This window comes from Ptychodera flava, chromosome 18 (genome assembly GCF_041260155.1).
Source record: "Ptychodera flava strain L36383 chromosome 18, AS_Pfla_20210202, whole genome shotgun sequence".
Taxonomy (NCBI): domain Eukaryota; kingdom Metazoa; phylum Hemichordata; class Enteropneusta; family Ptychoderidae; genus Ptychodera; species Ptychodera flava.
The window spans coordinates 27,336,537-27,480,715 of record NC_091945.1 but is presented as its reverse complement, the minus strand read 5'-3'; the positions used below and the strand labels follow the sequence as shown (position 1 = coordinate 27,480,715).

At 37.5% G+C, this 144,179-nt stretch overlaps 2 protein-coding genes and 2 long non-coding RNA genes across 17 annotated transcripts in view; 2 read left to right on the top strand and 2 right to left on the bottom strand.

Annotated features, from left to right (window-relative positions):
* The window catches only part of LOC139117284 (molybdenum cofactor sulfurase-like), a 35,883-nt gene extending 1,152 nt beyond the window's left edge, over window positions 1–34,731 (bottom strand). Inside the window, exons 1-13 of the mRNA XM_070680253.1 lie at window positions 34,614–34,731; window positions 32,217–32,373; window positions 28,843–29,493; window positions 25,562–25,638; window positions 20,788–20,987; window positions 18,322–18,438; window positions 17,140–17,631; window positions 15,389–15,551; window positions 14,578–14,671; window positions 13,595–13,713; window positions 10,134–10,399; window positions 5,310–5,413; window positions 1–3,914 (exon numbers count right to left, since the gene is read on the bottom strand). The exon at window positions 1–3,914 is cut by the window's left edge and continues 1,152 nt beyond it. Of these exons, the coding sequence (XP_070536354.1) occupies window positions 5,375–5,413; window positions 10,134–10,399; window positions 13,595–13,713; window positions 14,578–14,671; window positions 15,389–15,551; window positions 17,140–17,631; window positions 18,322–18,438; window positions 20,788–20,987; window positions 25,562–25,638; window positions 28,843–29,493; window positions 32,217–32,373; window positions 34,614–34,725 (2,487 nt within the window). The 5' untranslated portion in view covers window positions 34,726–34,731 and the 3' untranslated portion in view covers window positions 1–3,914; window positions 5,310–5,374. The remainder of the gene's footprint in view (window positions 3,915–5,309; window positions 5,414–10,133; window positions 10,400–13,594; window positions 13,714–14,577; window positions 14,672–15,388; window positions 15,552–17,139; window positions 17,632–18,321; window positions 18,439–20,787; window positions 20,988–25,561; window positions 25,639–28,842; window positions 29,494–32,216; window positions 32,374–34,613) is intronic.
* Window positions 21,416–25,062, top strand: LOC139117285 (uncharacterized). Its single transcript, XR_011548492.1, has 3 exons — window positions 21,416–21,608; window positions 21,765–21,846; window positions 23,874–25,062. It is a non-coding gene; the product is annotated as an uncharacterized lncRNA (long non-coding RNA).
* Window positions 34,732–37,262: 2,531 nt separating the features above from the next.
* LOC139117281 (poly(rC)-binding protein 3-like) lies at window positions 37,263–138,501 on the top strand. 14 transcript variants are annotated; one of them, XM_070680250.1, is made up of 16 exons: window positions 37,263–37,401; window positions 37,676–37,722; window positions 77,461–77,535; window positions 108,532–108,667; window positions 113,715–113,738; window positions 114,993–115,025; window positions 116,383–116,499; window positions 119,409–119,537; window positions 120,937–121,065; window positions 122,313–122,399; window positions 123,129–123,170; window positions 123,859–123,931; window positions 124,686–124,771; window positions 126,551–126,600; window positions 129,959–130,078; window positions 133,571–138,501. In XM_070680250.1, exons 4-16 carry the CDS (start codon window positions 108,587–108,589, stop codon window positions 133,605–133,607), a joined length of 1,008 nt encoding a protein of 335 aa, XP_070536351.1. In that variant the 5' UTR covers window positions 37,263–37,401; window positions 37,676–37,722; window positions 77,461–77,535; window positions 108,532–108,586; the 3' UTR covers window positions 133,608–138,501. The 14 variants fall into 14 exon arrangements, with proteins under 14 accessions (XP_070536351.1, XP_070536348.1, XP_070536344.1 ...); XM_070680247.1 differs by having other exon boundaries at window positions 37,265–37,401; window positions 122,313–122,411; XM_070680243.1 differs by having other exon boundaries at window positions 37,265–37,401; window positions 131,650–138,003.
* On the bottom strand, window positions 64,907–65,636 carry LOC139117283 (uncharacterized). Its single transcript, XR_011548491.1, has 3 exons — window positions 65,559–65,636; window positions 65,223–65,275; window positions 64,907–64,989 (listed from the first exon to the last, which is right to left on the bottom strand). It is a non-coding gene; the product is annotated as an uncharacterized lncRNA (long non-coding RNA).
* Window positions 138,502–144,179: the final 5,678 nt, after the last annotated feature.

Sequence of the window (144,179 nt, the reverse complement as noted above, 5' to 3'; positions counted from 1 at the left end):
AAGAACACTACAACTGAACACATGACATTGACATTGCCAAAGCAACTAACAATCTAAAACAAGGCAAGAGAGGACACCACAAAATTTACACCCACTTTAAACAAATCTGCACATCTGCAAAACCAGTTTGAAGATCGTTGCACACTTCTATTGCAATGAATTGAATGTCTTACTTTGCATATACACTCTCGATGAAAATTTCACAATGCATCATTGTTGTACATGTCGTAAACATTTCGAAATTTGTAGATCTCTCATTGGCTTTGTTCTATAAAATGTGGCGTTTTTCCTTTCAAGAATATTTTGAAAAATTCACTATCACCTGCATTATCAGTATTCAATATACACCATCCTTATCAAAACTCCTAACCCTAACCTGCTTTGTCTTTAAGACAGACACTGAACCTTCTCCTAATCAAAATGAGCTGAACCAACAATAGCGCTGACTATTGACAGTGTCTTTCAGCAGATTTGTTCTCTAGAACAAATACATTTTTGTTATAATTCTTCCTAAATTTTATCAAAATACAGTGTGTACTGTTCACAGATGAATTTTAGTCTGGTTGACAAGTCTTAAGTAGTCAATTATACCCTGACATGAAAAATTCATACATGTATGCATGCACACACACACATACATACAGGCAGTATTGACAAGCTTAACAAAAAGTTATTTCAAAATGATTGTCGGAGTATATGACCAGAAAATGTTTCACAAGCAAAACAAAATGAACAGAAAATACATCAAAAGATACAAAATGTATAGCTTTAAGCATGAAATAGATCTTGACTTACAGTCAATTATGTCATCACAATTTTGTTTTCCAAAACTAAAGAATATGTAATGTGAATCTTTGCCTCAGACAACAGTACCGGTGCTAACAGAGTATTAGAAAAATCTAATTTGTTTCTTTCTTCCAGTGGCATACGGTGTAACCTAACATGTTTATCTTTCTATAATGGTGTGTGACGTACATATTTCAGCCATTGTTATTATTATTGTTCAACTTTTACTCATATCGCATTTTATGCTTGATGTACCATTCCACACTCCCTGATAATATATAATGAGCAAATAACTATATCGGTACATGATGGTGGCTCATAACTTTGAGAACTCTATCACTGCAGTCTTAACACAGCAAAATCAGAAAAACATCTCAAAAGGACTTAATTTAATGTGTCCTTTGGCAGTAATTCCATCTAAACCCTACTGTAACAAATAGTTCAACCCTGATTGACATGTAAATATTGCACAGGTAAAATAATTTATTTTCTCAAACTTCCGTAACCAAGTCATTACCTTGCAAAACTCAAATTATTAGAATTTTCTAGTTAGCTATGAATCTAAAAATGCATGCACCAGTATGCTTTCCGTCTCTCCATATAAACTTTATATGGTGTCAAGTGTACCATTTCTGGCGACCTTGCCGCAGGCCAAGTCAGGGGGTGTCACACCCCGTTTGACAGAGCAACAAATATGTGTAATTCTTGTAGTGAAATTTCTGTAATTTGTCTAACTTACATTCTACCACTGTTGGCAGCTAAAACTCTCGATGCCAGGTTATATAAGTCACTAATAGTTATGAGGCAACCATTTCTAAAGCTCACAAAAATCGTTCCCTAAACTGGAAAATTTTTCAACACTTTTCCAGCAAGGGGTATCCTCTGACACAAACATTCAACACGTTTGATATATTGACATTGTACTCATCGCTTCACCCTGTTGTGCACTGCATCAAAAAAAAATAAACTCAAAATGAAAGCTCTTTTGAAAAGTTTTATCTCCCAATCTAGTTGCCATGGAAGCAGCGACACCTCAGTGACGCAATTTGTAGCTCTGTTGCAGGAAATGGCACCGGGGTGTCATTGTATTCCTCACCCTGCATTACATCAAACATGTTATTGATCTGTCCAAAAATAAGACCTTTCTTTCTCATTCAAAAATGTATACAATACAGCACTGATATTTTTGAGGAGTTTTACGCCAGGAAGACACTGCGCCTACTGAGTGTGATTTCATATCAAATGTAAAGGAAAAAAAAGACTAAAATATCCCTGTTTTGTAAGACGACATTTTAAAATGTCAATGATGACAATGTCATCGGAATGATTGATATAAATTTTCATTTTCAAGGAAAAGGCTTTCTGAATGCAGCTTATCATCTGTTGTTTTCAAAACTTGAAAAGCCTGTGATCATTCAAACCAAAATACCAGAACATACAATAAAAATCGCAAAATCTGGTGTTGTCATATTCCACTATCAAACACCACGACCACAATTATCAAGGTTAATACGTATACATCATATGTACATCGATAGAACTAGCATACTGAACATCTTCAATGTTTTGATCAGATCCTTCCAGGAATGGTCAAATAAAATAAGTGGCTTTTTTTCATTTCTGCTTTCAGATGAAAAACCAAACTGCTGGATTTTTGAAAGGGTGCTGAACAACAAAATGTGATAAAATGCGGTTACTGATAACATATGTTTCTGTCACTTTCTCTGATGATGTACAAATTCTACATAAATGAATTTCTGCACCAAAGCGACAATCTGTCTCTCCATGGCAACTATATGAATAGATTTTGCATAATTTTTCACACCATTATGGATGTACAAAACATATGAACACTTAAATCAAATACAGAAAACACATCCAGGCATTTTTTCTCTAATGATCATCACTTCCATAACAGGCATATCGCCGCCAAAAAATTCAATCAATATTTTTTGATGAATATGAAACCCACATTTTTGTCATGCAGATATACTGAATCTACCCGAATTTCCGTTTTCTAGAAAAACCTCTTTGAAGTGAAGAATATTTTAATATTTTTTTTTAAAAAATAGTTTGCAAAAAGTATTGGGCTATCAGTTCACACGAAAGATTAAGAAAATGTTGACAGTATCATCAGGGAAATGAATTTGTGATCTAACACAGGCTTGGCTTTTGGAATATTGGAGCATTCACAACAGGACGATTTCCATTCTGTACAACTCTTTTCATAATAATTTCTACTGACTCAAGTTGCCTGTGCCTGATTTGAGAGCCCATCGAAACAGTGTCGGTGTGCCTTGTCACACGGAAAAAAGTATTGGAGAAATTCATTCACCGTTACTTGAACCGATGCATTTTTTTTAAACCAGAAATTACAGAGTATTACCCTATCGATGGCTTTGAACACAACATAACAACAAAAAAATTTTGAAAATTGCTTTTCCTCTGAAATTTTGACCCTTTGATCAGCTTGGGAGAGATTCCATCAGATGCATGTGTAACTCAATTATTTTCCGTAGGTGACAAGAAAAGATAGACTTGACTCAAAAAAGAAAGATAAGCCCAGAGTTATTTCATCTCTTATCTTGCAAAATCATTAATTTTCAGACTGACATTTCAATATTTTGATTAAATCTGGTGACGGTAACTTTACAACTTAAGTTGGTAATAAAGAGATTTTGTCAAAGCAGGAGCAAAGCTGCTGCAAACAGGAGAAATCAATAGTGGATAGATTTTACATGTCTGGGTAGCCCATTGGTGGTTTACCAGGCATTTGGGCTTGATCAGCCAATCAGGATGCTTGTTTCTTGCCATGTAGGGCTGTGAGTCCCACTTTGCTCAGATCAATTTGCATTTTGCCAATTACTCAAATAATTATAACTGAGAATGATTTATCAAATATCTGTGTCTGAAATTTGACAATGTACGGGGATTATTAAAAAATACACTGTGCTGCAAAACCATTGTGCTTCACAATTCACGTCGTCTGACGCCCACGGATGTTATCTCCTTTCGTTGCCATTGGAAGGGTCGCTGGATTCAAGCGGAGTTACCGGATCACCAACTCTTACCCATGACATGCCGGAATCTTCCTCCTGATTGTGGAATAAATGAATTCCGAGCGGAACCTGCAATTGGATAAAAATTAAAATTAAAATCTAGTCACACCAGAAAAGAAATTTTACAACAGTTCTTAAAAGGAATATTGCTCATTATAATTGTTATGGCCATGGTTGAAGTATAATGACATACCAGGGGATTACGGTAGTTGCTATGGCAATGGACCGGTTGAAAAATGTCGCCGGCTTTGATTGTTCATGTTTTTGATCGCGTTGCATCTACTCCTCTAATTCCTCTTTTTCATTCTTTCATGCTTCCCTGACAAAATTTGCAAATATGAAATGCAAATCACCTAGTACAGAACAGTGATTTGCTAAAGACGTTGTACCGGGATGATGATTTCTCCCCTCTGTTCATACTGCTGCTCTGATGCTCTGTAACAATACTGGTAAAACAGCATATGCACCTCAATTACACTGACTGGTATATTACTTTATATTGAGAGAAAAAAAGAAAAAGACTTGTTTTTGGTCTTTGCCATCAGGCAAGTGATGTGGTCATATGAAATTTTTATTTCCTTTTTTTCCAAATATCACTTTGGTATGAATTCACCACTATAAAATTCTTCTGTTTTTGACTAGCTGCAAAGTGCGTTCTCATCCCTGTGTTTTGGCATTTTATGATCAGGAAGGGACGGCAGCTACACACAAAGTCTGTTAATCCTACTGATGAGAGATTCAGATATTACGAATCTTACAGGTTGTGACTTTGCTGTGTTCAGTGCATAGAAATTCAAAACTATGGTGCGGAATTTTAAACAAATGAGGGAAAATGAGAAGTGATGCACAGGTTTTCAAATGGTGAGAGCGATGACAGAAATATATCAAATATTTTTTGGTTGTAAATATTCACAACTTACATATATATCAATTAACATTATTGATACAAAAGCTGGACTGACATGTTGAACACAAATTTTGGAGATATAGACATGGGACAAGGAGAAAGAGATAAGAAAAACTGAAATTAAAACACTGAAAAAAATCTACAAAGTTACCACTTCTGTGCCTGTCAAAAATAATATGTATATGGAGGATGTCTATAGCCTTAACTTAGTATTCTGGTTGAGTATAAGTACACTCACTTATCCACGACGTTTGGTTGCCTAAAATTATGACAAAAGGCTGAGCTCTGAGAGATCTGGAATTGTCATTCATCAACATTTTCAATAACCAGCTAAACTCTCCCAACAATGATGATACATATGCAGGATGCGTAGCCTAGCAACTGCATCACTGGATCTCAATTTCCAGATAGTACTACATGTTTTCAGTCGGAGGGAATTATATGAATGTGAAAAAAATGTGAGCTCCAGATAATCTTCACTGATGCACCAAATACCTTTGCATGGAGAGCTTTCAAGAGATAAACACACACACACACATATGGATCCATAAACTCACTTTTCTATTCCGATACGTGGCCAGTGTCATAAGCGGTTCTTTGCTTCTCTCGCCAGAATCTTGGTCTATGCACACCATCTGGCATCGACTACAAGGACCACCGACTGCAAAGATGAACAACAATTTTGATGTGAAGCAAGTTATACCAACAAATTCCCTTAATTCAACAGTCAAGAAAGTGAGATCAGTCTATGCATCTTGTTTTATTTGCCTGATATGTCCTCAAATCTGTAGACAACAAATTTTTATCTTATGCCAAAAACGTGTTACACCTATTGTAAATATGTAAAAAATATTGGTTGTTTACGGCTTCATTGAGTGATCTGTTTTTTTGGTGAAGATTTATCATTTGTGAACTATCCAGGTTGCTTTGTCAATTATTACGTCCTATTTTATACTGTTGCTATGGTTTTGGCATTGCGTAGTTTTGTTGTAGGTTTTTAGCAGTATTTTTCTTTCGTTCATTTATTGACAAGGAAAATACATAAGGACAAGTTGGTAATGATGATGAAAATGATGATGATGATGATGATGATGACAATGATGATATTGAGGATGCTAAAGAGTTATTTTGTCATTGTTTAGTTGATAACACAACTGAATCAGAGCCAATATTCATCCATTTGCCGGGACAAATAACCATAACGTTTGCTAACATTTTCACTATTTTTGCTCCAGAAAACAAACATATATTTATATCCTCCTCCCAAAAGTATCTTGAAGTAAAACATGCATAAGCCTTGCCAACACAACACACTTCATACAATTTGCGATGTTATTGTTGATGAAATGAATTCTAGTCAAGATGTGAATTCCGTCATCAAGGATAAGATTCACCATCACTCAGATATAACATGACGTATTGAGACATTGAACAATGGGCAATTATCTTGACGCAATGTTGGGAGTATATATAGAACAAGCGACTGAATTCACCAAACAGAACAGAAATATCAGTATATCACAGCTAATTGAGCTCTAATACATGTAGTACGTCAATTGGGGATTGAGCACTACGCCGGTGAGGATGTATCAAGTCATTACTTTTACCCAAAAAAGATTTGATTTGAAAAACAAGATCCACATGGGAAGCGCACTGCGGCCACACACTGTTGGCTTCCTAATTTATGGCTATAGTTAGCTATATAACCCGTGTAATGCCTCAAATATCAGAGTTCAATAGACAAAAAATACAAATAATGACGATAATTTTCCCGGTGTGAGGGGTCATGAGACAACAGCTAAGGAAGCGATGAAAACCTGATCTTAAATTAACTGAATTGAACCCTTTCACCCCTGTGTTAAAGTATACTGTTCCAATCACATGCCTGAAAATAATGTGGGGTTGTCCCAAAAGTGAAGTTTTCAAGGATATTTGAAGTCAGCCATGAGATGCTGGGTTTAAAAAAATTTATTGAAAAAAGCATTAAAGTCGACAAAAGACAATGGAATACAACTTACGAAACTAGCTTGGGCAAAACTGATTAATACTGGGCCCAGTTGCCAAGTTGTGAAACAATACGACATTATCTTGAGGAGAATGTTTGTCTTTATGTATCATGAAAGGCGCCCTCATACAAGCTCTTCTACCTTGTGGGTTAAATGGTGCAACATACAGTTCTTTAGATGTATACCTCTACAAAACTTTGCTGCACAAAGCAAACAGCTACTGACACATTCAATGCTTGCTTATGGATCAGCTCTCACTATTTTCACATGCTTGGGTACAGGGGAAACATATTGGTTATTTTATATTTGTATTAAAACTCAAAGGAACTTTGGTGCCTGTACACTTTATACACCAGTTAGTCTGACAGTTGACGAACTTCAGAATCCATAGATACTGTTGATGTCAGCTAACCTCTAAGATAATGCCTGGCAATCAGAAAAAAATTTTCCTGCTGCTATACCATCCTGTGTCATAGAGAAATTACCATTTCAAAGGACCCCTGGCTAATAAATTTAAGATGAGTTTATAATATGCATTTCCTAATAAACTGCGACTTGACTAAGGAAAATGTTACGCTATTTTGATTGTCAGAAGTTTTAATTATTCATACTTCCAAAAGTTTACAGGACAAATCATATCTATTACAGAGATGTTTCCTGAACATTTGCCAGACATGCTACAAATAATTCTTTTTGGACTGATCTTCAAATTGGCGGCAGTGCTGAAGTAAAATTGATGAGATCACCATGGAAACCATGACATGTAGATCCATAATGAAAATTTGTAACTTCAAACTTCAATGTTGCTGTAATTAAACTTAGCGTGAAAAGTGAAAATAAATTGTCTAAAGTTGGCAGACTATACCCAAAATTTGTCTAGGTTTTGTGACCTTGGCACATCTCCTGCAAAGATTACACAACCAATGAGGAAGTAAGATAAAGAATAAGACATAAAACTATCAAGAAACCTGAAAACCTCTTAATACACATCATCAAGAGACAGAAACTGATTGGAGTGGTGTGGGCAAGTCTTGTGACCATCAGGGCTTGCCAAGACAACCCTCAAAGCTACAGTGTGAGGTGGAAGGAGAACGAAGCAGACAGAGAAAGAGACAGATGGGAGGACCATATCCAGGAATAGACCAGCTTGAAGCTGAATGACACATTGTGGAGATCACCAGAGCTGGTTGTGCTCATAGTCTTAAGTGGTGGCTCTCGTAGTTGACCAGTCTATGAGACAGACTAGACTAGAGTAGAATCATTGGCACGGCAATGGTTAAATCTTCATACTTCAAGTTCTGTAACCTTGAAGGACAGATTGAGAAGTTTGAAGATCGATTGCATTATCAAAACCTCTTTTCTGAAGAGTCCTTTGCAAATAAAGACCCAGAATATTATTCTTCTGTCATCTTGCATTTCTTCAACAAACAAGCGATTACTATATTTGCACACCACTGAAACACCTGTCCTGATAGAGGGATTACCGTAATCTAAACTTCCTTCCCCCAATTATTGTAATCCTTGTAGTGACAGCAAATTCGACATGTTGCAAAATCTCTTTCTTGTGTAGAACTTGATTTTGCTGATTATAGATAATGATAGGGATAGAGGGCCCAGCACACCTGTCCTGCCCGAACTACTTTCGGCAGGCTCATTAACATTTCAAATGAAGGTTGGAAGGATTCAAGAGACAAGCTATTATATGGAAAGTTGTGTCAGAATCAGACAAATCTGCCATTTTATGATGTCCTCATTGGTGTTTTTTGTGTAAGAAATTGTTGACGATACTCTGCAGACTATATACACTTGGTGATCAGTGTCCAGTTGTCACCATGACACTGTGGGTGTATTCTTTAAGGTAGTCCACAGCTCACAACTATCAGTTTAAAACTGTTGCTCAAATTTTCCTTAAGAAATCCAACCTTCATGATTAAGAATAAAAATCGGAGGTCACCATGCAAATTTTGTAATTTGAGAAACCAACTACCGGCAATTTATCAATACTCGAAATTCAAAATGGCCGCTAGATCCTGAGTTAACTCTTCAGGTAAAAAAAATTCAGTTTTCCTAAAAAGAAGACTTCATACTTCATTTATCCACAAGTTGCAAAATGAGTAGACACAAAAAAGCAGACTAAAAAGTATGTTAGAGTTCCAAAGACTCATTTAGAAGGACATAACACCTTTAATCAATTATGTCTACCATAAATACAGTCCCTTATAGAAACCCAAGCCCTTGGAGCTTGACTGTATGAAATTGAATAAATATATTTAAAATTAAAAACCAAAAAAGAGCTTGTCAGAAATATTCAAATAAGTTATTTCATTGCGAGGGAAACACAGTTGGGTAGCGTGATGTAGAATACACAATACTCTGCAATAAATGATCGAGATATAACCTTCCACAGAGACCTATAGAGCTCTTCCTTAAAGGTAGTATGCGCTTGAAAAGTGAAAGACTTAAACTTTTGCTCAATCTTTCCTTGAAGAATCTTTCAACCATTCTCTTTCAAAATCACGAATAAAAATCGGGGGTCACCGTGCAAATTTTGGTACAAGGGAAACAAATAACTCAAGATTTACCAACGTTTAAAATTCAAAATGGAAGCCATCCCTGTGTTAACTCTATGGAGAAAAATAAAATTTTCAAATTTCGAAAAACTAAGCCAGTGAAAAGTTTTCTTACACCAAGAGCTTTAAAATGAACCCCCACAAGTCATGTACCAGAAAAAGAATTGTAAAAGTTTTAGAATCTGAATGTGTGTCCCCGAGGCACATTCTAACCAACTGCAAATCGTAATTGCCAGACGTACAAATCATGCAACAATGCAGTTATACCTTCATCCACAGCAATTTCCATTAATGCTAACATGGTAGAAAAAACATTCACACCAAATCTAAGTCTTTTAGAATATGTTTTTTCACATCTGTAATCTGAACTCTCATTAAAATTCCTCATCAACTGAATTATTTGGTGGGCAGGGAGGAAAGAATGGATAAAATATTAGTTGAGTAGGATTCAACATCCATGACAAAGACAGACAAAAAATCATAGTTTCATCAATGAAACATAATATTGGTGTCTGTTTGTCCATTATAGTCTGCATCATTTTGTAACAGGAGCTGTACGCTGCACGACACATGTTAAGAAATGATTGATAAGACGTGCATGATTCTCTCAAATTCAGCTTTACTTGTTTAACCAACAGCAGTGTGTGTCATTAACCATTGAAAAGGCCACGGCAGATCAGTTGGTATTCATGAATGCAACTTGCCCTTGAAGAAAACCGGGGGAGTGCATTGCTGTAAAAAAGACAGTAAGGCCTTCTTCATAGCTTGTTTGGAAGAACTCTTCCTTCACTCTTGTTAATTATACCTTAAAAACTTTATCCCCTACGCTGACCGCAATCCAATTATCTTCTTCGTACGGCATGCCTCCATCGATGACAAGGTTGCCACGGAAACGCCCAATCAAATTTTCCACATCAAAATCGGTGTCCAGGTAAGGCTTGTTATCTTCCCTGGTATCCATAGCGACATATTTCTCCTTTATTCTATGCTTGAGATCCCGCACAGAGATGCGATTGATCAAGAGATACTGCGATTCGTTGGCGAGAGACAGTGAATGTTTCTTGTCAATCACTAAATAGAGGATGAGAAAAAAAGGAAATACAAAATTTCTTATGTAGGACTTAAATGTGATTTTGTTATCAGATGAGACTGATTAAATTTGGTCACCTTGTCATAGAAATCTCTAAAAATGCAAACATATTCCTTCGCCAACACATTAATCGATATATTCATGAGATGCGCTCGCATTAAATTGGTCTTAAAAGCTCTGCACACACTTCCGACAAAAGTTCGGCGTTAGCCCTACAAGGAAAATACTACACGCTTGGAGGAACAACATCCCAATGAAATTGTACCATTTAAGATGCTATGGTTGTAATTTCCCATCGAAAGAAACAAATTAATTCTCTGGGAATTATCTAAATTTGATTGAAGAAAATATATTTCCTCCAGTAATATTCTCCCAGATGAAAACGTTGGCAAATATGACTGGCCATGCTATGAAAAAGTTGGCTCCATCAAACCAAACCCCTCAACCACTATGTGTCACTCCAAATTTTCTTGCGCTTGAGTAAAGTAACCATTGAAAAGGATGGGGTTAAACCATTGTACAGGATGGGGGAGGAAGGGGTTGAGCAATACCACAACCATTAAACCAAAACCCCTCAACCACTCTGTGTTATTCCAAATTTTCTTGTGCTGATTATTGAAAAAGATGGGGTTAAACCATTGTATGGGAGGGGGAGGGGTGGGGATGAACAGCACCAGTTTATAGTACATGCACCTCCTCAACCTTTCATACGAGAATAATCAACTACCCACTATTTCATGGACTTTGTTCAATGTGATGTGATATGATATTCTGTAACATCCTAAATACTGCGAATAAATTTTACAATATCACTGACTCCAAAAGTCATTAATTTTCAGTATGTATTGAATTTCATTTATATCTGTATCAGGAGTGGCTTTTCAGCTGTGCTGCAATAACGAACAGATAAAGCTAGGTCATATTGCCTCCATATCTTGAAGGAACTCGTATCATTTAGCTTTAAACCCCCACATTTTAAGAAACTAAAATTACATATTTGTCATCAGCGGAGATAAGAACGGATAAAAACCTGTCATATCAGTTCTGTGTAAGATGTAAAAGCAATCACACGACACTGAATACAAATTCCCAGACAGACTAGATGATGGGATTTACTGAACGAATTTCAAATTCTTCTGTGCCAGGTAATGGCAAGCATAATAAAATAGGAGTTACACTTTTTTACAGGGCATTTTTTGTCTTTCAGGGACAAGAAATACTGGTTTATCTTCATTACCCGTGTGTGACCTGGTCTGTATAGCCGGTGAGCATTCATCATTTCTTACTTTGGTTCGAGAGGAAATGTAATTTTTGTTCTTAGATTATAGGCAGAGCATGTACACGCTGAATAGTAGGGCCGGCTATTGCAGAGTTTGAAATCTAACTGACACTGTCAGGTTCGTACCAACAAAAAAGACCAGGATGTAGGGTCACGCAAGGGTCGTGCAAAGAGACCTTGGAAAATTTGGACGTAGTACAATTAAGCCATCTTAATGACAACGCTATAAAGAGCTGGAAGAAGCCCGTATTGACGGGACTTACTTATGTTGCTAGGCAGCAACAATGGGAGGCTGCCGTTTCCGGGTAACACATTCACTACATGGGTGGTCAAACGACTTCCTCTCCATCGTTTCCGAAAGCCAACAGCTTCCTTTGTTTTGGGTCTTAAAGTTGGACTTTTTTTGGTGTATAATGGCCTTGGCATATCGTTAAGATATTTTCAGTGAATTTTAATGAAAACAACAATGACAAATAAAATCAAGAAAACAACACTGAGTATATATCATGATAATCACTCATTTTATAATTATTTCATAAATATTTTCATTTGATAAATATCTTGCTAACACTTTTTACCAAAGATTTTACATTTGATAAGTGAATCATCAATGTACCTCACCTATCATTCCATCTTATCTCCTCTAGAAAAATATAGTTTTACAGTACAAATACATCATTAAGATGTTGGAAGCCCACAGTCATTGTTTAAGATAATATTGCCACTGGCCTATTGTGTAATTATTGTATTGATTTTAATTGCTATTTGATTTACCGATTGAAGTTCAAAGATTGCACAGAAAATAGTTCAGTTTGGAAAAAATTTAATGATACAGATTTGTTTCAGTTAGCTGTTCTTTTACTGTTGTGGAAGGGAGTTATTGTATATCTGTGAGTCTGAGAGACTTGAACAAATTGTTCCGAAAGGTGCAATTTGCTTACAGTAGTGGTACAGAGCTGTTAGCTGTAACTTGCGACGAATATTTTGCAAAACTTTTTGTTTGTAAAATGTGGTTTCTTGTTCTGCTCCAAAAGTTATACCACAATATCTTCTGTTCAACTTGACAACACACCCTCTACATGTATACATAAGTCTGATAAATCTATTCAAATTTTAGTCAAGACTTCACTAGCATTCATTTTGTCAACAATATATATTGTACATGAAGTCTGATGTTGATGGGGGCTGATAATTTGTATATCAATAGACTTTTCAGAGAAGAAGAAGAAAAGAAACTGTTTTCTTGAACAAAAATAACGAAAATGTTTCTACAGGTTACAACTACTGTGCCTTATAAACTGTGGAGAGTAAGGCTACGGTACATGGTGCAATTTGCACAGTTGTCGGAAGATACCACTATGTTTTAAAACTCCCAGTTTCTATCTGAGTTTTTGAGTTCTAGGTTTTTTAACATTTTCACAATTTTCAACCTCATTTCTCTATTTTAGAGACTGCACTTTGATCTGAACAACCTGAGTTCTTATATCCATAATGCATCTCTGAACTAAATATCAATGCGTTCTACATAGCTGTTTTTAAGTAGATGCAATGGACGGACGACCGGACACACAGACACACATAAAATACAGATAGTGAAACTTGATTGTCCACCCTTCAGATGAGTTCCATTTGCCATACATATATGACAAATCTGAGCTAAAAATAAGGTTTCTTTCTTTTGAATTCTCTTCTGTCAGCCAGAAAACAACACGTAGTGCTCGCTTTTACCATTTTAAGATTTTAAATTTGTACAAGCAACAATCAGATTTTACCAAGGCTGCTTAATCCTGTAGTGTATCAGTGTTAATCTGGTTGGCAGCTCAATCTTATCATATAATCCTTCTTGACAGGGCAATCTTATCTATGGAGAGAGCCAAGCAGCTGTTTAACACTTTACCTGATTTGAGCTTTGATAGTCTGCTGTGATCTAGGTCCTGTTGAATAAGTCGGCAGGCACGTCTCAGATATGAGGAGATCCAGTCGGCAGCCTGGCTGCCACAGTCAATTCCGTGGATCCTGGAAGGAGGGGAATCGCTTTGATTAGATTTGGAAGCCAGTTAAATTTAAACTTATTTCTACAATCTTTTTTCAGAAGAGTTTACAAATTATCGCATCATATTGCTATGATAAATCATAAACATGGAAACATTTTTGCAATTGCTGAATGTTGGGAAATGCCATCAAGACTGAAAAATACTGGCCTCATACTTGGCTGTGGTGCTACTTAACATTATCTTAGGGGGAATTTTTTTATCTCCACCATTAAAAGTACCCTCAGGTGAGCACCGATTTTACAATCATGCAAATGTACATGCATGGCCCTGTGTCTTCCAAGAAGTCTGTGTCGGGTGTACAAGGGACAAAATCAAGATGTTGTGGCTGTAAAGTTTTGAGCACAAACTTATCACGATCTTTCTTATAAACATCTTCCCCACACAGTCAATATCTTATTATAAATGGACTTGAGATTTGGGTGCAATAGTATACATTAGCACCCTCATGATATTAACTTTATCAAGTTGATGAAAATGATCCTGTACCTACATTACTTAATTTGTTGAGGACATACATGCTCATTGATTAGATTGGCAAGTTCACATGCATATGAGTGACAATTCCCTAAAACTGTGTTATCAAGTTCAAATACACAACACATAGCTTATTAAGTTCAAAGCTGGTAAGATAAATATATTTTGCCCTTGAGAGATCATACAATAATGTGAAAACAACCTTTGGTGTCTACAGTAAGTATTGGAAACATTATATTTATCAAGGTCAAATTCTGTAAATTCAAGTGACATAAAGTCTGGATACTGAACGATCGGGTTCTGATGATCAGTGCCCGGTATACCCATAATGCACTGCGGTGTTAAAGCTCACCTATCTCCGCAAACTTTGCTCTGACACATGGACAGCTGTCTGTCTTGTCCCGATGGATTCTCCGTGTAAATGGGAACTCTCAGTGGTTCCATCCCTGTCAGGGATGATGAACAGAGACAAATGATGACAAGTCGTTAAACGATTATATGTGCGACTTGATGTAATTATACACACGTGTTACTTGTAACAAATGATGTGATCCGCATAGAGAGGTTAAACTCTGGGGTGACGAGATCTGCTGTCAGGAGGGATGGAAGCAAAGATGACAGATTCAAAAAGAACAGATGTGGAAACAGAGAATATAGCTATAACGTTTGATCATATTTACACTTTCATAATGTTTTTCAATAAAAGAGATTGAAGACGAACGGATGTAAAAAAGGAAGAATGTAGCTGTAATTTTTAATCATACCTTCATTATTTTGTTTAAAATAAAACAAGACTTGCATTTTCTTTGCATTACCTATGCCAACAGAACACACTGTGTACAGTAAGCAATATCATTATTAATAAATTAATTTTTTTCTCTCGGACTAAAATTTCTTTGTCAACAATAATGTGCATATTGCACACATACAGGCTATGTTGACGAATTGAACACTACATGAGAATTGAGACATGATTTGGAAAGTTTGAGCAAAACTTTGTTGAAGTTCTGTCTCGTACGTGGAAGCTATAACTTAGTAAATACGTATATAAATAGCATTGTTTCATTTTAGTAATGGGTGAAAGGTTATACTCATACGGCGATGTGACTATAATAACCAGCTCTGTAAAAATTTTCTAAATCTGAATGTTTGATAAATCCTACCTTCTGCTCGGAGTATCAGCTGCAACTTGACCAGATCAATGAATGGGTTGATGGTGCACATTTTCGTCTCTCGTTTCTGGCTCAGGCAGACCCCGCTTTCGTTGACGATCATCCACGTCCTGTCGTACAGCAATCCTCCCGGTCCCGTCTGCCATTCTGAAACCTAAGACAGCAAACCAAAAAAAAAAGAAACAGAGAGGAAATATGGAAAAAAGTATGAAAGTGAGGAATAAAATGGTGTCATTACTGCTTGTCTAACAGTAACACCAATTTGTCTACTTGTGATTTTCAGCAGTTTCTTTTTTTAAAACAGCAAGCGACAAAACCAGTTGACTTTTGCCATAATGAGTTATTTTGAATGACAGGCTTCTCAAATTATACCAATTTCTGATTGTTTTGATGTTAGATTTCCTTAACCCTTTGAGCGCCAAAGTCAATTTTTGTCACCTTTATAAAATATCCACTAAGTCAATTTTTTTTCAGAAGTTTTGCCAAATTTTGATAAAAACCTGTAGCAAATGAAATGTGATGTCCATTTGGTCTAAAATTATCAAAAAACTTACAGAAAAATTTATAAAATTGGTAAAATGTTGCACTAAAATTTTGGTGGGGCAAAATGACAGCATTCAAAGGGTTAATTCGTGTGAACTCTTACATTTTCTCCTGCCCAGCTCTCTCATCAACACTGAAATCTGATGAGGTACATTTCCAGTGTATAATCATGATGTCCCTGTTTTCCGGTATAATTATAATGACTGTGTTTTGCAAAATAATTATGATTGGCCCCCGCGGCTGAATCATTTTATGTAGTATCCTTCTATCTACCTGTCAATCCTGTTTCATGTTCATGATACAGTAAATTTATGACTGACTTGAAGAGAAGTGTAACTGCCGGAAAAAAATTGAAAACTACAAGATATCACTTTTCGGTGCTGACACAATCTCCTGCCATTTACTGAAAATGCTGAAGTTTTCTTTGTATGCACAAAATTCTCGGGTTGTTTCACAAAGTTGCGTGACCAGACACCACACGGATATCAAAAATTGGTAATCATACATGCACAATTCTCCCAATATACAGAATGTAAAAAATGTTGAAACAAATAATGGCACGAAAGTTTTGCTCATGAGGTGACTATCAGCTAAATGAAAACAGCAAAGGACAAGCATCAGTGGAAACGTTGCCATCTCTACATCTGATTTTTGATGAGATTGTGAGCAAAAAAAAAACATTTCTGGAGAGTGTAACTTAATCCTTCTGATACTTTAGAAGCTACATCAAGAAAACAGCTTGTCTTGTATTTTCCAGTATTTTTGTTTAAGTTTGTAAAATACATTTACTTCTTCTTATCCAAAATTGAGTCTGTTCAGCATATTGTGTAATGTCCAGGGGTACTGTGGATAGCTGAATGATAGTCTGGGGTAGAATTTGTTTGTAAACAATAAGATTGTTTATTGTACCATATGACTTGTATTTGCATTGCTAATACTTAGCATTCTAACACACTTTGAAAGGAAAAAGGAGTAAAAATATATAATAGTTTTCTAGACCCAACAAATAATGAAAATACTGTCAAAAGCTGTAAATATTGATCCTCTGATACACAAGAGATGTTTGTAAAAGGGTGACAATTCCTTGGAGCTAAGTCAAGTGAAATTAAAATACATATGATCACAAAAGAATACTGTTGAAACAAAACTCATTTCTTATTACATTTGACCTTTGACCCCCGAATGCAAATTCCACTCACCTCCATGGCTCCGCATGACTTTACTGGATACAGATAGATATTGGTCAACTTCATCTTTTTCTCCCCATCTTTCATCTTGTTATCCATCGCCATGGCAACCAATGTCTGCCTCTGCCTGTCAGGCATCTCTGTTTCCATGGCAACACTCCCAACATTATCCTGTTCACAGCTTCTTGCCTCCATCGCCGATGAGGACGTTTTATTGCACTCGTCATCCCTTGAGCTATCCTTTGCTATGTTGTTGACCTCACCATCTGTAACTTTGAAGTCATCTAGAGTTCTCCTGATGATGCCAAGCTCCGACTCTACACTCGTGCTGACAGATGGCTGATAGGGAACGTCTTGGCAGTTCCTGATGACAAAACACTGTTCAATAAAGCTGAGAAACTTGCAGGCGTCTCCGTAGTTTGACATATAACCAAACGAGATGCGTACGGAACCAGTCGGCTGACCATCAATGAGGTCAAAATCATCACCACAGACGTGACCGGCCTGAAAGAAAGTACAGATCTAACGAAATCAGAGATATTGTCTCATAATATGCTAACACTTACGTTCAAAAACAACAGAGTCCAATACATCTTGTTTGAAAGCAATGCTTTGACACATTCTGTTCACTTGAAAGTGAATATATGCATGACACCTTCAGAATTAAATATAAACTCAAAGTGCAGGAATTCTTTTAAAACTTCAAAGAGTTCTTCAAGTATTTATATGAATTCTGTAAATTTGTAGAGAGGTGGTCTGTCAAAAATCTGCAAAGACTGGAAATATCATCAGATTTTTGATGTTGAAATGGATTACATTTCTTAGTTTTATATGTTGACTAAAGTAAACATGAAGAGAAAGCTGTTACAATGGCAAACTGTTTTTGTTCTTCATTGCATTACATTTTCATGGCTGTGAATGCATTTATTTGTACCAAAATTGCAAAATTCACTTCAAAAAAACTTCATATACAAACAACATCTAGTTTACCATCTACTATTGACTGTTCAATGCATGTGTTCTGTATTGTGAACTTTTAGCTCCACTTCAAAATTTATGGGAATCATATTGTGGCTTTGAATTTGCTCCTCAGAATACAATAAAGGCAATAATTTCAATGTAAAGAGCTTTTAATCGTGTAGTTTTTTTATTTGTTGATGGATGTGTGTGTAAAAGAGAGAGAGCGTGTTTTACATCAAAATTTTGCTTGAGTTGTTCCAAGGTCATGTCCAGGTATCGTCTGCAGGCACCGGTGTTGCAAAAACAGCCCGTTCTCAGGTGGATGTCGTGTAAGCTGGCAAGTTTATCGACCTGTGAGAACAGAGTTTGGGGAATAGTTAGTTGTGGACATTTTTATAGAAAAAAAGAAACTAGCATTAGAGAAAAAAAGTCTTTGGAATGCTTTTATGCTAAATTCATAAAGTCTTGTTCCAAAATTGAGGATGCCGTGATCAGACTTTGAAACTACATTAAACCTAAAATGGATGACTTCTAGTGTACGACATCTTTCACAGATTTCCCGCCTACTGTCACTTGTGGTATCTTTATCTTCCACAATGCTTGCTTCCTGTACAATAGGCTAGTTCTCACTTAGTCTAAATTAGTTCTTCTTACATAGATACTGTCACAAAAATTTCCAAATTTGGCAATGAATTTTTTGGACAAATTTTTGATTGACACATCATCATGAAATATCAGGTATATATGCACAGCATGACCTGTGGTACATTTAATAGCTTGTTTTAAGAAAAAGAAATAATGGTTTGCTTTGAATAAGCTAAACTAAATACAGTATACATCTACGGACCTATAATGGAGCAACATTCAATCAAATATACATCTATGTGTATGTATATATACATGTGTGGGTGCTTGTTTAGGCATCAACACATACACTAGGTCCAAAAATATATTTTGTTATTCTTGAGCTGCCCTATAGTTTTCAAAGTTTTCTGTGGTATTAGTGAGTTGTAATTTGCAGTTCAAATTAAAAATATAATCTTGTCCAAGAGTTTACTTTGGGTATAAAATGTTACAAAACACCTGGTGTTTGTGTTGTGGTCTGAAGGATCAAACGTTTTGACACTGTGCAGTTCCTTTTTTCAATTGTACATTGACACGGTTCATTTCCTGTGTTCACAAAATCAGTTGTTTTACATTTGCAAAGGGATTAAAATGAAATGAATTGTCTGCTTCCTGAAAGAAAAACCTTTCCTCTCTTGTGTTAGTGTAACTTTCAAGATTCTGCCGGACGGATCTACTAGTTAACTATAAAGCAATTTATGAAGCAGTGTGTTCCCAGTGCGAATTTGCCATGCCTCTGAATCTAACGGTGTTACCATATATTAACTCTGGAAAGTTTTACTTATTGCATGTTTTGGTGCAGAACTCACTTAATAAAGGTTCTTAAATTTCTAAATTGCCTCAAGAAATCCAAAGTTAGATGACACACTGTAATGGAGTACTGCTACAGCTTAGCCAGTCAGAGAGCGCCCTCTACCGGCTAAATTTGGACATGATATTTGCAAGAACCAAGAAATCCCTTGGCTTTTGTCTCCAAAATGTGGAGCACATAGTGCTTTTCTAGTTACATAAGCTGGATGGGAATCTGATTAAATTTTGAAAAGGAAGGTATGATTTTAATTTTGGCGGGATTCAATGACAGGAAATTTGCATTCTGCTCGTTGGTGGGCTGTTCTTAGAATCACAGTCGGTAGCCGTGCATCTCACATGAGAATGAAAATTACAACAATTGAAAATCCAGGGCGAGTATGTGTCATCATAGGAAAATTAGAACGCTAGCCGACAGCAATCTCTGTCAGATGATAAACAGCACTCTCTGCTGTAACATATCTCAGACAATGTTCCTGTCACAAAGAGTGACTAAATTTGAACTGTGCGTACAGTCTGGTACAAATTCAGCAGACGTAATTATATGAAGTTAATGAGAAAGAAATCCCTCCAGTATGAAGTCAAAACCTAGAACATACAGAAATCCCAAAAAACCTTCTCAGTAAGATACTGATCTGGGAGGCAGGTACACCTAATTAAAGACAAACTTTTTTGATATAGACAGGGTCAGGTTATTTGAATTTTTTCACTTGGCCCTGTGTATGAGGTCCTGCGTATTAACTGGAAAAGAAGGCATTCTACTGGGTAGGTAGTTGTTAATGGGTTGGCAATTGACTGAGTATACCCTACAGATGATCAAAGAAAATCTCCACCATTTTGAAGAAACTCAACTCCCGTGCCCGTGGAGGCGAACCACCTCTTCTGCTTTTCTTTCACAGATTGTCTGTAATTTCTAACAGTCGCATAATCATCTCAAATCGAGCTCAGACTACAAAAGGGGAAACTGTTGAGATTATTTCTGAAATCGTTTCTGTGTGTGTGTGTCGGTGATGGTGGATAATGACGTTTCCAAATCCCCCACGGGGGTATCATCGAGCCAAATCGTTCTGGAAGCCATGATTACAAGGGTTGAGGGAGCATTACGATCAGCTTAGTACACGGGCTTTGATGGGAGTTGTGGAGTAGAGAGACGCGCAGTTTGATCACTTGCAATCATTATTTTTCTCTTGCTTTGTACGATTTATTTCTTAATACCAGGCCACAGTGAGCATATATTGGTCAAAGCTGTTGCTATGGTGATACCCTTACCTCCGCATATCCAACGTAGGTGCCATCAGGCTTCAGAATGTTGAAATTAACAATCGGCCCCTGAATTGAGACGTCAGCGAAATTCGTGTCTTGATAAAGAGTGGCGACGGGCGTGCCATTGCCATGACGATATGACGCCATCTTGCGAAAGACGTAGCTAGTTATTGAAAAAGTGTGCTTTGAAATGCCTTCCATCCCTCCTGTGGAAAAATAGAGCATTTTTAAATAGATTGAGTGAAGTTTAACCAGAAAGAACTGTAAAAAAATTAACATAGATCACTGTAGAATGAAGAGTTTTGCGAAAAAAAAAATTTTCAAGACAAAACACACCTACACTTTCACAAAAGTTGATGCAGATATTTTCATATGCTACAAGATGACCTTCAATGCTTATGTAAGAGAGTGAATTAGAAGAAATTTGAAACAAATTGGCAAAATGTTTGTCTCAAATTTTAGAACAAGGGAGTTAATGACAAAATTGAATTTTTTGAACAATGACAGTAATCAGTTGACATGCAGTTGGTAATGACACACACGCAAGGGCCACAATCACACTAATTAAAAAGCGGGATAACACTGTGTATGTACATCTAATTCGACCCGGAAACCCTGCCACAATTCCTACTTCACTCTTTAATATCATGTTATTCATTTTTATAGTGACAGAAAGTGTCCATCATTTGATCTCCTCGTTATCGTGTCATTCAAATTCCAGCGACAGAACTCCACTTCATTAACGCACCCTGGAAACTCATGACTGACAAGGGGCAACACGTTTGCACTTTTGGCACGGATGGAAAATCACGCTATTACTGCCGGAGGTACTACATGTTTACTCATGACAACTATCATTACTATGTACGTTAACCGGCTCTGTATATGTTTCTCTATTAACCTATTCCTCAGAAATCGTGACTGCACAGCCAGTAAATGACAGTTCTGACATGAGGCAACCTTGTTTTTTTCTATTTTTGCAGACACATCAGAACACTGAGCGCAATAACAATTTATCCTGAAAGTGATGTCGTGGTAAAATTGAATGGCACCTTTGAAATTGAGGTAATAGGCCCTCTATTGAGAAATCACTCAAACTTGCTAAAAGTCTACTGAGGAACCATTAAACTATTCTTTTTATGATAAAAAATAAATATTGAGAGAATTTGTAGAAAACAGAAACAAATTGACTGCACCACAAATCAATGAATATTTGACCTTCACAATTGCGGCCATTTTCTGTGCAAACTCTGAGGAAAAAATTTAAATCTTTAATTTTCCCGACAGAGAATGGCAACTACAATTCCTTTACAGTTCCATGCACACAAGCTGAAGGTAGCAGAGATTCACATTTTTTGGGGAGTCAAAACGGTGATCCTGGGGAACCCTTTCACCCCAAGACTGTGGAACAGTCCTATTGTGTGTAAAAGGGAAGGAAGGCTTATATACATGGAAATGGGTGTGAAAGTGTCAATACTGGCTTCCCAGCACTGTCAGGGGCTTCATTTTGTATATCAAGGCTACATGTTATATTACATTACAATATAATAAAGGTTTTTTTGTGACGAAAACTTACACTTGGATAAGATTACCTTGAAAACAACCACATTTTAAATTTATACAGCGCTGGATATTAAAGACTGAACGAGGAATATTTGTTGATGACGCATATTTAACATTGGAAAGCCGTCTATTCTGCTGTCAAATTGTTATGAATAAAATGATTGTGTTGTGGTTTTTGTCCATTAGCAGCTGACAAGGCATTCATCTCCGTGTCGGCAAACTAGCTGTCAGCGTGTAATTTAACAGAATGCGTAGCATATTGCTAACACATGTCATCAAACACTGCAAACAAAATATCCTTTCTTTCTGCATTCATTTCTTTCTCCTTCAATATTGACGATCGGACAAAAAGGACCAGAAAAACGGGAGAAAGTTAAACACAGGCACAAAAAACTGAAAAGAGTTTTAATATTGCATCTTGGAATACTGGTTGTGTTGGCATATGGTTGGCCGCAAATGCATAGTTTGTAGAACACGCTTTCGTAGGAAAAGGAGAAGACAGAGCAATGCACAAAGCGAAATGAAAAATGTGCATCTCTGGTTGTCTATAACTATCCCAACATCAGCGCAGACCATGCCATCTTGGAAAGTCAGAAATGGAAGAAAAAAAATTCCAGGGCACATATTAGGAAAGTAACTTTAACAACATGTTTTTTAATCCTATTCAAGGATGCCAATGAGTGTGGAACTTGGAAATTACACGTAACATGTGAAAAAAAAGGTGAAATTTGGATGGTGGAAAAAATTTGGATCCCAGAATCCTAATTACCATGTACAAGGTTGGTCTACCTTAATCCTGTTGACCTTAAACTTTACATTTTTTTTGCATTTGGAAATGTCATTGCCAAAGTAATTGATAATATGGGTTTTTGTGGACCAAACTAAGTAAAATCTAAAAATGTTCTCAACCAACTAACCAACCAACCAACCAACCAAAGTTTGTTCTTTCCAAGGACATATATGTCATAATAAAACAAATATTGGAATATTTGGAGGTGGGGGAGAGGCCAATGGCACGACTCACACAAATGTATTGATGTACGTTATCTTTTAAAAATCATATCGTCTGATTACTGCAATGGCTGCATCCATACAAATACTTCAAAAACCTTTCTAGGGATTTGATTTTCGAACTCACCCTATACTGACACTTTAGCCCCCCCCCCAACCTAACCCCCCCTCCCCCTGTGTAAAAGTCCACAACTTAACCATGGGCTTACCTTTTCATCGGTATATATAGATATATGTATTTGTATGTATGTGTATATATATATATATATATATATATATATATATATATATATATATATATATATATATATATATATATATATATATATATATATATATATATACACATATATACATATATATATATATATATATATATATATATATATATATATATATATATATATATATATATATATATATATATATATATATATATATATATATATATATATATATATATATGTATGTTTGTATGTACCATTTTCAGTGATCGACATGACAATTGTACATTGCAGGATAATTTTCAAGATGGACAGCAGAAGATGGAAAAACCTTGTACCAATGGTCTTACTCCGGAAAAAAAATTATAAGTGGTATTCTGCAGACTCTGCAGATTGGTCCAAGAGATCACATGGTGGCAGTACAAGGAAATCTAAGTGTACAAATGTGTACGGAAATTCATGCACTTCTGTGTGCACATTTGTGCAAGTGGTTTTGTTTGTACCTTGATCTGTTGGAACATCGACAGCAAATTTTATGATATTGTACAGACCGGGTTTGCAAGGAAACAGAGCCATTATTAGATATATGTCAGTTATCCATTCAATTGTTAATATCCGTCTTGCATTGAAATAATGAACTTCGTACATTGGAAACTAAGAGTATATTCCCATATTTTCTTTGAAAAAATTCATGGGCCTACAAAATTTGCCATTAAAATGTGTGTGGACTTTTTTCACTCTAATTCCATGTATGGCTTTGAGAAAAGAAAAGTGTGTGCAGTGTTAAATTATGATGTCATCATTATGCAAATCGGTCGGGTGATCACAATCCGGCCAATGAGGCAATGTTTGAAGTTTGCAGTGCTTGATAAAAGATGATTTTCGTGAACAGAGGGTTATTTCTTTGTTGAACTGAATGTCGGAATAAAAAAAGGCCTTGCAGCATTTTGAGAAAGCTCGCAAATACTTTATCGAACATCGATTTTGCTTTCACGTCTGGTTTTTGCTGCATCTGTGAGGAAAACGTAATGAATGACCTTTACAAAATGACAGAAAACACCTGAAGGTACAAATTTACACAATGATAGCAATTTTCCCCATCTTGGATTATCTGGAAACGTGAGTCTAACATATCCTACAGTATTTTTTAATTTGCCATTCATTAATTCAACTTGCTTGTCGTGATTTATTATCATGGATTTTTTGCTATTTGTGGCAACACAGACTCCTAATCTAGGTCTTGCCTCCAGTAAATGAACTGCACATACTGAAAACAAACTACAGCATTGTCATTACCATAATATTCGGATCACGGTTGCCATGAGGCAAATTATTCAAAAACAAAATAAACCACAACAAAACACTTTACTCACAAACATGTAAACAATATCAGGCTACACAAGAGGTTTTAACTGTATATGATAAAATATGAAACTTGTAAATATCATTTAATTATGAAACCATACCAGTATATTGACGGTGCAAATACAGTGAAGTGATTCTGTATTTATTTTCACTTGCTGCAGTTTTATCCCGTTTTTGAGGTCGTTTGTATTTTTATCAGTGATCTGATTGGTCAACACATAAAAAGAACTGTGGTATATTCGTGATATACCACGCATGGCATACCTGCAAGCTCTTTGCAAGAGCGAAAATGCTTTTTTAACATTCCATGCCAGAATTTAAATATACTTTTATGATATAATAGCAATAAATCACACCCAGCGATGGTATACCACTCGAGTTTGACCAGTTCACTTCATCTATGCACTCGCTATTGCTCGTGCATATGTGTCGTGAACTGGTCAAAATCTCGTGGTATACCATCGCTGGGTGTGCTTTATTGCTTAACCCTTTCACCACCATGGTTTGTCCCAAATCCATTGTTTTCTATGGTAAAGTTGGACCTGTACACAGGGAACTGGGGGTGAAAGGGTTAAATATCTCACTCTTGAAAGAGAGTGCAAAAAAGATTACATTACCTGGGATACTGTCCAGAACATCAAAGCCGTGCCTCAGGGCAATGATATCTAAAAATGCGATAGTGCCGTCTTCAAATCTACAAAAAACGAAAATCAGTATAAATTGCAATGTTCAACGGTAAGGCATTTAAGAACTGTATATCCTGAAAAAGCTAAAAAAATTTAAAATGTTTACATCATTATACAAAATCCTGCGACATCATGGTAAAGCATGAAGGCAAGATTACTGGGAAATGAAATCATGATATTGTGTTTATGACCATATTTTTCTTTGGAAGAAAATAATGAAGAGAAAAAGTTTTTCAAAACTATCCATTGATAACTACTGTTTTCCAAGGGAAATATTTCACACTGTATCATTCATGGAATTTTAGGCTGTAAGTATTCATCATGAGAATGGAAATTTTAAAAAGAAAAACTTTAAAAAGTTGAAAAAATGACTGGTATAACCATTTGAGATTGATTTCATCTGAAACCCTGAATGGAGTCTGCTAACGGATATTCTACAAAGATCCCTTCCTTTCCAATGTTTGCTTTAAGGTAGAATGTGTCTTGGAGACATTTTTGGATGCCTAACTTTATATAAAAACCAAAAATGGATTCTCCCACAGAGTTAAGATGGGGTTTACTGGCAGTTTTAGATTTCTGGTATCAGTAAAATTATTTCTGATATCAGTAAAATTTAGACAATTTGTGTCTTTAATCCAAAACTTTGAACTGTGGCTCCTTATTTTTATCCTTGATTGTGAACGAGAATAGTTTGAAGTTTCCTTCTATTGAGGAAAACACGTGCAAAACTTTCGATTTTTTCACTCACTGCCTTTAATTCTGTGGACACATATATTAATAACCCTTTGAGTGCTATAATTTTTTCCAACCAAAATTTGAGTGCAACATTTTACCAATTTTTGTGAATTTTTCTGTACTTTTTTGATAATTTTGGACTAAATGAACACAAAATTTCATTGGCTACAGTTTTTTATCAAAATTTTGGAAAAATCTGAAAAAAATTGACTTGAGTACAGTTTATAAAGGTGACATAAATTGACTTTGGTGCTCAAAGGGTTAAGTAAACACCAGTAAACAAACAGCAACTGCATGAAGTAAGCAAAAAATGATGTTATATCATGAAAAAATATGTGCTTTCATAATATTTAATCAGCACATTGTGAAGTCTTACATGGTAAATACAACAAAAATGCTGATACATAGACCATACTTTAATAGGAGCTACAGGGCCTTCAAAAATAAAATGCTATCTGATATTTTGTGCCGCCTTTCCCATGATCACCAACAGATTAGAGCTAACAAGGATAGCCGAAACAATTGCTCCTTTCAAAATCTCAGCTGTGCACCAAACGAATACAGGTTACGTTACACTGTCTTGTGCATATATTACATGATCATCTAGTTTCATTTTTCTGTAGTGTAACTGGTGGAACTTACATTCTAAAGTTTTAGCTCCAGACCAAACATTAACACTCATAAAAAATTTGACTTATATCCATCTATCATGTCTGCATACATATTATAATCTTTTGTTGTCAAGAATTCTTTCAAATTTATTGATTGAAAGTCTATATTTGCACAAAAAAAATTAAAACAGACGGGATCGACTTACGATTTACCTCATGCATTATTGCAAGCGTTACATACCAATTACTCAATTTTTCTCTTTTTTTGAAATACAGTCTATCACTGGCACAACTTAATTGAAAAGATGAGGGCTATATGCCAGAACTCATATCACATATTTGTCACATCGGGGAGTATCCATTTCCTGAATTTGTCTATATCAGCGTATCCATTACCTGAACTAAGAGAGGAATAAAGTGAAGTCTTTTCTGAGATTGACGGAGTATATGTGATAAGAGAAGTCCTCCCGACTTCACATTTTGTAAAACTTTCCTAAAAACCACCTCCTTCATGGAATTTCCACTCACAATGGCAGTATGTTAAATGTCAAGGCTTTCAGACAGACGGGACACGGAGACAGTGTGCTTATCAGGACGAGTAAGAAATTTATAAACAAACGATTTTATCTCGCAGTTACGCTGGCAACAGTCAGTCGTCCTACGCACAATATAAGCCTGCGACAGAAGGAAAAAAAGGGTATGTGCTGTGCAAGCAAATACTCAGAAGATCACGCTGAACGACAAAAAATAACAACAAAATGATGGAAAATGAGACATCTACTTCAGAAAGATAATGGATAATTGTAGAAGGGAAACAATCTGTCGGCTGAAACAGATACTTAGCTGTTGAAGCACTGGCTTTCATATCTTATAATCACCTGACTTTTCCAACTTTTGAGATTAAATGTCATTTTATTGAGATTAATTCAGTGAATGTCTGGAAAGGCAGATTGCTAAGATAAGTGGAAAAACTTTTCCGGAGATTTCATATCACTCGCCTTTAGACACGACAGGGTTTTCCTCAATCATGTCATTCAATACCTTGTAATAATGGAAGCGATGTTGGTTTTATATGTTAATACGTGGGTGATGTCTGTACAAAATAACTGAAAACTGATTATAGATATGGAGGCAGTAACTCTTCAAATGTTAACAGCGTTTGCAATTTATCCAGTCTTCAAATCATGTTCAAAATATCCTGAAAATGTGAAATTTTGTTTACTTTTCAAGTTTGTCACGAACAACACGGACAAAATGTGAAAAGTTTACATTACCCTAAAGCAAACTGAGAAGTCGGTGGAAATTGTTGATTTCAGATTCTGAGATGTGTAACCCTTCAGATGGAAATTTAACAGCAATAATTTATGTTCTTTAAATTATTTAAACACTTATACAAATAATGATTTTAAAGTTTTGGAAAAGCGTTTCAAAAGGTTGCCACAAAGTTTTAAAAATTTCTCAGCTGAAAATTGCAAAAATGTTGGTAGAAGTATTTCCATCCCCACATAGGATATTTAAGAATTTCTGCATTTTTAAAGCTTCAAAAACAAAACAAAACAAAACAAAACAAATACAACATTTTGCATCACATCTTCACTGTTTTTTATGTTCTTTCAAAAGATTCTTTCACGACAAAATTGGAGTAATAATTTCTCTGAATACATTTATAACTTTCACCATTAATGTGGATGCAGTCAATATCGATGCATATTTGGCTGTATTAAATTCAAATTGACTTGTATTGGTGAATGGCGTACCCTTTCAACATCATGGTTTGTGAAAATCCTATTGTTTTCTATGACAAGTTGGGACCGCTACACGGCGTAAAAGGGGTGAGGGGTTGTGACTGTTCGAGCTGAGTCTTACCTGTCATGAATGACTGGTCTTGGCACATGAAACATTTCCTTACCGATGTAGACCGACACAGTTCCACCACCAAAGTATGATTTCTTCAGCGTGTCAGCCACATCATTTCTGACAATCAACGCACCCAAGCCAGTTGGAAATCCAAACATCTTGTAGAAGGAAACCGTCACAAAATCTGCCCTGCAACTTTGGAGGTCGAGCCTGGAGGTCATAACGAAAGAAGCAGCATCCAAACAAACATACCAGTTGCCATTGTTACCTGCTGGTTGAAAGTGTCTATTTTTGATCTGGTCGATCCATTGCACAGGGTTTCTCCGACCTGAAAAGTTACACTGAGCAGCATAAGCAAATAAAGACTTGGGTTTTTTTGAGTCACTCCCCGGGGCAAGGTCATTGTCATTAATCCCCGAATGCAGGGTAGCAGCAAACTCGGGAAGGGTTTGACAAACTACCGAAGCCCCTTTCTGAGCTGCAATCTCTCTCATACCAATGATTGAAGTGTGGTTGTCCTCCAGATAACAAAAGCAACCGGTGTTGCCATCTTCGTCGGACCATTCAAAGCTGTCAGCGAGCAGTTTGAGTGCGCCGGTGCAGCCCGATGTAAAGATTACACTGTGCTGTTCTGGAGTTGTGTTGAAGTGTCGTAACACCCTGAAAGACATTAACATATGGATACGATGCAAACTATTTATTTTAACTTTGATATCTTTACTGATCAATTCTAATTTTGTTACAATTGTAGTCATTGGTTCTGCACGTGCCAGTGCATTTCAATGGCATACAACTTGACCAATCAGAGCTCGCTTTTCATTTATAAATGCAGAATGTGCATGTAAGAAACCTCTAAATTGGTCCGCAAACTAATAATTTTGAGGGAGAAAATTGATCACTGTATGCATTCATGAGCTAGCATACAAAAGACTGCATCATTTTCCCATTGCGTGATAGCTGTACATATTTACTGAATGTAAATACTTGGGTTTATTTCGAGCAAAATTTACGCATTACATCAATACAAGTGTATGATGTTTCTGTTAAACAGGGCACATGGAAACACAAAGGATCATCAAAATACGTTATGCAGGTCTACATAAATATATATTGCCACTGAAACACATTTTATAAACAGTTGGTGTAAGCATTGCACTGGTGGTCTTTAACTCCATGATTTCACGTGGATGATGTATCTGTTTAAGAGATGAATAATATACAATGACCGATATTGTAGGGATGTTAGTTTGAAATGATGAGCTGTTAAAAAATTTGCTGGTGATCCAAAAGAGAGTGTTATTGCAGACAGGGTTGAAATATTGTTGACAGAGTCAGCTTTCTCTTTCCCATGAAACTTTTTTTGAAAAACAGTCTGACAGATGTCTTTGTGGTTGACTGGCCAACTATAGTCGCTTTGGTTTGGCTGTGCTTGTATCCCGATAAATCATGAACTGAACCAGTATTTGTCATCCTGTCCTGAGTCTCCTGTGTTAGAACCATTTACTTTCCTTTGCCACGTAGGCAAAAAGGAAAGAACACATGATGGTGTCTGTTGGTAGGGTCTTTAAGATCCCATCCAACTGGTATCTTTTACTCCAATGCCAATGTGCTCTCTCTCTCTCTCTCTCTCTCTCTCTCTCTCTCTCTCTCTCTCTCTCTCTCTCTCTCTCTCTCTCTCTCTCTCTCTCTCTCTCTCTCTCTCTCTCTCTCTCACTGAAAAGTGTATTACTGCCACTGAAATGGGTTGAGCTGTGGAGTGACTCCAAAATCATCTTTCAATTCTGCCATTTTGCTTGCTCTTTGGTTTTAAAACGCAGGTAAAAACATTGTTCTGCTGGGGGGGGGGGGGGGAAGTACCCTACTAATGATGACGTATCACTATTATACACTCAGTGCAACATTTTGCTAATCTACTAAAATCCATATGAACACATAGTGCAAAGGGGATCAATGTTTCACTTATATATATATACTAATAGCTTCTATGGTTGAAATGACTTGTATTTTGGGTGCACCACCTAACCAATACTTCTTACGAAGATTTAAGAAGTTTTGTGATCCATTATGACTAATGGGTACATTCACCTATTGAACGGAAGCTTATGGCCATTTTGGCAGTTTTTTATAATTAATTATATCATTTTTTATTGAGTAATAACTCCGTTTTACAGGTTTGCCTTTATCTGTAACACAAAAGGGGTCCAAAAACAGCAGTTGATACATGGAACAAAAATACTGAAAAAAATTGCCCAAGTTACTGTAGCTTAATTTAATTTGAGTTCTGCTGCTTACTATGGTTTTTTCCTCTGGAATAAACAAATAGGTCAAATCGGCATCATGTTGTTGGATTTTACATGCCTTTATGAGCATAATGATTTTTTTACTGCAGATGGGACGTACAACATATGTTTTTCGCAATCCTTAATTGAACAATCTCAACAAAAGAAATGATTTATAGGGTTGTCATCCTAACATCAGCATCATCAACTCACGCACTGATAATGCGTCTAAATATATTCCAGAAATGTTTGATATTCATGTTTCAAGGATTATCTTTTTGTAGTGTCTATGATTTTCCGGATAGATTAACTGATGTTTCTCATCAACGCGAGTCAGAGATTGTGTCTTGGATCACTTTGAAGACATGCAACACGCATACCCTTCATTGTTAGAAGTTTTCATCAATCATCTTTTATTATTCATAAAATAAAATTTAAGACCGGAATGCATTGAAATTGTGTAATTACGATGTATTTAGAATATCTAGCTCCGATTTCACCAGTAGATGTTGTAAACTATATGTGCGTGATCAGAAGCAACTTCTCTGCGTAAACTATCTGTTGGAATCCAAGCTACTTGGAATTTGTCTGAACCTGTAGATATATGACAGGTTACAGACTTTGGGGCTTGCTCCAGTATTAAACAACGATAAAGTTTTAGTCTTGGGTTTTCAATATGATGAAATGCCATCTCAAGGTAAATCATTATCATGACCTCAGGCATATTATCAAGGTCAGATGAAACTTTCTGTATCATTTTCTAACAGTGTTTTCCCCACTTTTGAAAGAAAGGGGCATTCCATTTACATAACAATGCATAATTTACATATTCTTTTGCCTGAAAATGCATTTTTCTCTATGGTTATTAACATATGAATAGCTTGAAACAAGAAAGGGGCAGCCAACATCTCGAAATCCCCTTACCGAGAACCCTGTCTGACGTTGCAATTTTGAATACCGCCGTGAGCTCACAAAAATTATGTTGACTTTCCTTCCTCTCCCCCACCCCCAGCACCCCAAATATATCTAATACTTCCAGTTAACCATTTCTTTTACATATTTCTGTTAAGAATCAACCCCAGCAATCAACCATCTTCACTATACCTATATCTGATTTGTTCCACAGTGTCTGTTGTGAGGCGACTGCTGGCGTTGTGGCTATGTGGATTCCCATAGACGTTCTGGGATAGGTCTTTGTAAAAAGAGTCCAGTTGACTTTGTGCATAGAGTGTAGCCCCAGCATGGTCCAAGTATGTGGTTCCTGGTGGGAACAGTAAGAAGGAGAAAGCATAGACTATTAATACCAAAGTATCATCGAAAAAAAAAACCAATAAAATGTTTTCAATAAACATAGGTGACCTATGTATATGTGATTCTAATAAGATTCTTCCCTTTAATCATGTCCAACTGATCTTGTGTTCAACCTTTAGAAATTTCTTTCAAAGCACGTTCACTCTGGGGACCGTGTTCAAAGTATTGCTTTGAATGCTATAGTGAATGAATTAGGCAGAGTTTGTGCAATGATACATGTACTTCTCTATTGGGACACCCTTGAGAATGGCAAATTTGTCCTCAATACAGAGGTATCCCCATAATAAGCAGTTAAACTTTTATTCAACTTGTGAATTTCAGCCTGTAAACTCTTCTTAAACCAGATGGTATCACTTCCCATCTGCCAATTCAGTGAAAAGTGATATTGAGCCAATAACCTAGAATATTTTCACCCACTTGGCTTGGTCTGTAACTTATAGTAGCTTAAATTAAGTCCTTAAAAATCATGTTTGCAGTATCTCTGATTCCAGGGGCGTTCACATTTTCAATTTTTTAGTTAAAATGCACCATAGGGATCATGTTGTGCTTCTAACCAACTTGACCTGATGATGAAATATGAACTTGGCAGGATAAGGGTAAATTATTAGTTATGGAACAGTCTCAATGATTTGTTGACTACTGCATTTACAATATGTTTCAGCAAAACAGAACAAGATTTGGGGATAAGATGAGAAACTGAGTTTTACAAAAGAACAAATATGAATGAAAATACGCTGGCAGATACAGCTAACAGAGCTTTCTAATACACAGTCAGCTTTTACATTCCGGTTTCCTTCAATGGCGACTCACTCTCTCACCGAGACACTGCAAATGATATAAATGAGGGTCTTTACATAACAAGAAACCCGTCTGCTATTTTAAGGTTGAACACTGTATAAGAACAAGGAACACTGAAGGTCTTCTGGGGTAAAGTGACCTTGCATATTAGCATATGCGCCAAAAAGTCTGGTAGGGGCATCAAGGACAACTGCCATTATAACTGAAAACGTCAAAGTGTTTGTGATTATGAATTTATGTGACAGTCTATTTCCTTGGTGACAAATAAACATATACAGTGCCTGCCAAGGTTTCTAAGTAACTTTAGTTTACTAGAAGCTTGGACCCTCTTACTTCACAGAGTGTATGGTTTAACTGTAGTCCTATGTCTGATGAAAGTGTGGTGAAGTTTCGTATATGATGAAAAATATCTCTTTTATGGCTGTGTTACAGCATGGAGCTAGAAGGGGACCTTCTAGCTCCATGGTTATACAGTGACATTCCTACCTTAACACAATCACAACAAAAATTACATGGAAGGTCTAAAATGTGAATGTTGTCAGTTATATTCAATAAAAAAAAATGCCAAAGTTGCCTTCCGTTCTAAGGTATACATGGGGAAGTTTTGTTGTTGTTGATTTTTTTTCAAATTGTACCAAAATACAAACACCGCTATAATCTATTACAATGGCTATACCATGGTACCAGCCAGTCTAGTGTTAACTCGTTATCACCCGTCAATGGTGTTCTTTTGTTTTCTACCACGCCACATCAGTGCAATGGAAGTATGAATATTGATAAAACAGCGAATCCGAAAGTTTCAATAGAAACGGTAATGCAGTCAAACCTTGACTTGTAAGGACATGTGAATCTCAACTGTTGAATAACAGCGGATGTTGGTCACAAAACGCTTTGCGACAACACCCCCTGCCTACTACCTGCTTTGGATTCTAAAGGAAACGTGCCGGATCGGAACGAAAAGATATAATTAAAGATTAGATTTTTATATAATGGTTGCAGTTTCTTAAACTTTATAGTAAGAATGACTGCCATGATATTATACACCGTGCAACAGTCAGCTGGTACAATTAAGAACTGGGTCACTCGCGCCTATCTACTTCTGTAACACAATATTTTATTTCCGTTTTTTATTAGTCTATCGTAAACAGAGTAATTAACGTTAGCAGTATATTAACCGTAAAATATATTACACGGATTAATAATATTGTGCATCTTTTACACTTGATCGTCCAACCATATCATATTCATATAGTCTCCATGGTTGGAAGATACATGCAGTAGTGCAGCACGTTCAGCGCTCGATAATGCAACAGTTGAACTAACTCAGTTTCACGCCACTAGCGAACAGGACAGGATCAAAATATTGTGTGAAAATTCAAAAGAAAATGTAACCTTCAAGTCTTGCAAAATCTGTACTTCGTATGTGGTTAATTACACCGCCGTAGCCATAGTTTCGCCAGTCAAACTCGACGTCGTTCAGCGCTCGTTCATGCTGGCCAGCCATTTTGAACTGTGACCTCTGAACTCAGTCAGGTGACTGGTTTGTTTGTCAACAACGCACACGTGGACGCGTGGGCGGTGCGGGCAAGACTTTGTTTGATGAATCTTAACCTGAGGGTAGGTTGAGATTTGAACGTCAGCTATTGAAACGGCCTCTTATTGAATCAACTCAGAATGAGTTATCCAGGAGTGCAGCGTAGATGAAATCGAACCCTGAAAATAATTTTCGTTGAGGGCATTTGATTATTAGGTCAAGAGTAGGCAACCTTACGAATACACGGACTCGATAATTACTCTTTCAAATATACCAGGAAAGTGATATCATCTAGAAATATCTTACAAGAAGAAGAGCGCGATAGAGGCACGCCCCGGTCAAAGAAAACACGGCGGCTTTTATCAGATTGACATCTGATTATTTTTTTAAGTGATGTAATCGAAATGTTCGAATTAATTCTACATGAAGGATTATACGTTGACCTTTTGAGTTGACGTTCAACATTATTGCAGAAAGAAGACGTTAATATTTACTCTTCGCAAAGACAGTCGCATCTTCAAACGAGCCTCATGGAACGTTAACAAGTTTGAAGCCGAATTCGAAAATCACGAATGATAATTTCATGTTTTCATTGTATTCACGAGCAACACCGAAGTGGCGGTGTGTGTAGCGCGTACACGTTGCAAACGTTTGGAGTGCTCTTGTCGATCTCTGGTCACCGCAGAGTCTCTCCGCCACGATCGATTAATGTGTTTGAAATGAAAGCCTAATTCAGGGATATAAGGAATGCCATCGATCGCTGGCATTTTACATGTAACATATGGGCGCAGTTGACAATAAACTTGTCTTTCAAATGTTCATAAGCTTCCTCCGCAAACGTCATATATCGGCCCGAAAGTATTTATTCTGACTCACTACCGTGCATGAATCCCGGGTAAAAAGATCTGCTGTGGTGCTTCTGTATGGGACTTTGGGCAAAGAAATTTTTAACTCGTAGAAAAATTTATACTAGTTAAACGATTTACTTGTACATTGTACAATCGGTATATCGGTACCATGGAACGATCAAACGCGGGCCAAATGTTATTTCTACTAGGATAAAAGACACTGTAGATCCACACTGTGTACATATAAAATACGACACTATTATCATAATGTCGTTCATGGTATCCATTTTGATAAAAGGAGACCGTTTCCTTGCGATAAATTTGAAAGATTCAGTAATTTCTTTTTAATATTAGGCCTACAGCTCCAATTAACGATCTAATCCCGCCAGATGTAAGCCTACTTGGTCGCACTACATCCATGGTACAACATAGTCGACACCCGATCGATCCAAAATTGATCAGTCGAACACTGTACACTGCCATTGACTAAATGTGAACTTTTTTGCGAATCGAAACTAATGAATTCTCAACTATTGGCATATATTTACATATATGTATATATATATATGTATATATATATATATATATATATATATATATATATATATATATATATATATGCGTATATGGTGTAAATGTGTAGGCTTATCGAGAAAATCGCCTATGCAATCTGCAATCTGGCAAAACCGCACGTTTTACACGTAACACGCAAAACATTTATAGATATATCCAAACTGACGACCGATTACGATGGATTTGTCCGTATTTACCCTTCTTCGCTGTATTTCACTTTTACAAATACAAATACTCAGAATCGCAAGGAGCAGCAACGGAGAACAATAGCACCACTGAGTCCTTTGTGTGCACAGCTCTTGTACCAGTTTTACTATTTTCACATTTCCCCTCCGTTTGCGCGCACCTTTTCGAGAATATTTTCTCATTTTACGCTACACGTACACCCTTTCCATGGCCAGTCACTTTTTTTAATTAAAAATCTCAAGATTCAATTTTGTACACTATGTGACCGCGGTTTGGTTTTGATAAAGGGTTCTGAGTTGGAAGTGTGAACGATTGCGCGTACATGTTGTTTGCAAAGGAAGCAAAACAGATGTGACAGAACCTGAGGACAAAACAACAGACTCTAACACCTTGTTTTCACACCTTGCCAAGCAACAATGATAGAAGGAAAGCGGCACATTGCCTCCCAAGTAGTTGACCGGAGAACGTAAATAATTTTTATCATTTTGTCAGACAAAGGTATTTATCGTCAATGCTGTAATAATTTTAAATTAGCCTTTTAAAGTATTTTATGTTGACAAATGTTATAGTAATCAGGTATGTAGCTTTCCCGCACACCCCACGCGTTTTCAGGCGGTTTTAATAATTTTCGTCTAGTTTACTAATTCAAGCTGGGCTATTCTGAGTGTGCGCAGTATTGCTGCACCGCATGCGTCACTCGTCCAACGTCCGCGTAAACAAACTAGTCCGATGTAATTTTCCCAGTATTTTATCGAAATAAATAACTTTATATATGAAACAGTTGAAGCTTCTATTGATGGTTACCCTTATTACAGGTATCTTTTCATGTCCTAAAGCTTACAAGGGCGATTATGCAACCAATTGTGTAAGCGGACGGATTTACGCTCAGTCCATTTAGTGATACGTCCTGTAGTAGATTTCTCCTCAATGCAGCTTCTGTCACCCTGAAGACCTTCCCCGAATAAATCAGCTCGACGCTCCCAGCTGTCCAGGCAAGACCCCGCTCAGACCCGACCGAACCTCAGCCAGAGAGTCCAAGGTAAGATTCGGCCCAACCGGCTCGGTCTCGCACCAACAGGGATGCCTTTTTTGCTCTAAACGAATCGCGGCGAGAATGTTAATTTTTAAATCACACGCTGTTCGTTTTCTTTCTCTCCCCCTATTCAATTGATTATCGAGTAGTCGGCAATGATTTGTGTGTTCGCGATGCCTGCTCAGCGATGAGTGACCGAACGATACGCGATGCATACCATTCTTTGACACCCACAATCTCTAATGTTCTCACTTTTCGCATCTTTGTATTTCTTCAACAGACGTGACGATCGCCGTAGATATAATTAACCGGAGAGGAATAAAAAAGGTAAACAATGTTAAATTTCTTGCTGGTATGTGCATTGTCCGGGTACCGCCGCCGAAGACGCAGCTACCGTTATTCTTTCGCGTGGCACGCGAACGATTGTTTCCCTTACATGCTCACTGTGGATGCCATATAGCCCATCCAGAAATGACCAGACGAGTACGTGTTTACCACATTTAAAACATACCCCATGACGAAAAGGACTCGCAAGCGCCCCGTTGTCAGCACATCGCCATCACTGATCCGTGCCAAATCACCGCCGATTCCAAAGCGTTGCTATGCGTCGTGGCCCACACATGATTAATATTTCAATTTCTGACGGCTACCAGCGCAGCGCACCGTGCGTCTCTCCATCTCCGGTTTGGAAAAAAAAATGAAAGGAAGAAATTGAGTAAAACCAGTAGCGTAAGCGTAATGGAGTCGCATTATTTATTGATGTTGGCAAGGTTAAAGTAAGGAACAGTCGTGATAAATTTAAGTATAATTTGCCGTTTTTTTATGAAATTTTCTAAACACTATAATTAAAGTTCGGCCATCCATTGATATGAAATATTAATGAGACGTGATCAGACAGTTAGTGAAGTGTAACCAAATCTGAAAAGCAAAGTTTTTTTTTCAACATTACCGGCTGGCACTATTAATGAAAATGTCCCCTCTAAATTAGTTTATTTTACGTGGAGTTGAAAATGGAGGGGGGGAGGGGAATTATAATAGGAGTGATGGGGGGAGTTCTCTGTGCTTTATGATAGTGATTAAAGTATGATGTGGCAGGGATCGTAATATACCACAGCTGTGGTAGGGGCCATTTAAACAGTGGGCTTCACGTTAGAGATTGTGGAATACAAAGTAATTCACAATAGCCGTGTCACACGTCATTCAAACAAAACAAAAAACCTGCGCTGGCCTTTTCAATGATCCTTATTGATTTTGGACAGCGGGGAACTGAGCAAATATTGAAACTGTCTGGATGCAAGAAAAATAATAGAATTATTAGGCAAAATCCTCGGCAGATATTTTCCATCCAGTTTTTACATCAATTTCAAATTGCAATGGTAAAGGAAAATGGTGTTCAGGATATAAGATATGCTTTTATGGTGAAAAAAGTCACTGATAAAGCATTGTGTGATGATTTTCTTGTTTAATAAAATGGAATAAAGCATCTGAAAATTTTATTCTTTTCACTTTTTAAAAAACCTCTTCCATATGGCCTGAAACTAATGCCTTTTATGTAGTTACGCAGAGTTGAGTTAACCCTGGTCCAGCAACGGTAAATTTTTAGCTCACATTTGGTTTACCAATGTGAGGTTATGAGCTGAATCAGTTCATTTTTTATTCTTATCTTAGGTAGAGAGAAGTCAGCAGGAACACAGAATAAAATATTCATACCAGAAATATACAGAATGGTTTTTCTTTGTAATAATTTCTTTTCTTTCATCAATTCATAATCAAGAAAAAAAAAATCCATGTATGACTATACCTCCCCCCAGCAGGTGTAAAAAGACCTTTGTAGACATTTTCAATTAAAATTTTTGAGAATAACAGGTGAAAAAAAATACTGTCAAATTTGAAATAATCTGAATGTGAACAAGCTTCAAGTTATACGATACAAGAATTGATAAAAATCGGTCAATATTTAATTTTTTTATGCTCAGGAAAAAAATACCTGCCAAATAAAAAATGCACAGCAAATGCGTATAGTCTCCAGTTAAATTGCAATAATTCTTACTTTATTTACCGTATTTGATATCATTAAGTTGAGCTTTATTGTTCGCTACAGGGTACATTTGCCATTTAGCTCAGAGGGGTGATAAAAGCATGTGTCTCATTGGTTGGCAGTGTGGGGATTTATAAGAGGTTTGCTTATTGGTGAAATATGGATGGTTTTGTTGTTTGGACAATGGAAACAGATGTCAGTGGTGTTGTTTTACCAGTCAATACTCGGGGCTTTTCGGTTAAAACAAAACAAAAGCTGCTTTTTATTAAATTCCTGCGCCCAAAAGATTAAGTAGGGATGGGGTGAATTGGATTGTGAGGTCTTATTCCTTCCATTGTGAAGGCAGGAAGGAGAGCAATACTGTATAAGCAGAGAAGCTTTGGTCGGTAGACACCAAAGAATAACATTATATGACTGGTGATTTTACTGCATTCCTCCAAATGCACTGAAAATATCACATAATTTGTAGAGTACCCATTCATCCAAATATATATCATGGCAAAAAATGCAAGAAAAAAAACTATATTGTATCCCATATGATCCTTTTAAAATCATCCGTATCACCTTGGAGTATTAATTTCTTCAGGAAAAAAAAGGTTTCAAGTAATTTTACATTAATGAGATTGAGAATGTAGGATGTGAATAAAAATGAATTTCAACAGTAATGGGTTCAGACCATCCGTTGAATATTAAAGTCTCTTGTAGTTTGAACTGTGGTGCCAGCTGTTATAATCCATCCCAAATGTGTGCCTTGTACAGGAATTTGCAAATTTATATCACTGGCTGTTTAATCGTGTGTCGGTCTTTCCCAGCTTGCTGAACACCACATTGATGAAATAAAAGTGATGCAAGTATTGCTCTGGTTTACTTTAAAAAAAATACTCGGCCGTTAAGTGTGGCAGAAATCAGATGTACCACTAATTGTACAATTATGGGGCAATCGCAGAAAATTTGTCATTTAATTAATAATGGCTGGAACACACACCAACATTGCTTTTTTGATTGGACGTTTCTGAAATTTTGCCCTCTGGGTTAGATGAAATATACCACTTTAAAATTTCATGTTTAGTGGTTGTCATCAAAGGAATTGCTCATGTGTATGATTGAAACGAAAAAAAAAATTTAAAAATTAAAGAACAGCTAGAATATTACAACGAAAACCTTCAAAATATACTTTTGCTTTGAACAATAGAAAAGGAAATTGATTTTGTGTAACCACAGAGTTTGTCATGAATTTAGAGCTGACTCTCCGGGTACTGATGTTACAAAAGAAATACAATATCGTATTAAAAAATTAAATGATCACATACCAGAATTATGAAACATTAAAACTTTATTAAATAAAATATCAAAAAGTAAGACTGTGAAATTTTACTGCGATTTTGAATAATATAAGAAGGCAATGACTGTTTGTAGGAGATGGTTGTGTTGATATTTATGATTTTATTTTATGATGTTACTGCAGCCATTAATCTTGACATCAGCTGTTGTTCAAGGTCAGAACGGTTTCGGCTTGGAGAATTGGGAAAAACAGAGGGGAGGGGGTTGTATGAGTTTTAAATAACAATACATAATTTATACATTCTTGTATTGTGTATTGTATTATTCTTTTGTACATATGATAGCATATGGATAGATTTGTCTGTAAACACAGGTTTAGGTGACCCCCTCAAGATCCCCTCATTTAGAACCTGGAGAAAGCTCTTCAACGTTGACCCTCACAAGATAGTCAGCCAGCCTCGTGCATTTGTAACTAGGAGGGTTGCCCAGCTCCGTCTGATTTATGCCATCGCTTAAAACCTACGCTTAAAAAACTTCTGATAAATCAACTACTGCGGAACTCGATATAAAACGCAGCCATAAACATTTTTCGGAAACCAAGTAATGCGGTCTTGAAAGACGTGAATCAACTTGTTTGGAGTAATTATTGCGAATATTTGTATTGCACTGCAGGAAAAGAGTCAGCAATTATTTAGGAGTGTGAGGGAGGGCTGTTTTTGACTGAGGATTTGATTAACAACATGAAAGGAATATTTTTATAACATGAGTGCAGTTAGAAATGCCCTTAGAAGTACTGATTGTTTGAAGTGGGATGGTTACAGGCAAATCAGATTGTGTGTGTTTGTAATGACGTCAATGCCAAATGTTTGCTCTAACATTTAAGAGAGCGCCACAAAACAGTACACATTCTGCCTTAATCTTTAATTGTGTGTCGAAATATTTCGCGGAGCAATACTGTAATAGTTACCTTTTCAAATATGTTATTGCAGCCGTATTTCAAATCGGCATCAACTCCACTGATCACAGAGCTATTCACCATCTTGAATAGGGCTCCTTACAGACGCTGTAATTCCATATAGGTTGTGAGATCAACGGATTGACTCCCTAAGCTGTTTGATATTTTTCTCCTTGTGGCCTGGAGGGGTTTTCTCAATAAGAAAGGTGACTCGCAGGGAATTTTTTTCTGTTTCGTTCTCAAGGTGTTTTTGTCTGCCGCAATAGCAAGTCAAAAACGGACTCCTTTTTGATCCGTATGAGAGGGAGAAACAAACTGCCAAGAGAAAACGGCTTTGCGTAATTATGTGAAAATGTTACTACACTGCAGCATTATGTAAACATAAGTGTTTTCCCTGTGCCCTTCAATAATTGGAGTGTCAAGCGTAAAATCTGAACTCTCACTCATAAAAAATTTGTTGGCAATTAATCCATGATTGATGGACTATCAATGAAGTACAATTTTTTTTTCAGAATCATCTCCAACAAAAAATGCCCATACCGCACGAGTAAATATTTTTCCTTTGACCAAAAAAAAATGCCATTCACCCTAGTAAAACTGGTGAATAAAATTTATCACCCTGCTTTCCTGTTGTGGTAGTTTTCTTATTTTCTGTAAAAAATTGATGCTGCTGATTTCGTACAGACTGTGGAATGAGGCTGTTCTTAGGTATGAATGCCTATGATGTCATACTCTTCGTATCCAAAAAAAGTGAACTGCTTCTTAGTCCCATCACAATTGTGACGTTTTTCATGTCCTAATCACACAAATCTCATTCTCTAATGATGGCTTTGATATTTTGAAGAGCTGTACTATTGCATTGATCTAATAAATATGCAATGTACAATTTTCAAATGAGGTATTGGATTTCGCTTTGTAAAATACCAAAGCCTCCTTTTCATTTATGCTGATTAATTTGATTAGAGATATTGTGTGTGTGCACAGTTCTGGCTCGTTTTATTTTTAGTTCGTTAATATCAATGCATCTGGCAAGCTAAATGGCGCCTGTCAAAGATAAATTAATTTGTATGGGAATATGCAGATTTGCAATTGGATAAGTAGTCGTACATTGTGTCGGCTGGTTGTCAGCACCAGATAAAAACTTTATGTATTTGGGGCCCTTCTCTGAATGAGGAGAATAGCAAAGAAGTATTCCACGAGGGCCAGATGCCTCGAATCAACAACAGTCAAATATGTAAGTGCTTCTGAGCATGTACAGCCTGTTTTTCTTCGAAATCTTCTTCAGTCATGATCTCATCTTACAGAAAAAAAGGTTGAATTTTGAAGGATTTCACGGAATATCACATCTGTGAAAGATTGATTCCTGCCCAAGTGGTCAGGTAGGTAGGTAGGGATGCTGGTGTTGCCATGGTGATGCCTCCACCTTTTCTTGTCAATCAGGGAAGAGGTTTGCGTAGCTTGAGCAAGGGTGGTATACATTTGCCATCTAGGTCACTAAGGGCTTCATCATTGGCAATGGTGAGGGGTCTTGTCATAAAATACTCAAGCTGGGCTTCTTTTCATCATTTAAAAAAAAAAAAAGCAAACCAAGGTCAAAGGGAACATATAACCTGGAGACTAGCTAAGTGCTGTAATCACTTCAATCAGCCATTACAGTTTGAGCTCTTGCAGGGCCATTCAGGGGCCAAAACAGAAAGCCGGAATATTTTGACAATCAATCACCCGGTGAACTCAAATGTCACACAACAAAACGGTCATGTATGTTTTAATTTAAGTACATCTCCTGTGCCGTGTTTTCATTAGGTAGAGTGAAGAATCCCTTTATCACTGGAATGGCTTCCAAGGGAAAACAAACCTGCGACTCTTTGCAATCGTCAAATGAAATGTGACAATGGGCCTTTTTTCCCTTTGCCAATATTTTAATTACGTACATTATTTTTCTGCCTTTTGGAACTATTTTGGACAGACACTGTATTTTTCCTCTCCACAAAATTTATTGAATTTTAGGACTCTAATATTTACAAAAAAATACAAATTTTTTTTTGAGAAAATTGAAACAATTTGATATTGGCAGTGTACGACGAAGCTTATAGATTTAATTTGCATAGATAGCTTCTCTTAGTGTGCAGATCATGTTTGCAATCTGAAGTGATATTGAAAACAGAATTCTGTAAAGTGAGTCTTTCCGCAAAGTTATCGGCCGACTGAAATACATTGACATTGTTGCATACTGATCCAGTGTACTTCCACACACACGCATACTGATCAACTGCTGTCCTCTCTCAAGCTACTTGGAGAATACTAAAACAGTTAAACCGAATGGCTTTTTTTCCTCAGATATTTTCTGTGTCTTCCTGTCCTTGTAAACAATCAAAAAATATCATTATCTCTGCCATTATGTATGCATGTATGCAAGTTGTGAAAAAATCCATTGCAAGTCATTACTTGAAGTATATATATATATATATATATATATATATATATATATATATATATATATATATATATATATATATATATATATATATATATATATATATATATAACATATATATGTATGAGTTATATTTTACATATATTATATATGATTGAGTTATATTTTACATATACATGTATGAGTTATATTTTACATATATATGATTGAGTTATATTTTACATATATATGATTGAGTTATATTTTACATATATATGTGTATATATATATATATATATATATATATATATATATATATATATATGTGTGTGTGTGTGTGTGTATATATGAAGATACATAAGATATATGTATGAATGTGTATGTAATACTGAATTGTGTATTTTTATACATGTACACATGCACACAGATAAAGAGAGTTAGTCTACTGCAAATATCGTCTATGTTGTTACTGATTTATTGACTTTTATATCATTTTATTCAGTCATTAAACTTGTTTGAAAATTGATGTTGTCTTCTACACTTGAAATTCCTTGTTAGATTGATCTCATATACAAAATGAAATCTGCATGTGTTGTACTCCGGGGTGATATTGTCTGTATCTGCGCCCACGATTATTGTCGCATGTTCCCCCTTCTGGAATTCATTGTCCCCCCGTGTTCAGTTTCTGCTGCCATGAAAATTAATCTCTTGCTGTGCCAGTCCTGTTACTTTGAGAGCATTGGATGTATGCATACCCAATGCGTAAAAAAGATTCTCAGAAGCATTCAGCTATTCAGGTTGGAAAATCTTACCTAGATCACATCAGCCCCCGGAGCATCTCTCTGCCCACACTGTCGATGGAAAGATGGAAAGAGAAATGTCAGTCTAGCTTTCTTGAAGGCTTGACATTTACGACTATATCATCAGTTATTGGATAAGCAACTGAAAGTACGCCATAATTGACATGATCAAACAGAAGTTTTTTCCGGTCAAACTCGTGTGGGTGGTACTGTGATACCTGACATGTGTAACAGTCGAGATGATAATGGGGTTTGTCAATTTTGGTTGTTTTTGTAATATGAAAAGAAAAGTGATAACGACAAAGTCTCTCTCTTCAGAGAGTACCCTATTTCACAACTTGCGTGCCCTTTGAACTTTGCTGTGTCTTGTGGATGGAAAAAAAATGGATAGAGAGCTGCAGAAAGTCCTTTTAATACAGAGTTATTGTAGGGTGAAAGAAACTTGATAGAAAAGTTATTCTATCCTCACAAGGGGATTACGGACATAGATACCCCATTTGGCCACCTGGAGATTTTTATCGTTTTGGTCCAATTATGCCGTCTTACAGTTAGTTTTCTTAGAGGTTTTGACATTTTGAGGTCAAGTAAAAGGTCGGGGGGTTGGTTAGGTAATATGAAAATTGCCTCATTTGCACCAACTGCAGAAAGACAGGACTTGAAGACAGACAGAAGACAAGTGTGATGTTTTACTTGATCACCCTGATTTACCTATTAAAACATGAAGAGGCCCATGATCATAGTTAATGATAAAAGGTTTGGGTCAATCCATGATGGTGAAAGGTTGAAATATGGCTTTGGTGTGGAGGGGTTCATTTTCTACAATCAGGGAGGTGAAAGTCATCATCCACCTCTGTATGAAAGCAATCAAAATTGTCAGATACAATGTGCGGACTCTCAAACTCAGTTTCTCCCAAAGCATTGAATGTGAAAGTACAAAACATGCAAACAGTTTTCCCAGTTCCTGGAAGGCAAAAAAATTCTAACTATTAAAAAGGACTCTTGTACAAGACCGGCTTTTTGATCGGAAAGTGTAACAGAAGTTCACCATTGGTAATTAATGCATTGTTTCGTGCCGTGATTTTACCCATTGTTTTGCGAAAAGGATTACAGATTCCATTAGCAGAGACAACAAGCCTCGGGGAAGACCGTTTTAAGAGGCAGCAAGCACCCGGCAAAGATGTTGTTATTCCATACCAACAGGGCAATTGCCATCCCACTTTTTTCAGAGCCTTTGGAAAATAAAATATTCAATTTGCAACATGTGTTGATACATCTTCGCGAATGTTTTGTTGTACTCTACAGACATATTCAAAGTAGGTGGAGAAGAACCACAGGAAGATTGAGTTTGAACATGTGTGCATGGACAAAATATCGACAGGGTTTTTTTAGCAGTAGTATATTGCTTGAAGTGACTTTGCGTCTGTGCTGCATCATGTATCTATATATATGTATGTTTAGAATTAAGCCTTGTGTCTCCCGTAGGCAGTGACTGACAGAACCAGTGTATGGCTGTTTCACATTCCTACTGAAATCCTTTTATCTGAGCAATTCATTCCGGAGATCCGCAACCAGCAAAATATCACAGGGACCATTCTCTTGTCAAAACTATTTCATTTTTCTCAATTCTCTCTATTGAAAGATGCAGTAGATGACCTCCAATACAAATAATGAAATACGCCCAACATGACTGTCAACTTTCAACAAGGTCACGTCCTGTGAGGCAGGTCAAATGCAAATCATAGCTCTGTGTAAACAAGTACAGTTAGTTCCTAAAGCAAGCCTGTTTCAGGGAGCTGCCGATTTCTATTTATTTGGAAAGGAAAAAAAGTGCTGTTGGGACCTCTGTGCTCATCCAAGCAGTAAAACCAGAAACTTGAACGCTGAACCGATGAAGTCCACTCAAGGATGCATGTCTGATGTTGTCCATGTTTGAGCACTGAATGTCAAAACATACTTGCATTAGGCATTGGTATTCCGCTCAAAAATCCTGTATCCATTTAACTATCTGTCAAAAACATCTGCTGTCGTCTGCCCTTTTTTTCCCCCGCTGTTCACTCAGGGAGATTTACCAGTCGAGTAGCAATGGAATTAATTGTTCTGATAAGAAAAATTTCATGCCGAAGTGCATCAATAACTTATCATCGACTATTTTGCAATTCTTGATCAAAAAATATATCCATGAGTGTTTTCTTGTGACTTTAACAGCGGAAGGGAAGTTACTGCCATAGCAACCAAAGGTGAAAGGTCATCTGAATATTTGTCCTCTGTGTGCCTCCCATTCCAGAGAAGATACATGCTGCCACTAACATGTGATTCAGCCTGTTCAGGATTCTATAATTCCAATTAACTTGCAACACCACGACTGAAAACATGAGTGTCCTGAGGAATCGGTGTAATTTATGGTGACAAAAGACGTGTTTTGTTCGCCAGATCTGTAGAGATCTGTTTTATTTGACCGGTAATGAATTTATGACAAGTTTAAATCCCAGGAGAGGCCAGTCATGTTGTCTGCATAATAATGTGCAAAGTCATGTGTATCTGTTTAAGCTTTTACTGTGATATGAATCGCTTTTCAGCCATACAAGTACATCAACAACAGTTCATAGATCATGCATATTATGAATTAATACACAGACCTATAATATAGTATTACATACATACATGTACATGTATACAACTATATATACATACATACATGTACATACATACAGGTACATACATACATGTACATATATAAATAACCATTCATGCATATTCTCTAATTATGTATATATTTTTACCTGTAGATCTATATCATTGTGTATGCATAATTTGCCTACATACTATGATACATTAAACAGATGTATACTTTCACATGCACAGATACATACATGTGTATTTGCAAACATGCAAGTATGTCTACATGGACAATAATTGCTTCTACCATGCACATCAACATCAATACATTGTATATATTTGATATGCGTCTACAAGTATCATGTGCAGGTATACACATGCTAGTAATGTGATAAACACAAATAAACAAGCTGAAAAAGGGTGATGATTTGAATGCGGAATCGATTGATATTCTGTACGTGTTCCCACGATGGTTGCAGTGAGTGCGGTACAAATTGCTATTCCATACAGGACAGTGACATATTTGACTAGTGAATGCGAATAATTAGACAAAGTCAGGAGGTCACCGCAAACCAGATGTATGGCTTTGGTTGCGGTAAATTGCCCCAGCCGTAATGTTAGCAGTAATTGTTAACATTTGCAAGCTATGTACGTGCACGAGAAAAAGAAACAGGCCAGAGGGCCAGTTTTATTTGAAGTGTATTATTACCAGGCCCTTGCTAAGATGCCCTCGACTATTTAACATACTGGGTAATTTGCAGCATGAAATGACACTATTTTTCTGCGCGAATAACCTCAGCGATATTAAAAATATTCGTTGTTTTGAGTCAATGTGTGTGTGTGTACATCCCTTTCTCTCTCTGTACATCTTTTCGCTCTTTGGTTTTGTAGTCATGTTATGCCTTTCCAAGGGTTTTGTTCAGACATGATGAGCTAGCTGTGACCGTGATCCATGAAATTGACATCTCATTCCATTCGCCAATTAAAGTATTTACGTGGTGTCTTGGATACCGTACAAAAGGATTTCGTCCAGTTTTGAATAAATATTATGACCAGAAATGGTGATCTCTGAGTCTTTTTACGTGTTTACAGACTTCCTTGCCCCTGCAGAGGTCAAAGTTGAAAACCATTGGCTCGAACCAAAATGTTGGGATGAAAAGATAAGAACTTTGTCTTGACTTTGTACGCTGCTTGGCCACCCGAATGTTGTTTGACAAAGAAACGACACACTTTACAGTTCTTGTACAATGCCTGTGAATGTTTCAGTATGGTGCCAATATGCAGACAATTGCACCATAATGGCGATTGCAAGGCTTAACCTTTTGAATACTGAAGTCAATTTTTGTTGCTTCTATAGAATATAACGGCAACAATTGTTTTCAGTACTACCGGTAGACAACTTTTATCAGATTTTTCACAAAATTTTGGTCAAAAACTTTAGCCAATGAAAAGTTATGACCATTTGGTCCAAAACTATTAAAAAATTACAGAAAAATTTAAAAAATTGGGAAAATGTTGCACTGAAATTTTGATGGGAAAAATTACAGCATTCAAAGGGTTAAAAAGGTATGGTTGTGTTTAAGTGAAAGCTGACCTCAATCAGCTAAGCTGTCTTATCAGTTGCTGTGAGTCGCCTACTTCAATACAGAAATTTGTGATCTGTAACCATCAATCTAGCTAAAAGAATGCCTTTCTTTTTCCAGATGAACAGTTTTGAAAAAAACAAAACGGATTGCACACCCCTCCTCATGAACCGTATGGTCAATATTGCATTGTGCATTGTGTCTGAGGCCATAGATAACAGACTCTGCTGTGAGAATAATTGCCTTTGGTGTTTTTGTTCCTCCGAAAGTCAGTAAAAGAACAAAAAAGAACAACAACAAGAAAATCTTGAAAAGAAACTTGAAAGGCGCTACTGTGAATTCTTTTGGTTATTTTTTTATGACGCCCGAGTCAGGGGTCTGAAACGTTACAGTAAGTCAAGCGGCTGCATGGAGTGGGGACACAATCCTTTTGCCACCTTTAGGTCAGTGTGTGGCGCTGTCAGTAAGGTAAGCTAAATTGCCAAGCCCTTTGAGAGGGATTATTCCATTGTTGTGCCTTATTTGCTGTCCCGAGTTTATCCAAGCGGAACGGAGACAGCCAAAAAGAAGACACTGAGAGATATAGCGGAGCGTAAGCGTAATACACTAAGTGTGTGATTTTTAGAAATCTGTGAACAAAAGCCCGAATGGGGGCACTCAGACACCTTTTCATTGCACGAGGCCGTGATAGAAGAGCTGTTATCATTGTTTATATGAGCTTAGCGTTTCAATTTATGACCGGCGCGGTAGCCACAGAGTAGATTCAGAAGTTACTCCAAAGGCCAAGGATCGGTTTCTCACAAGGTAGGGCTGCCATAGTTTCTTCTTTTTGACCAGAATTTGTGTGTTCCTGACCAAAGAAAATCCGGCATAGGATGTGAAATCAACCAGAAGTCAATCTTTGTCCCAGAAATTTTTCTATCACCATGTATAATAGCGCTTGAATGTAGCTTGCGTTTCGATGATCTCAGACGTACAGAGAATTTTGGCAACCATTTCTAGGTCAGTACTTGACCGTCAATGTTGCACATAGTTTCATTGTGTTTGTCATTGCCTTTGTCTTTGTACTCGCCCAAGTCATAATGTGTACCTATATCAAACTAGGTGAACTAAAGTACAGTACGTGGTGTATGTGTATTGATATTGTCGTTTATTATTGACAAAATGATTGAAGTCTGTCGAAAGATAGGCATTCTGTCCACGTACGTGTGCCAGTAATTGTGTATATACCTACGCAGCTGTAAATTTCTTGTGATCACACCCAGTTTAACGGACCATGTCTTATTGTGGCACAGGGCTTGGAATTTTCGGAATTCATAATGAACAGATAAAGAAAAAATCTTCCATGGCTTCTTACTGTGCAATAATCCACAGTGAATGAAGGTGGTATAGTTTCAGCTGCTAACTTCGTCTGGTTTTACCCATCTCAACTTTCATTGATTTCGTCATTAGCGTCCCGGTTTGCTCAAGAAATGGGGCTCTCTGTAGGCTGTAGGATAGTGTAGTAGCACGATTGCCTCTTGCGTGCACCCAAAGAGGCATTCAGAAATGAAAAGCTGTACAAAGAAAAGGTTGTTTAGAGCTACGGAGGTCAAGTGTGGGTTACTCGGCTTTGCATTGGGCAGTTGAATGTTGTTTACAGTTCCACAGTAGTGACTAGAGCTATATGGCTAGGGCACATTATTTTTACTCTGTGTCAATATACTCTATACATGTTACGTACACAGTGTGCGTGTTTGGATAGGGACCGTCATTACACCATGAAGCATAGATTTTCATTACCCGAGTGAATATGTGACAAATTGTCAAGCAGGTTGTGTGGAGCGTGTGTGTGTGTGTGTGTGTGTGTGTGTGTGTGTGTGCATGAGCGTGTCGATTTTTTTTTCATCTCTGCCGTACTGCTCTGTGAATGGTGGAGCCGTCAGCTTTCGGTGTGTGCGTGTAAATTATCGCATAGTATACTGATGTAAGTAAACATGTAGATATTCTGTAGGTGTTTGCGCTGTCACATGCACTTAAGAGTGAGTTCTTGAGTGTTGATATCATAGCTGTATTTGATCTGACGTGTATATGCAGCTTCAAAGAGATGAATTCCTTAGAAGAATCGCAATCAAACACACACAGTATCATCAATCCAAACATCATTTGACCCGACTGCTTGTATGGATTGTTTGAATTTAAATTGACGCATAGTGTTTGTACATTTGTAGATTTCCTCGCACATGTGAGATATTTCTTTCATTTTATCTCATGGACAGAAAAAAAGAAAAAGAAAATTCCATAGAAATAAAAAATAAAACAAGAAAAGTGAAACTGTGAAAAAAAAAATCATCATTTTATGTGTGAAGAATTCCGAGACGACTTTCTCTTTACCCTTAAACTATAGATCAGACATTACAAATTTTGAATACACCTCATTAGATATTTCAGTTTGATAATTGGTTTGTTGTTTTGTGCCTGTAAGGATCATATTATGCAAATTGCTTCAACAGCCTGTCTTGTTTGAATAAATACAGTGCGTTTGTGTGTGTCATGACAAGATGAATTGGTTTCTTCATTATTTGGCCGTATTTATCTTTTTGAATTCACCATTGTACATGTCAATGACAAAACCAGTAATTTTCTGTTTTAAAATTGGTATTTTGTTACCGCCTGTGAAAAATGTCAGAATCAAAAAAAAGCAGCAACTTATTCACTCAAGAGAAGTTATCAACATTGAAGCCAGTCTGAGTTGAAATTTTTGACAAAAATGTCGATATGGCGAGATTTCTCTATTTCCCTAAGGGAAGAATCGAACAGAGACGCGGTTCCAATGATATTTAAACTCTCAGCCTTAATTTTGGTGGAAGGATGCCAATATGCCAATTTCACCATAGAGCCAATTTGTAACACAGAAACCTCTCTCCCAGCACTGCATAATCACCACTTATGCTTGTCACGTTATAGTGGTTGCTATGGAAACCACACAATGGTGATCAATGAGGGGGCGTGTCTCATCACAGGGTGTTGCTCGGTTCATATTCAGGTCTTATAAAAAAATGTAATGTCGTGATTGGTACTTGTTTTGTTTTTTATCGCTTGACCACCCTGTGTCGTTACAGACTTGGTTATGAAGGGAGCTCGGCTTTTGTTAACTGCAAAGACGCTTGATGAGATGCCTGTGAAATGTTACTCTGGAAGAAGCTCAATTCTCAATCAATTGAAACCCTTAGAAATCAATTGCAATTGAAAATATTAGATTATTCTATTTTTATGCCATCAGTTTTCAGTTTCGTTCATCGCCAACACCAAGAGGCGCTTTTGTGCGCAGAATTTTAAATATGCCACCATTATGCACGCGGCGATCTTTGCGGAACTCGTAAGCTGTTAGGGCCGTTCATCTGCCCATCTATCATTTCAATCCGTGGACTGTTAACTCGTCATCGAGGAAACTCCGTAACATGTCAGTGCCGCAGAAGAAAAGCCACGGAATCTATCACCGCTCGCTCCGTGACTGCTAACGGATTTGCGGGTCAAATTTGAGTGCCCTTGCTTATACGTCGCATACATATCGCAAATCCATACCAGGATTTGAATTCCAATCAACAGCGTGACAAATTGTCTGTTATCATATCAATTAGTTTGCCGTATGGCATAATTTCTTTACAGGCTATTTCTGTCTCATTATATTTCTGTATCAAATAAAGTGACTAAAACGGATGGCCACATTTTAACCTGCCATGTTTATTTTTAATTAACACCAAAAGGCAGATCCATATTGATGTATGTCACATCCGTCCAATTCCGGAAATTTAAGGATAGTGTGTATTACAGCAGCATAACAATTGGTGGTAAAGCCGTTATTGTTTCCGGCAAAGTGACTTTTTTACTCATGCTTCACTTACATTTTCAATTTTCCATAAAAGTAAAATTTCAATATAAAATGCTTTAATTAATTGGTCGAACAGAGAACAGACAAAGTCCATCTTTCACAGAATTTTTCAAAGGGATGTGATTTGAAAAATGGTTGACGCTCTCCTTATTGAATTTGATTCTACCCATCTGTGTATCATCACAAATGTAATAACATTTTCTCCTGTACTGTGTTCTTTGTGAGTCCATGTCTTCTGAAGAATTAGGTTACATGTGTGGGTGAGTGTGTTTTTTTTCTCCCTTCCGGGTGACCGAGTTTTATTCCGTGGTTTTTTGCCGCAGCAAATTTTAAAGATGATGAGCAGTAATGTGGAGGTTGCAAAGATACGTCAAGTTGGTTGCCATGCCATCGCTGTCATATGAGGATGGGAAAGATGAATGGATGGTTAGATTTGGAAAGTGGGTAGTGTTCTCCATACCTTGGGGGGTAGTTGATTTACATAACAATGCATCATAATTTGCATTTTTCCTCATCGTGAAAATGTTTTCTTTTGTATGATTATTCAAATTGCTTGAAAATAGAGTGGTGGCCCGCCCGTTTCAGTTCCCTTGTGGAGAATTCTGGTTGTAAAAAAACTTTACCTGAACAATTCACAAGTCACGGACAGAATAGGCAAATAACAACTGGAAGTCATTATCTCTTCGTTCAAAATTTCGAACTTTGGTTCTCTCACAGTAGGACGGCTAGAGAGTTCTTTATGTATGAATAAGGACCAAATATTCTCATTTGTAAGTCTTTGTGTGTGTTTTTCTAAGCCACAAAGGTGGCTATTTTCCGGCCCAAACAAACTGTACAGGTCTGCTGTTGGAGGGCTTTACTCCCAAAAGTCATTGTTTGTGTTATTCCATGCTCCCCGGCTTGTAAACCTTTCTATCCTCTGGGCGGTACGGACAGCTGAACCATGACAAAAATGTTAACTATGCCCATTTCATAAACGTTAAACGGCAAAGTAAATGAACCAAAAGAAAAAAGTGAAAGTGTAAGTGTTGGCCTCGGCTATTGTATAAATATCCAGTCACAAAACTATTCCGAAGGTATTATACAATCATTGAGGGCCAAAAGAGAATTGCGGGTGAGTATTTAGAAATCAAATATGAAAACACGACGTTATCTTGTTCGTGCCTCAACTTCCAACCGGACAGACAATCAATCGTGTGTTAGCATTCCCTGTGCAGTGAGAGAATTTCAGCGAGGTTGTAATTTCTGTGAGATAGCCATCTTTGTTTGTTGTTTGTAATTAAATGCTGTATGTAAGTTACTTGTATTTCTCTTTTACAAGATATGCCCGGGAAAAATGTTACAATTATCCGGACACAAGTGCCGCCAACCTAAACTTCAGAGATTTTGTTTGTTCACTTTGAGAAGAAACTACGCAACCCTCCCTGTCACTGTAAAGTTAGCTATCTATTCTCTTTGTAAATACTGTAAGATTCAATCACATTCTATCATGAATTGAAGTCCCGACCTGAGAGCTAGCAAACTAATGACCCAGTAAGAATATCTGTGTACAGTACTACACACTGCAGAACACTTTCTGTGGGGACTGGCATCGTTCTTCACATTTGCCAGAACCACTGCTGCTAAGTTTTTTAACTCGTCCCTTTGAATATGGCAGAAAATTTTAAAATGCCCTTTATGGTACGATATCCATTGGGCAGAATATGACTGACTTGTAACTGACTTAGAGGGTCCATCATCATCATGGCTTGTAACTTATCTAATGTTGTTGACCTGGATAACCTGCAAAATCAATTGGGACTGCTATTTACCCAGGTCCCATCCCGAACACGCCCAACTCGTGTCTTCCCAGTGGCATAAAATTTAGGTCAGACATGCCAAACAAGTGAATGACATATATTCCTTGCTTGGTCAGGTATTCTACCTGGGTTTAACGAAGGCTTTGGAGTCGGTTGACTGGCTGAATTCTGGCCACATGTCATGGTTTATAGCTCGGTAGTCAGTTCGACCAGCTTGGATCTGGCCATGCCAAATTATCAGGCAATCAATTATCCAGAGGTTACCAGCTTGACAGCAGGGAGCAAGGTGCCTCTCACCCTTCAATTGTTGTGTGTTTGTGCAAGGTGACAGGGGGGGTCAGTATGGAAGCCCCCCTTTGCACTTTTGTATTCGATCATCTGGTATGCGTGAGTTTCTCCAATGAATGCTAAAGCAGTCATGAAGTTTCGCATGCTAAATTCCTTCGGTGGGACCATTGTTGCAGACCACCATAAAATCATTAGCGCTTGTTTCAGAATAGATTGACATCTTCGTTCATTATACCGTTAACCCTGCCAACTGCAATTCCGACCTTTAAAACGTGGCAGGTTTCCCCGCGTTAAATTATTTTGTTGAAAACAGTCGGACAAAGCAAGCAGCTGTAGTTGAGGTCTTGATGAGTTGTGTGTCAACTGCCATTTATACAAAGCTGTGTGAGTGACTCCTGTGGTTCCTGACTTGGACAAAGCCCGGCATTCATAAATACAGAAAAGATTGATTTAGAAACATACCATGCTAATAATGCATTGTAATTTTTTGTACATTTGAGGTACCAGCATAAATGGCAGTTGACATATTGTGAAGTTGGAACTAATTTTGCAGTAGATGCGGACGTCCTTGGGACCCATGCAGAGCATTCGCCTGGTTCCACTCCAGCACAATTTGAATTTGAATTTTACAGCCTGAAAACAAAGATGAGGCATATTTTGTGCAAATATATCACATTGATAAAATGAACTGACAAAGCAAAATTTCATATTTTCAGACAATGAAAATATGATTGCTGATACAATATTGATTTTACTGCATCTGACAAGCATGTAGGTCATTTTAATATGGGTCACTGTTTGTCTGACATGTTATGATTAGAGTAAAGAAATCATGGAAAACTTGGACTTATGTACCAAATCTCAGATCCTCCAAGATCAGAACCTGTGTTGAAGTTCAGTCTGCGGCGAGCTATAGCCTCTCAGGACTTCTGGTCTTCACGATTCTACTGTTGGTTACTGATTTAAAATGGCTGACAGAAAAATATGACAAATATTTTGATTCATGTCGGACAGCTGTGCCAATGGCACTGGATACCCACACTAGAATGTCCAAATGATATTCTCTGACTATTGTACAACAAAGCTCTAAATGTTTATGTCAGTCAAGAGGTCACATATTTTTAGAAAGTCCCTGCAGGCTTCGGTTCCGGGCTTTGGTTACATGTAATTTACAAAAGTGTAAGCCTAGGTTTTAACCCTGTCTTGAACTTTCACGATTTTCTCGGCAAAAATTAGACGTGATGTCAACTTGAGTTGCCGTTTCTAGTAAATGGCTCTCCGAAAGTTATGCTCTCAAGTTGCTTTTGTGAATCTTTGAAGACTGCCTCCGTGACTTTCTTGAAGCCCAATCGCGGAACTGTATTAACATCGGTTGACCCTGCTAACCTCCCTATGAGCAAAAATGGAATATGCTGACCCCAGGGTTGTGAGCGGGCTTGGTCGGGTAAGCTAACAGGAAATGCAGGGGTGAAAAAGGTTAGCTGCTCCCTGAAGATGGGAGTTCCTTCCAGTTCCGAAACTCAGTGAGTGCTCAAATGCATACAGTTGGTAGCAGTGTTTTTAGAAGTTCCTGTCAGCCCACTTAGCTACTTCAAGTCCTCCCCTAGCTCTCCCCATTGGCAAATATGAAAGAAAGATCTCCCCCAACATCAAGGTTACAGAATTACAGCTAGCAAAATACAAAGCAGCTTTCTGTTGTGCGTTGTATTCAGTGCGTGGAGTACAGTAGATACTGAGCTGAAATCAAAACTCTCCTACTAGTAACGGTAGTGTTTCTTGAAATTAATACATAGGCTATCAGCTTTTGAAAATATCAGCAGACCATCGTTTCCATGAAAAACAAAACCGCTGTCAGTGCTCAATGTATGTGATGATGTGCATTTATTCAAACTCTCTGTAATCCCTAATTTTGCCATGGTGGTGTTGCACATAAACAGCGTATTTGCTCAAAATCACTTTTTTTTCCGCAAAGATTTATTCAATCATCTGATCCCAAGATTAAAATGTGGTCAGGTTCACCTCTTGGCATTACAAGCAGTCCTAAGTGTGGTGAGAAAGAAGAGTAAATTATTGCAAATCACCCGATTTCCTGGCATCAATTTTCCTCCTGTTTTCAACATTTCCAAAAAATTTGACTCACCTCTTGCTGGGTCAAATTTTGTGAGATTTCCACATTGTGTTCTTTAAATACCATATAACAAAACAACAAGTTGCAATAAAGGTCTTACATTTTGAATAAGAGTCATTTCAATTTTGCTTGTCATGATTTTAATCACTTTTTAATATCAGTCTTTTAACCCCTGTCATTTAAGAATGAAAAGAGATAATGCAAAACAAAAATTGGTACTTTTCTACGTATATTCCTGTTTCAAATGAGATATTAAATTTCCTGAAGTTGTATCAAGTTTTCGACTTAAATTGGTTTTTATAATCAATACCAAAATTGAGGTTTTCTACCCCAAATATATAACCCCTTCCAACTTCCTGCAAATTTTTGCTACTATACTAAACTTTAGCTTCTCTGCTTTTTGAAAAATTATAATATAAGGGGTTTTCATGTCATCTTTGATAAGAAATATTGCTCTGATAAAAAGTATGTAGCTACATGCAATGCTATCTTAATCATGTCATGTTGCCATGGCAACATATATTCTCAAATTACCTCATAATGATATTGATAAATCCTGCAGGCCTTAAAAATTTTATTTAATGAATGCACTGAAATGATTTTCCAATATTTTGCCTAAACTCTTTTCGTGCATGGAAGATATAGAAGACCGAATTAAACTTTATTTTAATTTGAAGTAGACACACACCTTGACAGAGAGAATTCATTTTATGGAATTTCAATGGAAATGCCACATCGGGATTGTACCGAACCTTTTCAATGGGATGAGACTGGCAATACAGAAGAACTAGATTTCTTGTAATGTATGTGATCGTATCAATGAAGCCCTTGCGAAGTTCTAATAGCCGGTACAAATGACATGAAATTTTGCCCACGTGCAACAATTTGATAAAATTGTGGTACAGTGTTGCAGAACGGGGAGTTTTTGTCGCTAGTCTTCTCTCATCAAGCGTTTTACATAACTCAGGGTCTGAATATGGTTCCGAGGATAAACCATCAAGTGTTTACCTCCAGGCATTCCTGCCCTGACCCGAAACCATTCCATTTCTCAGTACAGTTGGCCTTTTAAAAATAGCTGAACATTTGGGACGAACACCTGATAAGTTTTGCTGTAAAATTTATACACTTATATATTTGATAAACACCGGATGTCGTGGCGTATGCGCTGCAATAAAAAACAGTCCTCCGAGTCCATTGCAGATCAGTTTGGATTCCCGATATAATGACGTAATTCGCTATTTTTTGTCAACTGATTTTAAAATCCTGTACATGAAATGCCAGCATGATAGCGACTGTATCGCTTTTGCGGAGTTGACTGTACGTCGTGAATATTAACCGATGAACACTTACTTTTGCTGTTTTCCCGAAATTTAGACAACAAACTTATCACAAGACAAATTAAGTTATCAGCTAATCCACTGGTGACATTGAAGTTGGTTTTCCTTTTAAGTCAGAATGGACTACTTTACGTGTTCACTCCTCAGTGCGTTGTGCAAACTTGCGATAATTTTTGCAACAGTACAGATACTTTGTAAACTGTGGAAAGCTAACTGGTGGGTGGTTTCTACGTTTGAGCTTCGCAAACTTCAAAACTTTTGGTCAGCATCATAGAAAGTGGGAGCTATTCAGCCATGCCCAGAGCAACGTAACCAATCTCATAATGTTAGTCAGCCAAATAGCTGTGCAAATAGTCACGGGGCCTCTTTAAGTCACATCTCTCAGCAAACTGTTTACCTGTTCAGCCTTTTGTTCATTTCAAGTGTTAGACAACAAAGTGACGCAAGTTGATACGTGTGGTAGACCACTCACCCGGTAGTTGTCATACAATTCCTACTACAATCATGGCAGTTGACATAGCTAGCCCTTTAACCCTGGTTTCTCAGTTGATGGTGTGAACTACTCCACTTTCACAACGGGGATGGACCGGGGACTGCTGACAAACAGTCAGTTTTCACCCTTTAATTTGTTTTTTCCGCTATCGTCCCACACACATACCAGATCTGAGAACTGAGGGATCTTGCACAGGATTTTCCTCCACCTCTCCGATGACCCCCTCAAGAGAAAAACCAAGCCACAGTACAAACATTCTGCCTTTCTGCCTTTTTAACCCATCACGTCACAGAGGCCGCGATCCCCCTCTAGCTTATCTTACACAGTCAGTAAAGTGTTGGTATTGTGCATTGAAAAGCCTGGTTGAAATCAAATACACCGTAGCTTGTTAACTCCCAGGTCATTTGAAGTCGTTAATAGGCAAAGGCGAACAAAGCCAGCCAACACGCTTTCTATTTGATTCTGTTCACGCAACGAGTCAAAACCAAAAGGCCATGTTGTTACAGCTCTTACAGCCATTATGCCGGTCACATAATACGCTTGGCGAACGTGTTATATTGGGGAACTGTATATGTACCATGTTCTCAGTGTTATCACAAAGGGAAAAAACTTCTTAGAATTTCATAATTTAATATTGTATTGCTTGAGATGCGTAATACTTTGCTCAGAATTTTATTCCCTGATTCATATTTTAAGAATTTTTGCATATTCTTAGTTACTCTAATAGAGTTAAACAAAAGCCATAATGTTGAGGACATTGAGTTTCATAGACTGTGGAGGGAAAATTGTCGGTAAGTTAGATTTTAGTTTAGTGCTTTCTGTTACTGGGACAAGTAGCTGTAAATTGAAACACTGATGCTTTTCCCCTTTTTTAATGCTTGCTTTTTATCCCTGACACCATATTTCTCTTTCTGCAGTATTTCTTTGAGCTCAGGTTGACGTTTTTTCCCAGAGTTCTTTGCAGTATCAAAATCCTTGAGTCTGGAAATCCACTTACACGGTTATCACCGTTGGCAGCATTGAGATATTATCTGCCGGGAGAGGACCATATGTGAATTCTGAAGGAGCTAAGCTGCCTAACATTTCCAGACACTCGGGATGAACTCGGATAATGTGCATGTGAAAAATGCCACTCCATGTGTCCATTTGAGAGATTTTTATTTCGTTTATCGTTTGAAGGGAATTTTAGTGGCTTGTTATCAAAACTGGGTATTTTCGGTAATCTGCTTGACTGTGCTCGTATCGCGACCTGTCCATAATGCTGAAACTTCGAAAGACAGCAGTAGATAATAGGGCAATATCTTATCGTCAAACAGTTTTCACACTGTCAGTGAATTCTTGGCTGGCTTGTCAAATTTCGAAATTCAGAAGTTATATAGGTTTGAGGCGCTCTATGTTTGCGACCCTGGGATCTGATATTAAAGGATGGTAGCCGTTCAACAATAAATGCTGGGTTGTTTATCTGTTTTGCATGAATCCAGAAATTCAGTGTATGCGTTACTCGAGGTAGATATTAAAAATTGTTGGTTGCGTTTTTGACAGAGCATGTATTTAGTATTCGCGATCAGTCAGTGAAGTTGGAGTCTGCGGCTATTGTGCAGTAGCAGAATCTATTTGATGCGTTCATTTGAGAAAGAAAGAGTTTTAACCTTTACGACCCCTAGCTACGACAACTATCTTTCTTTTTTCAATGCACTCTAGACCTCATGCACTTAACAGAAAGGAATGTGAAAGAAAATTTACACGACAGTACAACTTTAATCTACGTCAGTGGATTTTTTTAGAAAGGTGGATCGGTGCAGGTTTAAAATCCAGAGTGTGTACCCACAATCACGTACATCAACTTAAGTTTAGAATGAGAGTTTGTTGATGGTTTACATTCAGCTATTTCACCGGTATGTTTACTCAGTAGAGATGTTTTCCCTTCGTGCCATTATTTCTTTCTTCCCTCTTTGGCATTATCTGTTTTTCTTTTCAACCGCCGACAACTCAGAGGGCTCATTCACGTATTTTAGTTCTGCTTCTTGACACATATCTGATAGCCGACACCCAGATATAGGTACGGGCTGAAATTCTTTCATCCGGCATTTCCCAGAGGATTGGTGCCGGTGTCATGCCTTGGAAAAAAAAAAGACGGATGGAGTTAGAGCGAAAGCGTGATTTTGCAAAGGTTAAACCATCAACGTATACTCTCCCTCAGCTGCTCATAACTGCTCCCCCCTCAAGCCAGAGTGAAATGTCCCAGTGACTGATCTCTCTCTAACAGAGATAGCCAATTTGTTTTCTCAGATGATGTTTACAGTCGCAACGAGAGGAAAAATAAACGTAAGATTTGTCATTGTTATTAAAAAAAAAAAGAAATTTGACTTCTTCACTGTGGTAGCTACTACCATTGCATGGTGAACTTGGGATATAAAATGTGAAGATTTGGCTTCCGAAAGTGAGTTTTAGCAGACTTTTGGCTGAAAGTCCCTGATGATGAGATCATGGGAGCATCTATTCTGCAATACAGCCAATATACAACACATTTACCAGTCTCAGCTGTTCTCTGTGTCAAATTCTGCTTCAATTCTCACAGCTGCTTTAGCCCTTTGCTCATATATGAACTTACAGAGGACTACATTAGCTCTCAGAAGACAACAGTTCTTCTAGCTGTATCTTATCCAATCACAACAGAGGATAGAGCATGCATGTAAATGAGCATCCATCCTATCCAATCACAGCAAAGGATTGAACATGCATGTAAATGAGCATCCATTTTGGATTTCTTTGCATTAAACCATGAAAGGCAGTTCATACTTTATTTCATGTCCATAACTTACTTTACAAATGTCCAAGTATTGGACGTTTGTCTTCAGAGCAGCACTATTAAGTCCCCAGCAAATTATGTTCATCCAGGCCTTTATGCCAGTTATACAGTATGGTTCTAATCTGTGCTAACAGTTTCTGTTTTATCATACATTGCACCAAAATATTAAATAAAACAGTCTTGAAATATTGCAATTTGAATTTGCCAGCATGCAGTTCCATGCACAAAAAGTTCTGACTTTACATTACTTGTAGTCTTTCTGATGGGAAGTGTTCAACCAATCAGGTTACTTGTTACATGAAATGGATATAAAGTTCATGGATTTTGTAATTTCTAGCCAATCAGTGTGCTTGTTACATATACTGGAAAAATATCTGTCAATAAACGAGATCTTGAAAGTTTGTGGTTTCTTCAAACCAATCACGTCCCGAGGGCTTGTGATCATGTTCTATAAGTGTGCTGGCATGGTTTTATATGTATTGTATGTAAAGGAAGAGAGGATAGTTGAAATTGTATTTTGTTACTGTGAGTTTTAAAATATAACAATAAAATGATGATGATGACGATGATGATATTTGATTTCAGTGATGAAATGCCGCCGGCTCATTTAATAGCTTGGGCTTACTCTATAAGATTGGGGAGATGCAAGTTAACACTGCAGTGCGTGATATTCTATATGAACACCGAGGTGGCATTCCAGAGATTGGCCGGGCCGATGTTACTGTTTTGTTATATTGATCCCGTAATAACCATCCATGAAATATAATCAAAATATTCCACGCTTGGCTTGCCATCAAAACATCATGGATTATGAAATGTACATCTGGTGATGACATGATTCATTTCGATACACGGCGGCGAGGGAATCACATTTCAGTGCTGCCGTATCAAATGCATCCTTAGCAAGCCGGTGGAATTTTTTTTTATCTTCTTCCCTGAAGTCAAGAATGAAACGGGCGATGAATATTTAAAAACAGCTGATGTTAAAGAAAAAAACGCCTCTCTGCCAGCTTCAATCAGTGGCACTCGTCTGAACCTGTTAAACAAAATCTGTGCGGGTACTTAATTAATTTTTATACTGAGAAGGTAATTAATGTTTAATAAAAAATGATTATATTATATACTCTGCACACAGGCTTCAGCTTGTATGGCAAAGCACACATTATTGACTTGTAATCCAGCAATTAGGAGATTGCGTTCGCTCAGAGTTGAGATTTATAGATGAAATAAACGCAATCAAATTCTTCTCAAGTGCGTTAATTCACGTTCAGTGAATAGAGGTCGTAGGGCGGGCATGGTGAGGTCAAAGGGCAAGTACAAGCTGTCACACAAAATACCAAAGTTTAAGTGTTGGCTTGCTTTTCCCTTTGCGTGAATTATGTTTGCTTTTATGGAATATGAACCAGCCGTGCATGACAACGACAGCGGGTACGGCACTTGCGGTCTTTCAAGCTAAATTAACTTAATTACTGGATGGGAAAGTGGATTTGCGCAATCATTCCACAAAAAGAGAGGTCCGGGAGAAATTTAATAAAATATGATCACAGATCTTTTTTTGTCTCAGACGTAATTGAATGGTGGTACTGATTTGATTTGAATCTGTCAGCCTCTCGTGTACACGGAATTATGATTACATTTGGTCATGCAATCTGCATTACATTTCCGATTGTTGAAAAAGCCATATTTCTGTCGTACTTGTACTTGTTCAGAGTACATGTAGTTGTCTATGCAAGATATTTTATTGTGTTTTGGATTATTTCTTGCTTGTGTGTGTTTTATTTCCCACATTTTTCTTATGTGAAAAAAAGAGGAAATATAAGCACTGATTTCTTAAAGTACGGTGTCCTTCCAAGGCCCCAGAAATGATTATTTAGTGATTCAAATTTGAACTTTTTGCACAGTGTAGCTTTTAGAAACCACTTCAAAATATAATTGGAATTTTTGCACTTTTGGTCAGTAAAAAGACTTGAAACCCCGACAGGGCCCTTCAATTGTGTTGAAATGGAGCAATGGAAGAGCGAGCTACTGAACTGTATGGTTTTGGTACAGGTATAATTGTTAAGGTGGGAGAGCTTGAGGAATTTGAGATTTTTGGCCCTTTAGTTTGAGATTCACTCATTTGTCATATCTGATGTGATGAATAGATATATAAAAGTATGTTTGTCATCGCTATTACACATAAAAACAAGGAACCTTCAAGATAATTTTAGTTATTTATGATCAGCATTGAGTATAAATGGAGTATAAATTTGGTGAAGTATAAATTATGTGGGTTTTACTCTAATGCAGAGTGGGTGGCGTGGTTTAGGAAAAGAGAGATTACTGTAATACCTTTCTGTGTATCGTGGTCGTAATCACGTCCATTGCCGCTGTTTAAACCTCCCAGCCTCATTACGGTCCTCCTTGTGCTGTGTGTTGATCAGCAGCAACAGCATGGTTGCAGTGTACGAGATCATCGCGGCAGAGCTTCAAGGGCAGAAAGAGATTACGCTCTCCTGAACTTTGCTGGGACAAACACAAATTTGAAACCCGTGCTTGGAAAGGTTAATGGTTATGCCAGGATGGTAACTTATCCGACGTGTAATTTTGCAATTTTTTTTTGAAACCAGGAACAGTGTACAAGGTTATTGCAGAGATGTTGCTTCATCAAAGCGCTTACTTCTTCCCTTTGTTGGGTTTACTTGTGTAAAATGTCACGACATTACTGATGCACATCCGCTTGCAAGAGAAATCCAATGTTAAACCCTTGTTCATCTGCTATCATAAGAGGGTTTTTTGTGTGCCTGAAGTGAAATTCCTGTGAGATACACAGGGGATCACGTATCGAGGAAAATGGAATGTTATATCTGGTCTTGCCAAAGTGATCCAGAAAAGATGGATGGTGGCAATGACAGAGAAAGATTGGGATTTGCATTCAGCACAATCTGATCAATAAAGATTTAATTTCACATTACATGGAATATAGGACTCAGCAATATCATCTGTAGAATGGGAAATTTCAATTTAGTTAAAGCAAACCTACAAGAGGGTTTTTTTCCCAGTCGCTTGATGGAAGAGAGGGAATCCATAAGATCCATTAGTGGAGTCCAGGTTATCCTGCCTTGCTAATGACCCTGGTTTAGCCATTGGAACTTCCTACGATCCCCTTCTTGGAAGCTGTAACTGCGTCATTCATTTGTAGATCTATGTCAAATTCAGAAGAAAGGGCATCAGTGCACGTCAGATGAAAAACGATCATGACATTTTTTTTTCTCTCGAAAAAAGTAGAATCCAGTCATTTTGTGTCCTGAATCAATGGATGGTGAATTTGTTGATGAGCAGAAGCGATGAATTAGATCTTTTCAACCTTGCTCTTTGGATTCTTGTCTATTGTAAGCCTGACGAACATCCATTTCTGTGAAATGAAAATGCCTTACTTTCATCACAAAAATCCACAAGCCTGTGCTTTGATTCCGTGAAGTGCTCCTTCCTGGAAAAAAAAAACGAAGGATCATTGGATTACTGCAATGGTTTACTGACATTATTTTTAACAGAACCATTTGTTCTGCAGATCATTACGGCTGATTGTAGGCCCTCTTCAATGGTTCGTTTTCCGTAATAGCAAATTACGGGTCATTTGTGTGTTGGCTCCGTACATTAAGGAAAAAGCTATGCACCCTTTTCAATGGCTTCATTAATGAATATCTTATCATGAGCATCTCTCCGATGCGTACCTTCCGAGAAAGGAGAGAAAGCAAAACAAGTAGACTCACGTTTTTCCTGAGATACTGCGTATGATATTATGATTAGATCTGCACAGTGGACAGAAACAAATGACGTCCAAGATCAGCCCTGCTGCGATTAAAAACCACAAGTCTATATCTCATCCAGGGTTTACCATCTATCATGAAAGCTGAATCTAATTTCTGGGTCCATAGTTAGCGATAGCAGCTTCCAGGCGCATTGCAGTGAGATAAGAAACCAGGGAGATTAAACTGTGAAGGTTAAAATGTTATTAATTTTTGAATTTTGAAAATTATATGGTAATTTCCCAGTGGAGAGGTTCATCCACAGCAGTCTCCAGATGCCATGAAGTAGATTTTGACAAGAAACTTACTATGCTAATTTGAGTATTTTTAGTTTTTAGCACCCCAAGTGGATTCTAATTGCATTTATGAGATACCTGTGACGTCTTAAATACGCAGTGTTTTCACAATCTTTCATGTTCATTTCTATGACTGTGTGTCAAGCTGTCTGTCACTCAGATTGAAGTGAAAAATAAAAATAGCAATGGCATTTACTTACAATCTATAACTCTGTGAATGTGCCCATGACATGTCTTTACTTTGGACTGGTAAGTTTCCAACAACAAGTACATCTTATGTTGATAGCTGCATGCTGCTTTGGTCCTAACATTCACTGTCGATTTTTAGAGTAAATTTGAAAATGCATCATTTTACTCAAGAACGACCGTCCCATTTCAAGTTTCATATTCCTGTCCTTACTGATTCAATAAAGTTAATCCTTTTTCTGTCGGACAGTACCACCAAGTACTGCCAAGTCAGTAAAAACGGTATTGAGTCAAACGTGAGAGTATTTTCACCCACTTCAGCGTGTTATTGCAGCTTTAGTCTGTAAAAATTATGTTTTCAGTATCTGTGTATTCAAGGGCTTTCAGATATGCAATTTCTTTCTATCTACCATATGGGGACATGTTGTGTTTCACTGGTTTTAACCAACTTAACCTGATGGTGAAATATGAACCTGGCTTCGGTCTGTCGGACCCACCACTATAAATCAATAGAGTTAATCCTTTAAGCGCCAAAGTCAATTTTTGTTACTTTTTAAAATATAACCCAGACAATTTTTGTCAGGTCCAAACATTTTGTTTTGATTTTTCCCAAAATTTTGACCAAAATCTGGAGTTTACAATAAGTACTGTCTAGCTGGTCCAAAATTTTCACAAGAATTACCGAAAAATTGGTAAAAATTTGTAAAATGTGTCACCATAATTTTGGATGGGAAAAATTACAACAGTCAAAGGGTTATACATTTACGGTACAATACAGAGTGGGGAAGTCAGGATCTGATGAACTAAGCGGGGTCAAATGAAAGTATGGTTGCCAAAGGGCTGAAGGTTATGATGAGGTCATATGTTTGAAGAAGGGAAAGTGTAGGCCAATGGTGGACTGATTTATCACCAGCAAATGGAATTCTCAGACCAGGGCAAGATTTCTCATTAAAGGGTTCTGAAGGGTAGCTCCGTCGTAAATGGAGCAACTTCATAATGGTAGTCCCCCTGGACTAACTGCTGACAAAAATCTATGGAAAAAGCGCAAGAACATGTTTGGATGAGTTATCATGCTCAATTGATCCCGTTTCCTGATCAGTTTGATTGTGCAATCCCCCCTGGGAACAGACCTCGTGCTCTCTCCTTCTCTGTACTCGCAAACTCTCAAGCCTGTGTAGCGATGTGCAGCGTTGTTGTTTCATCTTTCAAGATGACCAGCAATTTTCAGTCTGGTGTGCTTTTCCTGAGGGAGAGGTCAAAGGGTAAATTTGACAGCCATCTCTGTTTGTGTTGGATTCCACTAAATTACCTACAAAAACAAAACCTTTTGGTGAGAGATAGATGTAATTTGCAATCCGTATGTTTATGCAAATTAGAGTCTGATACATGACATGCTGATCTGCAGGACTGGCCATCATGATTCCTGGTTCTTCTTGCATGCAAATTAAAATAAATTTGCAGTCTGTAAATTTCAAGAGGTAGAAATCCTAGGTAAATAACATATTGCTTTAAATGTAAATTCTTGTACATGTTCAGGGACGCCAACGAGTCTGTCCCAATATGCCATGCATCCGTAAGCACATTATACTTAGTACTAAAGTTTAATTAAAAAAAGATGGATTGCGGGGTGATTTTGGAGACGGAAGGAAGTGGATCATGGAATGTACTTGGCATACACAAGCTCCTTGACCATTGAGAAATGTAAACACCCCCGAAATCAAAGCAGTGCATTATTGAGGGTTATTCGACCGCGGAGATATTAATGTAATATGTAATGTACACCGCATGAATCTTAATCCATTTATTATATAAACGCATACCGGACCTGACATTGCAATCATATACGAATTACCTTCGCAAACTTGCCATTATATAATGTTCTGTCAGTGTCTATTAAAGTTGCTCGGCCTAATATCTGAAAGCTTGTGGCCCCCATGCCTTATTTCTTGCAAGTTCAAATTGACAGAAAATGAACTTGACTACACAAGGGCCCCAACACTGATGCTAGCTGGTCCAATTTAATCATGATAATTTGGATTTAATCACAGAATATCCTCAGAAATTGTGATTGTTAATATTTTTTTGCTTTATCTAAAAGACATTATGACTTGAGTCGTTCACAAAGTTTAATATTGATTGGCAAATACAGTCAGATTTTAATTCTACGATTGTACTGGAGAGCTGCTGGGGTCAGCAGTTGACCCTTGACCTTTCCAGGCCTTGAAATTCAGGGCAGGAGAGATGCATACATGTACATATACAATGTCACCTGAGAGATAGGAACAGCCACCGAGTAGAGAGACTCCCTTGCATTACATATGTGTCATGTGGTCTCGCATTTAAAATGCAGCAGCTCTCTTGACTACATCTGTGCTAATGGGAGCACACTTCAAAGTGGAAGGGAAAAAAACATAAAAAATTGCTTCAAAGTGAAAGTGTACTAAGATATTGTAACAAGTACAAATATAACAAAATACAATATGCAAATATGTAACTTGCAAAACTTTGAAACCAAAACGTGTTAGTGATCAATTTGTATTTGGATAATAATACAGAGTTGTAAAGTTCTGTTTGTAATAGAAAGGATTTTATGATGTCAAAGCCTTGTTTTATGTAAATATATCTTTTCATGTACTACTGTAACCATTAATCAAATTTTTTTGAAAATATTTGCATTGGAAATTTTACACCGACATTTATCAAAATGCTGTGCCATTTTAATGGGAACTACATCAGCTTGTAATCTAGGTGTACCACTTTCCCAGCCTGCAGATTACACAAAGTACCCAACAGCTTGTGTGCTAGTAAATACATGCCAGCAAAGAGTAAATACAAAATAGTCGTTGTGGTAATTTGGCGTTTTCTGTGTGCCGCGGTACCTCCAAAGAGAAGGGGAGAGGGAACTGATATTTTGTTAAAATGAGCTGACAAGTATGTTTCCATATTGGATATTAAAAAAGAAATTGCTTTTGATAAGGTTTTATGCAGGATTGTGTGTGCTTCATAAAGTTTAAATTTTTAGAGAGTATGATATTTTTTTCGTGTCGTTGCACTTTACAAGATATTGTTCTCATTGCCTCAGAAGCACTCAGTTCTCTGCAGTCCCTATACATTTCAAAGTCTTTACATCCGTGCAATGCCCCGTAGAAATGATGAATTTTCCAGGAAGATGAGAGGCTCAGAAATGATTAAATCTCCATATTCTTGGTATTTTTTTTCAGGATATCAAAGTTTGCGCAAAACTATTCCCCCAAGGATAGTATAAATTACCCGATAAGGGGCAAAATTTTCTGGAAATTTTCAATGGTCACAAGTATTTCCAATGAACATATGATACATTTTTTTCCAAGAAAAAAAAAATTATCCTCAACTTGTGGATTTATAAAATTCTGAGTATAATATCAAAACCCTGTTCCAGTGTGACAAACTGGATGTAAATTATTATTTCTCTCAATAAAAGCGATTGATAATGTGAAAATGTCAAATGCTTGAAACTACTCATATTTTTTGCTCAGGGGAGAAAAATAATAGGTTTGATAAAGCTGTACATGTGGGCTATTCCATTCTCCATCAGGGGTTTTCCTTTCCAGAAAAGGTTGATAATTCAGAGTTTTTCAAGGAATCTGATTTCCATCTAGGTAATGAAATAGAAGCGCAAAATTTCCTGGTATTTTTAGTCCCCACGGACACCGTCTGGGGGACTTATAGGTTTGGGTCATGTCCGTGCGTGCGTCCGTGCGTGCGTCCGTCCGTCCGTCCGTGCGTCCGTCCGTTCACGCAGATATCTCAGAGACGCCTGGAGCGATTTCGTTCAAACTTGGTACAAGGATAGTACCCTACCTCATACAGATGCACGTCGATTTGTTTCACAATGCGATCAAATTTGGCGGTGTTAGAGGACTTTTTAGTTTTCACCTCCATAGACTCCCATGTATAAGGCAGTCAGTCCATAGACTCCCATGTATAAGGCCGTCCATAGACTCCCATGTATAAGGCGGTCCATAGACTCCCATGTATAAGGAAGTCCATAGACTCCCATGTATAAGGCAGTCCATAGACTCCCATGTATAAGGCAGTCCATAGACTCCCATGTATAAGGCGGTCTATAGACTCCCATGTATAAGGCAGTCCATAGACTCCCATGTATAAGGAAGTCCATAGACTCCCATGTATAAGGCAGTCCATAGACTCCCATGTATAAGGCCGTCCATAGACTCCCATGTATAAGGCGTCCATAGACTCCCATGTATAAGGCAGTCCATAGACTCCCATGTATAAGGAAGTCCATAGACTCCCATGTATAAGGCAGTCCATAGACTCCCATGTATAAGGCAGTCCATAGACTCCCATGTATAAGGCGGTCTATAGACTCCCATGTATAAGGCAGTCCATAGACTCCCATGTATAAGGAAGTCCATAGACTCCATGTATAAGGCAGTCCATAGACTCCCATGTATAAGGCAGTCCATAGACTCCCATGTATAAGGCCAAGAAAATAAAAATTTAGTTTCTCATAGTATTCATATTGCAAAAAGGATGCAGTGACACAGTTTTTAGTCCCCACAGATAAAGTCCAGGGGCTCATAGATTGGGTCATGTCAGTCCGTGAGTCCATCCATGTGAGTCCATCCGTTCACGCAGATATCTCAGACACTTTGACAAATGTCACGTGACCTTGGTGACCTTTGACCTCAATATACATATTTGTCACAGCCAGGGAAAGACACTAAGGGTTGTCCGATTGCCCGGGGCAAGTGAAAGTCGCGTTCGGGCAAGTAAACCTCCGATGCCACTTGCCCGACGGGACAAGTGAAAAAAATAATTACCCAGAAATCTAATTCACGAGAGCGATTTTCTGGTGAGGGAACACGGATTTAAACAACAAAAATAATCATATTATGTCATTGTGAACATTTCCATAAGATTTTTCATAAAATTGCATGAAGAGTTGACGAAAAGAATCATATAATCGCTGTCAATAAAATCCAGTTCAAACAATACACCGGTACCCGTAAATTACCGTACGCTGATTTTGCATATGAAAAAGCTGTTCAGCTGGTGGAACGTACGTTCACCAAAGTTCATTGCATTGACTGTGAAGTTACGGTGTCTCACAATATGTCGATACGGTAAAAAAAGAAACACACCGCGGTTTTTGTGCTTTGTATGAACTTTTATAATAATGTAAAAATAAAGTCCAGTGGTTAAAAATCACCACATAAAATTGGACTTTCACTAAAACGTACTCCTCAATGTTAACTTGTTGAGGGACAGTGAGTGGCAAGACCGCATGCAATGAAGTCATGAGCAATATTTGGTGTCAACGGGTCAAGTCTTTGAATTTTCAACAAACACTGACTTAATTTTCAGGTCAATAAGCCAAAAGTTACTTGTCCGTGGCGACCAACCTCTGTGTTTGTGAATTTTCCCATTCTAAAATGACTGTCAAGAAGCAATTGGAGCGAGTTTGACATCGAGAAATTCAGCTTTTAGACACATTGAAAAACACCGACGCCTTAGGTTGTTGGTTTTAATTCTATTTAGTCTGCGCATGAGCAATAATAAGACCACCTAGGTTATTAGAAAAACATAGGATACTGGTATAGTGCAATGGCAATTCAAACTTTATAGGGCTGGTGTATGATATAACGCAGTAAAAACATGACAAAGAAGTACATTATTTTTCAGAAGCTTCAAAACATTCCTTTATAGCTACAGATTTTTTCTTTCTGTATAGATAAGTTAAAACTTTTAAAAGCAAAAAGACCTTGAAGGTACAATTGAAATGGCTGTTATTATTTGTACATTAAGCCCCAAGAAAGTAAACATACAAACATATGAACTGTTAGAATTTTTTCTATGAATATGAAAGCCCCACTAGCTGTAAATCTTGAAATTTGTTGACCTAAAAAGGCTTCCTATTTTCTCTGGTTTTCTTTAAATTCTACCCATTTACAGGATAAGCTTATAGTCTTTTACTGCTTTACAAAACATTCTTTAGTGAAAAATTGGACAAGTAAATTTACATTGTAACCGTTATTATGATTTCCCACCATACTAAAAAGAAAACAAAGCATGTCCCAGTTGAAAACATTCAACACTATGCATTACATTGGACTACTCTGTTGTTTCCGTGAATATTCAAATGCATATATGCACGGTGTACACTGGTTTTTGCTATATTTGCATGGCGTGCCATTTTACATTTGGGCACATATTTATTATTTTTCTTGTTCAAAATTGCACATGCAGTCTCACTGGGCAGTTAACAATACTTGTATTCCAACCCCTCAAAGAGCAAATTCAAAAAACTTGTTTTAGTTCAGAAGTAAAATCACATAAAGAATGCTAAAAGATACAGGTAATGGGGCTTTAGTAATTAATGGAATATAAATGAGCCATCCAGCACGCTGAGAAGTGTGAAGAGAACCCTATGAGAATGTCTGACATTTTCTCATGATAACATAATTTTCAAAATAAAGTGAGTGAAATAAAAAACCAATGTTTTAGCTTTTTTCAAACACGTAATTATACTGGGCAAGTGGTTTTCCAATTCGGGCAAGTGAACTGAACCCCCACTTGCCCGAAGGGCAAGTGGATAAAAAAATAAGTGTCTTTCCCTGTGTCCATAACTCAGTAATCACTAATGCTACACCCTTCATATTTGGTATGATGGGACAGCTTATGACGCCACATATTGTTCCTCATTAATTATGTGCATATCTAATTTTGAGCGAGCCAATAGAGCCAGAGGTCTGATTTTTGGTTTGTAGGGATAACTTAGCAATACAATTTTTTTGACAAAATGTCACGTGACCTCAATGACCCTTGACCTCAAATATACATATTTGTGCATAACTCAGTAACCACAAGTGCTACACTCTTCATATTTGGTATGAAGGGACACCTTATGACGCCACATATTTTACCTCATTAATTATGCGCATATCTAATTTTGAGCGAGCCGATAGAGCTAGAGGTCTGATTTTTGGTATATATGGATAACTTAGCAATACAATTTTTTTGACAAAATGTCACGTGACCTTGGTGACCTTTGACCTCAAATATACATATTTGTCCATAACTCAGTAACCACAAGTGCTAGACCCTTCATATTTGGTATGATGGGACAGCTTATGACGCCACATATTGTTCCTCATTAATTATGTGCATATCTAATTTTGAGCGAGCCAATAGAGCTAGAGGTATGATTTTTGGTATGTAGGGATAACTTAGCAATACAATTTTTTTGACAAAATGTCATGTGACCTCGGTGACCTTTGACCTCAAATATACATATTTGTCCATAACTCAGGAACCATTAATGCTACACCCTTCATATTTGGTATGATGGGACACCTTATGACGCCACATATTGTACCTCATTAATTATGTGCATATCTTATTTTGAGCAAGCCAATAGAGGTAAATGTACAATTTTTAGTATATAGGGATAGACTATAGGATAGAAATTTTTTGACAAAATGTCATGTGACCTCGATAACCTTATACCTACAATACACGATAATGTCAGTAAATAAGTAACCACAAGTGCTATGTCCTTTATATTGAGTAGGTTGGAAGAACTTATGACAACACATGCTTAACCTCGTTAATTATGCCCATATATAATTGTGGCCAAGCCAATAGAGCTGGAGGTCTGAATTTGGCATATATGGATTAATTAGCAATACAATGTTGTTTTTTTTTTCAAAATGTCACGTGACCTTGATGACCTTTGACCTTCAATATGCATATATATGCATATCTCGTAACCACAAGTTCTTTACGCTTTGATTTTGATAGGATAATAGACCTTAAGATGTCACATCTTGTACCTCATTTATTATGCACATATGTATTTCTTGGCTGGCCAATACAACTAGAGGTCTGATCTTTTTTCCTGATTTAGAACCATAACTTATACATGCCTCTTGTTTCAAATTGGGAACAATGACATAGACCTATGTGTCCATAGATCTGAACATATACACTCCAGTGATACTTCTTAATGACCTCATTTCCCTGCCCCATCAAGACTAATACTCCTATTACAAGTGGGGACTATGTCATTGACAATGACTTGTTACATGATTGGGGTAGTACTTCTCTGTTGTGAATTTATTTAGATTGGCACAAATTTTTATCACCTGAGCGCAAAAATACGAGTAAACCATCACCCATTGTATAATGTGATGTGCAGTACTCGACAATTTTCCAAAGGAAAAAACTAAATTAATTTCAGCGAAGCCACCATGAAAACTGACACAGATAAAATTGGATTGTGTTCAAACATCCCAGTGGTGCAGATATCAGCTTGCTCGTCTCAGTGGCTGGAGGCCAAGAGATGTGCCATCATTTGAAAATTAACTCCTTTCAGTGGTGATTTACCATTATCAATAAATCGCTTATTCAATCATGCTTGTAACAAGTCTATACACAGTTGTACGCTGTGTAGCTCAAAACTACCCAAAATGAATGAGCGCTGCCATTGGAACATATCCAACTGAAATTATTTCATACAAAATATGAAAAAAAAGTATTCAGAGCACATTATGCGTTAGGGAAACACCCAACCCTACAGAACTTGTTTATTATTCCTCACCAGTGAATACACCGTTTTGACATGCTGCACACAACACAGTGCGTGGACAGTGCCTGGTATCATTTTATTTCCAGCTGTGACTTGAATCACAATGTTGATCTGTTTCATCTCCATTATTTCAATTGCCACTGACCCTCATGATATTTGGAATGGTGAGCTTATTGCAACCAATATATAACGCACTGTCAGTATTAGAGTGATGTTGATATTTACCCAACAGAAAACAATCGATCATAAATCTACTTTTGTTCCGTGCAGCAAATTTTTTAAAGGCCCAATTCGTCATCCTTTGCAGTCTCATTAGCATATATGTACATTTCGTATGAACACTGTGGGGCCTATTGCCACTTCACCTAATAAATCAACTTACTCCAGAGATCTGACAACAATAACAGCCATTAAAACCAATTTTTGTCAGCATCATATGGATACCATTATAAGGTTACACCCGGTCATATCAGAGGTAGAGTCGTGTCTGTAAACACCCCTAACATCCTCGTAAATGGTTCAAAATCTGCTGAAGCGTGCACGGTCGGTGGAAGCAGTTCCAGCAGGTTCGCGATCTACCGTGTATTAGCTCTAGCCATTTTTCGCAATTACAGTCAATTAAGAAATCCCGAACACAGGCTAGTCTAGCCATAATGACTGTGGGTCTCAGCCAGGGTACTCGGGACACAGGTGCAGTCACCGTTTCTCTTTTTGCAAGGTCCTTTTCCCTTTCATGATATAGAATTCCCTTGAAGGAAAACAGGGCTTTTTACAGTCACTGGACCAATTAAAAATCTCCAGAGGTGTTTTAAAATGGTCAAATAGGAAATGCTGCATGAATGTTTCAATCGGAAAGTTTTTGTGTAAAAAGCAATGTCATCGAAGAAAGTGGAAAAGAGAAATTAGAAATCCCTTACTGTTGGCCCTAACCCATTTAGTTATTCAATCATTGATGGTCAATTCTTACATGTGTGGACCATTATAATGCTTGCACAGGCTTTTTAGTGGACGAGCATTAAGCCAATTAATGGACTGTAGAGATTCCAAATGCCGTACTCCAGGTACGGTGGGATAGCGTAGTTACGTGAAGCATCACTGACTTCAGAGATGAGTAGGACAAAATAACGGTAAAAAAACGAGAGTTGAAAAGCAACATGTTTATGACATTCTCTTCACTGGTGATAATTGTGTTTTCTGTATTCTTAAAATGTACCCTCATCAAACTGAACGGGGAAAAAACTCCCAGTTCAAAAAGTAATGAAATGCAGAAAAAATACGAAGTGAGACTGCAGAAAATACAAAAGTGAGAGAGCTTTTTCATGACACATATACTGCTCACAGTGTTCCTTGAACTTCAAGTATATACATACGTGTAGTGTATATATTCATTTCATACAGTCATGAAAATAACAAAATTACTTCTATTGAGAAAAATAAGCATGCATAATCAAAGCTAGTAGTGAAAAACATGGATGTTTAGAAAAATGTGTGAGTACACACCAGTCTAGTACAAGAATAAGGATAACAGGTGCATTATAAAATAGTATATAAAAATGTCTTGGATAATGATTGGAAATTTGATTTTCTACGAGGAATTTTTTGTAAGGCTGTTGGTTGCTTTTGTTAAATGAATCCACTAGCTGGCATTAAGCAGAAAACAGTCTTCTACCTGTCTACAACAAATCTTTAGTATGACCCCATCATTTTGTATGGTGTGGTAGGAATATTACACAGAGAAATGGGGGGGAGGTTAAAGTGTATATCAATAGATTTGCAGAGTGGAGGCTTTCAGAGGGCAGCTGTATTCCTTTCCGTCAGATGTTTGAATGAATTCTGTCAAAAAATGTCACATCTCATCCACAGAACAAAAACCCAAGCAGGAAAGGAACATGACATTTCATGACAATATAGAAAGGTTCTCACAGTTCACTGTGCCCCGCAGTCATAGACGATACAAGACTGCGTTACTGTTCTCAGCTTATATTTGCAGCGATGTGTAATTGTTCATTGGCACACAGAAATATTACTCAAGAAAAGCATTCGTAATGGGCATGCCATCAATCTAGTTGTCAAAGAAACAAAAATATTAGCCAGAACAGCCATTTATAATATCAAGTGATTGATGTATAGATTGACTAATGACATGATTGGTTAAAATAACTATAATGTTGCAAATTGTGCTGCTGTGTAGAGTACAGGGACCCAAATGTTTCTCATATTTTCGCTCCACTTGAAAAGTCCTGCCACCTGACATCAATAATTAACTGGAGTGTTTGATTGTGTACAATGTTGTTCACCCATTTTCTTAGTACATCTGTTTCTTAGAGAGCAACAAAAGAAATTTCTGGTCGCGCTTGATTAAGCAAATGCGGCTTTTTGTCGTAAAATGTCATCTGCAACGTCAGGCGGTCTTGCCGTGCACAGGAAATTGGGCGGCTGCTGTCGCTAGTGTCTGAGCGGTAGCTGTAGTTACTGCGTCTCCAGAAATTCTGCTCTCTGTGTCATAACGACGGCAGTTTGTCATTAGGGGAATAAATAATTAATAATAGAAAAAAGAAAAAAAAAAAAATTTCGCAGACTGATGTTCAGTTGAATAGCCATTATCGCGTCAGGAAGTCAGTCAGTGTGGGAAAAAAAAATTCCAGGCACAGCGACGTCGACTGATGCTCCTCCAGTTGCATTAGCCGTTCCGACAGCCTTTTTATTTTCCGAGGCACAATTCCACAATCGCCAGGGCAAGCCAGCATCAAGCATTGGTCTCAACCTTTCGCTAAATTTCTTTCTGTTCCAGATACTGCACCCAAGACACTTCTCCTGAAGCAATCTGCCAACCAAGCATTCACAGATTGATACAAGTTCCCTCCAGGTAAGCGAGCTCAGATTTTTTTTTGTCCCGCAGATGCAGTGCCTAACTATCTTGGCCATATTAGAGTGCACACGCCTATGATTTACCCAACATCAGTGTTGACCAAATATCATCTATATCAAACAGATGTAGATAGAAAATTAAATCCCATGGAAGAGAGAGGTTTATGAAGGCACAGATATTTTGTTTGTTTCCAAAGTTCTTCATTTGTAAATTTTTGTTCACAATGTTAAAAAGATATTGTAACTGCTTTTTATTCAACACAGACGCTCACTTTGATAATATCCTGTATTCACGGAAAATGTCATAGTGAATTACAAATGTCATTTGCATGCGGAAAGAGCGGACTCCTGCTGGTAGAAAACTGCTGTTAGGTCCAGGATAGGAGTAGTGCCATGCTTTGAAACAAAATGGACACCATTGTCGCTGTGTTTGCTGTATATGGGTGTTTTGAGGAAACATATGTTTGGGCACGTAACCTCCTCCTCCTCCTCCCCCAGTCAAAGGTCAAGACTAAAACGTTGAGTTGCATCATAGAGATATCAAGGTGAACTCTGTTGTTTGTACATTGTAAGATAAGTAATCTGGATAGAGTCCTGATCTGAAGGCATGGCGACCAACAACAACAAAGTAGGGCTCAATCACCCTGACCAATATTTACCTATCTTGTCAACAAGGGGCACTATTTGCACCCTCTCAACTGTCATGATAATAACACTGATTAGAAATTTTCCCACAAAAAAAGGAGAGGATGCAAGATGTTTCATAAGGGTAGGGGTGGGTAGGTTGGTTCAGATGGATGTGTGCGATTAGCAAAGAAAAATGGAGCTGGCGTTTTTTCTGTACAGACCTCAGTGTGTGTGTGTGTGTGTGTGTGCATTAGGTTGATGGGTCAACTAAGCTGGCCCACCTCAATAGGCCAACCCAAACACCCACTCTACCTCAGCCACTGTTATTACTATGATGTCACTGTCAGTGCACACATGACTCAGGTCTGTTCCTGGGGGACCTGAAAAACAAAGAGATTAGATTCAGTCATCATGTGATCGTAGATACTTACATGTTGTTACATCAACGCAACATACAGCTACTGTTTTGTTTCACATGAGCTATGCCCATGACATCTCCTCTGCCCCAATCACTCTCAAAAGTATAGTTGAAAGAAAAGGTCAATGAACTTTGTTTTCTAGCAAATTTTCATGTGCTGTGTTCAAGTGTAATTTACCTATCCCCCGTGTGAATGACAATGCCCTGGTTCATGTGAAATAAATTTCTCAAGATATGTGAAGAGCAAGGGGCTTCCGCGACTCAAGGACAGAATGAAATATGGACAGAAATGGATTCAAAATATTTGGGTTGCAAAGTTCTGTGGTGTAACCATCGATCTGTGTGATCTTGACCCCATTCCAACAGCAATATGCACTCAGAGACTGAGATCATATCACAGTAAGTGATTGCAGGTAAAAGGAAAATAAATCTGAAATCTCTTATCGTTTGGTGCAGCAAATCTCTTTATCTCAGCCTGATAGGGGAATATGTGCAAAGCTATTCTGTGCGCTGTGTTTTGATAATCATCCCCATGCCGCCTTGACCTTCTGGAAGGTAAATTTCTCGTGCCTTTTGTCAGATTTCTGATGTGCTCAGATCTTGCTACCTGATCTGTTTGATTTTGATAATTCTCACATGCTTGCTGTTCAGTGCTCATCAAGAGTCTAAACATCGTTTAACTGTCAAAGTGACACTCACCGTTGGTACTCGTTTTAAACTAGTATAGCGTTTCTGATATTTTCAGAGATGTTGTAGGTGCAATACAAACTGTCAACAAATTTCAACATGGTAAAAAAAATATGACAAAACTTAAAAGTGTATTGTTGTACACCAAACAACACTAAACATGAAAGAATAGTGATTTTGTAGTTGATATTACGCCCAAGCAGTGTGACTCAATTTTTGGACTACATTTCCGTCATGTTCTCGATAATGGCAGAATATAAGGGAAAGTCATTTTCAGAACAAAAGTATCTTTTTATGGAGATACTAACCTTTAAAATTTGTATGAAATATAGAAGGTCATGCGCTAAGTTTCATGGGGGAAAAAATATTCAGAGTAAGGGTCTATTAACAAGAGCTAGCGAACAGGAAAGCAGAATTTGTACTGCCCTCAAGCTGTCTTCTCTCTGACGTCAAAACGTATTGTGCTCTGCTAATATGTTAAAACCATATGTTTCAAACACAAGGTGGGTGTACATTTCAATTCAGGTTGTATTTACAGGGCTTTTGTGAATTTTCCTTCAAGATATGTTGTTAAGATTGACAAATACTGAAGACGCTGTGATTTCATACTTTGATAGAGGGGGGGGATGGGAATTCAAGGGTAAAAGTAAGGAAAAATAATGGATGTAGAGAGAGAGGGACATTAGGGAAATGGCTGTAATGGATGATGTGACGACTTTTCTAATGGACAGTTTCTGTAATGATGTCCATATCTTGATTACCGAGCGGAAACTTAGTGAAACCTTCGACATATGAAAATTGAAATGCGACCTAATCCAGTAATCTGTAAATGGAAAGAACCACATTAAAACTCCCCCCTTTACTCCCCTGCACACCATTTGGAATATTCCATCTGTCGTATGAAGAGTGGAGAGACTACAGCTTCTTGCAATGTCAGTATTTTATGTCGTCTTTATTGGCCAAGCTTCGTCAAAATAAAACACAATCGAAGAATTTTCATGAAGATGCTAGGGAACTTTGATCATGAATGACAATCTTTCTGACTGTTGTGTTTGGTAACTGTGCAGTTTCTCTGTAGGATCCGCAGCACACCGTTTTTATCACACCTTTCCCACCTGCCTGGCAGTGGTACCTGACCGTGTATTCAGCCGAGGTTGTAGGTCTTGATTTTGCCAAATTTGATCAGAGAAGCTGAGAAACACAGCACCTCTGATGTCACTCCATAGCTGAGTCTTTGCGCTTGGATCAGGTTTTGCAAATACAGGCTATAATTAGCGCTCTTCGGAGAGTTAGACCTACGTTATTCAACTCCCAGCGGGAACGACAGAACAAATAAGAGGTATAGTACCATGTAATGATGATCATGATGACTTTGTCACCTTTTATAATTCATACAATTATCACACATGACAGCTGTCATCTGTTTTTCATCTTTTTTCCCCCTTTTTAAAAAAATTCAAATGTGTTGACGCTACCATTGTAATTTTTTTAGCGACATTCATCTTGTGTGAGGTTTAAATCTTTATGCTTGAAGTACATCATCTGCTGAGTCCTTTCTTGTTGACGTGGTAACCTCAAAATGTATGTGATAACCTCTTGTGTTTGCAGTGCCGTTCAATACTCAACGTCCGTGTACTTGAGATCAAATCTTCCGAGCAGAAATTGTTCGGTTTTCAGATAGTGCTGTTTAAAAATGTCCATCTTGCGCATCAGGCTTTTTTAATTTGGCGCTGTCGTTGTTTTTGTCTCGGTCGGAAATTTTGCAGAGGATGAAAAGAGGGGTAAAATCAGCACAGTGGGTCATGCGGCATCAAGCTGCAAATTTTTCCGCCTCGCTGAAATCTCGCTTTCTGATTCCATGACAAAGACAGCAGCGTTGGAAATGATTTTAAGCCCCGATCAGTTTGATATTTGCAGCAGTCAGGGTTCTAACCTTCCAAAAACTGGTAAACCTTGTGAAGTGAAGTTTGTGGGTTGTTTTGAAATTAAAAAAATAAAAAAATATCTGATCCTCTTTGTGTGCTCTCCATCAGTCAAAAAAATTAAGCCAGCAGTGTAGACTTTCCCCATCAAATAAAAATTGATGTCGTGTCCAGGAAATCAGCTTAGCAACAATGATATTACACATCTAACTCTCACACACTGATTCCATTCATCCCATTAGCTAAGCGACATCTTCTGTGCGTCCATCATCCAACACCCACACAGAAACCTTAGTAGGCTCTCACAAATCACAGCCCTGCGTCCAATTCCGCTGAAAGATTTTCACAGGCGCTATGGGCATGTGATTCCCATGAGAATGCTCGTCGTCTGTATATTTTTTTTTTCTGGTCACCCTCAAAAAGCTCTGAATAATACAAAGATAATACAGGCTTAACGATTACCATGCATCCGTATTACATCAATTATTGTTCACCCTAAAGTACCTATTGTCAGCTAAATATTCATCATTTAGGATTAAAGGTTCTCATGAACAGAGTTATTGCAAATAGCACATGAAATTTGTCAATTAAAGCCCCATTAGCTGCATCTGTTTGCATCTTTTTTTGGATAACATAGTTTAAAATCAAAGGTAATATATATGAAAGTGCTTACCAAAGTGAATAAAGGCCGTTCTTTAAACATTGGCGACAAATGCACAGTTTAGATTTTAACAACCAAATAATTTTGGAGTTGCAACTCAAATATGGCTGCCGCACATATATGTGTAGTGAGCATCTGAATTTACTCGACTACCTCAATCATAAAGGATTGAAACAGTGACGTTTGCTAAGACAGTACAGCTTAATAATCAGAATCCAAAACGTCTCTCCAAAGATTGGATTGTGTTTGTTTTTGCAAACAAAATGCAAAAAGACACAGTTAATGAGCTTTAAAGGGAGAGTTGCTGTAACTTTTGATAACATCTGAATTATGTTTGTTTTCTTGGGCAAAGACAGTTTTTGCCTCTACCGACTTGATTGCTGTCAAATACACTGTATAGGAATGGTAAATGCAATGCATTGTGTACAGTGGGTCATGTTATCATTGACAAATAAAAATTCTAGTGCGGACCAGAAAGCCAGTTGTCAACAATAATATCAGGCACTGTACAATGAAAAGTTGAAAATGAGACATTGGGACAAGATTGATAAGAAACAGTATTTTTACAAACAGAACAGAAAGAATAGAAAATACGCAAAAAACTTACAGTAATCAGAGCTACAAACTAATTCCATGGAAACCTGTGGGTAGGGGCATTCATAACATTTTGGTCATGAATGACAGATATTGTCAATGGGTACCAACCTAAGTGAACTGAGACTGTTTGTCTGTGAACAATCATTGCAATTTCTTTCTTCATCTTGACTCGGTAGCCACAGAATGCAACCATCTACACTTTTGTACATGAACTCACAACCTCCAAAATATTGTTTATTTCCACTATGACCTTTCAAGCATTGCTAGTAGTACAGCAAGAAAATATAAGAATTCTGAAAAGTGCGCTGTGCCTTCATTTACAACAGGACTGAGTGAAATCAGGGTTTACTAGTGGCTTACTGTACATGTAGCTCCAAATCGGTGAAATTAATCTTTGCTCAGTAAAGACAGTTTGTGGATTGTGAAAGAGATGTGTTTACAACTTCACTACAAAATTGTAAACTATGGAATGTATCAGTACGGGAGGCCTGATTTATATCCTTTGGCAGACTGCTTCCAGCCTGTTATCCATTCCACTAGTGTTTAACTGTTCAGTGCATGTAACTTGTTACAAAGACAGGAGTTACGGCTCAGACTTAACCTTTGATCTTTCGTAAAGTTTTCAATTACGCTGGACTTTGTTCGTGGTGCGTTCTTGACCTGGGTGTGTTTGTCTGTTTGCTGTATGTACTCTTGTGCTCAACCTCACAACAACCCCCTCCAGTCTGGAATTGTTTTGGTCCATCCACCCCGATGGAAACAATTGGTTATTCACCAAAGTCGTGTCGTGGAAAGGTTCAGAGCAAGGCTTGCGTTTGTTGATAGGGCACGTCCAACACTTGTCAGTTTAGGTTTTTACAACCTGTTTTGGCAGCTGATTACATGTAAAAGTGATTGGAAAGTGCTCGACTGTTATGCTCGCCGAACGGGAGCATTGCATCGTGAATGCGTATTGCTGTTTCAGTGACTAAGTAGAACAACTTTGATTTGAGAGAGCAAGAGCATTGCGGTTCTGTTATTCATGGATTACGTGAGATCACATAGACTCCCGCCATCAGAAGTGTGTTTTAGATTTTAATCTATACTCTTGAAATCTTCAGAACAATTTCACTGCCGGTGGCAAAGAAAATGAGGTAACATTTCAGAGCGTTTTTAGAAAATTTCTCCAACCCTGAGGCACGAAACCACCAAAATCACCATGACAACATCAAATTCAAATGCTTTTGGTAAGACAGTTAGGGTGTACCGCTTTCACCCCTTGGACAAATTGTCAATCCTCAGATCAATTATTTGTTGCCAGGGCAATCTGATTTTAAAATTTGATGAAGGGGGAAATCTGATTTTAGACTCTCGGAAGTGACTAGCATCTGTTGTCCTTCCCTTTTAACTCCGCAAGATAATCTTCCGGGGATACTGCAGCTGACTTCAGTGAAGTGGAGATTGTGTTTTCAGTTTTTATAGGCGCGTTTTTTATCACGAGAAAACCCAAAGGCCCATCCTCGTGTGTTCTTTTGGAAATGCAGGTGGTTAGCTCCAGATTCGTGTTCAGATTCCGAGAAGCGGGAATTGTTGTCCATTTTATCTGTTTACCGCGGCGTAAAGGAGTTATTGGGCGCGTTGATTCTCAGGAAATTGCCTTTTATTTGTTCTTATCATTAGTTCTGCCATTACCTCCCAAGTAATGGAAATTTGTTCGCGATATCTTTTCTGTGAGGTACTATGTACTCATCCAATTCTGAGGAAATTAGCTATTACTTATCCCTATTCAATAGGGCTGATAATTTCAGTTATTGCCCTCCAAGAAGTTGGACTTTGTGAAGGATATCTACAGTACTCTTTGCTACTGTGCAAGGCAGGTATGGGGCACATCAATTCTGAGGCAATTATCATTTATTCAACCTTATCACCAGGGCAGATAATTTCTGGTATTGCCCTGAATTGCCTTTTTTTTGGTGATATAAACCTTTAAAGGATCAAACAAATAGAAACTTTTTCAACCAATGCCTAATATGCATTATTGGATGGGGCCTGATATGTGAAGATGGTCGGGCTGTGAGCAAAATTTGTTAATTTGTCAATATTGAATAACACAACTGGCAGGAATTTAAAGTGCAAGTGATCTGAAGAAGCCCCCACCGCTCATGTAACCTTTAGATTGATTGAAAATGACAAACATGTACTTATCTTTTAATCAGAAAGGAGAAAAAATGTTTATCTTTTGTACTTTTTGTCTTTAGAGAAATATGGTAGCTGTTTTGATAGTGATAACCACATAGATACCCTGATGTGCCCTGACATCACAGTGAACTCTTAAGGGTATTGACGCTTTACTGGTATTCAAAACTGCACTCATTTTCTCTCAATCCAGCCTATTTCCAGAGCACAATTTATGTCTTTTGCGATATTTTTTTGATAAGTATATCATAGCATATTTTTGACAAATAGCATGTGCATGACATGAAGATTGCTGCAGGGTGTTAGCAAAGCATTATGGGTTGGATGACAATATCGACATGTGAGAAGAAAACTTGTTCATGATAGTTTTGGCAGGAAAGATGGACAGAAAGAATGAACAGGTGATAGGTTGAGTCGTGAGGTAATTGTGTCCCAAGTATTTAAAATGGGGTAATTTAAGTCCAGAGAAGATGACAGCTCCATTGGCCAGTGGGAAAAATGGTTATCAGGCCATACAATCAAGGCTAAGGTGACGTTTGTTTACAGTGTGGGGGCCCTCTGATATCTTGAAGGCGTGTACTGCTCTCAATGAACACATCAGTTGTGGTATGTTCTTATCGGACTGGGCATGTGAACGCCACAATTTCAGCCTGATTAGTGTCACTCTGCCTTGTAAATGTGCGATATAGACTCTCATAAAATAACACGATACTGCACCAAGTGATGCTGTCCAGCTCATGTGTGCAAGCTTGTTCACATCTCACAGCCCTAGATCCTGATTCCTAACATTATCTCATGCTGTTGTGCATCCAAAGTTACATGTGTTTTTCAAATGGACAGGATCTGGCACTTTTGACAATATTTTCATTATCTTTGTGACAGAAAACAATTCTTTATCTGCTTTGGATCACATTGTGTTGTGTTCAATATACAATGTTACTATTGACAAATGAATTCTAGCTTGGTCTAAAATCTAGCTATCAACAATACCAATTTAACAATGTACACGTTCAGACACAGACTATTTGAGAAGTCAAATACAAAGCATTTCCAACTTTTGAAGAAGAACAAACAAAATACATATTTATGAATGCGACTAAAATTGTAAAATACATCAAAAATAACAGCGGTGTGATCTTTAAAAACTTGAAATTTAAATTTACGTATTCTCGTATATGTCATTCAGAAAATGAGTTTGTATTTTCAGATCACCTTAGAACTAGTCACTGCTTTTTTATGTGTCACTCACACTGTCCTAGACTGATGTAACATCAAAACCGGCAGTTCCCAGTTTTCGATTGCTTCAAAATTTAGTTTCAGCTGGAGAGATAAAAAAAATTGCCAGTGTCGCATTGCCATTAATGTGTGGGATATTGTGCCGGCGTTGCCACGGAAAACCCTTTCAGCAGTGAACGTCTTTCCAAGGAAAGCTAGGATGGGGTTTCTTCAGTTCAGGAAGTTAAGAAAATTCATGATGACCTCGCCGTGACGAGATTCACATGCCGCATTTGTAAGCCTTACTTTGACGCCATCAATAACGTTCCGGAGAAAGACAGCTCCTTTTCGACGTGTGTATATATAAATCTGCACTGCTGTGGCCTACAGTGAAGTTTTTCTCCAAGTCTGCCAACAGAGTCATTTCCAGTGTGGATATGCTCAGGAAATGTTTAGTTTCTGAGAGACAGAGGTGAAACTCAGTGTGCCCAGCATTGTAAGATTTGCCAAGCAGACAAAGCAGACATCTCCCCCTCTGTTGTCTGTGATGATATTGACAATGTTGGAAAATTGGGGAAAAATTGATTTTGTGTATGCAAGTATTTTTGCGTCACTTGCAGGCTGATCGTCAAGTGAGTAGTAATAAAAACCATCCTATGTATCAGTAGATTGGCTGGGAGGTGGGGGGGGGGGGAGTATCTTGCAGCAAGTTTCATCTATATGCTAAAGCCTACATGTACAAAGACCATAGGACTGCATTTGATGCGATGGCCACTATCTCTCTGGATTGTTCTGTCCAAGGGTTGCTCCAAGTGATGTCACAAACCTGTCTAGTCTTGGCTTTTAGGGTGATCAGCTCAATGTGGGACTACCTACTCCCCTGATGTCAGGTGCCCTACAAATTTAGAATGTTATTTGATTGCAGGTCATTATGTCTTGCATTGCTGCAAAATTACCTCAGCCATTGCAATGCATCATGGGTAAAACCTACTAGCAGTGTATTGTGGGTAAAACCAATTTCAGAAGCAATGCTTTTGTAGGGAATACTTTCTCATGGATGGTTAAAAAGTTAACAGTGGTGACCGAATATAGATCATTCAACTGTTTGAGATCAAATATTTTGTTACTCCCAGTTACAGAGTCTGTTACCCAGCAGAGAGGTTTTAAGAGGGTCACATTGTATGCTCCTCAATATTTTTTGCAAGATCAATAAAACAGGATTGGATATCGATACAGGTCTTGTTTACTCTTGACACACTCGATGGGAACACCTGGTGTTGATGGTGGAATTTCCAAGTTTTCAATAAACTGCATGCTCGTGATGGTAAGCTCTATACCAGAATTTGAGTGGATTTGGCCAACATATGGGGCGTGTCTGAAGTGGACTGCTGGTCAAATTGTGATGAAATAGCCTGTCCTGCCGGGAAATTCACTCAGTGCTGCAGAATTTTTAATAAGAACGGATGTTGTGTAATTTGTGCATTGTTATCACTTGAGGCATCCATTATTACAAAAATCCTCTCAAAGATTAGTGTTTTGTTGGCCTGTCATGGCAACAGCTTAAAAAGTTTGTGCCCATACTGTCCGCGGTAATTATCCTGACGACAACATGTCAGCGGACATTGCTTTGTTCAATGTTGTACTGTACATCAAGAGCACTTATCTGACAACATTGGACACAATACGCCAGGGCTTTGCTTCATTGAGCCCATTGTTGTGAAGGCTGTTTATTTCATATATTGAAACATTTCCATTGTCTCAGTTTGGCATGACAGGTGTGGGCGCTGGATGTCGCAATCTGATGGCTACAGTGGAATGTCACGTCGTGATGATTACAAGGTGTGAAGGACACTCTAAAAGTGGAATTAAAAATTGTAAAAACTTGTGTGGTGCCTTAATAGTTTCCTGTGAGAAGTATTAACGGCAAACCAGCTTTGGTAAAAAGCACTCGCGGCAAAAGATATTAAAAGTTGAGAAAAATAGCACCTTTCTCTGAATATGACTTATCATCACCGTTTTTCAGTAGACTCAGTCACAGTTTTACCTTTTTATAGAATTATATATCATTAACTGCATCAGCGAAAACAAGATATTAATACTCGCATGAACAAAATTGGCATATGTGAATTCAGTGTATCACACGAAGCAGCATCAATTTTTGGAAAAATTGATTCACTCAGAGAGCAAACTAGGGCAAAAAAATGTTGATGTGGGTTTGTTAAATGCCTCAAAATAGTTCTGTGCAATGTGGCCTTGCGATAGTGGATATATGCTCTCAGAATTTTTATCAAAACAATTGTAAGAGTTACTCTTGTGTGGATTTGCCTTTTTACGGAGTTAGTGTTAAGAGAAAAAGGTTGTTTAAGACTGGAAAATAGTGAAGTACTTGGACTGATAACATACCAGAACTATCTCTTCTACAGTTGTAGTCATGATACCGATGGAATTTTTATTTCATCCCCGCGACTTTCTGTTATCTCATGGTCATTTTGAGAGAGAAATGTGAAAAAAGGCATCTTATGGGCTTGCCATAAAAGAGGGTGGTGCACATTTTTTGAAGACACGATGCAGATAAATTGTTCTGCAGTTCATCGACTTTCAAGATTACATTTAGGGCCTGAAATCAGAAGTCTAGGAGTACGTGTGGACCATCACGCTCAAATGGCAGATTTCTAATAACGTACGCAGTGCTGTCTTTCAAACTTCAATCTCTGTTGTGTATTAAAATGTCAACATTAACCGTTGTAATGAAGATTAATTAATGCATACATTTAATGTTTATGTGGAAGTGTAGTTTAGATTTGACGGATGTATATGCCATGAACGATTAAGATCAACAACTCCTTTGAAATTAATTATCGATAGGAAGCAGTCGAGATAATGGCAAACATCATAAACCGGCACAAATTTTGAACGAAATGGTATTTTGTAAACAAGACGGCATAACACATCAATCGACATGTAAACAAAGTCAACCGAATGGTGAGAAGGGGAAAAAAATATCTAGTCTCAATAATATCAAAAGCCAAGTATCGTTATACCGCCGACTTTGCACAATGAAGCAATGACCTCGCGCAGCTTGAGTCACTGGTTTCCATGGAAACCATTCCCGTGCCGTGTCGACTGATGTCTCCATCCATTCATGGAAAAATAGAGCCACTCTGCCCCCTCCCTGTGAATGATTAATGAAATAATGTGCCCCCCCCCCCATGAGGCATAGACAAGCAAAGATATTATTCACAATGAAAGTCCTATAAATGTTCCATGAGGAGAAAACTGTGGGGTCATGTTCTGACAGTGGACTTCATGAAATTGTTTCAATTTTATTACCCAAATTTATTTATGATTAAACATCGGGTATTGTAGGTGTTCATTAATTTGTTTCGTACATCATTTCACATGACGTGCAAGCTTTCACAGGTTATCGCCATCATCTCAAAAAAAAAAAAGTTTTTGAAAATGGAAAAATCCAGGGATTTAGCGGCATTTAATCAGAACTGTTAAAATTCAGCAGTTCTTGATGAGGGTGGTGAATAACTGGAATAAGTGAACATGGGTTTGAACATAATCCATTTCGTTTGTTTCATGTTATTAAATGTGTTGATTATCCCCACATAAAAAAGCCATGTCTTGATTTGATTAAATTAATCACAACACCGGAGTGCAATGTGAATTTGCGACACCCTGGATTGAGAGAAAGGCTATTCATAATAGCACATCTTAATGATTTTCTTTCCATTCTGTAGATTTAGACGCAAATTAAAACTAATTGAATAAAGTCATTTTTGTGATTCCATCACAGAGATAATTAATATCAAACATTGATTTGGTCACGCTGGCCGAGTACAAAGAACAAAAAAACTATGGTTTCCATGGCAACATGTGAAGGGGGAAATTGAAACCACGCAAGATTCATTGTTAATTGTGTACCTATGAATGTCACATTACTGTGACATTTCCAATTGTGTATTTTGTTGAACCCATAAACATAACAAGTCATCTTTCAAGCATTATCAATCTACCGACTTTTTAAACACCTAGTTTAAAGTTTAATGTTGTCCCGCTGTACTTGTCATGGGGAATCCAATCACATAGACTTGAAACAAATTTGCGATGACGACAATTCATGAAATGATAGCTCATTGTGGGAAATCATCAGGGTTTTTTTTTTTTCAGTTAGTTTTTAGTTGTGTGATTTGTGATCTAGGTACATTGGTGAGGAAAAATATTGGTAATACATAAGATAGTTTCATCAACAGGCGATCAGGGAGATTTAGAATCTGTAATTTATTGAAAGAGAGAAACGTCCATGAAACATGAAATCAGAACAATGTTGCCATCAATTTCACCGTTTCGAGGTGAAAGTACAGCATACGTTTTGTGTATTCAAGATCGATTACTTCAAGTGGTATCATTATTAAAAAATTGGATGTATATGAAAAGTTTGATCAGTTAAATCAACGTATAGTTAATATCCATAGTGTTTTGACTGAATCAGGACATCACTGCAGTAGTGAAATTTCCCGTTTTGCTCATTTCATACGCGAGATTTTGATTGCGTGCAGTTTTGGAACAAAAGCTGATTAAAGTAATATTTATAATTAAATCAGGTTTCTGTTCATCCTGTGAGTGCCCTAGACTGAATGAGTTATTTACTTTCTCCTTTGGTGGGTTTTGCTGTTCATTATTTGGATTTTAGCAAAGTGGATATCTCACAGTCATACTAAGAAGAGAGAAACATTGGGGGGTTTGTGTCAGAGGTGTTGGTCCACCCTGTCCCCACTTTTCCCAGGGCATGGAAGGCAACCTCGACAATTACAGGGCGAGAGAAAGACGCCAGATAAGTCAACACCGATGCAAAGCATTTGAATGTAGGCAAGGTGGTCCAAATGTCTTAAACTTGTTTCTCGTTAAAGACATGAATGGGTAAACCTATCAAGGCTTGATGCAGAACACATGGTTTTTCCCAGTGATGTGGTTTTTTACCTGCCACACTCCTTCACAGTTGAGATATTGTGCTTCAAGCATTTATCTCTGAAAATCAGCAAACTTTAATCCTATTACTCGGCCTTTTTAATGTCCCCATATATATCTTGAGCTGATCGGGAACCGTGCAATGAATTCGCAGCTGGGCAAGACGCGTTAGGGTTAGGGCATATCTCTGATGTTGCCACAGCATCTCCCATGATGCCTTGCACACTCGATCAATCAATGGCCGCACAGTTTCAGGGCTTTGGCAATCCCTCTGTGGCTGTGGCAAGCCATTTGTTGCAGTTAAACAAATAATGTAGCAGTAATATACAAAGATCATAAAATGTGTGTGCTTTAGGGGACAAGTAGAATTTTACAGGTCTCTCTGACTCAGCAAAGCAAACTCGCCCACCGGTGGTGAAGACTAAAAAAGTAGGGTCTGTAACCTCCATAAATGTAATAATCTCCATAAATGTAACATCAACCATAAATGTAATAAAGTGCACCCATAAATGTAATATCAACCATAAATGTAACAAAAATCAACCATAAATGTAATAAAAACACCAACCACAATTGTAATAAATGCTAACCATAAATGTAATAAAAACTCACCCATAAATGTAATACTTGTCAACCATAAATGTAATAAATCTATTTTGTCGTTGCAATTGAGGAATTAACCCTTAAATATTTATCTTTGTAATAAGGAAAGCAACTCCACACATTATTCATATCTTAATTGTTTGCGTTTAGTGTGTTTTGTATATTTGAAAGTGTATTTTCCGTTTCCCTATTTTGTGTACAGAACTGATCGGCCATGGCGAGACACAGCAGTAATCTGAACGTCAGTGCAGACTCTACTCCAGAGTGGAGGAGACTGTATAACACTAAGATCATTTAACGCCGTTTTTTCTAAATTTGCCGTACTTTCTTAATCAGTCGCCTCAAATTCATCTTCAGTGGATAAATTGTGTGGAATAATCGATAGATTGTCTGTATTCCTATGTTGTCCCACTTGATGTTTGTTCCTTCACTGAGGATGTTAGGATGTCTAATTTTGTTCTACTGTGTTCAAGTAGTGTTCGTATTGTTTTTTACTAGATCGAAATATATGTTCTCGTCAACATGTTTTGTGTCGTAAGTTTCTGTCATAAGGTTGTATATTTCTCTGTTATTTGTTCTGAGTCATCTGTCATAAACTTTGTGAGGTATCACTGGTTGACGAATTATTTTAAAGCTTCCTTATTATGTGATTATCAGTGTCTAGAACTGCTGTTCCGCTTCCAATATAACGCTTTGATCGCTACCTCGCCGTTTTCTCATATTGTTCTCAATGTACTCGATTCTGTGTTTCTGAAAGAAAACCTAGTTTCAGGAAAGTATGCAATAACATTACACTAGTCTTAATAAAGTTATTATTTACTTTGGGTAATGACAAAGAAATGATCACATATGCAAGTTCAAGGTTTGTTACATTTATGGTTGAGTTTTATTACATTTATGGTTAATTTGTTTATTACATTTGTGGTTGCGGGTTGTTACATTAATGGTTGACTGTTTTGTTACATTTGTGGTTGATTTTATTACAATTGTGGTTGATATTACATTTGTGGAGATTATTACATTTGTGGAGTTTACAGGGTCATGCCAAATTGTTCCAGTCGTAGGGGTGTCAGATGTAGGGATGATGTGAATTGCTCTTTTCCGTCAAAGTGTATTGACTTCAAGAAGGACAGAATGCTTTTTTGATCGAGCTAGCTCATTGTAGTGACAATAGATTTTCATGTCTGGTATTTTGCTGAAGAGCTTTGAATATTTAATCTGTGTATATCATCCCTGTATGTAATGGTGAAACTTGGCTGACTATTTCATGTCTTTGAAACACATATAGAAACCACTTACTCCTGTTGCTGTATCGAGAATTTTTATCCTCCTGAAATTTTTTTATCATTTGAAAGTTACATTTGTAACTTCAGTTCTTTGTCCAGTGCATCAATGTCCCTCAGAACAGTGTTTCAGTGCCCATCCAGAAAGCATGTCCACAACAAAACAATTGCTCCAGTTACTTTCACAACAGGTCATAATTTGGTTTTCCTCCACAAAATTTCTGTGGTGTTTGCTGCGTCACTGGTTGGTAACCATCAAGCGCGCTGACTGCGCAACAATTTTTTTTAGGAGCGGCAGAGAAGCACTGCCCTGAGAAAACCGATCAACTGCAGCTGTCAGCATCAGCGGCTTTCCTCTCTGCTCATTTACGTCATCGTCCTATAATTTTGCATTTTCTTGGATCCTGACAGCAGACCGTACATGGCCCTATTGATGCAGATGTCAAAAGCAACAATGTGTGCAAAAAATTAAAAAGACATTCATAGCTTCTCATTGATATGTCCCCGATATGAAGTATGAAATTTTTTTTTTCCATTACGAGCATATGTTTTGTCCCGAAGGGATATATGCATTTTCTGCAATTTGTGTGATAAGTAATTGATAGGACTTTCTTTTCTCTATCAATCTCCAAATTCATCAATTCTGTTCATTCGAGGAAAAAAAAAGATGAAATCATAGCCTGTGAGAATAGTGTCACATTTCATACAGAACTGAGTGAATTTCCAACTGTGATATTCTAGTTGTCGTATGGATACGTTTTTCTGTACGGTGCCTATCGGGATATCAAGAGCAAGTTGTGAACGCATACCCTTTTCTCCTCAATGGGCTACGTCATGTTATCTTCCATGCAAATATTTGATTTTACTGAATTAATTTTTTTTTGGTATTCAGCGATCAAGTAGACAATACGAATCCATGACAGATGACGGAGGAACGTGGAATGATAAATGAGAATTTAACTTTGCCGAGGTAGTGCATGATTTACCAAGGGTGTAATTAGAAGTGACTTCAACAATGTTTAGTTTTCCGTTTCAGTGAAGATGTAAATAAGTGTGTTTGAGTGTTTGAACATGAAAAGGTTTTCAGATATGGGCAGTATAGATACAAGGTATGTGATTAATGAAGTAAACTAATCGAAAAATGAATCCTTTTATTTGTAGCCGGTGGAATTTGTTGAATGTCTGCTTCATTCTCTTGACATCTCTCAGAAATACTGCAGAAACAAGTGACAGTGGGAAGTGTCATTTTGATACTGAGTGGCTCCAAAACTTAACCTGCTCACCCCTAATTTGCCCATAAACAGGTCCACAATCTCTATTGACAACAATGGGTTTGGGCCTAACCATGGTGGTGAAAGGGTAAAGATACCAATATTCAGTCAGCCATTGAATGGATGATTATAATGTGAAGCCCAATGGAAGTTTCATCGAAATTTGTCGTACCTTCAACGAAATTCAACTTGGCTGTGATGAAGGGAAGCAAAAAGAGATTTCAAAACAGAAATTAAGCAAAGTCGAACATGAATGCTTCATGCTTAAACCCTTTGAGCACTGTAATTGTCTCCGGCCAAAATTTTAGTGCAAAATTTTACCAATTTTTATGAACTTTTCTGTAATTGTCTTATAATTTACGACCAAATGGACATCACATTTCAATGGCTACAGTTTTTTCTCAAAATTTCGGCAAAAATCTGTGAAAAATTGACTAGGGTTTATTTTATAAAGGGGACAAAAATAGACTTTTGCTCTCAAAGGGTTTTAATAGTTGTCAGATATCTCAATTTAGTTAGGCAATAACATTCCAGACGCTTCTTAAAATTTTGATGAGGTAAGAAATTTTACAGAATTGTGCGACGGGAAAGTCATTAAGCAAATAGAGTGATGAGAGTATACTCAAGCAGTTCATATATAATTCTGCCATCAAATCAGTGCCTGTTAACTTCGATCACTTTTTATTGCCAGTAGCATGCAAATTTAATTCATTTTAAAATAGTGGCTCTGAATCGTGTATGCTGACACTGTAGGTATCATATGGCAGATATTTCTTCTGTACTTTTGAAAGATTAATTATGAGTCCAGACGTGCAAGCTCAGAGATATGAAACTGCAAATGTTTGTAAATTAGGATTGTTATGGTAGTGGGCAGACTTGTCTCATTTGATGCTGTCATCATCACCATGGCAACCAGTGCTGTTGCCATGAAATGAACATATTTTGTTTTCTTTTTGTATTGCTTGAGTTTATGCATTGTATATGTTGGGTGCTACAAGCGTAGGGATCTACTTGTCCTCTCAACTGTTCCTCTAGTTGGTCATGCAGTTGCTTTATCCATCTCCTTCATGCATCACACTGGATTGTCCATCTGTCCAGCCGTCTTGACATCTGCCAATGTAAGCATATCCTGCCGCTCTACTGTTTATCCATCCAAGAATCAAATATCGAATTGATTCTGGAAGCTGATATCTGAAATATGAGTTCATATTTCTCTCTCTCTCTCTCTCTCTCTCTCTCTCTCTCTCTCTCTCTCTCTCTCTCTCTCTCTTTCTCTCTCTCTCTTTGACACTCATTCTTTCTCTCTCTCTTTTGAACACTTTCTATCTCTCTGCCTCTCTCTCATTCTTTCTATTTCTGACTCATTCTCTCTCTCTCTCTCTCTCTCTCTCTCTCTCTCTCTCTCTCTCTCCTCTCTTCCTCTCCTCTCTCTCTCTCTCTCTCTCTCTCTCTCTCCTCTCTCTCTCTCTCTCTCCCCCCCCCCACCTTTGATCAGCAACGTCCTTCTTTCTCTGGTTCTTCTTTTCTCTAGCCCATTTCCTCACCAGTTTAGGGTACCACAGTGTATCATTCTAACATTCTTTTGCTATCTAGGGACATTCATCATTACAATCGATCTCCTTCTATCCATTATATCCCTGCGTAGTACATACGTCAGTTTTTATTAAGATTGGAAAACCATTTGACTATCTACTTCTTCTTCTCTCAAGCCATTTTACCATCCATCAAAAAGTTGTTATCTGTACAGATTTGTTCAACATTTTGCCATTGGTCCATCCGTCATTCTACGGTCGTGCTGTCCGTTCATCCATCATTCAACCCCACAAGGCCCCGGCAAATCTGTTTGCTTTTTTTGATACCTTTTGATCATATCGTGATTTCAACCGGTCAGGTTTGGTGGACTGTGACAAAGCTGTTCAGTCTCTGAAGCAATTGAGAGTAAATCTAAGACAAGGGCCTACAAAAAAGAAAGAGAATTGAGCCAGTCGTTGACCTATCGATCCACCCATCCAACTGACACGTCACTGTCCCCTTATATCTTGTAAACTGACCGGCTTTATTGATAATCCCGTGGACAAATCAATGATATTTTGTGCTAAAATTACGTAAAATTTTAAGTGTACGTCAGATGTCCCATTAGCATGTCTTTTGATTATCTTAGACAACATCGCCTGTAAATGGCTCCCACATGCACTCCCGATAAATATTTTACAGTATGGTATCAGTGCGGTAGCCGGAAATTTCTCTCTTATCTGCTGTCGTATGTCGTTGCTGAGCCATCTTCTGCAGGGAATGCATTATCAGTGACTTCAAGCGATTGATTGCTCCTTGTTGGCCTTTGCAAAGACAGACCGTTACCCGCCAACTTGGGCACATTGCGCGCACAGTCCCGTTGAAATATGGTCGTTCATCAGGCATATTTTCAGTGACGCAAATTTGAGCTTTTACGAATTTCCTTTTCTGCCCACATAGTCGTGCTGTGACGTGAGCTATTACTGAAGAGGCCAATAATATTTCCATTTGAAAAAAAAAATAAAGATTAAGGTCATGTTTTTGTACAATGGCGAAATTGAAGTGTTCAGAGAACCGAAAATCGCATTTTGCTAACCTTGTAACAGTTCAAAGTAATCTGGCTCATCCATCTTTATTTTGCTCTCTCGGTGAAAGACGCCGTTAATGATGAATTTGTGAGGTGCTCTTATGTTTGAGAATACTTTCAATTACCCCATGCGATACACTTCCATTCAGTCGTTGAAAAGCCCATTCCATCTCACACCGAGGAACCCTACCACCCCCGCTTTGAAAGTGGACTGTCCTGATGGTATTTCACATAGGTGATAGAAATTTTTCCTCCCCGCACAATATACAGTAAGATTCATTGGATTTCACTTAGAATTTACCAAGTGCTGGAGTCGATCAGTTCCCGGATATTATTATCTTCCATGAGAATTTAGCTTGTGAGTATTCAAGACATTATTTTGATTCAAATTGTCAACATTTTAGAATGTTTGTTATTGTCTTTGGAAAGTACCAGTATAATAATTGTATCATTATTTTCCATCGTTTTTCCACTATTTCTAATCTCAGTGTAATGTGTCAGCAGTGAATGGTTAAGTGAACTGCGTGCAAAGCGCTTTGCTGGAATAGCGCTGTTGTGATTGCAGTGTCACGGAACGCTGGCAGATTTTTCATTCCGTAAAAGGTCTGATTTTGTGAATGTCTGCCTTTTTTCACTGGGGGCTCCTGTAGTCCTTTTTAATGCTCTACTCTCAATTTGAATTTACCATTGAAGCTTGTAGGGTCAAACATCTTGGACATAAATACTGGTAGGAAAATGACTTTTTGTGCAGCTTACATGGTTGAAATTTGATCGAGGCCTGTTTGGAAAAAAACACGACCTCAAACTGCCAATAGCTTGTTATCCCTGCCTGCTTCTTCTCCTTGTGCCAGTGCTGATTTGGTACCACTACTTTCCCGTAACTACGGATCGGGAAAAAGGGATTAAGATATGAAGGGAGCTTCATTCCTGAGTAATGTTCTCTATCTGCACCAGATTACCCAAAGTATACACAAAACAGGGCTCTCAGCGAGTTGCTCACATTGCTTCATAGTTCACCAGATTTTATAGATACTGAGGCCATTACAAATCTGGATCCATGCCAAGTGACTTTTTAAACAAGGTATTTTCTCTTCTTCATCAAATGTTTTCATCGTACGTCATGTGGTAATATCTGTCGCAGAATTTTTACAATATTTGTCTTCCAGTGCCGGCAAGTAAGCAAGGCCATTGGTGTGAACATAGTACAATCACAGACCATCTGGTAATAATCTGCTTGATAGATATAATTAAAATTTTTTTTTTTTTTCGCATTATAAATTAAAATTGCTGGGTAGATAGTAATCATGGATTTCGGGAGAAATGAAAATGATGTAATTCTGTGGCATTTTCTTTTTAATAGAAAATTTTGAACTGCCGATACTTGCCCTGTAATGGGTAGTTCATGTTCTGGCTTGAAGCCCGGAGATTATGTAACAAAAATTATTATCTCCATTGTCTGCTGTGTACACAAACAGCGCTGCTTTTTTGCCTGGAAGATTTTTTATGAGATGATGTAAATTTTCTCCGCCAGTTTTTGGCACAAAATAGCTTTGCTCAGAAGCCTAGCGAGTTCTATCAGTGTTCTGTCATGCTCCTTGGTGTAATAGCTGTTTGATTTATTTACCAGCGTGCGGAATAAATTGTTTATATCACTCTTCTATTATTTGGCACGTACAGCTAAATGTTTTGTTACAATCCATGCATTTCACCGAGTTATTATAAACATGTGTAAAAGAGATGTTATTCCAAGTTGTATATTTTCCGGTGGAGTACAAATATATGTTCTTGTAAAACATTTTCTGGTTATATGCAGATTTTTTTTTTGTTCTAGCTGCCTTTATATTTTATATGACAATAACTTACAAGATGTTATTTATACAGTGTCTGGTTTCAGCAGAACACAATTACAAATATTCACACACATTTTTTGGTCATGAAAAATGCGTCCACGTATTCACTGTGGACATGTTTGCACAAAATAATGATTCCATTGTATAATCCTATGTATTCAGGGTGCACAGCCTGTTTGACTCATTGACCCCATTTTTATATGCTGTTAATGCTTGGTGATAACTCTCTTGGGCTGTGAAAATTTTTGAAGGAAAAAAGTAGGATTGAACTCGTTTCACAACGATGAAACAGCGTAAGGTTTGTCAGAGGGGATGAGGATGCGTGTTAATTTCCCAGGTGATAGAACCGATTGAGAGAGCGTACCAATTGCTGTTCAAGGAACTGACATTCAGTTGTAAAAAAGTAAAAAATATCACATACAAATGAGTTTGGTTATGGCATGGCCGAATACCGCAAGTGGCCACAGCAGTGACTGTGTGTTGGACTATAGGATTAACGTATGCAAAAATTACAGAGTTCAACCATATTGAATTGTGAAATATCGCTCCTTTGTCAGCGTGTAGGATTAACAGTGTAACGCTCATCACCCTGCAAGTGTTGGGGGGATGTTAATGCGGAGTTCAAAAATCATTGGAAAAGAGATTTTGGAATGCAAGAAGTAAGAATGGGTTAATTTAGTGTTCACTCAATTCAGCCTGAAGGATTGTACGCAACATAAAAAGAAAATGGAATTTGTGTGTGAAGTTGCTGTAAATATACATGTCATAATTGTGAATATGATAAGCTCATCCAGTTCCTGAATTTAAATTTGGTCCATTGTGCAATAAGCTTTAAACCTGCAATATTGGAACTTGTCAGTGCCTTTAATACAGTCAATTTTTTTTTTTCTACGGCAAATATCAGATCAAGTTGAATAGCTTAGAAACTGTGAAACTATTGATTTTTTAGGGGGGAGTTTTCCTCATAATTAGATTTTCTGCCTCGCTGGTGACTTCAAGCCAGCAGAATATTTAGTTCATAGCCAGCGCAATCAATGCCTTTTGTGTTGCAAATCTGACTTCAATAGTTGACGACCACAGCTTTTGTATCTGCTTAGCCGTCGCTGTTGTGCCACGGGACTTAACCAATGAAAATGTTTCGGTCAAGGGAAACGTCAACGTCAAAGTCACTAGTATACTGTGTTTCGGTGAATTTGTGAACAATTTAGAGAAATAATTTTGCCAACTGATGGGTGTGAATATAGTATAAAGACAAAGTTTTAAGCAATGATGCAAAAGATCATGGGAATACTGTGTTTCCAATGATTGCTACACTGCCTTTGATAATCTATCACCGTAGGAACTGATTAAACCATGTTACATTTTAGTTTCTTCCTGTGATTTCCTGTGTTTAACCATGCACATATCTCCCCTCCCCCATCTCCTCTGAAACAATTGTTGAATTAACCATGGTAATTCACCGTTGAAGCCTTTTCAGTTTATTGTGCGGTTGTACGCCATCGTTTACATGCACTGACTAAACATGTCAGGGAGCATACGCAATGACTGTAAAATATCATGCATTTGCAAAGAATTAGAATTAGCATAAACCAAAAAATATCATGAAGGTACAAGCATGTTAAACATATGGGAAATGTAAAATCTGAATGAAATGAACACCACCCACACAGGATTTTACCATTCATTTGGAAAGGGGTGGCCAGGGTCCTTAAATCAAATTGGTGCCTTGGGGCCAGTGTGTTCATTGTAAAAAAGACAAATTTTTAGGAGCCATAAAATAAAGTCGGCCAGCCATTTGCCGCTGATACATGGAGATGCCGGAACAGTAAATAATATTACCATAGCAATCAGGCTTTCTGTGAGATTGTAAGGTATCGTTGTGATAGGTGCGGATAATTCAAGAGTTCAACTAGCAAGAGAAAACCTTCAACTGTAAACAGTAGTTTTAGAATATAATATGACATCGCCTGTATGAAGTTGTGTTTCCACACCAAGCAGGACAGTGGCAATCTTTAGAGCTCGTTTGTCTCTTGTGAGTGCTTTATGAACTCTGCAGCATAAAGTGAGGGTGGTTGGGGTCAGAGAAAATTTAACAACTGAACTCAGTTATTGTACCACTGACTGTCTTTTATGCAGAGTGGCTGTAACTGTGATGGCTTCACTATGTGCTGTAAGTTCTGAGTTCAACTTTGATCAAGAATTCACTGAATTGCCCCACGTGACAATGCCATCACTATATTTTGTGTTTTGAAGCTCTGCGAGCTGAACTTTTGACATTTGCTGTTACTTTTGTTCTCTCTGTGAAATACAGTTACTACGGAAACCATATTGAAATACCAATGTACTCAACTTGTCAATACTCTATGTGTGTGTGTATTCCAATATTACGACTGCCGGCAAAATTTCACTCGTGACTAAAATTCATCTGTGAACGATAATGACATTGGAGGTTGCAACGCAATGCATTGCGTTGATGCAGCTGATCTTGAAGAACAAGAAAAGCATTTGAAAATGCATTTGAACAGTGAAAAAACTGAACATGTTACAAAGTTATAGCCATGTTTGGTTTGCAAAGGAGGTTAAAATTTTTTTTTCCAACACATGACAACTACATGGAATTCAATGTGATGATGTAAATTTCTATCATTTTGACAATAACAAATCATGTTTAATCATAAAACTGAAGGACAAACTCTGTAATGAGGGTGTCAAAGCAAAGTGTCCTCCAAAGACCAGATTCATTAGTCTGTTTTTAATGATATCATCTTTTGCTGGGGCCTGTTAATTAATTTGTTAAATAACTTCTCGTTAGCATAGGGTAGGGGTCTAGTAATCCTTGGACCAACTGTGGTGGCTGCCCAAGCCAAAAGAGAAACAAGTATTGAAGCAATGAGATCGCATGATAAAATTAGCGCTGTGTCGATTTTGGAACCTCATACTTCCTGAAGTGTAAGTTGATTCCATGAGTGGTTTTATACCGGAGTACAGCTATCCTTGTTCATGTCCGTGCGTGCATGTGTGACAGTATCCGTCAATTGAGCATGGACTCACATCACTCACTCATCAATGGATTGGGGAATAGTCATCTGATACCGGAATCATTCCAGCAATTCCATACAGCACGATCAGTTCTCTGCTTGTCAGCTCTGTGTGGATTTAGTCAAATTATATTAGCTTGCCTGTCACTCTACATTGGCTAATATTCTGTTATTTTCAATAGCGTGGATGCTTTCATACAGAAATTCACACACCTAGGAGTTTTTTTGATCAACATTCTTACACCGAGCTGAAATCTCATTTGATGTCGTTATCAAATTTTATGAAATCTTGTTTGATTATTCATAAAAAAAGAAATGAGAAGGAATTGTCAAATTTTATTCTGCCATTCATGTAATTCATTTCTATTTATTTTATAAGTAGTTATACATGAATGCATGGAAAATAAAAGAAAAATTGTATTACAACTGCTTCTGTGATAGTAAGAGCTTACTGGAGAATTACATCAGTTCCAGCTGTCTGTCTGTAAAATCTTTTCTTTGATGTGTTTTTGTCAGCTTGCCAACTGATTCCATTCAGTGAGCATATTTTATTTCTGTAATCAGCACTTATCTACTATTCCCCATTTTTCTCATCTTCACGATAACGGGTGCACAGAAGAGCATAAGAATGACATTTTGTTGGCTGACATTGCGTATGACGCACACTTTGTCCGATTGGTAAAATGATTTGATTGTGATATAGAAGAGAAAAACTGGAAAGCTGAACATCTGATATCTTTCTTTAGTATCTGTTAAATGAACGTGTTCAGGCAGCTCTGTTAGATAAAGGGATGAAATCCAAGACATAAAATTTAAGCACCTCTGACAGATCCATTCAGCGATGTTCAAGACCTGTCTGCGGTGCCACTGTCATGGTTTCCTTTGTGCTGCCATAAAAGTTATAATTTGTTTCATTTTGTACCAGTCACCTGACAAAAGAAGCCATTTGCTCGCCAATAGAAAGTTGGTTTCTCTGCGATGGCGACAAAAGCTGTGTCGGTCAATTGTCTTTTTTTTTACCAGTAGCTGTAATTGGTCGGCTCCCATCTGATGTTGATACTGGCAGCACATATTTTATGGCTTGGCAAAGGAATGTCCCGTGGTAAACTGAGAGAGCCCATTAAATGCATGCAGATTGCTAAACTCAGTGTGGTTCTGCACGGGTTCAAGGGTGTTTGGCCCCAGCTTAAGAGTTTTCCTATCTCTTGCGTGTTGTACGTCAGCGTGGATATCTTCCAGCGTGAGCCTAAAATTTGCCAGTTTATCTATCGAGCGGGAACTGTCATCGGAGTGGATCGTCCTTTATAGGCGACAGTGTATCTAACGCGGTAGATAAAGCTGAAGTATTCCTTCTCTCCTGATTGGCTCCCTGCTCCTTGATACTGTTGGAAAAAAAGTGTAAAACATTACCCATGTGGTGATATCTATTCCTCCCATCCAACACGGCAAGTCAGGTCTCTACTGGACGTTGTTTGAACTCTAGGTATGTATCCATCGCAAAGTTTTTTCCAGACTGTCATGTTCCCTTTTCTCGTGTTTACTCCTTTAAGGTTATCAATATGTTGTCGCAAGAAAATGTATGTCCTCCCAGGACTGGAAGCCAGTTTCGGTGCTTCTGTGTTTGTGTAAATGCAGCACTCAATGTAGAGCAGCCAGTGTCAGGCTCCCCTCGGACGATCATATTTCTTTGGAGAGAGTGATAGCGTCATGACAGGACACGTTTTGTTTTGATTTCTCAGAAGAAGAAAATTGGTGGCGGTGGAAATGATTTGGCGGGGAACTTATTTATTTAGGCAGTTTCCGTTTTTGATGCCAATGTGTGATCAGCTCGGCTGGATGCTGTCCACCATATGTAAGCAGTCTATATAGGCAATGGGTCTGTTTGGATGGTTTTGAAAACAGCCCGGATAGATTTCCGTTGTCTCTGTTCGGAGCTGAGGGTAACACGGCGTTCTGGCAGACTGGTTGTGAACTTTGCTGGACCTCTGAGAATCCAGTCGTGAGAGAACGCAGCATGTACAGGATGGCAACAAGAAGTAGGCCTTGCCTTAATATATTGGATGTTATTATAAAGATGAAATACTTCTGCTAGAGTTCGTCAGAGGGGAGAAAGTTGAAAGTGGTGTGTACAGAAAAGTATGATCCTTATCGTAAGGAAATTTTAAGCAGAACAGTGTATGGTAAATTAGAAGCTAATGCAAGGTCATGCATGTTTCCATAAAAGTGTTCTGAAAAGTTGATGTTTTCTATTTTTGACTTTCATTGCAGCGATCGTAATGCATGCCGTCGTTATGGCGGTTATTGCCCATTATTTAATAAATGTTACATTGGATTCTATTAAACTGTAAATGCATTGGCGTAATGACGAGCACTCAGAAATGTAGATGTAATTAATATCTCCCCGTACAGTCAGACCATCATACAATTAGGAATCACTTTACTCCCCTGCAGTAATATGTGATGAATGACACACAGCCGATCCCCCTGACACCACGGCCGTGTGTCATTTTGCCAGATACTGAGCATCTTCTAGGAGCCTCTAGCTACTGTTCTGTTGGTTGTCAATGTGCTTTTGAATTAGCATACTTCTATGACATGGTCCCGCGAAATATTCATATTTAGTTCTGGTTAGTCTTGGGGAGTCGGAGAAGCCTACTTGCTTATTCTTGGCTAACGGGATACCGCTGATGGCCGAGGAATCGGTTTCACGCACTGTCAGCCAGCATCTGCACTTCTCAGACAGGGTCATACCAGACACCGCTCGGAGCTTGTTTATGCTCTTTGCCGTATTTTGTGAAAATTTTTTTAATTCCCCACCAATATGGAGCAGAGTTCAAGCGTTTTGTTTAGAGAGAGCATGGTTTGCATTCAGTGAATTAATCAAATGAAATTCTCTGGTGTCTGTATTGTTAGTTCCCACTTTGGGAAAAAAATACAAACCGTGCCCTTCTTTTCAACAAAATTCCAGCGAGCCATTGACAAGGACCGACAAATTAAGATGTAGTGGGGAAAGTGAACTCCCAGCGTCACGATACTTGATTAAACACAAACTCGGGAAAGTGAAGCACAATGACTCGCAGCAAGGCTAGCTCTGTTGAGCTCATTCTGCAGAAAAGAAACTGCGATCGGCCTCCGGGAAGTTTCCTCCCAATGTAAATACTCCATGCAATGGTCATAATTTTAGCACAATTTACAAACACGGCAGGCATTCTGAAGATAAATATTTCACAAATCAATATTCGGGCGAGCTATTATTTCTGTACTTAATGGAACTTTTTGATTTGATAAGTGGAATGACCTTCTGTCGGCCATCAGAAACAATTTTCTACGCTGATTAATTGATGGGCCGTATTATTTCTGTAATGAAAAATTGCAACGGGTTCTTTTTGCTGTCAACTGTTAATGTATGTATTTGTGCACTGGACCAACGTTAGGAAGAATTGTGGAGAATTTTTTGAATTGAGGGTGTTCATATCTTAGTTTCCATTACTGTGGTGCTTCAGCTCTTTCTTTTCAATGCATGATGTAATAAGTCGGACCACTGTGCATGGGGAAGTATGGAAGCATGGTAAAGATTTGTTCACTAGGGGTTTTTTGAGGGGCAGGTGAGGAAGGGAGAGGGGATTGCACCAGAACAGTAATTTATTTAAAGCTTCGCATTTTATTTTGTCAGGTCAAATAGAAAGAAGCACTGCCCAGGAAACTACTCATCAAAAAAGATTTTTCAGCTTAACTTAGAACATACAGATTGAGGAGGGGGAGGGGCTGAGGTTGTATTGGCAATCTGTCAGTAGTCTTCCAAGTTAGTTACTCTGTTCCCACTAGTTCATTGTCGAGTACACAATATTACCATCGGAGCAACTCCATTCAGCTGCACCATGTCATTGTCAGTCTGTGAAACTGTCGTACTCTAGAATTTGCCAGTCACTCGCATGGAGTACAGTTATTTGTGATGTACAGTGTTCAGCTATGGAGCTTTCCACACAAAATTCTTTCATGTCTTATCCATCCGTGACCTCGTTGCATTGTTGAAATATTGAGGTCGCGTGAAAGGGGTAGTTGGCTACTCATCCGGAATATGTTGAACAGATTTTTCCCCGATTCTCTGAGAGGTAATTACTCCTTCTGTACTAAAACGCACTGTGCAGTTCAGATTCAACAGGAAGTGGTTAAATCACAGCCTAAAACATCTGTGCAACATTCTGTTTGCCGTCATTTCCACCCATAGATCTGTCGAATTAGCTGAAGAAGTCTGGAAGACTTCTTGTATTAGTGTACTAAATGCAAACAAATGAGGACGAGCATGTCTCGCTACACAGGGATAACTATGTTAGCAGTGTACGAAAAAACCCAAAAGGTCTGAGAAAAATATTCAGCATGTATTTAGTGGATCTCTTTATACTATTTTACCTTTCATAGTAATTGCTAGGATGACATTGCAGCATAATATGTTTTCATCTGAATCCATTATCACCAAAACCAGACAAAATTTCAAAATCTCTGTGACGCCAAATTTTTAAAATGCCAGAGGATTTTTAAACCACACAACTGTCTTGATCTTGTTAATCACATCGCAGGAGCTTCAGGTTTAGACCTCAAACTAAGCTTCATGCAACTATGAAAAATTTAGCGTCGGATTAGGTTGTGCTGTAATTTGTGTGGTGTGGAGGTATAAAGAGACAAGAAACCGAAGCTTCAAAGCCGTGGAGCAAAACGGGAAAACCATTTGTTCCTGAAACTAATTTGTGGTCAAAGAAGTATGTCTTGATATCAAATGTAACCATGGCAGGAGGCAGCAGACAAACAGGGGCGTGTAGGCTCACAAATCAGTGACAATATATTGAGGATTGTTCATTTCGCTCCAAGTCGCGCATATACATTTGATGCACTATATCGTATATCTTTTTCTCTTGATTAGGGGTGAATAATTTCTTCCAAGCAGAGACTTTTCAGAAGGAATGCACAATGCGCGGTTGAAGGTGCCATAAACTTTTTGTTGGCATCGCTGTGAGATAGTTGAGTAATGACCGTTGACCTTAGCAAGTGGCTGTCATTTGTCCAGAACACAATCCCCCCTACTTCTCAGAGCCAAACATTGGAGCGTCAGTTTAATCATGTGTATCTGCTTTAGCCCTCAGTTAAATAAAACAGTGGGTCACTCTCTGTCTCAGGCTGTCTCCGAGTTAATGGATTTGAACCATTTATATTATCTGGAACTTGCAAGGCCAGCATTCTGATGGACTTAAATTGCATGCGCAATGCATGAGTAGCAGTTTAAGTGTGGAGCAAAGCCTGCCTTGCTGTGCCTAGCAGACGAAATCGCCACAGCTCACTTAGGTTGAGAAATAACAGCCAAACAAACGGGGTCAGCTGTGTCCTCTCTTTGTCATTTATCACTCCTGAAGAAAGAGTCGGCTGATTCTTCAGTAAATTTTAAGTCTTGATCATTGGTAAATTGCAAATCACTGTGCATGGAGAGTGTCGTTCCCTGAACCCTGTAGTTCCTAAGATTGTTTGATATATAGGCCAGATGTTCTCTGTGCTGGGCAAACTTTTTTCAAACTTTACACACAGATTCATGTCACTCATACTCACTAACTCTCCAGTTATTTCTTAAAACACAAACAGAAATAATATCCGCGTAGCCTCAGTGCCCTGTAATATTACCCAGAATGCATTTCACCATTTCTCATCGGTAAAATGACTGAGAATGCATCTGCCTGTAAACCGTATCGCACTAAACAGGTTGACTTCTGGCGATGTAAGCATGTTCCCTGCAAATTTGCATTGTTTGACATTAGAACAGTTTGCATGCTCAAAGTCTTTCCAGCCATTTGGTGTCGCCTGAAGGTGCTTAGTGATCCCCCACACACATAGTGCACCACCGATGCAAGGATGAGCAGTACTCAATTTTAAAATCTTGGCCAACTTTTCACGAGCGACTTTTAACCTCGGAAATGAGGTTTTATGGAAGTTTGCATCTGTCGGCTTCCGTCAAGCCTGCTGTTTCCAGAATTTTGAAGTCATCGTCTGTGGTGATATTTACATTTGCTGCACAAATGCGGCGTTGTTGTGCGAGCATTTCATAGACTATGGTAGGGCAAGACACGTGTCAAAGGTCATTTGTTAACCTATGTACTTGCATCACTGAAATGTTTTTTATCCTCTGTGGGATCCTCAGTCATTTTCCAATGGATACTCTGTAATGCTGATGACATTCTGTTTACTGTGATGGAAAAATACTGCATCAATATTCTGACGCTAAACAGTAGTTGAACTTATATTACTCAGAAAATGAATGTCTGACTTTTTTCAAAGAGCATTTCTGTAGTAGATTAACTTCTTATGGTAGATTAACTTTAATTACATGTTGCTGGCGCTTTGGAGCATTAGCTTGATAAAACAGATTGAAAAGAAAGCAGTTCATATTTAGCCCCTCCAAGACCAAAGTCATTTGATGTCTTCTTGTATACTCCTAAAATGAAACATCTGAGTTCAAATTACGGGGAAAGATGTCAGCTGGCCACCAACCAAGCTTTGTAACTATAACTACCGCTCTCTAATTAACCCCAGTGAAGTGGACAGTAGTAGTTCTCTTAGGTCATCCTGCTCATTGTCAGCTGTTATAATCTGCTGAGGTTGTAGTTTGACACAGGATGGCTTCCTTTTAATGAGCTGCTCTGTGGGCACAGGCAGTTTCACACCGAGCGTAGACATTTGGAGACTGATGACCCCTATTGAGGAGAGTAGGGTCACAGCTTTGTTTTGGATTTTGTAGGGGCTCTGAGTCGACCTCCCCCACCCTCTCCTCTCCTCTTCCCTCCTCCCTTCCACACTTGTCATCGCTCCAAGGGGAGATTGTACAGATTCTCTCCTAAAAAGCACCAGAAGGAAATATTATCCATGCAATGAAATGCTACAGTTCAAAGGTCATGTGTTATTTGCTGTTTACTGCTGTAATGGCCAGCAGTGATGCAGGGCTTTCCGTCGCTTCATTCATCATTTATGTATGACATTAATGAGACGTCTTCGTTCATCCCCTCTCATCCTCTTCTTCTCTTTTTTTCTCTCCAGGTTGCCAGTGGAGATTAACACTGCCCAATTCTCATGCTTCATTAACTCGGTTTCTATGGCAACAGAGGAACAACTGAAAATGGCGAATGAAGGTCCAGCGGTAACACTAACCATTCGACTTATTATGCAGGGCAAGGTGAGATGGTCACATCTTTTCTTTTCAATACTCTGCCATTGCCTTTTGTAAATTTTCTCCGAGCACCTAAGCTCCCATGAATAGTACAGATGCGCACCAAATGTGCACCAATTAAATATGATTCCATGAGAATCTATATTTTGTGGGAAAAAAAAAATGAAAAATATCAAAATCAATATCCATTTTGAACCGATAGTTGTTTATGATGTGTCCTGGGTTAGCTCTTTAAATTGATTCACTTTGATTCAACAAATTCTAACTGCCCGAGCAAATCTATCTGTAATGGGTGTAGGATCGAATAATTCGAGCAGATGACACCGCTGAAATTTCCACAGCTCATCAGTTTTTTGAACCATGAGAGAAGAAAGTCTGTTATGATTTTTCACAAGTGAGGGTACAGGTTTGCGATTTTGTTCAGTGTGATCGGGTTATTTAAAACAGACGTTATAGGAGAGACAGGCCAGTTCATAGCAGAATGTTATGGGTGATGAACTGGATACTCGGAATCAGGTCAGGTTGTGCTCCATGTTACCATAACAACTGGCTCCAAATGCACCAAGCGGTCAACAAAAGCTGAAGATTATATTTGCAAAAAAATAAATAATCGGAGATCAATTTCTTGACTATGCTCAAAGTTCCAAGGGTTAGATAGAAGAAAGTGTAGAAGTGTATGCAAATTAATATGATTGATGGCCCAGCGTATTAGTTCAGCCCCTGACTTCAGAGCATTTGCTTACTTGAGAAACTTGGACTGACTGCCACTCGTCTGTTCAATTTCCTGTTTGGAGACAGATGTCGCCATGACTACTTCATGGTACGTTATGTTATGTTCTACTATGATGGCACTGGGAGACAAGCAAGTGAGAAAAAAGAAATTGGTATTTTGCCAAACGATGCAGGGTAACCCCTCCCCATGCCCACCCACCCCGGAACAGTTTCAAGTTGGCTCGATTGAAGAATCAATATTTGGATCAATTGGAGGCGAAAATTATGAGTGCTAGTTGTTTGCCAAGGTTTGTTACAAGTTATAGGTCATTGTTCTGTCTCTGAATCACTCCAACTGCAAAGTGCCTGGGATGTCACCATAAAATGAAGATAAAAAAAAAAATAGACGTTCATCGCAACAATTTCCCTGACATTCAACAACCACCTAAGTGTGCCTGTATCTTGACATTGATCTGTTGTTTGTGACGTGAATCTGCTTTTGCCGATACGATCTGGCATTTTGAAGGAGAGAAATACTATCGACAGAAAATGCATTGAAATCAGCGGCAAGACCAGCAAAACATACACAGAGATGTTTTGATTGGTGTTGGTGTCTGCATATGATTATCTGCGGTATTCAGAAAGGGCGGCGGTTGAACGGCGGAATCAGAATGTTTCCAGACATGCATATTTAGGAATTAAAGTTTGTTGATAGTGGCCAGTCATGGAATTCCTTCCCATGGACGGTCTGTCATGTGGCCAGTGATAGCCACCATGGCCCATAGGTCTCGCACTTCCCATTCACAAAATCCCCACAACTGACATGCTAAACATATCATACAAACTTGTTTCCCCCATACACCGTAAACCTTGACTTTTTCATGCTCTCTGAATTGACATTCATGCATTTTCAAACTCGAAATTTTGACACAAAATTTGAAAAATTGAAATTCTTACAAAAGAAGTTAGAGACAAGATGCAGCCACGATGCTGCAGATTATAAATGTCTGGTAGTCGTAGGGCTGCAGACAGAAAGATAGACAGATAGATAAAACAGAGACAGACAGTCATAGAATGACACTTGATTTTTTTTTCAATTTTTTTTTCCCCAAGTGACAAATTTTTTTCCCCAATTGATGTTTAATCTGTCCAGTTTATCTTTCTTTATAAAGACCAACTCATCCCCATCTGTGATAGTGTTTATTTGGTTAACAGAAAAAAACACTGCAATGCCAGTTATAAAAGATCCCCTTTCATTACTGTTTGCAATTCAGTGAACAAAACTGGTCGGTCGCGCCTCACATGAACAATCACCGTGCAATTATTGGTACCAGTATCTTTTGTTGAATGTTGGAAATTTTGTTTGAATATATTTATAATATTGTGACGAGATCATTAGATTCTGCTTAATATAGAAATACCAGCAAAGTTGTAGAATGAGGTGGCAAAAATACACCGTTGTTAATCAGTAGAGGCAAACAGTCAATGTATAGAAGTGTAGATGGTATTTATTGCATTTCTTTTTTGGAATTTTTTAGCGATCATTTCCTGTGTCAAAAAGGCAGATAACTCCGAGGGCAAATGAGAATTGTGGTGCGGTTTGGGATTACAAAAAAGTGCTCAAATAGTCAGCCATTTCTACCTCCATCAGGGAAGGATTTGTACAGTCTGTCAAGAGAAAGTGCTTTTTCAGGAAACCAAGCAACATTGTGTTCAATTATGTTGCAAAGTACCGCATGATGATGATACAGTGGAAATTTATCGCTCTGGAAGGAATTATTATGTATAATGATAAAATTGATGATTGTTATCATTATGGGAAAAGTTATCATATCTGAAATGTAAACATGGTTTTGAATAATTGAAAAATGTAAAGTACAGCCAATAAATCATGGATCATGAACGTGAATTTTGTACAAATTAGATTTAACGGCGGCATGAAAGAATTTGCCAGTGATAATTAGAAAGTCTTTGTTTTGCTGGTTCGTTTTGTCTGTTAATAGCATTTGCTGGTAAAAAAGTTAAATGTATTATCATTTGTCAATGAAATGGAAACTACCTGGATTTGTAGATGTATCAGGCTTTTAATCAGTATTTTTACATGGGTGTAATTGCATGAAATGGGTGATCACTCCCCTGGGATGGGGGTGGGGGGACTGCACTGGTAGTGTCTCCAACGAGTTTTAGATTTTATTGATCCCAGGATCTTGATTGACAGCTTGGATGGTGCTTGTAGTTTTTGGCACATTGTTCCTTTATCAAGCATCCAAGGGGCACCAGCCATCAGCCAGAACTGTGGTCAGTCAACATGTCAATATGTGTACTAAGTTTCTGTACATTTAGGAAGTTCGTGTCTCACATTTAGTTAAATCAGAAATACCATGGCATTCTTACAAAATTTCATACCTTGATAGCTTGAGAAATCTCAGAGATTGTCCCAAATAATTTACAGGGATGTGGTAGGCATATTGTATTAAATTTCATGACTTTCAAGGAGGTATCTTGAGTAATTAAATGCTCAATGCTGATAGAACAGCGCCCAAGTGTTCAACTCAGTGTTAAAGTAATTAGATAATTGTTACAAATTACCATATGCAAATTTCCTTTGCTGTTTCACTGGTGCTGGCCAAAATGGGGGTAAATAATCACTTTGTTGAGATGAAGTTAGCTAAATTCAGGATAGCATGAGACCGGCTTCAAAATTAGCAAAAAGATTTACAAACATCGAAATATGTAAGCATGTGCTCTGATAAAGTTGACTGTAATTTTGAGATTGGTGGACTTGTAAAAGTGGACGATTCTAGATTTCCAAGCATATGGCAGTCATCCTACTTGGTGCAATTCCCAATATGCACTGTGGTTCCCTTAGCAACAGCAAGAAGTCCTTGACAACCCTTAGAAACCTTGCATAGATATAGTGAAACTTCGTCATTCAGACACAGAATCTACTGGAACACAAACCCTCAGGCTGTCCCTGTGAAGTTTCAGGCTACAACCAACCACATTGACTGTTACTACAACTCCGCTGAGACGCACAATGTTTTTAACAGAATTTTTTTTTTTTCCTGTGAATGGATTAATAATTCATATCGTTTGTTCTTGAGTTTTTGAGAATTTATTTTTCCTCTAGAAATTTGACATATGACATTTGAGAAAAATCACCGCATCCTCTTCAAATGTGATTTGCACCAAATAAGATTGCTGTTAGGTATTTTGAACCACACCAAAGGAAGTCATTAAAAGCGGTTTTCAAGTTGGATTGTGGCAACATGAGAAATGTGGTTTACATTGAAGTATCGGTGGCACGGGTCTCTAGAGGGCTCCTTAAAAACAGGAATATTTTGTTTTCAGCTTCTGAGGAAGGATACTGCGTGTCTTATACACGTGAATGTGACATGGATACGTCATATAGTGTCACTCCATGAAAGAAAAGCAATACTTTAAACGTTGTACTGAATGGCAGTTGACAGGAAGCAGTTTCCTTTTCGTAATCAAGGTTGTCAGCATCGTGTTGTTGAGAAATGTTGAAAATAAAAACAAAAATACTCTCATGTTGGCCTATGTTGTGTGAGTATGGACGCCTTTGGGGAGTCGTGGCTCAGCTCAATAATTGTCTGCCTGATTGACTTTGTTTATATCACATTCACTATCAGCACTCCAACATTACATACCCTTCTATCGCCAGGTCCGCCACACAAACTTCCAACCCATTGATTGTATAACAGTCAGATTTTCGCACATCATAAGTGGTGAATTGATCTCAATGTTTTTATAAAATTGAAAAAAATTGAAAAATCAAAATCAAAAACAAACCACTCCTTTCCTCAACCTGCTAGTTTTACATCCAAAAACTCTGCTAAGGTTGTTTCTCTCAATTCAGCATTCTTACAGGAGGGTAAAGTCACCATTTTGTGACGCTATCATTGATCTCGCTGGCATCGTACGAGGTGTTACTCACGTCAGACAGATTTCGTAAACACGTTAAATTGGCAATTATCAGTGTGCAGTTCGTACTCTGCTCCTGGGCGGACTAGAATAATCCATAAATTGTCACATTATTTATATCTCACTCTCGTTACAGAAAAGCTCCGAGCATCGTGTTCTTCATTAGTATTTCAACTCTTTGCCCGTCTCCCCACAGCGGAGATATATAATAAATAATGCGGTTTCTTTTTTTTGAAGACAAACAAATTCATAACAAGCGCCAACAGATGCAGAATTTGCCTGGGTGACAACTTTGTCAGCAATATACAACAGATGACAAATTGCACACGTCAGTGTAAATGCACCAATCGTTTCTCATCTTTCTGTCTCTGTTTGTCTCTTTTGCTTGTTTTTGCAGGAGGTTGGTAGCATCATTGGAAAGGTAAGTTTCTCTTTCTTTTTAAAGTGCGTCTGATGTATTCGAGTGCCATATTGGGTTCATTTCAAATATTTTGTTTCAAAGAAGGCAACCATGTGGTCACCCCAACTCTTTGTACATACACAAATGTCTTTTAATTTTGACAACAATTTTAAAAGGAGAATATAAATTTCATAGCCATCTGTTGTAAATTTCGTTTGAATAATTTTGTTAGTTTTGTGGACTGTAATGTACACCAGATTGGGGCAGTAAAAGTCTGCCGGGACACTTTATTCGTACTGAGAAGGCAGAATACACATCAGCATCACTCTCACCTGCTTCAAAACCCAATCATGATGAAACTTACGATGTCATCAACTTCAACTGCTCAACAAAATAAACGTAAAAAATATTCCCGTGTGGCCATCCCTCCTGATGCGTCCCCGCATTTCAGCGGATTCTAACAAGTCCATAATAGGTTCTGATAGCCCAATAAATTGCTTTAGAATAGTCAGTTATATCGGAGTTTTCACATAAATTCGCTGCCATGAAAAAATGCAATAAAATATGTTACAGTCTGGATATTGGCCTGCTTGGTCTCATGACAGGAGATCATTTGCTGTGCTCATAGCCGATCACCTGCTTACTATAGTCTGTAAATAAGCTTTCATGCAGTGTTATACATATTCAAAATTTTTAACGCCATAGATAATGGTTAAGGTAGTAAGTGCCTTGGAGTTAAAAGACTTCAACTTTTGTTCAGACTCTCTGCAATGAAGCTTTCAACCATTCTCTTGACAAATCCAGAATAAAAATCAGGGGTTCCCTTGCAAATTTTTGTTCCAAGGAAACAAATTGCCTATTATACTTACTGAAATTTAAAATTAAAAATGGCCACTATCCTTGTGTTTACTCTGTTGAGAAAAATTAAATTTCCGATTTTCACAAAACTTAGACAGTGAAAACTTTGCTTACTCCAAGAGGTTCAAATGAGCCCTCATGAGCGGTAGACTAGAAAAGAATTGTAAAAATTTGAGAGGCCGAACATCTGTCCCCGAGGCACAGTCTGCCTTAAATTGAGGGTGTTTAATTCTTTTTGTATGTTCAGTGGAAATCAAAAACTGCCCACCATTCCTATCTGAACCGTCTCTGGTATACAAGCAAATAATATAGGTAAAGTTGCCGACTTTTACACACCTTGTGCAAAGTGTTCGTGCTACGTGTTGTCAGAGACAATTAAAATGTTCAACTTATATGAAATTTTTTTCTCTCATGCAGAAAGGAGAAACAGTTAAGAAAATCCGTGAGGAGGTATGTATGAAAGAGTTTTTGAGTGCCGTGTGATAGACATTCTTTCAAATTTGGTTTGCCCCCAGTTTCATTACTTTGTGCTGTTCTTCTTGAATCAAACTTGCTGGCAAAGTTTACATGTCACTGCATTTCTAATATTTCCACAGTACAGGTTGAGGTCAAAGTGCAAGATGTCGGGTCATAGGTCGAATTCACTGCTGTTGGGTATTTGCTCGCTGTTTGATTTGGAGTTTGGTTACTGCGGTGTTCACATCAATAAGAAAGTTACAGTAATTCAAGTACATGAGGTGTTTGAAATGACGCGGACGCAATTAAAGGACTCACCTCAGCATGGTACATAGTGTGTGATAATTTTCTGGGACCGCGAAGTGAAAACCAATTTCCAAAACTAACATGTTGACCATCAGGGCCTGGTGAATCCTGCTGTGTTAGTGATATAGCAATTAGGCTGTCTTTTATAGACTCTATCATGTCTGTATCTGTATCTTCTGGGAGTGTAAACCCTCCTGCGTGCTTTCCTCTTTTTTGGTATGTTAGATGAAGAATTTTGATGTTTTGATCTTTAGATGCAAGTTGAATTTCTTTGAATATCTACTTTCTACCGATGACATCTCCAAACAATCACAGATTGCACGGCCAAGTTGAAAAAAAAATTTGAAAAGAGAAAAGAATAATTTGTGATATTTTAGTATTTCAACGGAAAACACCTCCACTTTCACAGCCTACCAATCGGTATGGAAGAGGCTACTTAAAAAAATCAGAGAGAAATACAAAAGATTCAGATAGTTTTGAGTGGAGTTTTTTAGAAAGTAGTGATACCTTTGTGTAAATTTATCCTGACTGCCATCGATAACAGCTATGGAGAAAGGGAGACACATATGTTGAGCTCTGTGTATGACCCTAGATGTCTGTACCTTTGATTACAAGCCATCGGAGCATGTGGGAATATGAAAAATTTATTCATAGAAAAACAGGATTACAATATTTAACTTTATTGTATCTGGAACAAAGCAATATTTTTCAGTTCTGTGTCAGATTTTATAACAGGCAAGGGTCTCCAGGTCAGCAGAGGTGTTTGAATGTATTGCACAGTGGGTGCTTGAGCACATTCACCGTTTTTCTTTGCCTTTGACTGCTGATGAAATTTTGATGACGGGGAAAATTGATGAAACGTGATACAGTCGGCCGTGTACGTCTTTCCCTCAGGGAAAGTAGTCAGCAGATAGTGGGAGAACTATTGATGGAACATCTTTGTACAAGGACAAAGAGCACAACCAGTTACTTTCAACCATGTATTTTTTATCGCTTTCAGTCTGATAATTTTTTTTTTCTCTTGACTTTTCATGGTCATTTTCAGAGTGGTGCAAGGATCAACATATCAGATGGGTCATGTCCAGAGCGTATCGTCACGGTTACAGGGTCTACAGAGGCAATAAACAGTGCATTTGAAATGGTTACCAGAAAATTTGAAGAGGTGAGAAATTCTCCATCAATGGAAATCAGAAGAAAAAATTTCCAGTTTCTCTTTTAGGAAATTACGTACACAGTTTGAATATCAAGCCAGTAACAAAATGCTTGTCAATGTGTGGAATTTCCTCTTTAACACATTGAAATATTGCATTTCTTGCCACGGGCACTGGGGGTGTTTAATTTGTCTTGTATGTTGAGTGGCAATAAAAAAAAACACGCACACGATTCCTATCTGAATTTTCTCTGCCGTACAAGCAAATGGGATTGGAATGTGAGGATTAAAGAGCTAGGTACTTTTATTGCAAGCTTGTTATTTGAAATTTACTGAAGGCGTAGCTCGTGTTTTTCCCCTATAAGTGTTGATTTTTCAGTGTTAGGCAGCAAATATTAGTACCGTATTGTGGGACTCAGATAAGTACCAGTATGGTTGATTTCTCCGCAAGAGCAATGATGACAGAAATGTAGAGAACAAAACCACTTACCTTTGTTGTTTTATAGCGATGATCTTATTGTTCATTTTCAACCCTTTGAGTGCAATAATTTTTTTTGCACCAAAATTTTAGTGCAACATTTTGCTAATTTTTATGAATTTTTCAGTAATGTTTTTGATAATTTTGGACCAAATGGACACCACATTTCATAGGCTGCAGTTTGATATCAAATTTTGGCAAAAATCTAAAAAAAAATGACCAGGGTATATTTTATAAAGGCAATAAAAGTTGACTTTGGCACTCAGAGGGTTAATATTTAGGCATATCATTCGTACAAAAAATGTGTTCACGTTTACTGTCTGTGTGATGTACATGATTTGTCAATATGGCTGCCGCCAGAGCTGGTCAATAAATATGTTTCTCAGTTGATTTCTACTAGACCTGGTGTTTTCCTAAAACTCCAAGAATCCTGCAGGTTCACTTTTCATGAGCATTGACTGGTCTGCGACATTTACTAGTGCCACTCATGGACATATTCTCAAAAAAAGTGAACTGTTGTATGAATGAATGTTACATCAGATCATGTCTTTTCACCCAGTTGTGAGAAAGGGCGTGAATATTCAGAAATAATGGCTGTAAAGTGTCACTGACATATCAAAAATCTTGAAAAAAACACACGAAAGATAGACAAAGCACTGTGCCCAATGGAAAAGAGTGTTACCATGGAAATAGCTTCAGTGCCCATCAGAAAATATCAGATTTCCAATTACTTAAGAAAAACCAGTCAAGTTTGGAAGAAATTTTTGACATCGGTCAAAGAAAAGACCAGGGTCATTCATATTATCTTCTAAATCATGGAAAAGCTTACATTTTATTGAAAAAAAAAATTATTTCTACCCCCTAAAAGAAGACTAGTAATAATCTGGTGGTTGGCATAGCAACTGTCATATACAGCCTTCTGTTGGCGCTAATGAGATCAAGAGAGATCAAAATGCGGCAGCTTGGGGGAGTTTTCAATGCTTTATGATGAAGTGGCGTGCTGTACTTTCATTTCCATATATGTGTAAAATCTGCCTGTCTCCCCAGGGTTGCCAGCAATCCCCCGGGCTAATATCATCATTTGTATTGCCATTTGGCCTCAAGGAGGGATGAAACTGAAACAGATTTTTTTTTGTATATTCACTCTCTGTGTACTCTTGCATCATCATGCATATTTATTGCTACCATGACGTGCCCCCTCTCTCAAACCTTTTGTGGGTATCGGTTGTGTCTTCTGCCTTTGAAGTGATGAATGAATCCATTATGCAGCCCCCAAAAAATGAATTATCCACAGTTAGTGTATTTTGCCAGGCTATCATTACATTCTGGATCACTAGTATCATCATCAACAGATACTTTTTTCACCAGCGTGGCTGCAGTTTCTAATGGGATGCTCTCATCTTTACAGCAGATTCCCGCAGTGTATTTTTTTTTCTTCTGGTTTTGGCCCATTATCCGGGAAAAGATCGCAGTCAAGTGGAAAGAAAATTATAGCTGAAAAAAATGAAATTCGATGTTCTCCAGCGAAAATGCAATCATGCATGAAACAGAATAAAATGAAGCAAATTTTGATGGTGCGCAGAGGTGTTTTGGTCGCGTATTGCCTGGTTGCGCATATCGTTTTATTGCAGCGTTACAATCACTTCCAGGTACACTAATAGATGTGGAATTTGTTATTAAAATGACATGGTTTCCATTAAGGCATGTTTACGACAAATATCAGTTAATCCTCAAACCTCCATTACTATTCCCAAGAGGGATTTGCACTCCGATTTGGCTCTGAGATATGGAATTCTTATCAGTGTGTGTGTGTGTTCCGTTCAACATGCAAGCAATATGGAAAGCGCCACTGATAAGGGCCAGACCCCTGATTTGAACCGCATGTTTTTTTTTGGAAAATGATGAGAAGTAATCACCGAGGCCGCCTAAAACACCTTCTGTATCTTCAAAAGCAGTTTCACCATCATTTTCCTACTGAAATAAAACCTGCATTCGATAACAAAAATGGGGGAATACTATATTACGATATGTTGAATGATAGAAAATGGCAAAAGTGGATACGGAAATATGCTTGTTGATTTGAAGTATGCAGATTTTTAGAAGAGCTAGTAATGGCGGGCTTGGAAGTGGGGAAATTCACAGTCACATCATAAAATTAAAGTAAGCCGCATGGAAGAATTGTTCACACATTGTCACATGTACTGAGGACTCACTGCAGCTCCCCGATGACTGTAGGATAATTGTTGTGGTTCTAGAACTTCTCGGTGTCGCCATCGCAGTCACCATTTGCCTTCCAAGGCACAGAGCAGTGTGTAAAGCAGTTACAAATATAACGATCTTAATCCTAACCCTACAACAAGAGATGAAAACTCCATGCGGAAGCCCAACAACAGAGCTGAATTGCCAAGGAAACGTCTCACTCTAAGTTGTCTTCCATTTTCAGGACATATCAAACTCAATGGCGAACACTTCGGCACCCAAACCCCCAGTCACGTTAAGACTCGTCGTTCCTGCTAGTCAGTGCGGGTCACTCATCGGTAAAGGGGGTTCCAAGATAAAAGAAATTAGGGAGGTGAGTACGTTGTGCGTTTTAGCTGTAGTCTGAGTTTGGTGTCGTTTTCATGCCTTGCCGCAGATCTCCAGCAGAAAAAGATGTGATATTAGTGCCCGATCGGGACAGACAACCTGAATTCCATGTAATGCAAGGTTTGGAAAATAATAGACTAACATAGAATATCCTTCTCTGTCATTGCTTTTTTGTATTTTGTGTTTTGATGTGTGCATTGTTAGATATGTGCAATGCATTGTGGGTAATGATCTCTGGAAATAGTGCCAACTGCTTGCACTGCATCATGGGAAACAACTGTTCCCGGCGACAATCTATTTCTGGGTCGGGGTATCTTTGTCATCTGATGAACAGCTTAACGTTCACCGTCGACTATAAGCAACAATAAACCATGGAGAGCTTGAGAAGTAAATGCCAAAGCAATATAGTTCAAGGAAAAATAATCGTTAAATTTTGATATATGTACATGCAATGCTTCTCAAGCAAATAATTCACGGTGGCATGCAATGCTTTGTGGGTAATTTTCAGACTGACTTGCGCTGTGGTCAACGATTATAAGCATTTGATAATGATTGCATGTTGAAAGTTGAATGTCAAAGTAATTGCGTTAAAAGAAAAATAATTGCTTGAATTTTTATTAGTACTGTGTTTTGCTACATGTGGAACTGTTTCACAAAATATTTACTTTGCCGAAGTCTCAGATGAGAAGATAAGAATTGCCTTTGAACTATGAATGTTTTTTCTCATGTACATCTGTCAGCTTTTTGATAGCGGGTCTCTTTTCACATAGTGCCACAATCATTAAACAGCGACTCTGATCACCATTGTTAGTGCTTCGGAGGTCATATATGAATGCTTTTGAGTTGACGATGGTAATTTGTTTGGGAAACCCAGCAGAGAAAAAAAGACCTGAATGCGACACTGTGAAGGGAAAATTGAATTCTCACGCACTCGTGTTTTCTTAAATAAAATCAATCTTTGAATCAGAGAGACTGGCTGAGTATTAAAAAAAAAACACGGAATAGTCAATTGGGAATGTAATATTTCAATATCTTGTTGCCATGTTATGGAGATCCCGGAAGGGTTTTCATGCGTGAGACTGATCAATAAAGGGAAGGCGACAGAATATTGATTTGATGTTAGAGTAATCACGGCAAAACTCGTAGACTTGGCTTACACTAAAGGTGCATTCATTCAACACCTTCAGATTTTCACACGTGTTCATACCCGTGACTATTGTATGTGGCCTGTATATGCAACACCTTTCATGATGAGGCAAGTTACTACAGCTATAGAGCATTTCTGTTTTTGCTCTGGGGAAGTAGCTGCAAGTACTTTCATAACCATGGGAACACTATTATGTTTAGTTACGTTGTTGTTTTTGTGAAATATTTTCTGTCCACAGAACACAGGTGCGTCTGTTCAAGTAGCAGGGGATATGTTACCAAACTCAACAGAGAGGGCAGTCACCATCTCAGGCACACCAGAGGCAATAACAAAATGTGTTTACCAAATATGTTGTGTGATGTTGGAGGTGAGTGGCCAATCAGAAGTGCTGTGCTATCTTACAGTTCAGGACAATTCCTTTGCACTAAGGGCCAGTGCATTTGAATGGTTTAAATTTAGCAAAGTCAACATGGCTACCACTGATGTCTCGTTTCTTGATGATAGATCTACATTCTCAAAGGATTTTTAGCTCTGGAGAACTTTGTTGATTTTCAAATTTATTTTTCTCATTTGCAAAAGTGAAAATCTCTAAACAAAGTTCTTTGCTTACAAAAAAAATCAACAAAAAAAACTCCGTACAAAGGTTCTTTGGACTGGTTGTTGACTGTTCATGGGACCTCCATGAAGAAATAATATTAAGAAATGTGCTGAAATTACGTAATGTTCATGCTATTTTCATTTGGAAAATAGTGCCACATCAGGAAACTTAATGAACTGTAAATCTCTTGTGTGTCCTAATTATCGTGATAATTGAATTCTTTTGATAACCCCTCAAGACAAGCAGTTCCCAGGCCAATACAGAACAGATCCCCCTGTTTGCAGGAAAACCCCTTGAGAACTTATTTTGCCTTTTGTCCACCAGACATGTCGTCAAAATGAAACTTGTGTTTATTTTTGTCATGCATACTAGGTGTTATTATTATATTATTATTATATTGTATTATTTACCAAAGGTGAAACTCGCGGGCTCTATTATTGGTATTCCAGACACAAATAGCACTCAGTTCTTCATTTCAACAGTCCTGTATCACCCGCTGTTAGCATGTTCATCCGTCTTGAGACTCATCCTTGCGAGAGCCAATGATACCATAAGCCGCCTCATACCGTCCATGCCACGGCATGGATTTATTCAACAGATAGGACAGTTAATATGCTTGCACAAAAGCCCGATATCAAAATTCTGTGTTTTGGCAAGCTATGCATCAAGAATGGATCTTTTCTGTTATATCGAAATCGTACCGAACACATTGATTGAATATTAACCAGTGAAGCGTAAAATTTTCATCTTTAATCAATATATCTCCAGTTTTGTAGGAGAAATGAATCGAAGGATGCTAGATTCATCCTGTTTTTTGTTGCTTGAAATTCCCTCATGTACATATTTTACCATATTGGTCTGAAGTATTGGTTTTTGATGTGAAAGTGAAATAGTCTACATAGGTTCTAATTGTCGTGCCCTCTTAACTTAGCAAGAATTTTTACTCTTTCAGTCAAAGGTAAAACAATTTATGAACATGCACGTGTACTGATGCTATTTTGTATTTTGCTTTGCAGTCACCTCCAAAGGGAGCAACAATTCCTTACAGACCCAAATCAACCAACTCACCTGTGATTGTCGCTGACGGACGAATAGGTCACCCGGTAATGTCAAAGGTTTCGTTTCTTGTTTTTTATATTTTTTTGCTCTGTTTTTCTTTCCGGCGTTGCGGTGTGTTTTTTCACGCTCTCACTGTTACATTTGATCCTGTTGTTCTCTGAACTTTCCCAGCAAAACATCGGCAGGTGTCAAGTCTTCCCTGTAGCTAACCTTGCATGGTCAAAATGTCTCTGCTTTCTGCTCCAAGCTGCCGTCACAGTGTACATTCAAAAAAAAAATTAAAAAATTGCGGTGATATAATTTCCTAATGCTCATTTCTTCACAAGTTTTGAAAAACCTCACATTCCCAGCGCTGACTTGTCCAGTCATGTGACCTTTACTGACCAGTGAGCAACTATGACCTTTCACAGTTTGACCTTTGACCTGTTCCTTCCTGTCACTGTTCCATGAATTAAAGTGTAATCAACTCTGACCTCTAGTGTTGTCTTTGGATGTGTGGACACAAACTGCTACGGCGTTCACATAGTATTTTATTTCATCTTCTTCTGCGATAACATCCATGATAGTCAAAAAGTATAAATCTGTATTTTCCCTCATCTGTTCATCACCGCCACTTTACAAAACAGTTATGACGCAATCGCAACAGTGACTGTACTACAATGGCCTGTGTTGCTCTTTATCAGTCAGTATCAAAACATTTTAAATACTTTCTGAATTTTTTCCTCTATAATTAAAAACACAATACAAATGCCCAACTTGTTTGTTTTTGATAGGCATACACAGTACATGGCAACTATGCTGTCCCTTACGCAGATGTAAGTATGCAGTTTGATCGAGCATGAAAGAATTTCTTTTCAACTGTCACAATATTTTCAAAAATCACAAATTTCAAAGACATCGCCTCTCTTAGGTTTACTGCTGTGATATTGATATAACTTGTGATTTTTTTCTTGAAGTAAAAGTTTTTCCTATTTTGAAAAAAAAATTGTAGATTTTGATATCGGTAGGATAACACGATATGGAAAGCTCTTTTTGATGTCTTTATTTTTGTTTCTCTCGCTTTGCATATAGCTAACGTGACACTTTTAACTTCCTCCGTACTAGAATAATTACACCGTCATACTAGCATTAACATGTTCTTGCAATATATACATGCCTGTGTGCCAGTTTTTTCATTATTTTTTTTTTAAATATAATTTCCAAATTTCGCATCACTTCCTTTTTGTTTTACTTTGGTCTTGACTTGAGTTGCTTGTCAATTTGAATTTTTTTTTCCTGATTGATGATTGTTGAGTTTTGATTTGTATAGTGTGCTTGCCGTGTATTTTAATTTTTTTTCCTTTTCATTTGTGTGTATGCTTGCATGTGTGCATGAGTGTGTGTGTGTGTGTGTGTATATGTGTGGATATGTGCGAGTGTGTCTGTCACATCAGAGTCTGCCATTTTGTCATTGGTAACCGGGGTGGTGACATCAGTCTGATTGTTTGTTGTTTGTTTTTCCAGTTTACGAAGCTGCATCATATTACCATGCAGCACACCCCCTTTCTCCCCGGACAGACCCCCTTTACTCCTACAGGTATGTCCCCACTTTTCTTAGTATCTCTTACCCTCTGTCTGCCCCATCCCCCCTCCCCCCTCCACATAGTATCAGTAGCAGCTTCCTAGCTTTCATTGGCCGCCACAGATTTCTCCTAGTCAAGTCAGTCCTGTATCACCAATGCACCGTAAAAAAAGTTGAAAAAAAAAGTGAAAATGTGGGATAGCTATAACTATGTCGTTTTAGCTTATAAGGTGTGCCTTCTTATATATATATAGCATGAAGACAAATTACTCACCCATTCAAGTCCCCGATTAATCCACCTTTGTGATGCTTTCTCTCAACTTACCACTTACCTCACTCCGATTTTTTTTATGTGTGTGGAGATTTTTACTTTTTTTTACTTTAATTTGCTCATTACGGATATTTCCTTTGTACCATATTTGCTTCTAAGTTTGCAAGATGTGTGCTTGCTTTTGGAAATACTATCATTGACGAGTCAGTGAGAAGCATTGAAAAGAATGATAAACATTTATTTAGTTGAGAAATTGATATCGTTCTGATGGGGATAAGTAATCTTTTCAAAAAAGAATATTTTATAGGTTGAGATAAATTTTATCTCATAAAGATCTATCATGTATAAAATATGAATAGAATTTATCTGTAGGGTAGCTCTGAATAGAGATTTGCGTTTGTTTATTTTTTTCAAATTGTTTTGCATTTTCTGGTACTTACCATTAAGTTTTGCTTTTGTTTCTGTTTCTCTGTGTTTCTTTTTTTTCTGTCTTTCTAGCCCTGGGTGCGGTATTTGGTGGGGCCAACGCTGCCAGCACAACCCCAGCAGCACAGGCGACTCATGAGATTTCAATACCCAATGACGTGAGTATCTCCATGACTGAATTGCCATGTATTTGGTGTGGGCAGTTCAACTTCGCGCAAAGCTTTGTCAATTTTTTTCAAAACAATTTATCGACATTTTAAATAGCTTATCTTTAAAAGCCTTTCTCAGCTAAGTGCCTGTTTTATGTACAACTTTATCCTTTCAAAATTCTGCATCGACAATTATTCATTACAATTGTGGAGAACTTCAAAGTACTATGACAGACTTGTTCACAAAATGTCTTCAACTCTTTGAACAGCATATTCAATACAGCAATAGCATGTTACAGTGTTACCCAAAATAATGTGGGAAACTTTCAAATTATTAAGAGTACTCGGTCATTTTATATTGTGTTGCTGGTATTTATGTCGAAATGCACGGTGGTTTTACAATGTGTCTGTAATCAGGGAAAAAATGAGAAGTGAATGTCCTGCAAATTTGGCATTCTGCACACTGTGTGCACAATTTCATCAACTTGCTGTTGACAAATTTCTGTGAAAGCATGTCTTTATTTGACAAACAACGCCTTTATCTGGGGACAGAGACAGGGGAGTTAAACAGGAATTAAAACATTTCTTTTGGAAAGTAATAGGCGCTTGGAATTATCAAAGTGGTTTCACACTCTCTCCGATTCTAATTTAATCTGCTTTGGTCCGGGGCATTCCGTACAAAATCCCCTGAGCCCTTCTGGAATGATTAAGGTTTTCCGATATTATTCCCAGTGTAGGTAAGATAGATCACAGCCAATTGAAAAGGAAAATAGCTTCCATTTGCCAAATTGCTTGTGAATAATTCTCGGATTGTAGAAGACTTTAGGGTGAATTCGGTACCTGTGTTGTCAAACTTTAAACACTGCTTGAGCCGTTGTCATTCTCAAATAAAAAGTTTTGCCAATACAAGGACCGTGTGAAAAAATTTTTCTACACTTCCTTCATTTTCCAATAAATAATTGATGTGAAGATCTTTGATAGAAATTGGTTTTGTGAGTTCACATCTCACACACAGGATCTGGAGGCAGGCTCTCTGCGAAAAAAAAAAAGTGTGAAAAGGATAAGTGATATTGATTTTAAACATTTAATGCAAGTTAGCTTGGATTGTAAAGACTGTGTTCAGAATCAGCAGCTTTAACCAATATTGGAAAATGATCGTCAGAACCTTACAGAGCCAATGTTGTAAAAGGATAGCATCTTCCTAAACGTCTCTGATTTACCAATTTGTTTTAAGGCAGAATGGGCCTCGAAAGTGAAGGACTTGAAACTTTTGCTGAAACTTTCCTTGATGAAACTATCAGCCATTGTCTCATTAAATCCAGAATAAATATATCAGGGGTCACTTTGCAAACTTTTTATATCAGAGAAACAAATTACCTAACATTTACGGATATTTTAAATTCAAAATGGCTGCCATCCCTGTGTTAGGGAAAATAAAATTTTCAATTTTTGGAAAAACTAAGCTGGTGAAAAGTTTTCTTACACCAAGTTCTTTAAAATGAGCCTCCCACAAGTGCTACGTCAGAAAAAAATTGAAAAAAAAATTTGAGAGTCTAAGTATCTGTCCCCGAGGCACATTCTGCTGTAAGAGATACAATTATATCAATCAACTTAAGTCTCCCTTAAGTGCAATTTTGACCAAGAGGCAGAGAAGCACTCATCTTTCTTTTGATGTTATCTGAACTAAACAGATATTGCAGTGATGTTAAATTGTTCACAAATCGACATTTAATGTCCTGTCTGTTTGAGTATAATGTCAAATCTGGTCTTGTGTTTTTTTTGCTGCAGTTGATCGGGTGTGTGATTGGTCGAGGTGGCGCAAAGATAAACGAAATTAGGTAAGTTTTTATCATGTGATCTGAATATCTTCATTAATGGTAGTATGTGCCTTGGAATTGAAAGACTTAAATTTTCCTCAAACTTTCCTCAAAGAAACTTTCAACCGTTCTCTTAGAAAAAGCAAGTATAAAAAATCAGGGGTCAGTGTGCAAATTTTGTATTGGAGAAACAACTTACCTAACATTTACTGGTATTTGAAATCAAAATGGCTGCCATCGTGTGTTATCTCTATGGCAAAACATTGACTTTTTGATTTTCACAAAACTACTCAACTGAAACAGCTTCAAAATGAGCGCCCAGAAACAACAGATCAGAGAATAATTGTAAATTGTAAAAATTTAAGAGTATGAACATCTATCCCTGAGGCACATTTTGCCATATTATTGAGGTAGTACATGTCTTAAAACCAAGGGTTTTAAACTTATGCTATAACTTCCTCAGGAAAACTTTCAACCACTCTCTATCATGTACAAGGATAAAAATAAAGCATTACTGTACAAAGCTTCGGCTGACTCGCAGCGTGTTTGCAAGGTTATATCTGATTGGTCGATTGTCACTATTCACAGCAACTTAGGGAGTTTATTTGTATTGTTTTAATTATATTGGTAAGATTCAGCCAACCAATAGGATAACAGCTTCGAAATCGCTGCAGGTCGGCCCCAAAGCTTTAATTTCCACAAACTAATTCCCTAAATTTACATGTAGTTAAAATTTAAAATGGCTGCTACACACCACATAATTAAAAATGATAAACTTTTTCAATTTTCACAAAAAACAAGGAAAGGAAAACCTCTTTTATACCACAGGCCTCAAAGTGTGTCGACACAAGCAGTAGACCATCAAGTATTGCAAAAATTTTAGTTGCCTTAAAAAAGCGTCCCAAAGCTGCATATTCTACCTTAATGTTTCCATAGTTGTGTGTTAAATCTTAATTCTATGAACATACATGAACAATGCATATCTTAACCACTGTGTCATTGCACACTTTGTGAGAGCTATCCTGTAAAAGTTTAGAGTGTTTACTTGTGGGCAGTGTTGCTAAAAGAACAAATCAAAAATGACTGATTCGTAGAAACGTTAATCTCTGCAGATTGAGTGATTCTGTTGTTTGTAGATGCTACGCCATTTCCGATGCCAACTTTTCATAGTTTGAGATGGCAGAGCACTTGTATGCAACTGGATCTTTTCATCTGTAATTCTTGTTTGAATTATAATTTAACCTTCAAGAAGTGAAACTGGAATTTGTTTGAAAATGTCAAAAAAGAAACTTTTGAGCAATCGAAACGGGATTCTTTTAATTAAACAGCAAATGTGACACCTTGATTTCTTGAAAGCTGAAGGTGTGAGTAAAAAAACCATCATCTTGTTTCTAGAGAAATTATCATCAACGTTATATTTTTTTTAGCTTTATTCTCTGTGCATTACAGGTCATAAGGGAATTGATGGTAGCGTAATGATCGTTTCTGTTCACTCACTCGACACTACCACACAGTCACACCCCAGTAGTGACACATTAAGCCATGGTTGTAGCATCCTTTAGATCTGCGAAGACAGACAAGTCAAATCCCGCCAGTCCTGATTCTCAAATTCTGGTGTCATTGTTACTGTAGCTGTGGTTTATTTGTGTAGTAAGCCATATGAAAAAGGATTAGTAATTTGATGAGCTTTTTTCTTTCCTGACTCTGCACTGGAACACTCTGGTTAGTTACAGGTTAAGCCGTTGATTGTAAGATATGCAGATTCACCGAAAGGAACTCTGATTTTTTTTCAGATATAAAAAAAAAACAACCTAAAGCTAACTAGGTGTATGATTCTGTCCCCAACGTGAGCAAGAATGTGTATTTCAAGGATGTAAAGGGTGATTTATGAATCTTGCTGAAAGACAGATCATGCTGTTTCCCTTGTGAGAGGATTTTAAGTCTCCCTGCCCACACAACAGATGTTTAAGTGTGCACTGTTCTTTGAAATCGTAATCCCCTGAACGTGAAAAAAAATGCTTCGAAGATGGTTCAGTGTTATCCTAATACACTGCAGCTTCCAGCACGTGTGATTTTACAAAAATTGGGATGGATGTTAGCCTCGTCAAATCTCCCTTTGATCCCTAGATAGTAGAACTGAAAGTATAATTTTACCGAGATAAAGTTTTTTTCATTTTGTAGCGGTGTAAGCAATGCGCCTCAACACTTTGATCAATGTTTTACGACAAGACAAAGTCAGTACGGTGTGATTGAATCTTTGAGCGTCGCTGATAAGATTAAAATTTACTTCGCAAAAAGTGGTTGTATGGAATATAGATAGAGAGGTTTTCGGTTCCCATCTGCCCTCTTTTTATCTTCCATATCAACAAAGATAAAATCAATTCGCTGAATGTACCATTAGTGTGAAATCGCCAACGGTCAAACTGTATGTGAGTTGTATTTTAGAATTCATAGACATGGTTACCTGTGTAGTTGTTTGCATGTACAACTATGAACTGCGTAAAGATATTAACCAGAAAGAGCAAAAACGTCAGTATTTAACCCTTTCAAGGCCTTTGGTTGGCCTGTTTCCGTTGTTATCAATGGGGATTGTGGACTAGTTTGTGGGAATTAAGTGTGGACAGGTCAAAGCACACACATGGAAACTGCAACAACCTATCAACATGTATCAATCTCAATATGCTCATAACGTAGACATTGCATGATACCTACACATGAATGTGTCTCTGGACACACATGAATATACATGTTCAAATAAACACACATGCAAACATTAATAAATGGATAAATGAGTGGATTAATGAATGAATGAAACAAGCAATAAACAAATACCGATATTTACGTATTGATAGTGAAATATGCACTCTCACCCATATTACTCAGATTATAACTTACCTGTATGTGTAAACATAAATGTGTGACCTTGGCGCACCCTGTCACAAAGCTGAAGTGTTTTTGCTAAGTTTCAGTAGCTTGGCAACCAGGTTGCTATGGCATAATACCGATAGCATGTACAATGTGGTACAGATGTCAAGTATTAGATATGATATTTAAATAAATATGTCAGACGGAGATTTCACTGAACCGGAAAAATCTTGTCAAATACCTTGTTTGCAATGTCAAGCTCTGCAACTTTCATTATGGTAAAAGAGGCCAAGTCATAAAATTTCATGGTACATTTGATTAGCAAATATTTTGACAAGATATTGACCTAAGGCAGAACATTGTGTATCTGTAGCAAATATCTTCATTTGTTATATATTCAGTGCGTTTGTTGCAAGACAGTAGTTTAGCCGCTCCAATCCCAGTCTCTAAGGAAAGAAAGTTTGAAAACGGATTTTTATCAGAAATGTGTTTTTCCTTTTTTTTTTCGATGCAGACAAATCTCAGGAGCAACAATCAAGATTGCAAATTCTCAGGAAGGGTCATCCGATCGAGCCGTTACAATATCCGGAACACCAGAGTCAATCAGCCTCGCACAGTATCTTATAAACACAAGGTAGGTTTCCCTCGGTAATTATGATGGGGTAGAGACCCTGCCCTCCCCTTATGTTTCATCCCCCCTCGAAGGTCACTTGGAACATTCCCCACTGGGTCAGTGTATTTTAGAACTAGTCGAGGGGAATGGTAAGGGTGAAGTTGGCGCACGTGAAGTCATTTCTTGTGGCGAGTCGTGGCATCGTCAGATCTTTCATCGTAAATTATTCATGTTTGACATTTTGGATCTGGCCACATCAGACAAGTAAAACGGGATACATTCTTGAGTCAAAGTAAATCCTCGCCTCGGCACAAGCTCACCTGCGACAACTTTGCCACCGAGTGTTTTTTACGATTCTCAGGGTGTGTTGCCATACTGTTGCGGCAAGCCTCAACAGTGAGAGAGAAATCTGTCAGACGTTTAGAAAATCACTGACTCCTCCAATTTCTCTTTGCTCACCTGTAACACTGATATTGAACTGAATGAAGACCAAAATATTCTCTCAAATATCAAGTCAGTTTTCTCAACATAGCCCGTAAATAATTCAGTGTGCGCAGTCTGGCAACAAGCTCTGAGATTTATACATTTCTGTATATTAAACATCAGCGTAGTGTCAATTTGAAGCTTTTTTATGTTAAAAGTCAACATCCTTTGTAGTGATACTGTCCCCTCTTTACAAATCTGTCACCTATTGAGTGTTTCCACCACAGCTGTCCACCCTCTTTTTTCTCCTCAGTTCTTGTACCATTATGATTTTCCCCCGTCATGACGTCGACAACCTAGCAATTAAAAGCAAGCAAATTAACCATCAACTGTAGTCTGCTTATCACAACCGCTCTGTTTCTTCGGATAGTAATTAACTACCACATTCTACTAGCAAAACTAGCCCGCTCTTCCTTTCGAAACCAACTTTGAAAACGAAAGCACACTACTGGAAAAAATAAATCGGACAGAGAAGGATTGACGGTCACGCCTGCTGAGAGGGTTGTTGTAGGCGAAGTGAGGTAGTGGGTTTTTATGTGTAGAGTGAAAACAACTTCACGACAGTTTGTCATCGTTCCCAAACACTTTCCATCACATCAGAGAATAAGTATACTCACAAAATCATCTGTGCACATTTTACTTTTTCATATTTTGTAATAATTTTAAATTATTTTTACCATTTTTTTTAACACAACTGTAGAATTTTCATTTCATTTGTCAATGTCAGTTTTGTAATCAGATAATACAAGGGGGGTCTTGTAAAAGTCTTGAATCTTTTTTTTTTCTGTTTGCATATTTGCATGATATCATGAGTATTGTATCATTTATCATTTTCACAGCACTTTACATAGAATTCCATTCCAGAAAGTATTTTATTTTTTTTCTGTTGATTCTTTTTTATAACAATCCATTGACTTGGGCCCTCACACTGTCATTTTGTATAATATCCACATACAGTGACCTTTGACCCTGACCTATGACCCAAGTTCCTAACTCTCATCCATATTTGTATATTACCCCCTCATTTCAACCCCTCTGACCTCCCCTATGTCTCTAATCCTTCGTTCCTACAACCTAACCCTCCATCTTACCCCGTTTTCTCTACACAGTTTGGAACTGGCAAAAAGCCTAGCCCCCGAGCTTGCTGCAAAAACCAACTTCTCCCCACCTTCCACCCTGATGACAATGACTCCAACGACCCCAACTACCTCCCCGACCCCCTTGGCAATCCCGTTGTCGAACCTGCTGAAACCGATGCCGCTTCTTGGCCTGGAGGCTGCCAAGACAACCTTCACTGCGAAAATTCGTCCCAATGCCTCCATCAGTGGAGCTGGAGTAAAGAAAGCGAGCGGTAATAAATTTACACCGTACTAACCGCGACTGTGAACCCATTGGAGAGTGGTTTCTATTGAGTGAGTCCAAATGACAGCACTTGGTTTGGCCAAAATACGAGAGAGAGCGAGCGAGAGCGAGACAAACTCACGCCAAGTTGCATGTTGACCAGGTTGCATGCCCAGCATCATGTGTATAACGGACTGCTTTATTCATCATAGTTAAAAAAAAATCCAATATTTGCATGAAATCAAAATATATATATATAATACAGACTGTTGTCATGGCAACATTCACAATTCCTACAGCTTATTTATTATTATTATTATTATTATCATTATTCGTTGTAGTTATTGTAACTGATCAAGCCCCGATCAGCTCTCTGTGTAGTCCTGTTTTATCCTGTAGACATTTTAAGAGTTCCTTTTAACTGATGAGCAACTCAAAATAGTGAAGTGGTTTTTTGCCACAAAACTCCAAACTTAGTCTTAAATTAAGACTATCGATGAGAAGAGAGATTTTACAGGGAAGTACTTTTTTGCATGTATTTTTTTGGCATCTTACGGTGTAACGAACACTTAGAGTGTTCCACCTAGGTCACAGTGTGGTTAATTATTTTTAAAAATAAGTATTTATTCAATTTTTTTGGAATCAGATGAAGTGATATTGATCAACTAATTTACCATAAATCTTATGGATGATGGGAAACGGTGAAATGAAAAATTTTTTCTGCTCTTTTTTCGTGAGCGGAATTTTAGCAATCTGAAAAAATAAAACAGTACTTATAATGGACTTTGCTACTTCGTTTGAAATTGAAGCGTAACAAAAAAAAAATTAGGAAAAAATAGTATTTTTCTTATAAATGCAAAGTTGCAGGCCGTATCTTTCTAGATTGTAGTTGACATAGAAAATGGTGTTTTTTTTCCCAAAGCGTGTACAATAGCTGTTCTGTAATGATTGTACTGTTAAAAATTCTATACTTAAAAATTTGGGCAGAAGTATTTTAGCATAATTATAGGGGATAGAGGAGAAATGTTTTTTTTCAGCTGTTATTACAAAACTCTGTAATTTAAAGAAATTAGTCCTAAGCTCAGGAATGGTTGGTTTTTAGGTCTGTTTTCAGTACCCTCCGTCGTGTCTGCCATTTTTTTTCCAAGTTATTTAAAAGAAGCCCGTACAGAAGTCTTTAAATTATTAACTTATGTGTGTGTGTACACTCATTCATTGTCTTGCCATAGCAACGTGTAGAGAAGTATTTTTTCCTGCGTTGTACTCCATCCCATAATATGTTGTCTTCAGTGTGGTAGTAGTGTCCTTAGTTTGTGATTGTGGGACCAAAACTAGAACAGAAACGGGGAAAAAAAATTAGTTTTTTTTTTTCCTTTGAATCCAAATTGTAGTTTGTATTTAAAGTGGACATTTTAGATTTAGGGTTGATCTTGTGCAGTAGGAAAAAAGTTAAATAGCTCAATATTAGTAAAAAAATGTCCAATACAGTGTCCTTTTTGAAATAGGATAAAATGGTCCAAAATTTAAAGAGTTTTATGAAATACAAAGAAGTATGAACAATTATGTTCATTTCACTTCCAGACAAATGATATTTGTGGACTATACTCGAGGCTAAATATAAGGTTTTCCAAGTGTATGCCCATGCGTGTTAGTTTGAATTTCTCTTCTCCACATTTTTGTCTCTTCCAGGATAAGATCTGAAGTCAGTGTACTGGGAGCCATCTAAACCTATCCCATCATGCATCAGGCCACCAATTGCCTCCTATTAAAGCCCAATAACACTATATCAAAATTACTATCCCAAAGTTTTTTTTTATGCAAAGAAAACAAAAATTATGTGTCCAAAGTGGGTGCTTAAAATGCAAAGACTGTTTTTGAAAGTAAAAAGAAAAATTAATATATCCAACTCCTAAATAATTTTGTGCAATGGCGGTTGCATGAAAGGCAATTTTAGATTTGTACTAAGCTGAAATTGTTGATTTTTTCTTCAGAATGATATAATGTGATTTTTATGTAGGTTGTATTTTGCCAGCTATGTGTTGCTGAATCTATGATGCCAAGTACATTGACACGAAGTGTTCAGTTTCACCGCGATATATTTAAACCTTTTTACCCTGATTTCTGTGTTCATTGGTCCAGTTTTACCCTTTAGAGTAATAGGCGTGAACCAATGTGCAAGAAGAAATGGGTGTAAAATTGAAAAATAAAATAAAGCAGTCAAAGATTCTTTTGACTGAAATCAAAAAATTGTGTGATCTCCTGCTACGCATTCACCTCTGACCTCTTCCTGAACCAATCAAATCACTTCCTCAACCGTAAATTCTTCCTAAATTCTAAAAACGCACTTATTTACGTTTTAAGCGCAATTCACAGAAATTTTGAACTGAATGTTGGCTGTACTGGGACTCGTAGCCTCAGCAATGCAAAACTGGCTTCTAGCTCTTTTAAAAAAATAGCGAACGTGAAGTGAATTGTGGGACCAAGAATGTGATTGTATTATAAAAATGTAATTGAATATTTTAGAACAGAGAATTTTTTACTTGGTTGCCACTGATACAAGTTTGATCTTTGCCTCAAATTAATAGAAAGATTATTAAGAATGTTAGAGAAATAATGAACTCTATTTATTTATTACAAAGTACTTAACATCTTTTAACTTTTGTGTATTTAAATATTCATATTTGAAGCAGAATTGTTGGAGTGCTGAAACTGTGTGTCAAAATGGCTGGTGCCAGAGCCTTCTGACACACATATATACAAGCAAGCTTCTGATTGGTTGATGAAGTGCTTTACTTTGGGGTACCTTTTTTTTGAAAACCAATCAGAGTTCATGTTACATTTTGGTGTGGTTCACCGCATTTTAAGCATCTCAAAAAAGAACATTTCAAAATGAATACTTGCTGCATTTTTTGCAAAAGATTTGCAGACAGTGAGGAAGCCGGTGTAGGTTTTGTGACTGCAAATCCAGGAAAAACTGTAAAATGTGATTGTGCGCTATAATTGAAAGGTAAATTTTTAGCAAAAACAAGAAAAGAAGAGTCATGTCATCAAATATTGTCAGCATTCTGGTCTTGATGACAGACTGAGTTGGTGCTGTTTACTAGTCTGGGAACTAGCCAGCATTTCAGATTCCAAACTTTGCATTTGAAATGATGGTTGGTAGCTAGACTAAACGGATACTGAATCTGTATACAAGATGGGTCGAGTATCGATCATGATTGGTGAGTGGTCAGGAAAGTTGTTATGTGTTGGTTGAAACACATAAGCCAACAGCTTAGACCCAAAAGAAAGAGACCGGACAAGGCGGTAGAATTTAGAGTGAAAGCAATACGCCGGCTTCCTCACTCAAGATGATGCAGTAACAACTCAGGATGTGAGAGTGTTTTGTTGGGGGAAAAAATCCTTCATCTTGCCAGTGTTTTTGGGGTTTTTATTTTGCGATTGATTTTAAGTGTTAATTTCCTGCTAGCAGTACTTACAGGTAGTGTAGCCTCCCCACAGGGAAAAAAAATCATCCTGTCTCGAAACGTATTCAGTCGAAGCGCAACAGTGAAAAAAAACGTTCGAACGTAATGATGATGGTTGCGTAGCAGCTGGCATTGAGGTGTGTAATATGTAGCCTACAGAGCTGCGTGCCACGCAATAGTAGGTGATCCGTCGCTGATTGAGGGTCACCTATCATTAAGTTCAGACCTGAATGCACTGCAACACCTCTTGTGGGGAGAGAGTAGAGTCAACTCACTTCACCATGGCAACCGTTGCCAGTGTTACAGTATTGTGATATAAATATGTAAATTACTACTTCATACAAAGTTCGTTACAACTCATAGTGTCCTACCTCCTCATAATAGAATTAAAAAAAATTAGGATCAATGTTTTGAGAGGCTAAACAAAGTTTACAGACATTGAACTTTTTAAAGTCATGCTAGTTTGGCTGTGCGTGCACAAACACAGCCTTATTTCTGTTTGAAAAACTACATCTCAAGCTGTGTAGAAATTGAGCAACGCTATTGTAATGAACGACACACTCTTAACTCAAACATTGTTTGCGATGTGTGTGTTTTTCCTTTCTGAACTCGCCGCAAAATAACTACTTTGGAAATTTATCATACACACTTTGGCTGGGTCTTCCTGCACTGTTCATCCAAATTTTCTGTGATTTTGGTCAAAAAGTGAAATGAGACTTGTATGGGTGTGATAATCAGTTACTCCAGGGCTCCGTACCCTTGAACTTGCAGCAGTTTGGTTTGTCCACGTTTGGTTTGTTTGTTTCATTGTTTATTATCCTGACTATTTTGAAGGTGTGTATTTGAATAATTTGAATGGTTGAAAGTTGCATCTGTGGGCACAGCTAGTGTTGTGGTGTGAAAGCTGCTGTATTGTAGCTTTGTATCAAAAGACAACTCTCTGCAGTCATTGCGAATTGACACTAAAGCTGTGCTTGCACGCAACAGTTCAGCGATTTAAATTATTCATTCTTATAAACCTGAAGAGAGATTTTGACTGATGGCACAAGAAATTCTGCCGTTGGGCCTTATTTCAATATTCAAAGGAAATTTATCAGTTTTGTTCGCACTTTGGAAATTTTCCTGACAATTTTGTTCTGTAAATTTACATCGAAACTTTTGCAAGCATGGGGGTAGTCACCACCATTTCATCAATGCCATCTTTAAAGTGTACCAATATCTTGATTCCAGACTCCCTAAATCCCACCTTCTCCCCCAAAATTCAGATTTTAAGTGATATGTGCTATGTTTGGAACATTTCAATACCAGAATGGGGATGACTGACCCATTTTGAAGGGGTGAATCTGCTTTCCAAACACTCCGATGAGAAAACTTCAAACGCGAAAAGCATATTTCAACTTCAAACTTTTTTTCTCATCGATCTTTATACAATAAATCAGGAACTATGTATTATTTATTAATTATTCTCAGCAAAATGGACGTCCAAAAATCAACTGAATCAATGCTGAAATGGATTTTACTCAGCCAATTTTCGTTTTAATCATATGGTGTTCAGAAAAAATTCTCCTTAATCTTTGAATATTGTAGAATGTGTACTTTTTACCAAATTTTAGAATGATCGGTCACAGAATTACCACTGCCAATTAATTGTTACCAGCTTTAACAATTCCACCCCTCTGTTCTGTGTATAATGGAATAGACTTTTATAGCAAGTTATTCCATTATCAGAGGCTTCAGGGGTGGATCATGTAATTGTAAATACAATTCACAGCTGTGTATTTTATTTTGTTTATCATTTACTTAATTTTGTTGCAGAACAACTCACCGATTTAAGATTGACAGAAAACTTATACTTTTCCCTCAAATGTGCCGAACATTGCGACAGCTTTTCATTTTGGCAGCTGCTTATAATACTGATGAGAAATGAATGAAAGGTTGAACAATTTGCAGCTATATTTTTTCCAGTATTGGTGACCTGTAAATCTGTGTCATAGGTCAAACAGTTGCTCGGGTCAAAAGTCATTGGCTGGCACCAAAGACACCATGTTGACTTGGCTGTTTAACTGTGGTGCAAGTTATGATTTCATGTTTACAGTAAGACAGCCTAATTTTGAAGTTCATCTACCTTAAAAAACCAACATGTTTCTGATTCCAAAAGGATACAATTGCATGATTACCAAGGGCAGCTTCACCTGGGTATGAAAAAAAAATGTTGAAATCTTTTAGCATCCATGATTAAAAGCAGATATCATGCTACGAAAGAAATTGACTCCACAAAATTCATCTACTTACAAAGCTACCTCTCTTTTATTCCCCATTCCTGACATGATATGAAAGCAGCTTCATGCTGGTCCTCAGTTTCCCACCCTCCCCCATCCCCCACCCCTCCACACATAGACAAAAACAAAGATTCAGTTGGCTATTTATTTCATCTCTGTAGATACAGTGCAGAACTGGGTGGCACTACTGTAAAGACACCCAATTTGTACAAAAAAAACAAACTTTGTAGATTTGCATAACTAGAAACTAGAAAAATTTTCCGTGTTCTCCGTATTGAATTTGGACATGTCTCCAACCGTGGCAATAATTCTATAAAAGTTGAAAACAGTTTTTTGAACCAAATTTTACTAGGAAAGACCAACTATGGAATGAAACTTATTTAAAAAAATACAATAAAAAAAATTATACTATTTCTCCTACTTAGAAATTCGTGTTGAGATCACTTACTTACCTGTTATAAGTTATCCGTATTGTTCATGTTTATTCTCGTTAGTGTGGGATTAATTTTTTTAATATTTTGTGTGATGTGAGCACAAGTGTTTATTTTTTTCCCTGTTCCGGGAATATTTTAGCTTCAAAATATTTGTACTTTTTCCTGGTTTTGTCCTTCAAAGGAAACCCTCTAAATACGTATCGATAATATCAAATTCTGAAGCATCCCCTTTGGACACTGGAATTATGTTATAAAGGAGATACACCATCTCATAAGAGCTTTAATTATTATGTATATTCATCCAACAATATCTTAACAATTTTATTAATTTTATCTTATTTTATGTCATTACTTCAACTTTAAAGTATAATATTATGTTTTATCTTCAGTACTGTGTTCTATTTGTGAATTTGAACTGTAATAAAGGAGTATTATAGACATTTGCTTGGCTGTTGTCGCCTTGTTTAATTACACCCCTCTTGTTGGCAAATTTTGGTTTGATCCAGCTGTTTTTCTACAGCAAAGGGGGACTTCTGCATTGAACGTGGGAGTGAAAAGGTAAGAATAATGCATCAGATTGGAAACCTGCTCTGAAGCGGAGTTTTCTCAGCTTGTCTGGGAGAAGGAATTCAGATATTTTCATCCGCGAATGGTAACCAAAAAAGGCAAAGAAATGTTAGGAAGTTTGAAAGAATACTTGGCTTGTAATGAGCTTTATTACAATTCGGTATTGCCCTTGAGGCATGCATGTACCGTACTGTAAAAGTACGCAATAGATATGGACTGACTTCTACATATAGTTATGTGTTGCTCAGTTCTGCCTGAATTTTGAATCTTGAAAACCAAGTTTTCAGTGACAATAGACTACTGCTATGTGTTGTTTCATAGACCATAGAAGCGAGAGGGGGTCTCCTTTCTACCATATATGGTCATTTTGATGTTCATCACTTTACTACAGTATTGTTTGGTTGGTGAATTTATCAAATGTATGTAGTGAGATTTTTCAAAGTACATGGTCAGTTATCAACATGCCTATTGCAGCTGAAGTCACTCAAATATCTGTGTGACAAAGTCCCTAAGTACAAAAATTACTCTCAAAAACCACCCATGGAAAATTGTTACATGCGAGGACTGTTATCATCGCATACTTCTGGCTATCATTGTTTGAATAATTTCTCTAAAAAGTCTCACCACAGAAAAGCAAGATGCAGAAATCTTTAGAGGTATTTCTTGCCCAACAAAAGATCATGTTCAAGCTCACAAAAAATGCATTCTTTCATTTGATTTGTGAGTAACCTCTAAAACTGAAACTGCCATGACACAAGATACCAGCACAGAATGTGTATTCACTTGAAGTTGATGGAAATTTTGTCTGGGATCTTTCCTCTGTTATTGTTTTTGGTTCAAATGCGACTGAAAGAATTTAAACCTTATACAAAGATAATCTGAAATTGAAATTTTCCAACTCAAAAAAAAAAAAAAGTAAAAACTTTGCAATCAGTGTTTATGTCTGAACCGGAAATGGCTGATTTTTAGAAAACAGCCACAGAACTGCATGAATCTGCCACCTTGATAAGCTGCAGGAGCTATTTCCATCTAAAATGACTGGAACAGTACAGCCAACTATATGATGAGTGATCGTTATCTTATCATATTAGAAAGCATGACTGCTTTTATGGTAGTGAATGTAGGGAACAACAACTGGAACTTTTGATCAAATTTTCAAATTTTTTTTATCTCGAAAACACATTTTCTTATTTTACCATTGGTATGTTGCAAAACTAGTAGCCTTCCAAATAAGCTGAAGTGGCAATGTTACCATTTGTAAATGAATTACAGACTGGACTAAAATTCAGTCTATGTACAAACAATATGGACTGATGCACAGATTGTGGTGATTATTTGAACTCAAGCCACTTTTACATGATTTTAGGATTTGAAGGAGAAAGTATTAACAAAATCAAAACACTAGTAATAGCAAGTACATGTATATCAAAAGTTATTGAGCTTATCTGGATAGGAAACAAAACATAAACCTTATTATTAAGGTACACAGCTAGAAATTGAAAGACCTAAATTTGTGCTCAAATTTTACATAAAAACACTTTTATCAATTTCCCTTGTCAAAATCAAGAAATTCAATATAAATCTTGGTCACCATGCAAAATTTGTACTATAGAAACAAGTATTGCCCAGTATTTACCAACTCTTTTAAATTCAAAATGGCTGCCATTCCGGTGGTCAGAGGGAAAAATTAAATTCTTGATTTCCACCAAAATAAGCCGTTGAAAACTTTGAAATTAGCCCCAAGAAGTGGTAGACTAAAAACTTTCAATGCAAGTGTCAGAGTCCATAATGGTCTGTCCCCAAGATATTAACTTTGAGGTGCTTGAATTTTGAACAAATTCAGCTATCCAACAAAGAAAACTGTGAAAAATAGTCAATAATAAATAAAATTTCCATGGAAGTTCAGCGATATTTTATGCAAAGTTTGGAGAATTTTAGTATCCAATATTGAATTGTCCATGAGATATTGTCATAAATTTCAGTATACAGAAATCAGCCAATACCTGTGCAGATAGTTTGGTGGTCACTGCATGCAGTTCCAACAAATTCATAGTTGTATTAACATTTGCATCTATCTACAAAGGAAATTTCTTAATTCTGATGGGAATTTCATAATCATCACAGCAAAATATGATCAAAAAAGTTGGAAATTCAAATTTTCATGTGAAAATTTAAATATGAGTAGGTATTTTACCAAAAGTTATTTATTCATTTATTTATTTACCTTTGTCACATACATTTGGGTGGCATACTTAGTATTAAATTCAAATAAAATTGTTGGTCACACATAAATTCAATCAGATCTGGCTGATATGTTTTGTTGTTTGACGAACAGTGGGAAAGTGAATTGGTACTCAAAGATTATCATACTGGTAATCATACTGGTATGTATAAAGAACACACACATGTAGCCTTATGTCTAGCCACTAAAGATATTGGATGGCATCTAGATGATGTATGAGGTAAGCGTCTTAAATCTTCCATATGAACATTTACGTTCACCAGTGTGATATACTCTCTCGGGAATCTTTGTTTGAATTTCAGAGAAATAAATGTAACCATAGTCATGTTATCACCATTTCATCTCAATTGTGTTTTATAAATAATATTATTTTATACGACTGCTGTGGCAGAGGTTTGTCATCTAGGAAACTTGTGGTAAGTGCCCTCCAGATGGCGCTTTTCACAATAAGGCCAAACAAAAGGACTGCCTGCAGGAAATGAAGTCAGTCAGGGGGACTTTTTGATTTCTATTTTATTCTTTAATAATGGGGTATTACCAATCAAGAAAACAGCAAAAGTCAGCAATATGATTTGTGATTGTTAAAAGTATGAAAAGGCGTAGGATTGGAGGAGTACGTCAGGTTTAGTAATGGAAACATTTTTTATTGGCCTATTTGGGAAGTAGGACTTTGCTGGGTAACAAATGTTGTTTAGAGTATCAGTTCAAAGACACTGAGAATACATTTGGTTTCTTATCAGGCATATTTGCAGGAACTTTTAATCTAAAAGCATAAAATTATACTGAATATCAACATTTTTTAAGTTGTGATAAGATTCAAACTAAGATATTTACAGCATACTCATGAATATGATGAGCAATTTATTTTGTTTTATGCACATACATGGAAAGAAGTACTTTGTGCCACATGAGTGAAAAAAGTTAGACAAAATTTTTTTATTGGCAGCAAGTCTGTAATATGTAATAATGATCAAACAGTCGAATTTGATATCAATGTTTGATTGGTGGAAATGAGCCAAGATAAAATTTTGCAGACATGTGAGGCGTTGACATAATTCTTCAAGTTCCATGCTACGTACTTTACAAGTATATGATTGTAAAAATTTTTCCTGAAGGGGACAGAATAATTAAAAAGCAGCACTGCTGTGAATCGTCAGTGGTTTAGCAGATGTACAGTGACATTTGCTGATAGGGAAACGTCGAGCACATACATATGTGAGGCTGGAAATGTATACTGTATGTAATTTAGACAATATCACAGATGAAAGAGAAAACACAGATGCAGAATTTATTCAGAAACACTTTGAAGGTGTTAACCCTTCAGGGAAATATTAAAAGAACCCAACTAAACAAAAGAGACTTACGCACTGTGCCGTCACACTTTGTCACTACTCGCAATGGCTTTTGTAGCAGAGTTCTTTAGAATTTCCGGCGTTTAGACTCATCTTGTGTCACATCAATGCATTCTTCATCAGTAATACGTCACCTTTGGTTTGATAGTAAAGGTCCTCCATCTTTCCAGAAATGTAGATGTGAAAGAAAATTTCTCTAAAGAGTCATGGCTTTTATATAATCTCTCATATGAAAATGTCAGACATTTGACCCTTTAAACAGAATAAAAGGGACAATTGCTGTATCTTTTGATAATAATATTTTCAAAATTTTGATTCTAGAAAGCAAAGTGTATTTTTCTGATTCCTTGCTTAGCAAACAAACACTATATGCTTTCAATGTAAACAATGTGCAATATGTTAGTTAATTGCAAGTTGACAAATAAATTCTTAGTCCAGATTAAAATTGGCAGTTGACTGTTGAACTTTACAGACATGATACATGCTGTACGTGTTGACAAGTAGCAATGGACAGTCTCTTGACATTTTGACTTGATTTTGGGCATTGAACAAGAAAATCTATTTGATACAAAACCAAAACAATAGAAATGCATCAATTTACAATTAAGCTGGTGGAACACGTCGCCTCAGGGACAGAAATTTGGACTCTCAAATTTTTACAATTCTTTTCTGATCTACCACTTGCGAAGATTCATTTTAAAGCTTTGGGAGTAACAAAATTTTTTCTAAGTTTTTTGGAAAATCGAAAATTATATTTTTTCCCATAATGTTACCATGGGGATGGCAGCCATTTTGAATGTCTAATACCAGGAAATGTTAGGTTATTTGTGCTAGTACCAAATTTGCATTCTTGATTTGGGAAGAGAACAGATATAAAAAGTGTGAGGAAAGTTTGAGCAAAAGTCTATAAGTATTACTTTCACTTTCGAGACACATACCAACTTGTCAGAACTTCACTGTCGAGACGCATACCAACTTGTCAGAACTTCACTTTCGAGACGCATACCAACTTGTCAGAACTTCATTTTCTTTGACTAGTGCAATTGCTGAACTGCGCAGGAGTAATTTGCTTATTAGAATTTTGCCATTTGCAAGTGGCGGGATTGTGCCGAATCTAACATCCAAGTTTCTGAGACACACCACTCACAGGGCACTCTGAAGGTGCAGCTCACCGAGGTTGCAGGAGCTGCACGTATCCATGCGTACACCAGATACATGCCTGCATATTCATGAGGTATACACGTATAAGCTGCAATATGTTGCCCAGTGTTAATCCATCACTCTTGTTCACCATTCGTTTAAAACAAAGTTGAGATTTTCAGTTTTGATTTCACCTTGACTTTGACCTCACCAAGATTGAAGATACAAAATCATACTTTTTAAAGAAAAATTGGCCTTTTTATTAGGGATTTCCTATGTGGCATGGCTTGTCAAATCATAACATATGTATTATTGATAGTTTGTGTTTTTTGACAATTTTGAGAAGCAACTGTGATGGGATAACCTTATCCAGATTTGATCAAATTCTTATGAAAAGAGCTATACACCCTGTTCAATAATTTCAGTCCTATGATTTTTACTTTATACAGTACTTTGAAGCATTTTCAGTGAGTATAGGGATAGAGTCAAATCGGTTTCTCATCATTCAACTAGTGTTTATAGCTGCTATGTTTATGCGAGTTTCACTGCAATACTATTGTTGAAGAAATTAGTTTCCATTGAAAAATATTCCTGATGGAAATGGCGTTCTCTACTGTAAATAGGAGCTATTGTCTAGCTATACTCCACGGACCGTGGTAAGAACTTTTCAGATAACCAGTCGATTGCTGTTGCATCTCCAAGGAGAAGAGTGATTTTCAGGAAAGTGGAGCCATTTTCACTCAATTTGAATCCAGTATTTGTAGTAGAGTGTCACACATCAACTATTCTTTATTATGTAAGCTATTTAAGGGTCAGT

Bases quoted from the DNA above. Each gene is read 5' to 3' on its own strand.
- LOC139117281 (XM_070680238.1), top strand. From the start codon at position 108,587: ATGGCAACAGAGGAACAACTGAAAATGGCGAATGAAGGTCCAGCGGTA. The intron at 123,932-124,685 runs GTATGTCCCCAC...CTGTCTTTCTAG, and splicing joins GACCCCCTTTACTCCTACAG to CCCTGGGTGCGGTATTTGGT. The intron at 126,601-129,958 runs GTAAGTTTTTAT...TTTTCGATGCAG, and splicing joins GCAAAGATAAACGAAATTAG to ACAAATCTCAGGAGCAACAA.